This window comes from Haliotis cracherodii, unplaced genomic scaffold (assembly GCF_022045235.1).
Source record: "Haliotis cracherodii isolate W230 unplaced genomic scaffold, xgHalCrac1.p SCAF_2, whole genome shotgun sequence".
NCBI classification, from domain to species: Eukaryota; Metazoa; Mollusca; class Gastropoda; order Lepetellida; family Haliotidae; genus Haliotis; species Haliotis cracherodii.
Window position 1 is genome coordinate 42,392,326 of NW_027266275.1, and position 144,179 is coordinate 42,536,504.

General features: G+C 41.3%; 3 protein-coding genes across 5 annotated transcripts; 2 read left to right on the forward strand and 1 right to left on the reverse strand.

The window, feature by feature from the left end:
• Positions 1–18,204: 18,204 nt before the first annotated feature.
• Positions 18,205–60,187, reverse strand: LOC139468119 (maternal embryonic leucine zipper kinase-like). Of its 2 annotated transcripts, none has more exons than XM_071249876.1 (17): positions 60,074–60,187; positions 53,916–54,047; positions 52,135–52,220; positions 49,427–49,543; positions 46,065–46,208; positions 45,106–45,174; positions 44,054–44,146; positions 40,431–40,529; positions 37,847–38,014; positions 35,764–35,847; positions 32,046–32,165; positions 30,305–30,641; positions 24,514–24,646; positions 24,118–24,280; positions 23,692–23,795; positions 22,754–22,935; positions 18,205–21,228 (listed from the first exon to the last, which is right to left on the reverse strand). In XM_071249876.1, exons 2-16 carry the CDS (start codon positions 53,974–53,976, stop codon positions 22,758–22,760), a joined length of 1,956 nt encoding a protein of 651 aa, XP_071105977.1. In that variant the 5' UTR covers positions 53,977–54,047; positions 60,074–60,187; the 3' UTR covers positions 18,205–21,228; positions 22,754–22,757. The 2 variants fall into 2 exon arrangements, with proteins under 2 accessions (XP_071105977.1, XP_071105976.1); XM_071249875.1 differs by having other exon boundaries at positions 30,197–30,641.
• Positions 60,188–60,394: 207 nt separating this feature from the next.
• LOC139468124 (peptidyl-prolyl cis-trans isomerase G-like) lies at positions 60,395–82,367 on the forward strand. Its single transcript, XM_071249880.1, has 6 exons — positions 60,395–60,412; positions 64,264–64,314; positions 65,283–65,378; positions 74,861–75,482; positions 75,971–77,968; positions 80,601–82,367. The coding sequence occupies exons 1-6, from the start codon at positions 60,395–60,397 to the stop codon at positions 80,705–80,707; spliced, it is 2,892 nt and encodes a 963-aa protein (XP_071105981.1). The 3' UTR covers positions 80,708–82,367.
• An 8,489-nt stretch (positions 82,368–90,856) lies between these two features.
• On the forward strand, positions 90,857–142,202 carry LOC139468125 (uncharacterized). Of its 2 annotated transcripts, none has more exons than XM_071249881.1 (7): positions 90,857–90,924; positions 91,007–91,052; positions 118,461–118,691; positions 119,746–119,955; positions 127,555–127,665; positions 131,690–134,749; positions 136,016–142,202. In XM_071249881.1, the coding sequence occupies exons 1-7, from the start codon at positions 90,868–90,870 to the stop codon at positions 137,230–137,232; spliced, it is 4,932 nt and encodes a 1,643-aa protein (XP_071105982.1). In that variant the 5' UTR covers positions 90,857–90,867; the 3' UTR covers positions 137,233–142,202. The 2 variants fall into 2 exon arrangements, with proteins under 2 accessions (XP_071105982.1, XP_071105984.1); XM_071249883.1 differs by having other exon boundaries at positions 136,028–142,202.
• Positions 142,203–144,179: the final 1,977 nt, after the last annotated feature.

Here is a 144,179-nt window from a genome sequence, read left to right on the forward strand (position 1 = left end):
AGATACTGAGGTAAATCACTACTATTCTGCAGATACTCGGGTTACTCACTACTGTTCTGCAGATACTGAGGTAAATCACTACTGTTCTGCAGATACTCGGGTTACTCACTACTGTTCTGCAGATACTCAGGTTACTCACTACTGTTCTGCAGTTACTCAGGTTACTCACTACTGTTCTGCAGATACTCGGGTTACTCACTACTGTTCTGCAGATACTCGGGTTACTCACTACTGTTCTGCAGATACTCGGGTTACTCACTACTGTTCTGCAGATACTGAGGTAAATCACTACTGTTCTGCAGATACTCAAGCTACTCACTACTGTTCTGCAGATACTCGGGTTACTCACTACTGTTCTGCAGATACTGAGGTAAATCACAGTATCTGCAGAGCAGTAGTGATTAACCTCAGTATCTGCAGAACAGTGATTAACGTTAGTGTATTAAGTGACAGAGCCTTTAATAGTTCGAGTATTTACATGAAAGTGTCCTCTTTCTACTTGTCTACACTCAAGTGAAACGTAAATTTGAAAGATAAACTAATACACATACCCGCATCAAATGGGATTCAACTTTAAAAAGGTGCTAACAAATTTGACAGAATTTGTAATCTTTTTCTTCACTGTATACGTAATTCTGCTAGATTCATTCTTTGGGGAAAAATACTTATACAATAATATTCATCCTCGATGTCCCACTGATATGGTAAACCCTTTTACTCATGGTCACCCGATATCGCGATGACAGCGTTATCCCAGACGTGTTACCATGGTGATGTCAGTGGTGGTAGAGAAACAGGTATTGTCATGCAGTATTGGGGACCAGTGCCATTTACCTGGGGAGGAAAGCTACAGCTTATTATTTCAACCCACACCTTAATGCACTTGTTTGACATTTACCAAGGAGATCCGATACAGCCAGGCTAATTATCAACTGAGAGTGGCTACACGTGATGACCGCCTTCATGATGCATCGCTTGTGATCAGTGGTCGATAGCAGTTGAGTATCACATCTACATGATCGCCTAACAGCTGCAGGGTGTCACTGACAAAAGCATCTGACAGGAACTTGACAGCCTACAATAACCTCATTGCAGCTCTCAGGCCGCCCGGCCTTATCTTTATTCAAAATTACTCATGATTAATTTGAATGTAGTTTTCACCATATAGAGATTGGTATCAATCTAAATGGGCAGCGTCAGATCTGGAATATATTCACTGTGAGCAGTGGGCCGGAAATGTACATGATATTTACATGCAATAAACATGATCTCTGCTTGCTGTGACAAAATGTTCTAACAACTGTTCCTCGGTTGGGGCTTTTTAAATGCCACAGTGTTTTGTGATCTAAATTGATGAACGTTTGTCGATAACTAGTAAATGAATAAAACTATTTGAAAGGGGTTATTAATTGCTTGTGTCAGGTGTTCACCTTAGATGCGCTGATAACGTCTGGTTGTCATAGAAAATGAAACTCTCTACTACATATGTTTATACAGACCTTGTCCAACAATATATGACCAACACACCATGTCAGAACCAAATCATATTAAAGCGCAAGTAGTTTATCAAATAATTTCGTCCACTTGCCTCGAGTACAGTTGTAAAAACATCTCGTGTAGTCACAGGTAGTGAACATAATACAAATTAAAAACTATTTATATCTTGGTAGCCAATCATACCATATCTTCATATTCGTGTCAGGTGTGTGTGTGTGTGACCGCGGTCATGCCATGTAGACGTCCATCGTCTCTTCATGGACCATAGTCATGCCTTGGAGACGTTCATCGTCTCCTCATGGACCATAGTCATGACTTGTAGACGTACATCGTCTCCTCATGGACCATAGTCATGCCTTGTAGACGTACATCGTTTCCTCATGGACCATAGTCATGCCATGTATACGTCCATCAAGCCTTCTCATGGATCATAGTCATGCTTTGTAGACGTCCATCGTCTCCTCATGGACCATAGTCATGCTTTGTAGACGTCCACCGTCTCCTCATGGACCATAGTCATGCTTTGTATACGTCCATCGTCTCCTCGTGGACAATAGTCATGCTTTGTAGATGTCCATCGTCTCCTCATGGACCATAGCCATGCTTTGTAGACGTCCATCGTCTCCTCATGGACCATAGTCAGGCTTTGTAGATGTCCATCGTCTCCTCATGGACCATAGTCATGACTTGTAGACGTCTATCGTCTCCTCATGGACCATAGTCATGCCTTGTAGACGTCCATCAAGCCTTCTCATGGGCCATAGTCATGCCTTGTAGACGTCCATCGTCTCCTCATGGACGATAGTCATGCTTTGTAGACGTCCATCAAGACTTCTCAGGGACCATAGTCATGCTTTGTAGACGTACATCGTCTCCTCATGGACCATAGCCATGCTTTGTAGATGTCCATCGTCTCCTCATGGACCATAGTCAGGCTTTGTAGACGTCCATCGTCTCCTCATGGACCATAGCCATGCTTTGTAGACGTCCATCGTCTCCTCATGGACAATAGACATGCCTTGTAGATGTCCATCGTCTCCTCATGGACCATAGTCATGCCATGTATACGTCCATCAAGCCGTCTCATGGACCATAGTCATGCTTTGTAGACTACACCGTCTCCTTATGGACCATAGACATGCTTTGTAGATGTCCATCGTCTCCTCATGGACTATAGTCATGCAATGTATACGTCCATCAAGCCTTCTCATGGACCATGGTCATGCTTTGTAGACGGCCATCGTCTCCTCATGGACTATAGTCATGCTTTGTAGACGTCCATCAAGCCTTCTCATGGACCATAGTCATGCCTTGTAGACGTCCATCGGCTTCTCGTGGATCATAGTCATGCAATGTATACGTCCATCAAGCCTTCTCATGGACCATAGTCATGCTTTGTAGACGTACATCGTCTCCTCATGGACCATAGTCATGCACTGTAGACGTTCATCGGCTTCTCGTGGATCATAGTCATGCCTTGTAGACGGCCATCGTCTTCTCGTGGACCATAGTCATGCCTTGTAGACGGCCATCGTCTTCTCGTGGATCATAGTCATGCCTTGTAGACGTCCATCGTCTTCTCGTGGATCATAGTCATGCTTTGTAGATGTCCATCAAGCCTTCTCATGGATCATAGTCATGCCATGTAGACGTCCATTAAGCCTTCTCATGGACCATAGTCATGCCTTGTAGACGTCCATCGTCTCCTCATGGATCATAGTCATGCCTTGTAGACGTCCATCAAGCCTTCTCATGGACCATAGTCATGCTTTGTAGACGTCCGTCAAGCCTTCTCATGGACCATAGTCATGCCTTGTAGACTTCTCAAGTAACTGTTTAGGGGCCAAACAAACGCAAGGGTAAGGTGAAACTGGTGAAAACATTCCACTCTCACGTTTGTAAACCTGTTATTTGATACTTCCATCAGGTGATCAGGTGGTAATACCTGTCAAGATATATAATCTTTCAGAAACAATTCATTAATTTCAAATCACCTAAAACGCCCTCATATCCTCAAAAACCGTAGACGCATTAATGACGATAGTGTGACCTGGTTGTGCATTGCTTCCAGATTTTGCATAGGGAACAGCACTTGGAGCTTAGAGAATATAGGGCTTGTTGAGTGCGGTTACCCTTCGTTTTCGCCTTGCCAGGCTCCTCCCCAGCGCGTGACACCTTCGGTACACTCTCGGTAGCATATAGAGACCTCCGCGAACCCGATATCGCTGTGAGGAGCAAGTCGCCCGGCGAGACCTTGCTCAATGTTACAGCTTTCATAAAGCTCAAAATTCCGCCGTTATATTTTCTGAATCGCATTTGTCTTTATTTTCGCATTTTATAAAGTTATATGATATCAATCTACATATATGACAAAGTGCAAATCCATAAGTGTTTCTCATAGTTTTTTTACATTTAAAATCACGTGGACGAGCGGTTGTGTTTTTTTTATAGATTTAACAAGGAAATACATATGATTAAATATGTGTATAGTATATTTGTCCAGCAAAAGTAGTTGTATTTTGTTTTGTTTTAAAAACAACACCTAGATTATCTAATTATTGAAAGAAAAATCTTTGATAAGAAGTGATTAAAAATTGTCCGTTGCAAAATTGCATTCTTTAAAAACACGTGATTAACGGCATAGATTTTTTCCCATTAAATATAGCAATTTAAGGACATTGTGACAGCAAAACATAAGCACATATTTTCGTATCGTATTTTTGAGATTGACGATTTCAAAAATGAAATTTAAAAAATGGTTTCGCATGCTCGTTTGGGTTTAAAATGTCGTCAAAAAGGAGCATATTTTGAACATTGCCAAAAATTCACTTTCCAATATATTTTCGCAGAAAAAGGTTAAGTGAAGGAGATTTACTGATCAATATAAAATAGACATATATTTTTACCACAATAATCTTTCAATTTTGCATTCAATGGACGACTTTAAAATAATGATTGGTATTGGTCATTTACCCTGTTTTATATTTAAAAAAGTATGCATACTTGAGATCATTCAGAAAATAAAATCTTTGCAAAGGTTAGGGTCACCGGACAAATAAATGATCCTCAGCAATGCTGTCAGACAAGTCAGACGTCGGGAATAGGTTTAATACATTTACAATGTAAATTCGTAAATTCGCAATTCACTCCTCAGCAAGATTTAAATAAAAACAGACAAATCAGTTAAATAACTCAACTTAATTGAAAAGGATAGAAAAGGACTAAATTATATGTATGTTTATGTTAACTTGTGGCGTGTTCCACGAGTCAACATAACCTGAGAATTCCTAAATTATCTCCCTTTTGTGAACGTAAATTAAAATATAAACAAAAATAATTACCTCATCTAAAAATACAAATAGCTTGATTTTGCATTTGAGTACTTTGTTTATTCGTGAAATATATTGGATATATAAATAACAAAACAAACTTAAAAAGCTTACAGACCTGTGAAAATCCAGGTTGGAATAGCAGCCCATGAAAGCTGCATGAGGCTTCTGAAGGGATCGGGTGGTCATGCTTGCTGAGTTGGTTGATGGTCGTCATTGAATCCCAATGGCGCAGATCGATGATCTTGATGTCAATCACAGGATTTTCTGGTGCAGACTCGAATATACACAGACCGTCGTCATAGAGCTGGAATATTGCTAAGTGCGGCGTTAAACAATAAACAAACAACATAATATCGGCACATTAAACATCATTGATGCCTGCCTCGTACGCCCGTGAAGTACCTCTTGGCACATTATTTCAATTCTAGTAGCTATAGTGTGGTGACACAACACTACATGATTATAACATTGATTGGATTTTTAAAAAATGTCTTTGCATGGCACCCGAATGAAATCTGTGTTCGGGTGGTCATGGCATCTTTCATAATAAGAACAAAACGTCTACATGTAGGACATATGTGGGATTGTACGGAATGTCACTCAAATAGACGCGTGTTAAACAATGTGACCTGACAATGTGATCATGAATTCCGTGTCACTTCCCTATGTTGTTCTTCTTGTCGGCGGCTGGGAAATCCCCGTGACGTCATTGGGAAACGCCCCGCTTTTTCCATCTCTAACACAAATGAGTTCTCTGTCAGAGTTAAGATAGCTTTCGTATCGTTGTGCGATCTGCGGCAGGTTTGAGATAATAGATAATGTATCGTAACTAAAACTTAAGCTAGCTTATCTTTGAACGTAAATTGTTTAGATTAATCTAACCAAAGATCGTTTCGAAAATCTAGATCCAGGGATGTGTATACTTGTACCTGGGTGGGGGTGGGGGTGGGGGTGGGGGTGGGGGCAGTGTAGTGTAAAGGCCGATGTTAGTTATGTTGGTTGGATGGAAAGCATTATTTAAATACTACCGTTTACGCTGATATTTTTTAGATTGTTGCCCGGGTTATATTAGCCGAGTTTGAAATTGCGTGTTAGGTTGTCTTAATATACCTGCCTCTTTGGTTTACGTGATCTGTGTTAGTTGGAACACTGGAGTAGGTGTTTTCCATGAAGACACCTATGTAAGCCAGCGGAGACAGTTGCCTGTGTTTTGTGTAGCCGGCTCAAAAGATAGAAGAATGTACAATTTTGTACTTTTCTGAGACAATGGAGAGGTGAGATTGATGCGCGATATATACAGCCATGGTGCCAGGAATACAAGTTCACAAGTTCACACGGTGCTCCACACGGACACTCCATTAAAATAAATATTTTATCATCTAAGAAAGCATTTAAATAGAAATATAATTATACAGTGTTTCCTATGTTTAGTGTAATGATATTTAACTATTTAGTTCCCGAGTACATTGAACCAGGTATCTCATGTTGATAAGAAAATGAATAATTTTTCAATAGAAATGAATTAGAATGAACTTGATGGAGATAAACAACCAAGAGAGACAGTAGATTACAAGGGACGGTTATGTTCTCTCACCATAGCGTTGTCCAGTCAGCCCTAGCTGGAATGATATTCCGTCAGGGCTCTTACCGATAACATGATTAGTTCTAATTTTATATCCAGAATTAAAGTCTTTGCAATATTTACCACGGGAAATTGAGTGTTATCATTATTGAATAGTCAGTGGTCTATTTCATGAACGGGCGTCTTACAAAGAGATGTTCTTATCACTATTCCATCTACGTTTAATGAGAAAATTTCGCCTTTTGATAACAGCTGTTATCAGCTATACGTTACATTAACTCACGCTGGGAAATTGTACGCACGATAAGGAGGGGTTAAAAATAATCGTTCGTCGATGCCAATTGTTAAACAAGCAATGAGTGGGAGATAAAGTAGTATGCTACAAGCATTGTTTTAATTCAAAGTCGAATATATAATGTTATGACATTTCAGTAGATAATTACCGTGGGAACGTGCTGATTTCTGCTTATCTACCCATACATATAGGCTGATCCAGTGATTGAAGCGGAATGCGGGCTATATATTCAAATGCTACAAGTAAATCTTCAATACGATTCACGAGAAAAGACTAATATTTATTTAATAAACACTTCCGTGTGAAACTAGAGTAGAAACATTTCATATAAAACCCTCGATGCCACAGATCAGTATTAAAAAGAAGCTATATGAAAAGTACAACTCTACGCATATAATTAGTATTGAATAATAAAATAACATAACCTTGTCCATAAGAAATCTTCACTGAAAGGAGAGTTGAATGCACGATCCCGACTATATAAGCATGTGTTTCATGTGTCACGTGATGCCACCAGGTGTCCGCGAAAACCCGTTTCATGCCCCACCGCCGGCACACACACACACACACTCTCTCTCTCTCTCTCTCTCTCTCTCTCACACACACACACAAACACTCACACACACCTACACACACACTCACACACACACACTCTCTCTCTCTCTCTCTCTCTCTCTCTCTCTCTCTCTCTCTCTCTCACACACACACACACACACACACACACCTCCCCCCGCCCCTCTTTCGATTATCCATATAATCATCATTTGAAACATCACAATGTTAACATTTATGCCTAAGATTTGGGAACATACAAAACATGTGTACGAAAATAGTCGTGTATATTTGTAAATAACACAACAAGAAAATCAAATTACTTTGTTAAATATACGTTAGTGTCCGCATAATGAGACAGGAGAGACGCAAGAAGTCTCAGTATATTTTGCGATTCGGTGGATTTGACGTATTATAAAAGAGAAAGTCGTTATTGTTCTTTTATCATTAACAGGGAGTAAAACAAGGTGGGACAGGAGTTTCCAACTGCAAACACATAGTACGTTTACGTGGGTCTGGCGTTACCGTCGCTGTGCACACAACACGTGCTGGAAGCAACAGGAAGCTTCAGGTATTTTAGGATTTCGGAAATGGATGAAATGATCTATGTTTTCTTACGAAAGGCAACTGCTGATTGACAGGTGAGACCAAAACGACTGAGAGTAGTATATTTCGGGGCAGCGACGGCCAGGGGTCATTACATGTTCGCGGGGCAACTCTCCCCTGGGAAGCAGGGGTTAAAAGACATTCTCAGATAAAACAACCTCTTGTATGTTAAATGGCGTTTGAAGTTTGATTTGGCGAATCGTTTGATAGGTTTTAAATGACTTTGGGCTTTGTATGATTAATTTGAAAGCATTGCCACTTTTTGACACGTGTCAGAACGTTAATGTGTGGTTTGTTTTCTGAAGATTGACAGACGGTCTCTTTCAATACCACGTGATCGCTAGAAATCGTTCTGAACTTCCGGCAATGTGGCCGATTCGTTGACTGTGCAGACGGCGAATCGTTTTATCGTCACAAATTCCGCCCCACAAGATTGGACTTGATGTTGCGTAATAAAACTCGCCAACTGTCAAAACATTCTCCTGGGTATTTAAATGAATTTTTCTTTGTAATTTGCGTAGGTTTTTGCGGGGGAATTACCTGGGTGCTGTTATATCAATTTTAAATGTTTTAATAACATAAAAAGCCGTGTGCTTTAACCTAGATCGCTAGTAAAACATAGCCTTCACGTGGCTGATTATACAGCATATGTTCTTCGCTAGATGAAAAAATAATAAAATAAAAACTTTAGTGAATCTTCTTATATTCAGCTTTCTGAAGTTTTTGACAGCTATTTAACTGTAATCAATTTTTTCCCCTCGTTATATACCTAATAACGTCGCGTGCTAAATGTTTTTCGGGCCAAGTTTAATTTGAAAATACAACAGACTTATAAAACATAATAACAGACGCAGTGTTTTAATGCGTTGTAAAATCAAGCAGTAACGAACTCTTGAATAAACTAAAATAGTAAAAAACGTGAAAATCTAATCTGAATAGCAGCTACAGAACTCGGCATTATTACAACAAAATGTCTACCACGTCTAGACACACGCAGGCCATGTTTACAGTCATTAACTTACACAATTTCAATCTGTTTTTATCCTCACTATGGCCGAGTTGTGACACGAGACCGTATTGCAAATCATTCAATGATAAAAGGCTATCCTAGGTTTAGAGGAGTATTGACAGAGAAGTCATGGACGCTAGCACCGCTACAGTCCAGCAACTTCGTTACAAATGCAGATTCCAGCTCACAGTTTCACTTTGTCTTCCGTTTCTATCACGCGTGTATCAGGTTTGTGGCATCCTGTATCACAGGAAGTGTATGTTAAATAATTGGATAAGTAATAAATAAATAGATGGTGTCAGCAAAGTATCAAACGCGTGTGAGTGAGAGATTTGTAATGTGGTAAGCCGGCCATTAACAGTATGTGAGTGTAACACCGGTATTTTAAAGGTCTATCAATGTTAGGAAACGAAGGATAGCGCCGGTATTTTAAAGGTCTATCAATGTTAGGAGACGGAGGATGGCACCGGTATTTTAAAGGTCTATCAATGTTAGGAAACGAAGGATAGCGCCGGTATTTTAAAGGTCTATCAATGTTAGGAGACGGAGGATGGCACCGGTATTTTAAAGGTCTATCAATGTTAGGAAACGAAGGATAGCGCCGGTATTCTAAAGGTCTATCAATGTTAGCAGACGGAGGATAGCACCGGTATTTTAAAGGTCTATCAATGTTAGGAGACGGAGGATAGCACCGGTATTTTAAAGGTCTATCAATGTTAGGAGACGCAGGGTAGAGCCGGTATTTTAAAGGTCTATCAATGTTAGCAGACGGAGGATAGCACCGGTATTTTAAAGGTCTATCAATGTTAGGACACGAAGGATAGCGCCGGTCTATCAATGTTATGAATGAGGATCGCGGTCCTAGGGGTCGAGGTTCAGAATCTGGCATCAAAACTAATAATTTTCTATTTGAAATAAGGAACAAAACGTGAATAGATGGATCCACTGGGTAGCAATAAAACCCAAGAACGATGAATAGATGGATCCACTGGGTAGCAACAAAACCCAAGAACGTGAATAGAAGGATCCTCTGAGTAGCAAATAAAACCCAGGTACGTGAATAGATGGATCCACTGAGTAGCAACAAAACCCAAGAACGTGAATAGATGGATCCACTGAGTAGCAATAAAACCCAGGTACGTGAATAGATGGATCCACTGAGTAGCAACAAAACCCAAGAACGTGAATAGATGGATCCACTGAGTAGCAACAAAACCCAAGAACGTGAATAGATGGATCCACTGAGTAGCAATAAAACCCAGGTACGTGAATAGATGGATCCACTGAGTAGCAACAAAACCCAAGAACGTGAATAGATGGATCCAGTGAGTAGCAATAAAACCCAGGTACGTGAATAGATGGATCCACTGAGTAGCAACAAAACCCAGGTACGTGAATAGATGGATCCACTGAGTAGCAACAAAACCAAAGTACGTTTATGCTCACATACATATAGAAACAGTCGCTCTATGATATACTCTCTATACTGGGGGAGTTTGTGTCCGTCAGACGGGAAGATATAGAAACAGTCGCTCTATGATATACTCTCTATACTGGGGGAGTTTGTGTCTGTCAGATGGGAAGGTATAGAAACAGTCGCTCTATGATAAACTCTCTACACTGGGGGAGTTTGCGCCCGTCAGACGGGAAGATATAGAAACAGTCGCTCTATGATATACTCTCTATACTGGGGGAGTTTGTGTCCGTCAGACGGGAAGGTATAGAAACAGTCGCTCTATGATATACTATCCATACTGGTGGAGTTTGTGTCCGTCAGACGGGAAGATATATAAACAGTCGCTCTATTTTATACTCTCTATATATATACTGGGGGAGTTTGTGCCCGTCAGACGGGAAGATATAGAAACAGTCGCTCTATGATATACTCTATGATAGGAGGGAATTTGTGTCTGTCTGATGGGAAGATATAGAAACAGTCGCTCTATTATATACTCTGTATATATACTGGGGGAGTTTGTGCCCGTCAGACGGGAAGATATAGAAAATGTCGCTCTATAATATACTCTCTACACTGAGGGAATTTGTGTCTGTCAGACGGGAAGATATAGAAACAGTCGCTCTATGATATACTCACTATACTGGGGGAGTTTGTTTCCGTCAGATGGGAAGATATAGAAACAGTCGCTCTATGATATACTCTCTATACTGGGGGAGTTTGTGTCCGTCAGACGGAAAGATATAGAAACAGTTGCTCTATGATATACTCTATATATATACTGGGGGAGTTTGTGCCCGTCAGACGGGAAGATTTGAAACAGTCGCTCTATGATATACTCTTTATACTGAGGGAATTTATGTCTGTCAGACGGGAAGATATAGAAACAGTCGCTCTGTGATATACTCTCTACACTGGGGGAGTTTGTGTCCGTCGGACGGGAAGATATAGAAACAGTCGCTCTATGATATACTCTCTATACTGGGGGAGTTTGTGTATGTCAGACGGGAAGATATAGAAACAGTCGCCCTATGATATACTCACTATACTGGGGGAGTTTGTGTCCGTCAGATGGGAAGATATAGAAACTGTCGCTCTATGATATACTCTCTATACTTGGGGAGTTTGGTCCATCAGATGGGAAGATATAGAAACAGTCGCTCTATGATATACTCTCTATGCTGGGGGAGTTTGTGTCCGTCAGATGGGAAGATATAGAAACAGTCGCTCTATGATATACTCTCTATACTGAGGGAATTTGTGTCCGTCAGACGGGAAGATATAGAAACACTAACAGGAACCGATTAACAAACCGAAAAGTAATTTTTGACTGTCAATCTTCCCTTACAAGATCTCGTGGAAGGTACCGATGTTAACCGACTGGTGTAAGTCGATGTGCGCATTTGGTGAAATGCCAACAGTGATAGGACATGTCACGCCATATTATCTTGTCGGTCAGTACAAACAACACGTGGCCTCTGATCGTCTCGGCTGGTCAATGAGTTGTTAGATCGGCTCGTTAGATCGGCTCGTAGTGTCTTCTTCACTGAACACTGAAGCGCACTTTGCAAACTAAATAATCCTCCTCCTACAACAGAAGTTGGGCCGCGTTACACATATCCGGCATCGTATACCATTCCTGCCAACATATTTATTTCACTCATTCACGAGATGAGTTAATTTTGAAACCGGGGCAAGATTGTAAGGATAGGCTAATGGTTATATACTCGTGTACATGGAGAAGCTGGCTCCGGGGGGGGGGGGGGACAACATGACATGAGTTATGCATTGCGTGAAGTAATGATAATGTAGAAAGGTGGGAATTCAGTGAACATTTAGGCGTCTTATTACACAAAGCATATAGACTTAACACAAATTCATCCAAACCATGAACTTCAACATATGAATTCAAACCACAACGCCAGAATGTAAGACAATTGTGATGTATTGAGGCGACGTGGTGCCACATGGTCCTATCCATAGAGAGTCCTTGGATGGGTGACCTCGTCTCGGCAGCTTGACTCCTGAGAGTTTCTTGGGTTTCGGTCTCGCCCCACAGTGAAGTACATGTAACACAGGTGGTGTCTGCTTGGGCAAGGGAGTTTGTTTGAAATATGCCTCTGTTCACCCAGCAGTGGATGGGTACCAGGTAGGATGATGTTGGCGTTAACCTTAAAGGCCACTTGGACTGTTTATTTCACAGGGAGCTGAGAATGCAATTTGAGTGCACAATGATCCTTTGATCTGGGTAATAATGCGCATTGAGCATGATATTCAGCATAGGAAAAAGCCATAATGTTATTGCATGTTGTTGTTGTTGTTGTTGTTGTTGTTGTTATACAAACTGGAACTGTCGCAACTTGAAGCAAGGAAATTAGCAACAGGACACGTTTACACAAAGCAGTCTTACCTTATGGCTATCTAAACTCCCGTAACTTCTTTCAGTGGCATTTAGAAGTTGGTGTGATGAAGAAAGTTCTATGGATGAACAACTCAAGCTTGATAAAGGTGTTGGGATCTACACCGAAACGTCGCACTAATTGTAATAAAGAAGCTGTTCATCCATAGAACATGTCTTTCTTCTTTAAACTCCCTTACTTTAACATTGGATTATATGATAGTCGTAGAACTAAAGTCGCTTTGCGCATGTGGGACCAGGTCGTCAAATCGAGAAAGTTTTTATTCTTAAACTGGCTGCCGAAAGCTCACAGCAATGTATAAAATCAACAATCAAAGTCATCCATTAGCTAACACTACAATATATTACAATATGTTTATTTTACAATGATTACAAAACTGGAACAAACTATTAATTTCAGGGATAGATAGCTTTCACGTTAGCGGACCTTCTGTTCCTTGATATTATGATAAGATCGGTGGAACAAGATCGTATGCGCACTACATGTAGAAAATGGCATGCTTGTGTCAAAGTAATGCAAATTGCTGTAACTTTCAACTTGCTTGTACATACATACCTTTACATATACAATATTATATTACTTACATGGCATGTGTTTTGCCTGGTTACCATGTATTGATGTTCGGAGGGGAACCAGGAAGTGATGCACTGTTCGTCCTATCCTTTTGACTTTATCAGTAAAATATGTTTAAAATAATATAGTGAAATGTATAAAGGGTACAGGCAGCTGACATCGTTACGCATGTTAAATAGGAACAAATACCAGTTGCACACACTATTCTTCTATCGGAGTTTGGTGTGGATCACAGTACATTCTAAGACGCCTTGCTTCATGATTTGTTCGGCGTGACGTCATCTATTGTTTTAGAATATAGTTGCCGTACGAAGTGACTATGTGTATTTATTACACCCATGTACCGCCTGATAGCGGTATGAGTGTAATGGCGTTATGTCCCATCAAATAGATAATGGATCTATTTTACTGTCTGTTTGTTTAACGCCACACTCAGCAATATTCCAGCTATATGACGGCGGTCTGTAAATAATCGAGTCTGGACCAGACAATTCAGTGATTAAGATCATGAGCATCGATCCACGCAATTGGGATACAATGACATGTATCGACCAAGTCTATTTCACTGATATGTGTACATAGTAAAATGAATATTCATATCTTGCCAAATAGAAGTTTCATCGTATTGATAGATTGACAACAGAGTTCATCCTGGTGATGAGTATTCTGTTTGCACGCTTGATCTCAGGTGTATTGGGGAAAAGCGACTATTATCAGGTCTTTAGTGATAATATGAACCTATATAATTGATAACTTCTTTGATAGGCATATACAATTGATACTCCAGTGAAAATAACACTTGCCGGTGCTTTCAGGCTGCCTCGGTGACGCCACGAGGGACTCCACCTGAGCGCCATCAGCAACTCTTCAAATGAACAGCATCACTATCTATGGGGACACAAGGCAAAACACGCGTCCGATCAAAACCCTTTCTGCATTTTGTGAAAACAAATATCGAATCGTCGGTCCTTTACCTTATGAAAATCTCTGAAGAAATTACCATTTTCCCAATCACTATTATTTGTTTTGGACGCTGGTGCACGGTTGCCTGTATGAGGCCTTGCTTCAACCTCAAGCCAGTGACCCCTAGTAAAGTTGCAATTCAGTTAACAGTCATGAGACTGTATGCACGTGCAGGAACCTACCAGCGGGGGCAGTGTCTGGTCTGCCTCCAAAACCATAGAGTATAAATTAAGAAAGGAATCCAACTCAAGTCTAGAATCATTTGGTAATTCTAGTTTGCCTCAACTCTGCAATTAAGCATTGTTCTGGGCTCCATTTTGATTTGATTTTGCATTTTGTAGATATATATAATTATAAATAAGATAACTTTATTTCTTGGACGAAATGTTAGTCTAGACAGTCCGGTATAGATGCTGTGCTAGTCCAGGTGAGTGACTTGCCTTCAGACGTCGCCCATCAGTTAACATGCGCCAGTGTCCTGGGTAATGAACTCTTTGTCATTGTCAGTCTACTGTCACAATACATAATCTACCTACAATGTACAGACCGTGGAGTCCACAAAATGTTCACGCACTGAATGAGTGAGTTGGATGTTCTGCCGCGTTTCGCAATATTTCAGCAATATCAAAGCGGGGACACCAGAAATGGGTTAGATACGTTGTACCCATGTGGGGTAGGGCTGTTGAACCACTAGGCCTTCCGACTCAGCACCCCACTTTTAAATTTGAAGGTGCTTGATTTTGAAGATGGTCACATGAAGTGTTCAGTGTATGTATGTACGAATGCCAGGTACTCCGCGCCCAGCTCAGTCATTCAGTCTCACGCATATCAAATACCCAAGTCGCTCTATTTAGTTCATGTATAATGTATATCATCTATGTAGATAGGCAAAAATAAAGCATCGCAGAACAGAATATTTTCAGCATTTTACATCATTTAAATATTTTAAATGCTATTGTGATTAGTTGATAATGAAAACCTAAATTGTTAATGGTCGTATAAAACAGTGAGAGCTTTTATGAAAATTACTGAAAACTAAAAAGTAGTATGTTTAGTATGTGTGACAAGAATTTTACCCTCGTTTGAGTGAGAATGTTTGCCTTACAGCAGTGTATACGTATACGTATCAGTATTATAATTATGTTAAACAATCGCATATGAACCAACTGATTCACACCGATAGATGCCTGCCTTGTGACATCACTACATATAATGTCATATTAAGCCAACATGGGCGTGAAGAGTAGGGTCCCTCTAGTTTGGCCAGAATCCAATGACCATGTGTTCGATCCTAGATACGTCTTGACTATGGTTCTTGGTTTTTCAGCACTATATTCGTACTTAAACACGCATAATCTTTTTACGGCTTTTCTAACACATTAACCTAAATAGGCCGTGATAAAACACAGTGTTGTGGATAAACCGAAATCACGATTGTTTATGTGTTTCAAATATTAACATTTGTAAATCTTGGTGTCTCTAGGTGCCAGTGCAGCATCGGGCGGTTATGGAGTAGTACCAATTTCTTAAACCTACAGACATGTACGTTTAGAGTTTAAGCAAACTTATAATTCAAAATATATAAAGCAACTTAACTTCCAGACACTATCATATGCATGTGAGCGGAAGATTAGAATGATTCACACGTTTGTACAAGCTACAGTGTATTCATGTTCATGTCATTATTTCACAATTATTCTTGGAAATATACTGGCATTGGTGTGTTCCAAAAACCTCTAAGGTTGTTGTAACATTTAAAAAAGGTTATCTAGTTACAAAACTTTATTGAAAATGTAATGTCAAACATATCCGTTGGAAGCTGTTTTTTGCATCAGGGTTTCAGTCCAACGTAAAATATACTCTGCAAAAAAGAAACGCAAAAGTAGGACAAACGTACATATCTGACAGTGTTGTCGACATCCATACAAAATTAATTCCAAAAATGAGTTGGTCATTAAATGTTATGCATGACCTGGGATCGATTGGTGTGTAAAGAATAATGTACTGCAAACATTGTGTGGAAAAATCACAAAAACACAACCACGGGAGAGCCTGGCACCGAAACACACCACGTGCAACATCGCTTGCTCGGCTGTGATAACGTTGGGGTTTTTATTTGCGTGCCATCATAATCTTACAGCAAGTGAACAGTGAAAACATCACACGACGGATGGAAGCCCAACACAACAACGCCATCGGCCGACTGCAAAAAGATGAATCATCTTCAGCCATTGCCAGGTTTTTCCACTTAGCACCAAGCACATAAAGAGACAAAGACCGTGGCACCCTTACGAGACCCACGAGACCTCTCAGATCAGGGCGACCACGTATCACCACAGGAGCACAGGACAGAGTCATACGGCGACGTCACTTACGTGAAAAAAAACCACCTCGGCCCTCTCTACAACTACGGCAATACCAGGATGGCGTAGGCTATCAGCCCAGACAATAAGGAACCGTTTAAGCGCTGAAGGTGCAAGCGCTGGACGACCAGTTCGAGGCGTCATTTTGACGAACCTGCGTCGTCGGCTGCGTGTCAAGGTCACAGAGTATGGCAACAACTGCGATGGAAACAAGTTTGGTTTATGCTTTGCCGTGCCGATGGTAGACGTGCTTACAGGCGTCACGGAGAACGTTATGCCCGAAACTGCATACAGGAAGTGGACAGATTTGGTGGTGGCAGTGTGATAACATGGGCAGCTATCGCCTACACTGGTAGAACAGACTTGGTGCAAGGGAATTTAACGGCACAACGTTATACGGATGAGATTCATCGGCCACACGTCCTTCCCATGATGCAACAAGCGAACGTCACATGGCAAGACTGACAACAGCCGTTTTCAAGAACCACGCCAACCAGGTCCTGCCACGAGCCTCAAGATCTCCAAATTTAAACACAATTGAACATTTATGGGATGCACTGGATCAACGACTGCGAGCACGTCAGCAACAACTACAGGGCCCCGTTCCACAAAGCGATCATAGCGCTAAGATGATCGTAACTCCAATTCTTTAGCATAGGCTTACGACAGTCGTAGCGCTACGATTGCTTTGTGGAACGGGGCCCTGAACCTGACAGTTGGTACAAACACTGCAGGTAGAGTGAGTGAACTTCCCCAAGTCACAATTCGAGATCTGATTGCTACCATGTGACCAAAATGCCAGTCAGTTTTTGACTCTAATGGAAGCCATACAAGATATTGAGAACAGATTGCCTTCACCTTGAAAATCTACTGTTACATGTGTGTCATCCTGGGTCAATATATAACAATTGAACAATCGATTACCATCTGTTGATTTTTTAAGATATAAGAAAATATAATCTAAAAATCACTGTTGCGTTTCTTTCTTTGCAGAGTATATGTAGGGTCAATATGTAGTAAATCAATATTTGAACCGTCCCCTCAGACTACAATCTTCATATGCATGGATTAACAAACATACAAAAAAAACATTTTGACCATGGAAGTAAACATGTACTGTGTTACATGAATAAAGTTGCAACCTACACAATAGTACACATGGTCATGTGGTGAGTAAATGACTAACAGATCAGTTCCTACCAGCAGAACCGAAATAAATAGTTAGACTAGGTAGTAGACGTGTAGCCAGGTTTACATCTACCCCAATGATACGAGCGTTCAAGGCAGGCATCAATGCTGTTTAATGTGCAGCTGTTTTCAGTTGTTTGGTTTGTTGTTTAACGCCCCACCCTGCTTTATTCCGGCTATAAGACGGTGGTCTGTAAATAATCAAGTCTGGACCAGAAAATCCAGTGATTGTGTCAATCACTGGATTTTCTGGTGATGACATGTATCAACCAAGTCGGCAAGCCTGACCATACGTTCTCGTTAAAAACAAACCTACCAGGCCAGTCAAATTACAGGCAATACAATCGGACAATATTCTACATGGTTTATTTCATATAAGTGTATAGATAACACCTCAAGGTGGTCACAGTGACTATACAACTGCTATGTACAGTGAAAACGGAGCAATAGACAGACAGACAGACAGATAGACAGACAGTTGTATATACAGGAATTCGACTTGGGGCACACCCACATAAATCTGACATTGCAAAATGCACATATATTTGCAGACAGCATTTGTAAAAACGTTTGAAAGAATTGCCAAGATTGGTAACTTTCTTAAAATGACGAAAAATGTCAGTAACATACATATTCCTGAGTATGCATCACATTTTATCTATATGTGCTCTTTCAACATATATGCCTTCAGTAATTCAATAATATTCAGGAAAATTGTTTCTTCTTAACCATAAGGGAGCCCATGTCATTGTTTCCAAATATTACAAGATATATTCATTTCTGAGGAGCTTGATCGTGGGAGAACATCTCGCTAACTTTGACTTTTTGTATCTGGTGGTCATGTATTTCACAGTTGTAATACGTCAGCATAAGCATAGTTTTGCAAAAATGGCTGTTAGGTCACTAAAATGCTTATAGTACTGGTAATATTAACACACAACACAAGACATTTCAACATAAAAATGAAAATGAATTTTCTTTTTGAAATGTGAACCTGTTGATCACTTCACCAATACATTTGAAATAACTTTAAAAGAAATTGATTTTGTGTGTTCCTGCAACTGACAATCTTCAGATTTTTAGTATCTAAAAATATATCATCATTGCATGTGCTTACCCATAGAGATATAGTTCTCAGTGATCGAGTTACTCACCTCAAAAAACTAAACAATCTAAACTGATAACAAAAGTGTTATCTGGAACAAATGTACCAGTTAAGATAAATGAAGTGTCAACCCTTGGTGAAACTTTTACCGGCAGAAAATTGATATCTGCTTTGCATGTTAAATGGATTTGTTTTGCTGTACTCAATTAAAAAAGCATTCATTCATGAATATTGATTTTGCTGACATGTGTTTTCCCTACAGTGAGAGTGTCGCGGCTCCTGCTGGGGGTGCATCACCACACTCACCTACAACCTGCCAATACAACTGTAGTCACTAGAAGCGTTTGGGTGGGAGTTACATGTTGTGGGGCAACTCCATTATTAAATTAATAATTCTACAATATGATACAAATCTTTCTATAATACACCCGGATTAAAATATCATAAGGCTTACTAAGGTGGAGTTTCACTACATCTGAAGACTGTGTCTGCACTGAACCCTGCAGCTGATAACGAAGCTGGCATCATAAAACTGTAATAGTGTTACATTTGACTGCTCAGGGCTGTAGATAGCACTTCAGTTTGTCAAACTTGAAGTTCTGTAGTATAGCTAGTAGAAGTCCACATAATCAAAAGGTACCTGTTACACATCAGTTTTATTACATTCAAACAGAATATCACAGATACTCAGCCAGAGAAATCTTTCAAAGACAATACCAGAAAGAATTAGCCTTATAGTGCTGAAAATATAGAACAGAAATCCAACAGTTGTGGAGTGAATAGAGGAATATAAAACAAGAACGGCTGCCAAGCCTTACATTACGAGAAATACATAATAAAGGAAATATGACTATAATATTACTTTAGTGAATTTTTCAAGATAAATTTGAGTAGAACCAGATCCAGAGGTTTTAATTTATTCAAAGTCCGCATTACTTCAAAAACTTTTCTTGTGTATTGAGGGAAGGGAAGCAACTCTGTCAGTCATGAACAGTATTTCAAGTAGAATTTTTATGTACATGTTGCAAATAACAAGAAACATGTGTTGACCTACAGTAGGGACTGGCATAAAAGGGAGATGTGATGTTTTAGATACCCTAAGTACAATACAGTAAACGTTTATAACAAACAGGCAGATATAATGAACTGTTTTCTTTGTCTAGTCCACATGCTATTATATATATATATATATAATGTATATATGCGCTCATAACGAAGTTCATTTATACTAAATTTAAAGGTCCCTTTGAGTTAGCTATAACCGAAGTTTACTGTATGTACGTATTGCTACATATTTGTCAGTGACTTTAATATCTGTGTATACCTCCCATTAAAATATACAGCATAAAATGAGCAGATCACAATGTGCCCAGCTAAAATAACAGAATCTAAAACAGTCATATAAACAGGATAAATGCAGCCATTAAAACATCAGAGATTAAAATAACTGACACACAGCACATGATTTAAAGGACATGAGGCAAGACCTCTAACTTAAGGCAATCAAGTCCTTTACACAGATATATGTACATCACTAACAATATCACCTGGACACCCTCGCACAAGGCTATTCCAGCTCCAGGACCAACTCCTATTCCTTAACAGTCTGGCTGGCTGTGTGCGTGTGAATCTTGCAGTGCGAATGTCTCGGGAGGAATTATCTGCAACCATCACCATGGCAAGTAGGGCTACATTTTTCTACCAAATACAAATCTGTTGTTTCATCTCCCTGGTGTCAGACAGGCCATGTGTTCTTCACCTCATGAGCAGAGGTCGCTCAGCCGGTTGACCCTGGTGATATCCGGTAGATGTCCAAAACAGGTGAAGGGGCCCAAGTCAACTGTTGCATGTCAGGGATGGCTGCAATATGGCCCAGAGGATCCAATTTGTATTTTATGAAAACTTCACTCAATAAAATCTTGTGACTTCCTTTTTGTGAAGTTTGCAAACATAGCTAGCGTCTGCTAGCCTCCACTTGCCAGACATGACTGCAGTCCTAACATTGTAGATGCTCACTGTGATGCAGATAAAATACCCGACAAATCAAGAATCAGGAGAGAAAAATGTTCTTTTTTTTCTCACCATCATGGCACTGATCGAGATTATGTTTCTAAAATAGCACAAATTTACATTTTAGTCACAATATATATCACATCACCATCACATAATCAAGGATGGGTGTATTTCAATACCATCACATAATCAAGGATGGGTGTAGTTTCGGAATGAAGCACTCTTACAATCTACACAGCATAAACTGTGGCTTTCTTTGGAGGACTTTCAAAACCTGTAAATGTAAACAAGACTTTATAGTCATCCATATCCATGAAAATACTAAAATGTTTTTCAAATCTGTGTATGTAGTGTTAAGATTAACTGACATATCACTACATTAACAATTATCCGATACATTTGTCTAAAAAATTGTATATGAAACATAAGTTCCTCTTGAGTTTGGAATACATTTCTACATCTCTTCTTGAAAATGATTTAGTGATAGACAAAGAACAATTTGAAAATACAAGCGAGGACAGTAATTGCTAATTATAGCAGAGATCTCAAGGACAAGGGATGTAATGACTCTCCAAATTAAACACTTACCTTTTCTAAAGAAACTTGACTTAGGTAATTTCTGTTTTAGCAGTTCAATGATAAGTATTCTGCAGATACATTTCATGCTTTGTGAGTAAGATGTACTCTATACGACAACAGAAATCTAAGCTATTAGATGTAAGAATATCTTCGGTTCTGTTACCTTATCACAGCTATTAGATGTAAGAATATCTTTGGTTATGTTACCTTATCACAGCTATTAGATGTAAGAATATCTTCGGTTCTGTTACCTTATCACAGCTATTAGATGTAAGAATATCTTCGGTTCTGTTACCTTATCACAGCTATTAGATGTAAGAATATCTTCGGTTCTGTTACCTTATCACAGCTATTAGATGTAAGAATATCTTCGGTTCTGTTACCTTATCACAGCTATTAGATGTAAGAATATCTTTGGTTCTGTTACCTTATCACAGCTATTAGATGTAAGAATATCTTTGGTTCTGTTACCTTATCACAGCTATTAGATGTAAGAATATCTTCGGTTCTGTTACCTTATCACAGCTATTAGATGTAAGAATATCTTTGGTTATGTTACCTTATCACAGCTATTAGATGTAAGAATATCTTCGGCTCTGTTACCTTATCACAGCTATTAGATGTAAGAATATCTTCAGTTCTGTTACCTTATCACAGCTATTAGATGTAAGAATATCTTTGGTTCTGTTACCTTATCACAGCTATTAGATGTAAGAATATCTTTGGTTCTGTTACCTTATCACAGCTATTAGATGTAAGAATATCTTTGGTTCTGTTACCTTATCACAGCTATTAGATGTAAGAATATCTTCGGTTCTGTTGCCTTATCACAGCTATTAGATGTAAGAATATCTTCAGTTTTGTTACCTTATAACAGCTGTTAGATGTAAGAATATCTTTGGTTCTGTTACCTTATCACAGCTTAGCAGATGTAAGAATATCTTTGGTTCTGTTACCTTATCACAGCTATTAGATGTAAGAATATCTTCGGTTCTGTTGCCTTATCACAGCTATTAGATGTAAGAATATCTTTGGTTCTGTTACCTTATCACAGCTATTAGATGTAAGAATATCTTCGGTTCTGTTGCCTTATCACAGCTATTAGATGTAAGAATATCTTCAGTTTTGTTACCTTATAACAGCTGTTAGATGTAAGAATATCTTTGGTTCTGTTACCTTATCACAGCTGTTAGATGTAAGAATATCTTTGGTTCTGTTACCTTATCACAGCTTAGCAGATGTAAGAATATCTTCACAGAGCTTCTTGTAATGCCAGACATCACCCTTGACTCGCTTGCGACACACTCCGATGTATGGTGACTTGGGCATGGCACACACCTCCATGTCAAAGGCTAGTCTCACTCGACCCCAGTCATCCATCACAGTACACCGCAGTGCGTAGCTGCAATACAGACACCAAACACATTGTACAGGCTGCAAACATTGACATAACTACTAAAGAATAACTATAACATAAACCAAGGCTAGCTGCCACAAACCCCAAAAGCAGCCCATCCCAACTACAGGTGCAAGGACTCATTAATATTCCTCTGCATTGTGCTGCCAGCATGGCACTACAATAACCAGCATGTACTGACACCAGCCATGATACATGGGTGTAGTGACAATCTATGTGATACCCACAATATCAAGTCCTGCTTCTGCACATGTGCTGTGTGGTCTATATTGTGAGGTGAGGTGAAATGGGGTTTAATGTCCTGTTCAAGATTATTGCAGTTATATAGCGACATACATGTACGTGTTTGGTTGCTTGTACTAGCCTCGACTAATACCAGTTTTATTGAACTGACCCTCTGAGATACCATGCCACAGTTTAACATGGACATATTATGCTGACTACATACTGACCAGTCCTTGATTTATCCACTAAATGCGAAACACCAGACAGGGTAACAACAAGCACCATCTTTTAATCTGCTTTAGTATGACATGTCCTGGGGATCAAACCACTGACCTTCCACTCTCCAGGCAGATACTACCCACTAGAGGTCTCTATTGTTAAACCTAGTTGTCTATTAGTACTATTACTGCGTGGGACTCCCAGCATCACTCATACAGAATATGTTCCGTCTTAAGACCTGTGCAGCAGGCAGTACATTCATGAGGCTAGATCCTACAGAATAACGTGGGGACTGACTCGCTCTGCTTGTAGGGGATGCACTTCTCCTCTATGATGGCTCTCAGTCTCTTCAGCACATAGTCGGGATTGAACTGACATGTTCGGAACACGTTGTGGAGTGCCTGCAACAATTCAATAGAATGATAAGACAGGGAAACAGCCGTTAGATGATCTTGTTCTCTGCAGCTTATCATAAATATAAAGTCATATACAACACAGATACTGGGCACTTTTTAAAATTTTGTATCTAGGTAAGACGGTTAGACATGATGCTTGGGCCAGATTGGATGAATTCCATTTCAGGGTCAGAAAATCTGTTTGTGTATTCAATTGTGCAATTACCTTTCAAAGTTTTTCTTAACAGAACCGATATCAAATTCCTTAGTGTGAAAACAATACAAAATCATTCTTTATTTTATGAGGAAATACAAACTAGATACATACCTTCACTTTCCTGGGCCCATCTGCAGTACTGCCCCGTTGTTTCTTTGGTGTGAGCATGTTGAAGACCTTCTCCAGACTGCCGAACATGGACTTTTTGGACTTGTGTGCACTACTAGGGGTAGACATGCCAGCCTTATATAGGCCCTCATCCACTGATGCCGCTCTGGGGGAATAGAGGGAGGTCCATACATCACACATACTGGGCATACACATGGGGCCTGTCGCACAACAGTTGTCTCCCCTATGACATCAAGAAATGTACTTCAAACTTTACACTGAATTTTTAAGCAATAAAATAATTTGCACTGCACAGTTGGTTGCTAAGAGAACCTCATAAACTTTGTCGTTGAATTACTGAGAACTACAGGTGAGTTGAGGTGGCCCTGCTGCACTCACTTCTTGGATGCACTGATGGGAGTGTGTATTCCGGTGTCCACCGTGATGTTGTTCAGCTGGGAGTCGTAGGACCGGGATGGGGATAGTGTTGTGTTCATGTAGGAGTTGTCAATAGACTTGAGCGGTGTACACACTGAAAGTAGACAGCTGCATCAACAACAGAGAACAAACAGAAGGGCTGGAATCAGGCAAGGCGAGATCAGCCCTTCCTTACCTGGAACCTGGTACAGCACAGGGGTGAAAATAATGACTGCCTGAACGATGTGACTGGCAAATTTAATAACATGTGAAATTTAATAAACATTTATTCAAAGAACAGATTTAAAGAAACAGATCATTCAAAACATAATTAGATACTTAATGTTAACTCATCATTGTGACTGTATTTCCAGCACTATATCATGAAGATTGCTGTTTGAAATGAAACAGTTTGATATCACATCTAATCTGGTCTATAAACAAAACTGAAAAAACAAACAAAATATTTTCAGATATGCGACTAGGGCAGAGAAGTTGCTTTGCAGACAGCAGACTAGCAAAGGGGTTTCCAATATTTAGTAAGTTATTAGTTAAACAAGGAACATGAAAGTGTGACAAATCCAATGAAAGCAAGGTAACTAAAGCTTAATAGCTGTCTACTGATACATGACAACATGCAGCTCTATATGTGATGTACCGTATTTTCTTGAGTATAGTGCGAACTTTTTTTAAAAAAAAACACAGCTGTGTAGAAGGGGGTGTGCATTATACACGGATTAATGAGTTTTTATGTTTTTTTCCCCCCATGGAAAGACATTACCGCGAGCATGTAACACCGGAAATACCATGTCAACAAATCCATACTGAAGTACACAAATTAGTCATGTAATTACACTGTCTGGCTATAAAAAGTTGTTCTTTGTATATCTGGACTTATGTTTGTAACTTATTTTATTAATTTTATTCAAAATTCCTTTTAATATTGTTTTAATTAATTTTGGTGAAATCGTGTGTGAAGCGATCGGAAGATCCCACAACTCACCGTTATTAACAGCAACCACGGTCAGATTACCGCTATTGAAGCCTTGAAACGAACTTTAGTTGACAGAGAATGGATACATATATCATAAATGATTCGTTAAAAGTCATATTTGTTTTTGTTGGACGATTCTATGTCAACACGTAATTCTCGCGATCGCGCAATCACGTGCATGGGAGCCTTGACGGTGACTGGTCAGACTGGCTCTATGTAAAAAAATACCCGGCAATAGCGATCAGCTGCTTCGCTTAGAGTTATTATTATTTTAAATATATTTAGTAAAAGCTGCATCTAAATTAACAAGATATTAGAATATATTATTCCTGATAAAAAAATAGTTTCAGATACAATTTTTGCCGATCCTTGCATTAAAATCCTGTAAAGTTATATCATTGGGTATGCTTGACCGAATCACCGGTACATTCCAAGAAAACGTGTGTACAGCTGATTGCTGTGTCCGGCTTAGTTTACGAGAAAATACACAAGGTAATCTTAATCCTTGGATATAAAACAATGCCTAGCAGAACAAAAAAATACAACTTAAACGGTAAATCAACATGTCTGGTGACTTTTTGTCAAAATTTCTCATCACCTGTTCGTTTGCCAGACTTCGCTAAAGGGGTGCGGTGTAATTCTTTTTCTGCGCTTGGTATTCGATTTTTTTCCCCCAAAAAATATTGAATCCGCTAGAGGGGGGTGCGCATTATACATGGGTGCGCACTATACTGAAGAAATTATGGTACATGCATCAATTGGCAGTCACTGTAGGTGCAGCAGCTTTGCAACACTAGGGGTGGCAAAAAAAAAAAGTTTCACAGGTGTTTGTTAATCTTGGAATACAGGAATAGTAAAATCCAAGGAATTTTTTTATATATTTGTATACATATCCTGCATTACTCCTAATGCATTTACTGCTTGTTCTCGACAGAGAAAGCTGTGTGAGGTCTTGCTGAAGAAGAAGTTGTTTAAACTAGCTGAGTGGCTAACCCTATCACACAGCTCCCTTGTGACCATGGAGGTGGGGACATCACTGATCAGCACATTACTGCTAAAAACAGAGCATCTGAAGACATCGTGGGAAGGCAGCTCTGCGATGGTTGGGCCACTTTAGTCGAAGTAATGCAGGATAAGTATACAAATATAAAAAATATCTAGTGTTTTAGTAGATTTTTTAAACTTATCCCGCATACTCCTTAATGCAACTTTATCGGACGGTATGGAGGAGAGCATACTTTCAGATGTGATCTTCAATAAACTCTCCATTGACTCCAACAAAGCAGCAACAGTGATGTCCGGCATCGAGGGACCATTACTGTCAGTGGGAAGGAGAGAGTCAGGTGTTTGTGATGTTCAGGTATCATTGCAGTAATAGAAACTAAAGAAGCTTTTAAAGTCTAGAAAGTGACATACAGAGCCAAAGCATGCAGTATGTAACCTTCTAGTCTGGGGTGACACGCACCGGAAAGAGGTCAAAAGGTCTGCTCCAGACATGTTCAAGCATTAGTGGCGTCATGGGGCGGTGAGCTGCTGGGCAACCACCAAAGGGCCGAAACTGTGGACACCTTCCACATCTTCTAAGGCGACATCTCGCAGGTATTGGCTGGTGAAGACTGTGTCCAAGCACCATAAGCAGCATTCCATGGAGCAATTACTGTGAAGTGCCATGGTAGAGGAGACCGCCTGGATCTCATTTGGGTTCTTGGAGAATCCAGTTCCGTGATAGAGCAAAGTGACAAGGCGTTCACGTTGCTGCCGAATTCTACCTGCGACGTGATTCTTCATTCCGGTAGCTGTGACGTTGTCCTTGACAGTTCTTGGATCGTCAAAAGAAGCACTGCAGAGCACACACGGAACATAGAAGTTCCTGTTCATCTTCCACCCCCACTATCGAAGATAGGGGTGGGATGATGAAGGATCTATCTGGGTGTCCAGGGAGATGATTCTTGGCTATGGCTAAGTCTCAGCACAGCCCAAGATGAACAGCTCCATGCACTCTCCGCTCAAATCTCAGACAGGTGATGTCGAGAGCGTGTAGTTTGCTCACTCGTGCCGCTATTGCCAGAGTCAAGAGGAAGACTGTCTGAACTTGGCTTTCCAGACAAAAGTGGCATAAAAGTGCTTGGATTTCCAGAATCTTTGTCATCTTTTGATTTTCCAGAACTGCCAAGACAGATAGGTTGTGATGGTGCTGCCCTTCAGATGACACATGTGGCGCAGGAACAGAAGAAATTCAGACAAGAATTGGGGTTGACCTGATCTTTTGAAGGACATCGGAAGGAGCACAGGCAGCAGAAAAGTATACGCTTTTAGTCCTTCCCAGGAGACGCTGAATGCGGAGACTGCATATGACAGTGATGTTGTCCATTGATATGTTGATCTGGGCATGCTGAAACGTCCGAGTGAGAGAGAGCCAGGATAAGCAGCTCCAGTTCTAGGTTGTTGATGTGCCACTGTTGCTCAGAGGCGGTCCACAGCCCCGAGGCGACTTGGCCATCCACATACGCTCCCCAGTATTGGAGTGAAACACCTACAAAAAGGTGTTTTGAGGTCATGAGCTCAGTCAAGGAGACGCCGTCTAAGACGTTCGACTCCACCGTCCACCATTGGAGATGTGGTTTGAGATGATTTGGGAGGATGATGAAACAGAATGGTACAGGCCCCTGATGTAGGAAGCAAGGAACATTTGGATTGGACGTAGCTGGAGCCTACCTCTGGATGTCAGGTCCTGTGCTGACGTGAGAAGATCCAGGAGCGCCTCCCAGAGAGTGCTGGGTTGTTGTAGAGCGGGGAGAAGGTGGTGTTGGATTTGAGGCCACCTGTCCCTGGGTACAGAGAGGAGGTCTCAGTTGCTCTGGAAGAGGCCTCTGATGAATTAGAGATTCATAAAACGAAGGTGTGAGTTCCAATTTCCGGACACTGATGATCCAACCTAACTAATGGAGGAGACGCTGTGTGAAGTGTGACGGATTAGCGTGGTGGTTTAGTAATCAGATGTTGATGTACGACTAGAACTGGACATTCCTCCGATGGAGGTAGGTGACTTTCTGCTTGACGAAGTGAGTAAATAGCCACGAGGCAAAGGAAATTCCAAATGTCGTTGGTAATGATCGGAACAAGTAGGTAGGCATCCTGGATATCGAGGCTGATCAAAGAGTCGTGGACCTGTATATTGGACCTGAGCAGCCTGAGTGTGGACATCCAGAATGTAGCCAGGTTGTGAATCATTCGGAATTGGTCCGAGTCCTTTCTTAGGGACGAGGAATATTGGCATTTTTCCGTTCCGCCAGAATCGTCATATTCTCCCACCTACAGAGGTCTAGAGGACTCGAAAAACTAGGGGTGGGACGTCCCAATCATTGGCGTCCATCACATCAATGTTTAGCCTTGCGGTCTCCACTCCCTCCATTTGAATGGTCACGGAGTGGTTGGTAAGTGCCGGTTGACTTTGCCCTGGTTCCAGCTACCCAAGGACGAGGTGTCACGTCCATGTGGCTTAAGGGAGTTCCAGTGAGGCTGGTAGTTGCCTGATAAAGAAAGCTTGAAGTGAGAAACTTGCGCCAGAGCCTTGAAGACAGTCTCGTCACTAGCGAAGTTGGAGACACGAGAGTGGGTAGCAGAGACTTGGCTGTTGAAGAGGCAGGTGGAAGACCAGGGTTGACGTAGTATATCCCTCTTGAACACTCCGAGTCCCATTCAGTGAACGCCAGGTAACTGAGTCAACGGGTGGTGGTGATGTCCACAAACGCTGCACGCATGTGAGCTAGCTCTCATGTGGTTGATCAATCGCTGTGTCCTTTTTATCCATGTCTGGGTCTGGTGATGGAGCTACAACAGGTGATCTGAGAAGCTGGCTGAGGCCTAGGTGGGAGTCGACATCTGAGATGGAACAGTCATAGGCTGAGTCGGAGTAGTAATCTCTATGGCGCTGGACTGGAGAGCGGCTCCAGGAACAGCGTCTGTGGAAGGGGATGGCTTGCTCCCACTGTGTCTGGATAAAGGAGCAAGCGAAACACCAGCACTTTAATAACAAAAATATCATCAAGGGTACGATCACAAGGAATAATAGTGTAGCAAGACATGCAAAGGATCCAAGTGGATTAGAGCTGACTCAAACAGGTGTCCACTATATGGGTGACAAGAGTAATGTGCTGATCAGTGACGTCATCCCTTCCATGTCACACGGGAGCTGTGTGATAGGGTTAGCCACTCAACCAGTTGGAACAACTTCTTCTTCAGCATGACCTCGCACAGCTTTCTCTGGCAAGTACAAGCAGTAAGTGCATTAAGGAGTAATACAGGATAAGTATAAAAATAATTAAAATATGCACAATGATTATTAAAGCAGAAGATTCTTTACTTGAAGAAATCCTCACAAAGTCTACTTATCATCTGTCCGACACTGTAATATTTACACCGGCCAGATGAGATTGTTTCTGCTTCACAAGATGCTTTGATGAAAAACTGGTATATTAAAGCATTTTGCATAAGCTTTTAGATATGAGTGTTTTGATTGGTTTGTTACGTTTATGTATAACAAAAGTGCACACAAGCAGGCCACCAATGTTGTTGTTGTGTAGGTTATAAGCAGTGAGGGAATGGGACATGCTCACTACAAAGTGACAGAATGCACCACAGATGACCACCAATTGATAAATACATTTGTACCTTTAAACAGAGCAGCACAGTCATACTGATGTTTCTTCTGATTGTGTGGAGCTGATTTAGGTGCTGTCATAATCAGTGGCTCCTTGGAGCCTGCTAGGGGTGACTTACTGCTGTCATCCAGGGATGCTATGTGCAACTGTTTGGACATGAGGGGAGATCGTGGCTTGGCTGCAACATTCTTTAACACAGCATTTGCAGTTGGGGTCTTCTGATGTTTGACACGAGGAGAGTTTGGAATTTGTGGGATAAGGAAGTTTTCCTTGTCTTCTTTATCACCACTGTCTGAAAACGGAAGCCTCTCTCGGGCTCGCCCTTTGACTCTTTCTTTGGCATGTTGTTGACAGTTGTATGCATTTTGTCTGCTTTCTTCTGTCTTCTCCTTCGGGGTGATGATGAATGGAGAGTGGTTGACATCACTCTCATCCTCAGAGCTGTATGTGTATGCCTGCAACAAGGAGGATATACATATGATCTCTATACATCATGGTGGAACCCAATGTCTGGAACTGGGATATGTCAAATCCCTCATAGCGTCAAACTTACAGTCCAGTCATAGCTTATAGTCATCACTGCTTGACCCATATGTGTTAAATTCTCATTGCCTCAAACTTAATTTAAAGTCACACAAGTTAAAAACTTACCCTGAAAAGATGTATCATGACATTATAAGTCACATGCTCACATGACAATCATGACAAATGCATGTTTTAACATCTCAAGAGGCTAAAAAAAAAGGCACCACAGCATCATCACAAAGTCTGCTGCATGTTTCATTTTTATTTCCATTTTCAAAAAACAAAACAAATCCTTAAATATTCTGCATCTCGAACACACAACCCCCACAGTGAAAATGCTACAATACTTAAAAAAAGACACCATCCAATATAGAGTGCAGTTACTTCCCTTTGATGCTCACTTCTTTACTGCACATCTCGTTATGGTCATGGCGGCAATAGGAGTTTGTGTGCTTGTTTTGCCATTTGCAAATTTGGTCAATGAAAACATGAAATTTATGATGAAACATTACCAAATTCAAGGACACTGTGTACTGTATGCCAGACAATGTTTCATACACAGAGATTATGATTACATGTGTATTTTGTCTCATAAAGTAAGCCAGAAATAGCAATCAGCTGTTCACATATTTTCTCCCCGATCTACGTTTGATTTAGTTTAAAAAATATTTAATCTAATGACCATTATCATAACTGAAATGAAGTTTCATAGGAATTAATAGAAAGACAGAAGTATATCGACTAATGTCAGTTTCAAGGCAAGGAAATTAATCTACACAAAACTGAATCCAAATTTTAGAGGAAAGTAACATAATGGATTACAAATATGTCCAGAGTTATCAAAAACGTAAATCACATAAATCGCAACAGATAAGAAAATTAAATATTATCCAAATTTCCATCACCTTCAGTTAGATTATGTACTTTATAATGATCATTCCTCTGACCTTCAACATTTTCTATATCTCCCAGAAGCTACTACTTGTTATGCATAAAAATCACAGGAGTACTAGTTGTTGCTGTTTTTGTTGTTCTTTGTTGTTTAATGCTGCACTCAGCAATATTCCAGCTATATGGAGGTCTGTAAATAATCAGGTCTGGACCAGACAATCTAGTGATTGACATAATGAGCACACATCTGAGATACGATGACATGCATCAACCAAGTCAGCAAGCCTGACCACAATGTCACGTTAGTCACTTCTTACGACAAGCATAGTCGCCTTTTACAGCAAGCAAGGGTTGCTGAAGACCTATTTTACCCCGAATCTTCATGGGTACAGAAGTAATTACTGAACCGTTGTAGCACTGTTATACACTGTATGTGGGGCTACCTTCTTGGGGGCAGGTGTGGTAGAGGAGATGGTGGGCTTCTGGAGGAGGCGGACAGGGCGGCCACGCATCTTCTTCTCCAGCAACAGGAAGTAGGTGGCTGTCAAGTAGTCGTACTTCCACTGGGGGACAAAACACAAAGATGGAGGAAATACTATAGGGGAGAGTCACCAGTAGCATCACACTCATTATCACTACCAACCAATGCAAACAGGAACTGAATGGTGCTGTCACATAATGAAACTTATAGAAGACACTGTATGTGGCAGTGGGTGTAGGGAGGACACTGTACGTGGCAGTGGGTGTAGGGTGGACACTGTATGTGGCAGTGGGTGGGTGTAGGGAGGACACTGTATGTGGCAGTGGATGGGTGTAGGGAGGACACTGTATGTGGCAGTGGGTGTAGGGAGGACACTGTACGTGGCAGTGGGCGTAGGGGGGACACTGTATGTGGCAGTGGATGGGTGTAGGGAGGACACTGTATGTGGCAGTGGGTGTAGGGAGGACACTGTACGTGGCAGTGGGCGTAGGGGGGACACTGTATGTGGCAGTGGGTGTAGGGAGGACACTGTACGTGGCAGTGGATGTAGGGGGGACACTGTATGTGGCAGTGGATGGGTGTAGGGGGGACACTGTATGTGGCAGTGGGTGGGTGTAGGGGGGACACTGTATGTGGCAGTGGGTGGGTGTAGGGGGGGACACTGTATGTGGCAGTGGGTGGGTGTAGGGAGGACACTGTATGTGGCAGTGGGTGTAGGGGGGACACTGTATGTGGCAGTGGGTGGGTGTAGGGGGGACACTCTATGTGGCTGTGGATGGGTGTAGGGGGGACACTGTATGTGGCAGTGGGTGGGTGCAGGGGGGACACTGTATGTGGCAGTGGGTGGGTGCAGGGGGACACTGTATGTGGCAGTGGGTGGGTGTAGGGGGGACACTGTATGTGGCAGTGGGTGTAGGGGGGACACTGTATGTGGCAGTGGGTGTAGGGGGGACACTGTATGTGGCAGTGGGTGGGTGTAGGGGGGACAATGTATGTGGCAGTGGGTGGGTGTAGGGGGGACAATGTATGTGGCAGTGGGTGGGTGTAGGGAGGACACTGTATGTGGCAGTGGGTGTAGGGGGGACACTGTATGTGGCAGTGGGTGGGTGTAGGGGGACACTGTATGTGGCAGTGGGTGGGTGTAGGGGGGACACTGTATGTGGCAGTGGGTGTAGGGGGGACACTGTATGTGGCAGTGGGTGGGTGTAGGGAGGACACTGTATGTGGCAGTGGGTGGGTGTAGGGGGACACTGTATGTGGCAGTGGGTGGGTGTAGGGGGGACACTGTATGTGGCAGTGGGTGTAGGGGGGACACTGTATGTGGCAGTGGGTGTAGGGAGGACACTGTATGTGGCAGTGGGTGGGTGTAGGGGGGACACTGTATGTGGCAGTGGGTGGGTGCAGGGGGGACACTGTATGTGGCAGTGGGTGGGTGCAGGGGGGACACTGTATGTGGCAGTGGGTGGGTGTAGGGGGGACACTGTATGTGGCAGTGGGTGTAGGGGGGACACTGTATGTGGCAGTGGGTGTAGGGGGGACACTGTATGTGGCAGTGGGTGGGTGTAGGGGGGACACTGTATGTGGCAGTGGGTGTAGGGGGGACACTGTATGTGGCAGTGGGTGTAGGGGGGACACTGTATGTGGCAGTGGGTGGGTGTAGGGGGGACACTGTATGTGGCAGTGGGTGTAGGGAGGACACTGTATGTGGCAGTGGGTGGGTGTAGGGGGGACACTGTATGTGGCAGTGGGTGGGTGTAGGGGGGACACTGTATGTGGCAGTGGGTGTAGGGGGGACACTGTATGTGGCAGTGGGTGTAGGGAGGACACTGTATGTGGCAGTGGATGGGTGTAGGGAGGACACTGTATGTGGCAGTGGATGTAGGGGGGACACTGTATGTGGCAGTGGATGTAGGGGGGACACTGTATGTGGCAGTGGGTGGGTGTAGGGGGGACACTGTATGTGGCAGTGGGTGGGTGTAGGGGGGACACTGTATGTGGCAGTGGGTGGGTGTAGGGGGGACACTGTATGTGGCAGTGGGTGGGTGTAGGGGGGACACTGTATGTGGCAGTGGGTGTAGGGGGGACACTGTATGTGGCAGTGGATGTAGGGGGGACACTGTATGTGGCAGTGGATGGGTGTAGGGGGGACACTGTATGTGGCAGTGGGTGGGTGTAGGGGGGACACTGTATGTGGCAGTGGGTGGGTGTAGGGGGGACACTGTATGTGGCAGTGGGTGTAGGGAGGACACTGTATGTGGCTGTGGATGGGTGTAGGGGGGACACTGTATGTGGCAGTGGGTGGGTGTAGGGGGGACACTGTATGTGGCAGTGGGTGGGTGTAGGGGGGACACTGTATGTGGCAGTGGGTGTAGGGGGGACACTGTATGTGGCAGTGGGTGGGTGTAGGGGGGACACTGTATGTGGCAGTGGGTGTAGGGGGGACACTGTATGTGGCAGTGGGTGTAGGGAGGACACTGTATGTGGCAGTGGGTGGGTGTAGGGGGGACCCTCTATGTGGCAGTGGATGGGTGTAGGGGGGACACTGTATGTGGCAGTGGGTGGGTGTAGGGGGGACACTGTATGTGGCAGTGGGTGGGTGTAGGGGGGACACTGTATGTGGCAGTGGGTGTAGGGAGGACACTGTATGTGGCAGTGGGTGGGTGTAGGGAGGACACTGTATGTGGCAGTGGGTGGGTGTAGGGAGGACACTGTATGTGGCAGTGGGTGGGTGCAGGGGGGACACTGTATGTGGCAGTGGGTGGGTGCAGGGGGGACACTGTATGTGGCAGTGGGTGGGTGCAGGGGGGACACTGTATGTGGCAGTGGGTGGGTGTAGGGGGGACACTGTATGTGGCAGTGGGTGTAGGGGGGACACTGTATGTGGCAGTGGGTGGGTGTAGGGAGGACACTGTATGTGGCAGTGGGTGGGTGCAGGGGGGACACTGTATGTGGCAGTGGGTGGGTGCAGGGGGGACACTGTATGTGGCAGTGGGTGGGTGCAGGGGGGACACTGTATGTGGCTGTGGATGGGTGTAGGGGGGACACTGTATGTGGCAGTGGGTGGGTGTAGGGGGGACACTGTATGTGGCTGTGGATAGGTGTAGGGAGGACACTGTATGTGGCAGTGGGTGGGTGTAGGGGGGACACTGTATGTGGCAGTGGGTGTAGGGAGGACACTGTATGTGGCAGTGGGTGGGTGTAGGGGGGACACTGTATGTGGCAGTGGGTGTAGGGGGGACACTGTATGTGGCAGTGGGTGGGTGTAGGGAGGACACTGTATGTGGCAGTGGGAGGGTGCAGGGGGGACACTGTATGTGGCAGTGGGTGGGTGCAGGGGGGACACTGTATGTGGCAGTGGGTGGGTGCAGGGGGGACACTGTATGTGGCTGTGGATGGGTGTAGGGGGGACACTGTATGTGGCAGTGGGTGGGTGTAGGGGGGACACTGTATGTGGCTGTGGATGGGTGTAGGGAGGACACTGTATGTGGCAGTGGGTGGGTGCAGGGGGACACTGTATGTGGCAGTGGGTGCAGGGGGGACACTGTATGTGGCAGTGGGTGGGTGTAGGGGGGACACTGTATGTGGCAGTGGGTGGGTGTAGGGGGGACACTGTATGTGGCAGTGGGTGGGTGTAGGGGGGACACTGTATGTGGCAGTGGGTGGGTGCAGGGGGGACTTACCTGTAACACCTGTGTCTCCATCTCCATCTTACATTTCCCATAGTGCACAGCTAGTTCTGTTATACAGTCATCGTCCAATGTCCGCTGATGAATTAAAGATATTTCGCAATGATAGATACGCTCTAATTATCACATTTCACAGAAACATTTTCTTAAAATGCAATACAAAGACAGGCAAGAGTATTCAATATATTTTGGATATTATTGGATGCTGAGAATTAACAGCAATAAATAATCATGCCTATATTTAAGGAATGCAGTTCCAAACAGAGAACAAGTTTAGTAAAATTTGGTGAAGTAAACTGAAGACTAACCTTCCTCACCCCTGGCCCTGTTCTACAGATGTTGAAGCCTGCCTTGTACTGGGTGTTCTACAGATGTCAAAACCTACCTTGTATTGGGTGTTCTACAGATGTTGAAGCCTGCCTTGTACTTGGTGTTCTACAGATGTTGAAGCCTACCTTGTACTTGGTGTTCTACAGATGTTGAAGCCTGCCTTGTACTTGGTGTTCTACAGATGTTGAAGCCTACCTTGTACCTGGTGTTCCACAGATGTTGAAGCCTACTTCATACTGGGTGTTCTACAGATGTTGAAGCCTACTTCATACTGGGTGTTCTACAGATGTTGAAGCCTACCTTGTACTTGGTGTTCTACAGATGTTGAAGCCTACCTTTTACTGGGTGTTTTACAGATGTTGAAGCCTGCCTTGTACTGGGTGTTCCACAGATGTTGAAGCCTGCCTTGTACTGGGTGTTCCACTCTACGGGGATGTTGAAGCCTACCTTTTACTGGGTGTTCTACAGATGTTGAAGCCTACCTTGTACTTGGTGTTCTACAGATGTTGAAGCCTACCTTGTACTGGGTGTTCTACAGATGTTGAAGCCTACCTTGTACTGGGTGTTCCACAGATGATGAAGCCTGCCTTGTACTGGGTGTTCCACTCTACGGGGATGTTGAAGCCTACCTTGTACTTGGTGTTCTACAGATGTTGAAGCCTACCTTGTACTGGGTGTTCTACAGATGTTGAAGCCTGCCTTGTACTGGGTGTTCCACAGATGATGAAGCCTACCTTTTACTGGGTGTTCTACAGATGTTGAAGCCTGCCTTGTACTGGGTGTTCTACAGATGTTGAAGCCTACCTTGTACCTGGTGTTCCACAGATGTTGAAGCCTACCTTATACTGGGTGTTCTACAGATGTTGAAGCCTACTTCATACTGGGTGTTCTACAGATGTTGAAGCCTACCTTGTACTGGGTGTTCTACAGATGTTGAAGCCTACCTTGTACTGGGTGTTCTACAGATGTAGAAGCATACCTTGTACTGGGTGTTTTACAGATGTTGAAGCCTGCCTTGTACTGGGTGTTCCACAGATGATGAAGCCTACCTTTTACTGGGTGTTCTACAGATGTTGAAGCCTACCTTGTACAGGGTGTTTTACAGATGTTGAAGCCTACCTTGTACTGGGTGTTTTACAGATGTTGAAGCCTGCCTTGTACTGGGTGTTCTACAGATGTTGAAGCCTGCCTTGTACTTGGTGTTCTACAGATGTTGAAGCCTGCCTAGTACTGGGTGTTCGACATGTTGAAGCCTACTTTATACTGGGTATTCTACAGATGTTGAAGCCTACCTTGTACTGGGTGTTCTACAGATGTTGAAGCCTACCTTGTACTGGGTGTTCTACAGATGTTGAAGCCTATCTTGTACTTGGTGTTCCACAGATGTTGAAGCCTACCTTGTACTGGGTGTTCCACAGATGTTGAAGCCTGCTTTGTACTGGGTGTTCTACAGATGTTGAAGCCTACCTTGTACTGGGTGTTCTACAGATGTTGAAGCCTATCTTGTACTTGGTGTTCCACAGATGTTGAAGCCTGCTTTGTACTGGGTGTTCTACAGATGTTGAAGCCTACCTTGTACTGGGTGTTCTACAGATGTTGAAGCCTACCTTGTACTTGGTGTTCTACAGATGTTGAAGCCTACCTTGTACTTGGTGTTCTACAGATGTTGAAGCCTGCCTTGTACTGGGTGTTCTACAGATGTTGAAGCCTATCTTGTACTGGGTGTTCTACAGATGTTGAAGCCTACCTTGTACTTGGTGTTCCACTCTACAGGGATGTTGAAGCCCTTGGTCATCCAGGGGTGGTGAAGGAGCTGCTGCACGGTGATGCGCCGCTTCGGGTCCACGCGCAGCATCTGGCTGATGAGGTCCGCAGAGTCCAAGGACAGCCAGTCAGGCACGTCATATTTGCCGCTCTGTTTGCAGTGACACATGGCACATCTCATGAACATCTGATGTAGCTAGTTTGGATGTGTTAAAGTTCAGGAGAGCAGAGATAACATGCAAATATCACTTGATAGCGTTTCTGATACTGGTAGTTTGACAGAACCTGTGACTTGTTTATTGGATGACAGACCCATGAGAAATACCTTTTCTTCTGTACAAAATATGTAAAGGTTAAGATTTTACACTGGATTCTGTTTATTACTGTCATGAGTATGAAGACAATAGTGAGAACAGGTGTCAAACTCATTTGGGGGGTCCAAACACAGAAAGGTTTATCACTTTTCAAGGAGAAAACTTTTTTCTGATTCAACCAAATACAGAACAACCAATGGAATTAATTCAACAGATTTAGAGCTTCAAGTTAGTTCCATAAGCAAACTTTTTTTCTGTACAAAGAGTTACAGTAGCTTATTTGGGTCTTGCGACACATTGGCAATGTGCTCAGTTTAACATGCATTTCTCATTAACCTATTGAAAACAAATTTATCAGCTAAGGACAAGGGCTTCTTTGGTTATTGGTCATCACTGGAATTTCTCGTTCTGCTTCCAATATCAAACTAAATGATGGTATGCACTAGGGCTCGGACGAGTCCAAATTTACTACCTGGGTACCCACCCCACTATTACCCGACCCTACCCGGGTACCCGCTGTAGGTCTCAAGAGATAGGTACAAATGTCCGGTTGGGAATACAATGTAATTTGACCGTAGCCCTGGCAAAATGTATTTAGATACTCATAGAGAACGATCTGGTCATGCATACATGGAAGGTGACTAAGTTTTATCTCTATTCAAACACATAAAGCCAAAAGGAATGGGTGCATAGTCAGAAAGAAATTCGAACATTAGTCACTTATAGTGTAACTGTGGAAGTTCTAGATAATTTTTGCCATTAAACAATATATCACATGATTAACCACGGGTACGGGTAGTCCTGTGGGTATCCAGGGCCTACTCAGGAAGCCCCTGACACGAGTACCCGAGTACCCGAGTACCCGAGTTAACTGTCCCAGCCCTAGTATGCACAATATGACTTAACTATGCTGGAGAGGAACCCAGTTTACTCCTGTGCATTTCACAAGGAACGCTGCTGTCCAAACGGACCTTGTTTAGTAATAAAACTGTCAACAGCTCATCAGCAGTCACCAGCCCATCACAGTAACTATCATTGATAAATAAACACTTTTTTTTATAGATAGATAGATAGATAGATAGATAGATAGATAGATAGATAGACAGTTTCACACATTGAAGTGAGTAGTGTTTTTCATCATTAATAGTGTTCCTCATAATAAAGCAGCTGACATCAAGAAGAGTTTGCCACTAACGTGGCTATATCCCCCGCCCGTTGCAGAATTTATGACATAATTAAATCTAAACAAACCCTAACCTGTTTTAACCGAGGAGGAACTTGTTATGGAAATCATTATTCTCTAAGAAATATCAGTATATAAAGTTATTAGTATATAACTGTCTGTAAATATATATGTGTGTATGTGTGTTGGTATGTGTGAGTAAGTGTGTGTGCACGTGTATATTTTCTTCTCCATGATTTTTGCTTTCTTTGAACCTATTTTATACAAGTGAGAATTTCATTTGCAGTTACTGGTTTATTAAGTAGTTTGTCAGCTCATGAGGATCAGCATAAAAGATTCCTTCTGAGAAGAAGTTCTAAGTTTATTCACTTGTGTTTAGGTTCCTGTTTTGATTGAGCTTCCAGCTCTGTTTCTTATTGAAATATTGTTTACGTTATTGACCTCTTGATATTATCCTCCATACTGTTAGGTATGGGAATATATACATGTAAAGTGAAACTTGAGTTGTTAGATTACATGCTTAAATTAATTGTTGCAGCAATAATAGATTAGGAATGTTTGCATTATATAATTAAATTACCGTTGACCTCTGCATGATGCTATATATTTCCTACAACTTTAACTGTCAACCTTGGAGAGCTGCTCACACAAGTCACATGCAGTGAACCTGATGTGGCCAGCTGGTGTGGTCATCAGGTCAGAATACACTCCTACTGTAATGGGCTGAGACAGGCACTGGATGTCAGCACGTCAGAGTTATGCTGTTGGGGAGACAAGACTTGGCTATCACATTACGTGATTTGGCCTCTTTCTCTGCGAAATGCACAGGAGTAAGTTGTAACATTGGTGAATCAAGTGAGCAACAGAGAAATTAGGTCAATAGTAATTTTCGGTAAATATTTTGAAGGAAAATTTGTTTCACATTAATTATAGCACTTTCAAGGTTTAATACAATCCCAATATTTCCTAGTATTTTTCTCCCAGAGTGGTAAATGAAGCAATTGTTTTTAACAGGGTGAAATTCAAGCATATTTTAAGTTTCTGCAAACCAAGTGGGAATGATGTACTACCTGTATTTTTCTGTACAATGTAGGTATCTTGTCATCATCGAAGGGCAGGAAGCCACACAGCAGTGCGTACAGAAGCACACCCATGCTCCACAGGTCCGCCTGGAGGGTACATTCACACTCTACAAAGTCATGTCAGTCTTCAAACACTAAAACTTATCTTGCAGTGGATGATACCTTGGTATGGTTGTTGTTTAACCCAGCACTCAGCAATATTCAAACTATATGACATTGATTCTGGACCAGACAAGCTCATGATTGAGAAAATGAGCAACACTTCACACTGTCGGTGTACAATCAGATGCTCAATTACAGAGCCTGCCCACATTAAGTCAATTCATGTTTGTTTTTGTTTTTTTGTTTGTTGTTTAACGCTGCACTCTGCAATATTCAAGCTATTTGACGGCGATTTGTAAATAAACGAGTCTTGATCAGACAATCCAGTGATTGACAGCATGAGCATGAATATGGTGACATGCAGCAAGCAAGTCAGCGAGCCTGACCACCCGATCACGTTAGTCGTCTCTTATGACAAGCATGGGTTGCTGAAGACATATTTTAACCCAGATCTTCACGGGTCTCGTTTCGTATGACAAACACATGTTGCTGCGGACCACTACCAATCTGGAATCCCCACAATAACCTAGTATATGTATGATATTGGTAGACTTAACCTGACAACAGTGCAAATGTCTTATCTTCAATCCTTTAAACCCAAACTAAAATGTGTCTCTCCACTAGGGGGAACTCTCCACAAGGTCACCGACTATAGTTACCTCCCTTAGCCCACTTTTCATCACATCAAAAACTACAGGAAGCTTCAGACAGATAAAGGTCAGGTGGGCCTGAGAGGTGGTGCATCACTTTTCATCACATCGAAAACTACAGGAAGCTTCAGACAGATAAAGGTGGTGGATCAGGATAATTATACTAATATCATAAATATTCTAATTTCTGAAATTATTTCTTATCCTGATTGCAACTTGACTAATCCTTTAACCTGTAGCATCCTTACTCTTACATCCAAGGCTTTGTAGTTGAGGACCAGTACAGCTTACTATACGTGGAGCCCTGGAGGAACACAACTTCAAGTTGTAACATATAAACAAGAACCCAACAATCCCTTAGAATATATATTGCCACATAATCGAAATATCTGGTAACACCCAGTGGGGGGATGATAAAGACGATCTGTGGGCTTAATACAGAAGCATTGCTTAGAGCTGAGTGTACAATAATTATAAACCTATTCATTGGGATCTCTATTAAGCAAGAGAGTTCTTTCTATAGGCATTAAAACCTATTGTGAGGTTTTACTTTGAAAGTAAAACCTATTAAGAGGTTTTACTTTCAAAGTAAAACCTATTATGGACGCTAATGACTAACTTTCAAATTTCATCCATTCCAAATCGATAAGAAAAGTCATCGCTTTCTTCATTGAATGAAGACTGGGTAACAAAATGAAAATCGTCGTCGTCGCTCATCTTTCCACATCAGAGTCTCCGGTGAAAGGACAGCAAGGTTTCAAAACATGTGCTTTTAAACAAGTTCTTATCAATGCTGCACAATTTGCACATGCAGTAACTGCTAGCCGTTACGTTACAACTACCTCTATGTAACAGTTGGATTGTTTAAAGTTGAAAATCTTGTAAAGCAAAAAACACCTTTAAAATTGCGAATTTCCGTTTTGAAAAGTTTAATAGAAGTGGAATATTGCAACACAAACATTTAGAAACCGAAGATTTCACTTTCATTAAAAAGTAAGTATTTTAGTTGTGTTTTGTTGTTCTCTTAAACGCCTGGCAAGTCAGCGAATTTCACGTGCAAGTTATGATATAACGTCTTCAAGGAAGCGCTATAATGAAGCGCCTCATTTATAGATGCTCGTTATAACTTTAACCAATTTAGACGGTTTATAAGTATGGAAAAACACTTTCCCTCGGTTTTGGTAGACAGAGCAAGGCCTGGGGGTCGGGAAAAAACGTGGGGGCTTTGCCCCCTTGGTTTTTCCGTCTCCCCAGGGCATGCTCTGTCTACCAAAACCTCGTAAGCGTGTTTTCTCCAATCCATAATCAGCAATATACTGATGTGCCTACTACGTGATTGAATGGATGGGTTATCTTTCCCAACAAAGAAACCGGAATGGACCCGGAGCTATAATAGTCCTGGGAACCAAAGTCAACTGGAAGGTGCGATCACAAGCAGACTAATGATCTGCGTTGAAGTTTCTGTAGAATTCTGACATGAAGACCTTCCCACGAGATGGTGATGCCTTGAATGTGACGGGTTCTGGCCTTCAATGGCACTATAAAAAAACTGATAACACTGAAACATTGTGTTCAGTAGGTGACTCAAGTGAGTTGCTCCCATCTTGTTGATGTAGTGTGTCACTGTGGACTTGTCTGGAGATCAGAACTGATCAAAAAGCATTTTCAACATTGAATTGCTGTTAACTGAAGACCTTCAAGTTGTGAATCTTGCATATGTTGTTGGAATTCTTCTAGGGTACAAAGAGAAATCCTGGAGTAAAACCCTGGCGTAAGCTGGTACCATGGGATTTCTTTTACAGCCTGCTTTTGAAGGAGAATCTGAATGTTATCGTTCAACAAAACACCTTTGAAACACTCTTCTTCTGGGTGCAGACTTCTAAGGCGTGCTTCACAGAACAGAGTACAGGGTTGTTCGAATACTTTTGCCACGTGGAGTCTTCCAAATGGGCCAGTCCAATCAAAACCGAAAGAGAACCACAAACATGCATCAATATGTTGGACCTGCTGACGATACTGGAACTGATACTTTAAAGTAGTCCATTACCTTGATGATTGCTGTGAGATAAGAACTCACATGAGAGAGTAGCTTGAGACCTCTGCGCAAATCACTGCTTATTGCCATAAGCACCTTCTTGTCCACAGTAAGCCTCCCAGCACCCGCTCTCAATCTATGGGTATCTGTAGCTTGTGAAGACGTTTTAAAGGTGAGCCAATTACCCAGTAGCATATATTATGAGCCGCTGATTATCTAACCTACCCTTCCAGGGAAGAGAGTCTGCAAGTTGTAAAAGCATACCTGACAGTGGTAAAGTCATTCATGGAGTAGGCTCTGTCTCTTGTATGTTGAATGTGATTGTTCAAGATTTCTTTGGGCCAGGTGAGGTATGCCCAAAATGTCCACCAGAATGAGGCATTATTGTATGTATGTAATAACCTTCCAATGAAAGAAACGTTCAACACAAATGTAATCCAGAAGAACCAATATTGAGCCCGATACAAATGGGCAGCTCGCAAACCATGTGATGTTAGGAAATATGAGGGCACGAGGGGAGATAACTCTAGTTGGTGACCGGGTGGAGAGACGTGTTTTGGTTCTGTTAATGGAACACCGATAGGACATATGCACTAACTACAAGCATAATTAAATTAATGTGAAATCAAAGACAAAAGTGATTTATGACTGATTTTAGCTTCTCAATGAATGTTAACACCAAATGTCTATTGTGTTCAAAGCAAGGTTATGTGGTGAGTGACCAACATTCACATACCAAGCAGAGATTTACAACCAATGCAACTTGTCATGGCAAATGAATGGACAAAATAACTTAGGGTTTCATATTCTTTCTTTCACCTTACCTCAGCCCCAAGGTATTCCTTGCCAGATATGAGCTCCGGTGCAGCGTACGCGGGGCTCCCACAACATGTGTACAGGTGGCGCTCCATCCCACCCTGTGTTGGTTGGGAACAGTTAAAAAAAAAGGTACTTATACATTTCATCAGATTCATACAACTGCAGACAAATATATTCCCCAAACCATTTGATGTTATATTTTCAACCACTGAAAGTAGACAGTAAGGAGTGAAGCACTCCTAAAATATAATAAAAATCTATGTCAAGTAGACTTAAGAATCTTCTGGTCAAATTTGAATTCCACAAGTTTTTTTTGGTTTCTTTGTTTTTTTTTAGATATTTTTATTTCAATTCAGTAGACATAAATGTAACATTGGTACATGAGGTATATATGTGTAGCAATTCATAGAATCTTAAAACATGCTCAGATATTGGTATGTACATATATTGATTGAATGAGAAATCATAATAAGTAGGCTGATAATACCTTCCATTTTCTGTCGAATCTCTTAATACAACTATTTTTCATTGCGATGAAGAATTCCACAAGTTCAATGCTAGTTTCTCTTACCAGGATCTTCAGCAATTCATTGTACAAAGATCCCAAGCATCTGAAGTTTTCTTGGATGCCATTATTACAGCATAGGCAATTCATAAAATGTTTTCCAAGTTTATTGCCAGCTGCTAGATTCGGATCTCAGAACTATAAGGCATCGTAAATAATGTTTTAAGGTGTCAGGTATGGTATAGTATGCAGTAATATAGATTATTCCTGAATGATATTGAAAGTATACTCCTAAAAAAGAAAAAAAAAGAAATGCATTACATGATTTTGGGAGTGGGAAATAATACATTTACTGCACATCAAACTCTTGAGTGACGACATTGCAAACAGGACAAAAGTGGACGTCCAATATGAAGAAATTACATGGAAAATAATTTGGGTCATGAGAAGTTGTGTGTCCACCACAGCAACCGCCTATTAATGCATGACTCAAATTTCAAAATCTTACCCCTCGATACAAAGGAAATACTGTATATGGCGTCAGCAACTTACCTTTGGTTTAGCACACAGGCCAAAATCAATGAGTTTTAGGTTTTGATCCTCATCAAGCAGCAAGTTTTCCTAGTAAACAAAATGGTACTACAATATTAGTATGGTGTAGCAACTAACAGCACTACCATGACTATAGATGCATTTCAATTGTCCATGATCCGATGGCAATATCATGATGACAATTCAAATTATGATCAGCGTTATTGGAAATTGATAGTAATAACATGATAGGTAGACATGACAGACAAAACACAAATCAAGAAATGACCATTCATTTGATACATGAAATAGGCCCTGTTGGAAGATTAGTTTAGTTTAGGAAATTCATATCATTTTATGTTTTTCTCATCTCCAACCTAAATCGGGAAGAGAGCGGATGGTCAAAAAATAAAATGAATTTATTTTGTTTAATGACTGTTTCACTAATTGTGTAACTTACTTTATGACACTTTAAAGTTTAAAACATTTGGTACCAGTCTTTAAATTAATTTATGACAGACATCGTGGGAATAAATTTTTATGATTGTATCTGAAGAAAGATCAAGCTGACCTGGTTTTTTTTATGAATGTGCAATGGTAGTATTTCCTTTTTATCACATCGGGGCGCAATTTTTCCCAGTTTTATTATTTCACGTCGGAATGAAAGGCCAGGGCAGGCAGGAGATGGAAAACTACTTGTACCAGTCCACTAGTCTTGAAAACATTTATAGTTCTAGTCCCCTGAGATACCATGCCACAGTTTAACATGAAAACCCCACTCAGACACAGTATACTGACTCCAAGCAGGCAGGGTAACAACAAGTACCACCTTTAATTATCTTTTGGTATGACACGGCCGTGAATCGAACCTCTGACCTTCCACTTTCTGGGTGGATGCTCTACAACTAGACCACGGAAGTGGTCACTATTGCAAAAGTGTCACAAGGATGATTGTAACCCATGAGACACAAGTAACATACAGGTTTGAGGTCCCGGTGTGCATAGCCTTGATAGTGGATGTAAGCCACTGCAGAGACAATCTGTCGGAAGAAGATGCGAGCTTCATCCTCATCCAGCCTGTCCTTGGACACAATGTAGTCAAACAACTCTCCCTCTGGGCAGTACTGGAACAGATATGGTAAACATCCTCCAATGCCAAGTTCATATGTTTATCACAAGTTATATGACCTAAGCAGACATACTTCAAGTTTACAAAGATACCCAGCTGATCACATAAAAAATATACTGTCTCGAAAATGTTGGAAAATTGCTAACTGGCATGAAACATTCTTGTGTTGCCTCCCAAGGAACACCTTCTCCCCTACTTCCTCCTGTAGAACTCATTTCACTCCCTCATGAATATATCCCACTTCACCCCACCCAACAGAACACTTCCTCTCCCCCTCATGAATATATCCCACTTCACCCCACCCAACAGAACACTTCCTCTCCCCCTCATGAATATATCCCACTTCACCCCACCCAACAGAACACTTCCTCTCCCCCTCATGAATATATCCTACTTCAACCAAACCAAGGGAACACTTCCTCTCCCCCTCATGTATATATCCCACTCCATCCCACCCAAAGGAACACTTCCTCTCCCGCTCATGTATATATCCCAATTCATCCCACCCATAGGAACACATTCCATCCCACCCGAAGGAACACTTCCTCTCCCCCTCATGTATATATCCCACTCCATCCCACCCAAAGAAACACTTCCTCTCCCGCTCATGTATATATCCCAATTCATCCCACCCATAGGAACACACTCCATCCCACCCAAAGGAACACTTCCTCTCCACAACATATATATATCCCACTTCATCCCACCCGAAGGAACACTTCCTCTACCCCTCATGTTTATATCCCACTCCATCCCACCCAAAGAAACACTTCCTCTCCCGCTCATGTATATATCCCAATTCATCCCACCCATAGGAACACACTCCATCCCACCCAAAGGAACACTTTCTCTCCACAACATATATATATCCCACTTCATCCCACCCAAAGGAACACTTCCTCTCCCCCTCATGTATATATCCCAATTCATCCCACCCATAGGAACACACTCCATCCCACCCAAAGAACACTTCCTCTCCACAACATATATATATCCCACTTCACCCCACCCAGAGGAACACTTCCTCTTCTGCTCATATATATATCCCACTTCATCCTGGCCGAAGGAACACACCCCTCCCCTACATGTATATATCCCACTTTACCCCATCCAAAGGGACATTTTTTCTCCCCATTATGTATAAATCCAAAATCACCCAATCTCCCCTCTTCTTGCTGCAAATCACACGTCACCTCCCCCAAGGACACACCTCCCCTACCCTTCCAATACATCTCATGTTACCTCCCCCCAGGACACACCTTCTCCCCTACCCTTGCTGCAGATCCCACATCACCTCCCCCAGGCACACCTTCTCCCCTACCCTTGCTGCGCATCCCACGTCACCTCCCCCCCAGGACACATCTCCCCTACCCTTCCAATAGATCCCACGTCACCTCCCCCTGGACACACCTTCTTCCCTACCCTTGCTGCACATCCCATGTCACCTCCCCCTGGACACACCTTCTCCCCTACCCTTGCTGCAGATCACACGTCACCTCCCCCAGGACACACCTCCCCTACCCTTGCTGCAGATCCCACGTCACCTCCCCCTGGACACACCTTCTCCCCTACCCTTGCTGCACATCCCATGTCACCTCCCCCTGGACACACCTTCTTCCCTACCCTTGCTGCACATCCCATGTCACCTCCCCCTGGACACACCTTCTCCCCTACCCTTGCTGCAGATCACACGTCACCTCCCCCTGGACACACCTCCCCTACCCTTCCAATACATCCCACGTCACCTCCCCCTGGACACACCTCCCCTACCCTTGCTGCACATCCCATGTCACCTCCCCCTGGACACACCTTCTCCCCTACCCTTGCTGCACATCCCATGTCACCTCCCCCTGGACACACCTCCCCTACCCTTGCTGCACATCCCATGTCACCTCCCCCAGGACACACCTCCCCTACCCTTGCTGCACATCCCATGTCACCTCCCCCTGGACACACCTCCCCTACCCTTGCTGCACATCCCATGTCACCTCCCCCTGGACACACCTTCTCCCCTACCCTTGCTGCACATCCCATGTCACCTCCCCCAGGACACACCTCCCCTACCCTTGCTGCAGATCCCACGTCACCTCCCCCTGGACACACCTTCTCCCCTACCCTTGCTGCACATCCCATGTCACCTCCCCCTGGACACACCTTCTCCCCTACCCTTGCTGCACATCACACGTCACCTCCCCCAGGACACACCTTCTCCCCTACCCTTGCTGCACATCCCACGTCACCTCCCCCTGGACACACCTTCTCCCCTACCCTTGCTGCACATCCCATGTCACCTCCCCCAGGACACACCTCCCCTACCCTTGCTGCACATCCCATGTCACCTCCCCCTGGACACACCTCCCCTACCCTTGCTGCACATCCCATGTCACCTCCCCCAGGACACACCTCCCCTACCCTTGCTGCACATCCCATGTCACCTCCCCCTGGACACACCTCCCCTACCCTTGCTGCACATCCCATGTCACCTCCCCCTGGACACACCTTCTCCCCTACCCTTGCTGCACATCCCATGTCACCTCCCCCAGGACACACCTCCCCTACCCTTGCTGCACATCCCACGTCACCTCCCCCTGGACACACCTTCTCCCCTACCCTTGCTGCACATCCCATGTCACCTCCCCCTGGACACACCTTCTCCCCTACCCTTGCTGCACATCACACGTCACCTCCCCCTGGACACACCTTCTCCCCTACACTTGCTGCACATCCCACGTCACCTCCCCCTGAACACACCTTCTCCCCTACCCTTGCTGCACATCCCATGTCACCTCCCCCAGGACACACCTCCCCTACCCTTGCTGCACATCCCATGTCACCTCCCCCTGGACACACCTCCCCTACCCTTGCTGCACATCCCATGTCACCTCCCCCAGGACACACCTCCCCTACCCTTGCTGCACATCCCACGTCACCTCCCCCCGAGGACACATCTCCCATACCCTTCCAATACATCCCACGTCACCTCCCCCTGGACACACCTTCTCCCCTACCCTTGCTGCACATCACTCACACACACACACACACACACACACACACACACACACACACACACACACACACACACACACACACACACACACACACACAAAAACACACACACACACACAAAAACACACACACACACACACACACACACACACACACACACACACACGCAGACGCAGACACACGCCACCCTTCTCTGTCAGCTGTTACCTCGAGTATCATGTAGAACCTGTCCTCAGTCTCCACCACTTGGAACAGCTTACAGATATGCTGGTGGCACAGCTCCTTCATGGCAGCTATCTCTGTCTTAACTCTGGGCAGGTCCTCCTGTGATCATAAATTTACACTTATCAAGTCTGTGTCTTCAAACTTTTAAGTCCAAAAGCCACACCTACAAATCTCTGACACACCTGAAACAAGTGTATTTCTCTCTTGGTATACACATCTGAATCAGGGATAGGAGGTCATGAAATCTATCAAGCACAAAGTGCAACAGACAATATCTTGTGTTGACAAAAGAATAGGGGTGACTATTGGTCTGGAAATCACTACTGTGATAACTATTGATATTGAAAGAAACTATTGCATTGACTATTGATATTGCAAGCAACTATCGCAATAAATATCAATAGTTTTCAGTGTATCATTTTAGATGAATTTTAGAGTTGAATTAAACCTTGGAACTGAAGTTCCAATTTAATAATCAATTTATTGACTAAGTGCTTACCAATAGCAATATATCGATATTTCGATTAATCGTGACCCCCCTATAAAAGAATGTAAAAAGACCAAATCAACGTAAAAGCTGACATCTGCTTGGCTAAAAAAAATAATACATCTTTTTCTTTTGCTGTGTGGTCAACAAGTTTACTCTGGGTTCACCTGACCGGATCTCCTATCAAGGAATTGTCAGGTCTTGAGTTAAACATCTGTGTTTAATGAAATGAGAAGACTGAGTCAGATAGTATTTATTAAATGCAGAATATCTGTCTGTTCAATGCATTTTATATAAATATTCTTAATATTCCCAACACTCAACATAATCAAAAGGGCCAAGGCTTTGAAACTATCACATCAAGGCCTAAACAAGTACATGTATAAGGAAAGGTGTGTCGCCTTTGTAAATACTCAAACTTCTTAACTTAGTTATTCTCAAGGAGAGTTTATTGTTTTATAGCAGAAAATAATAACAGGGCTGCAGACAATGTTTTGAGCCACTGAGTATTTACTCACATGTTATCATTCACATTGGGGATTAACCATGTTAACAGTTTTCTTTGGGTATTCAATATATTCAATAACACTCTCATGGGACCAGTCTATTGCGTGTTGTTAACCAATGAATAGATGTTTTTGAAGATACTTCTATGCTGTTTATGGTAACTTCCAATTTGCATATGTTAATGTGCTGTACCAAGTGAGTCACATACCTCTTAACATGTGTTTGTGTTTTGTTTGTTTTTTGTTTAATGGAGCACTCAGCAATATTCCAGTTATATGAAGGCGGTCTGTAAATAATCGAGTGTGTGAGTGAGTTGGGTTTAACGCCGCTTTTAACAGTATTCCAGGGGGGTGCTAATTGGGATTGTTCACTAGCCAATATGTTAGCAAATATCGCCGTGGGCGCTTATTAGAGCGGGGCGTTTATTACGTCGAATACGGTAATTCTTTATTGGCACCTTTGTCTTGACATTTCAGTGATGCCATATCACCATACACCTTGTGATCACATGGTGTATTTTCAAAATGGGGGCAGTATTACGAGTGCTAGAAAACTTTCAGACACATTTTCTCGGTTAAATGCAATAGTGAGTGAGTGAGTTGGGTTTAACTCCACTTTTAACAGTGTTCCAGTTATATCACGGCATGCCAGCTTAATGTGGGAGGAAAGCCCGAAGTGATGCAGGTCTAAGACGTTTACCACTTCGGTGAAACCCACGAGCACAGGTATGGTGCTGACAAACCTAGAAACGTAATCGGGGCAAACCAGGATTCGAACCCGTAATGTAAATAATCGAGTCTGGACCAGAAAATCCAGTGATTGACACAATGACATGCATCAAGCAAGTCGGCAAGCCTGACCACCCGATTCCGTTAATCCGCCTCTTACGACAAGCACAGCCATGCGTTGCTGAAGCCCTATTCTAACCACCATATTATGTAAGGCGGCGGCTTTGGGTGCCAATTGTTATTAATTGGAGAGAGCAGTCTCATCACACTTCATATGGCTGGAGCATTCCATAAAACAAACCTACCAGGCCAGTCAAATTACAGGCAATACAATTTGGTAACTTCCAATTTGCATATGTTAATGTGCTGTACCAAGTGAGTGACATACCGCTTAACATGTGTTTGCTTGTTATTTGTTTGTTTTTTGTTTAACGCCGCACTCAGCAATATTCCAGCTATATGACAGCAGTCTGTAAATAACTGAGTCTGGGCCAGACTATCCAGTGACTGAAATCATTTGCATCGATCCACACAATTGGGATACAAGGACATGCATCAACCAAGTCACCAAGCCTGACCACCCAAACCCGTTAGTTGCCTCTTACGACAAGCATAGTTGCCCTTTACAGCAAGCATTGGTTACTGAAGACCTATTCTAGCTTGGATCTTCACATGTTACCTCTAACAGTGATACATGTTTAATTTACAATAATTGAGATGTTGCAACTGTTAAGACATGTTTAGCAAACTGACAAAGCTACATTAGATAATTACAAATAATGATGTTATGTGGTCTTGAGTTAACAAATTTCTTCATGCATATTTGTGCACATGCAACTTAAAATTAGTTGGATTCTTGTGTTTTCTGTTAGCACATTTTACACAAATACACAGCTGTCTGGAACCTTGCAACATGTATATAGATATTCAGTAAACAAATAAATTAAGCTTCACAAAGTAAATCTAACCCCAAGAGCCTTCTTGTCCATGATCTTGACTGCTACCTTCTCCCCAGTGAGGGCATGATAGGCCAGCTTCACCTTGGCAAACCCACCTGGCAAATACAAACATCTCTGTGTGTCAGGCACATGGAAGATACATACATGTATAACACAGATATCTGACATTGTCAGGCAGATACCTGGTCTGGAGGCAACACCAGATTTTAAGGCGTATGCAAATTTCAATGCTGCGCTCAAATTTCTGGGTGTTTTAGGGTTAATGTGAAAAAAAGGGTAACTCTTTTTCAAAGAGACGTACCGTATTCGACATAATAAGCGCCCAGGGTGCTCTCAAAATTAGAAATAGGGGGCTCTTATTAGAATATTATTTTGGTGAAAAAAACAGAGTTAAAGGATAAATTTCGTGGTTTATGCTGACAGCCTGAAATGTTTATATACGACAGATATATTTTTCCAGAATTTAATTGCCCATAAATAAGGGTGCATGTAAGACACGAGTGCGTATTTACGCACATAAATAACTTTTGTGTACATTGATCAATCGGAAGGGGTGCTAATTGGGATTGTTCACTAGCCAATATGTTAGCAAATATCGCCGTGGGCGCTTATTAGAGCGGGGCGTTTATTACGTCGAATACGGTAATTCTTTATTGGCACCTTTGTCTTGACATTTCAGTGATGCCATATCACCATACACCTTGTGATCACATGGTGTATTTTCAAAATGGGGGCAGTATTACGAGTGCTAGAAAACTTTCAGACACATTTTCTCGGTTAAATGCAATAGTGAGTGAGTGAGTTGGGTTTAACTCCACTTTTAACAGTGTTCCAGTTATATCACGGCGTGCCAGCTTAATGTGGGAGGAAAGCCTGAAGTGATGCAGGTCTGAGACGTTTACCACTTCAGTGAAACCCATGAGCACAGGTATGGTGCTGACAAACCTAGAAACATAATCAGGGTCAACTGGGATTCAAAACCACAATCATAGGACCTGGCCTACCCAAGGGAAGCAACTCTGCACAGCGAATTGCAGCACCTGAGACGACTGGGCCACCCTTGCCCTGGTTAAATGCAATAAACTTCAAAAGTGCAAAAATGGAAAGTGTCCTACATTCATCTCTTGCATTAAAACTTCTCTAATTTCAAAAATGGATCGTACCTCAAAGTAAGAATATGACAGCTGGTGACCAAATTCACTAGCAAGGTAATGTTTTGATTGGTTTATCTGGTTCCTCTGATGTTACATTGCAATCAGTTGTACACTAAATTTAGTGACAACAAAGCTTTGTGGTATTCTGTTGATATACATCTTGTTACATGATGATTATGTTCCAAGCCTATGGCAAATCATAATGATACAAGAGTGTAGAGGTCAATGTGACAAACGCCCAGTAATCTGTGTGCGGCACTGAAGTTTATGTACACCTTGAAATCTGGTGTTGCATCCGGACCTGGAAACACATATAGTACAGATTTGCACAGCCGTAGAGACTGGCTGGAAATTGAATTTAATCAATGTCAATAAGGAGGGTAAAACATACACTCAGGTTTTTGGGATGTGGTCACATGAGCAAAACTTCACACATGGCAACTCAATCAGTAAGAAGTCCATGTGATGACATATATGGGAAATGTCTGTAATTCTACATGTCCTGTGAATGCCTTAATCATTATGAATAAGCATTTTGACACTGTGGGTGGAACATTAACTTCTTGAGACTTTAGATCATGTAAATGAATGTCTAATGTTGAAAGTAAAGTGATTTCATCTACTCAAATTACTCACCAGAACCAATGGTTTCACGCAGGTGGTAGAAGCCCTTCAGCTCCGGATACTGGGACGACATCTTACCTCCTCGGATGGACTTATGGACTTAGTTGCTCAATTCAGTGTTTATGTATTCAGTGAGTGGCGGGGCTGAAAAATGCAGCATGTTGCACTCAGTAACAGTTACATTACAGCAGTGGTCTGCTACGGTCTGTTTGTGAGACCTGGGGAACCTAATAAATAAATAGGAGGGTAAATGTTGACCAGTGTGACCTATAAAAGCATTGTTCATGTTCTGAAGCCTAATACATTTAGCATAATTAGTAGATGTGGATTTCATAGTTTGTTTGAAAGATAAACTTGGTGATTGAAGAACGTAAATTGAAAATTTGATAGAGCTACATTCTTGTTTTCACCAAAAATATATTTCTGTGACAAGGGCACATTATCTGTACAGATTAGTAAAATCTAAATATTTTTTTACATCTGTATACTTATACTGCATTACTCCTTAATGCAAATTTATCAACTTATCCTGCATAACTCCTTCAGGGGTCCAGATAAAGTATATGTATCTGTATTGTCGTATGTACGGATAAAAAATGCACGATACGGTGGGGGAATATTTAGAAAAACACATCAGATATGCATCATAGCATACATGTACAGTCTAACATTCATTTGCAGACATATTTATCACAAATAACATCCTGATTTCAAGTAGCGTATTTTCTTAAGTATAGTGACTACTTTTTCCAAATAAACACTGCTGTGTGGAGGGAGTACACATTATACTCGTTATGAGTTTTGATGCCTTTTCCCCAACACAAAGACATTACCGAGGGCATGTACACCAGAAAATACACAAATTTATCATGTAATTACACTGACTGGTTACAAAAATTGTAATTTTCATTGTATACCTGGACCTATGTTTCTAACCTATTTTAATAATTTTATTCAAAGTTTCATTCATAATTGTTTTCATTAATTTGGGCGAAATCGTATGTGAAGTGATCGGTAGATCGCACAACTCACTGTGATTTACAGCAACCATGTTGAGATAACCCTTATAACCATGATTTACAGCAACCACGGTGAGATAACCATTATAACCATGATTTACAGCAACCATGGTGAGATAACCCTTATAACCATGATTTACAGCAACCACGGTGAGATAACCATTATAACCATGATTTACAGCAACGATGGTGAGATAACCATTATAACCATGATTTACAGCAACCATGGTGAGATAACCATTATAACCATGATTTACAGCAACCATGGTGAGATAACCGTTATAACCATGATTTACAGCAACCACGGTGAGATAACCATTATAACCATGATTTACAGCAACCATGGTGAGATAACCGTTATAACCATGATTTACAGCAACCATGGTGAGATAACCATTATTGACATCTTGAAATGAACTGAAGTTGACAGAAAATGGATACATATATCATAAATTTCTTTGAATCGTTAAGTCATATTTGTTATATGTCAAGATAGAGTTTTTGCAAGCGCTAGCATGGGAGCTTCAGCATGACTGTTTATATTGTTATTAACTTGTTAATATCTGGTAATACAGTCTGCTGTTAGTACTACTCTTATGGTTATTATCATTTAAAATATATCATAAAGTAGCAACTAGAATACGAGTAACACAATATTGAAATATATTATTCCTGATAAAATAATAGTAACAGGTACAATTCGTAAGGTGACTGCATCAAACTTCTTATATTATTGAGTAAATTTTGACAGAATCACTGGTAGATTGTGAGAAAACATAAGTATTGTAAACTGATTGCTGTCCCCAGATTTATTTAAGGGAAAATACACACGGTAATCTAATTCTCTACATATAAAACAATGCCTAGTAGAACAAGACAATCTAAATGGTAAATCATCATGTCTACTGATGTTTTATCTCAAATTTCAAATATGTAGTAACCAAGTTTGTTATCACTTGTTTGTTTCCTTGACTTTTCTGAAGGGATACATTGTAACAAATTTCTGCTCATAATTCTAAAAAACAATTTCCTAGAGGGGTGTGCATTTTATAATAGGTATACATGTAAAACTAAAAAAAGTATTGTTTATTGGCCTGTTTACACGAGTGTAGCAATGCTTTGGTGCATATCTCAAACGAAATACAAGATGAGTACATTTAGTTCCATTCAGTACTCTGAGTGTACTCTTTAGTTTTGCCAGTACTCCTATATTGAAATAATGAGGAGTATGAACTGTTAATGCTGAAAACTTATCTGGAGCCCTGCTCCTGAATGCATTTACTGCTGGGTTTTTTTACAGAAAGACAAGTTCTGAGAGGTCCAGCTGTAAAAGAAAGTTGTCAAAGCCTAAAATGTGGTAGTAGCACAGCCTCCAAGTGACCCAGAAGTGGTGACGTCACATAAGGGCACATTACTGCTTTAGGACGTAACATTTGAAGACTTCGTGGGGAGGTAGCACTGCGATGGGAGGACACTCAAAGAAAGTAATGCAGGATAAGCATACAAACGTAAAAGTAACAGCAGCCTGGAATGTGTTGAACGGGAAAATGAGGTCTAGACAGTCCACCAGTCGAAAAGAATGGAATGTTTGCTCTAGTGGTCATGCAGATGAGGATCCCCTGATTCCGAAGACACCTCAGCACTGTGATGTTGTCTGGATATAGTCCACTTGTCGTGGCAGAGAATGGCTTGCCAATACGTGACAGCCAGAATAAGAGCTAACTCCAGATTGGTGCTGTGCCAGTGGCCCTGTTCTTCTAACCACTACCCTGAGGTAGCTGCCAGATGGGCTCCCCGCCAATATGGAGGCACTGACGAACAGATATAGTGGGGTTGAGCGAGGTCAAGGTGACGCTGCTGAAGACATTTGACTCCACTGTCCACCATTGGCGATGATGCCGGTAAGCCAGGAGGAAGATGGACGCCGATGGATAGTGGCGTCTGATGAAGGGGGCGAGGAACCGCTTGATAGGTTGCAGCTGGACATGTCCCATGGAATTCAGGTTCTGCGTTGAGCTGAGTAAGCCCAACAACACTTGCCACTGGCAGAGAGTCTGGGCTTGTGGAAGAACTGGGAGTAAGTGGTGGAGGATACCTGGGTACCTGAAAGAAGTCCTTTTTTGTGGGCTTGGTGATCTGTGTGAAAAGCCATGGGGACGTGGAAATTCCAAATGGTAGGATCGCCCACTGATAATGCATACCATTTAAGTAGAACCTGAGGAACCGCCTGTCGCTGGTGTGGATGGGCCCATGAAGATACGCATCTTGGATATCAAGGCTGATTAGGGCATCGTTGGCGTTGATTCTGGTCCTTGAGCAGCCTCAATGTGGTGATCATGAAGTACGGAGTTAGTCCGGATAGTATCGATTGAAGATGGCTAGATTGTGGATCATGTGGAGTTTGTCTAACCCCTTCTTAAGGACCAGAAATACGAGGGAGTAAAATCCTGGGTGTCTGACCGGGTCAGGAACAATCTTGATGGCCTCCTGGAGTAGCAGAATGTCTATGTTGTCGCACAGAAGTTGGCGCTGATGGTGGGTATAACCATCTGCCAGGGGTGATGATATCAGGGGAGTATCCTTTGTGTTGGTACCCCTGGCAGTTGATGTTGGTGACACACGGTACCTCTAGTATGGTCCAATTCTTCCCAAAACTGCCGAGTCTCCCAGCTACGGCCGAGTTGGTGCCTGGGGATGGGAGGACCCAGTCGTTGACAATCAAGGGTTCATCATGATTGGCACCCTTGTCTGGGAGTCCCTCAAGTATATATATACTCTTCAAAAAAAGAATCTTGACATAGATGTAAAACCACTTTTTGCCAAATATCTAAAATAATTACATTAAATGAGAACCAAATAAGTCAAACAGAAAGATGATGTGTCTATAATTCGCAAAAACACATGCAAAGCACATAAACGTAGCGTTTGGGGATCAATTTTACAGCTTCATCCAAATGCAACCGCCTGTAAAAAACGTGCAGCACAGGATCCTGCATTCAGGCATGCAGACCCCCCTGCTGAATGGGTATAAAAATCCACAACGGCTTTTCATACAGTCTTTATAACAGCAGTAGAGGCGGTGACAGAATGCCAAGACTGAATGCAGCTCAACGGAACAACACCATTGGGAGATTACAAGCTGGAGCAACTCAGCAAGAAGTGGCCAGGCACATTGGGGTATCCAGACAGACAATCTTCGCACTGTGGACCCGATACAACAACATCAACAGAGTTGACGACAGACCAAGGTCAGGAAGACCAAGGGTGACAGCCCAAGCACAAGATCGATACATCCGGCTGCGACACCTCCGAGACCGCACTACCACAGCCACGTCTACAACCACACAGATCCCTGGGGTACGCAGAATATCAGATCAAACGGTACGCAACAGACTGAGGGAGGCTGGACTTTTTGCTCGAAGACCTGTTTGACGTCATGTATTGACCCCACGTCATCTGGCAGACCGTCTGCTTTGGTGCCAACAGAGGGTTAGATGGGCACGTGCAAGGTGGAGAAATGTACTGTTTACTGACGAGTCCCGTTTCCTAATCACACATGCTGATGGGCGTGCACGTGTCTACAGAGGTCGGGATGAACTTTACCCCCCCAACTGTGTGCAGCAGGTTGTCCCATTTGGCGGCGGGAGTGTCATGGTATGGGCCGGAATTCATCGCTGTGGTAGGACGCCTCTCGTGCATGTGGCAGGTGCATTGACAGGTGTGCGTTACAGAGTCTTGATCTTACAGCCTTACGTTCTTCTTCACGTCAACATTCATGGCGGACAGTTCCAGCAGGACAATGCTCGACCGCATATTGCACGTGTCTGTCAGGACTTCTTACACCACAACATCCAGACATTACCTTGGCCAGCCCAGTCACCAGATTTGTCCCTGATTGAGCATCTGTGGGACGAACTGGATCGATGCGCAGAAGGAATCCATCGCCCCAAACACTTCCGGCGCTTCTAAATGCACTTCAGCATGAATGGCAGCACATCCAACAGCTTATTATTGACAACATGATTGCATCTATGGGTCATCGGTGATTGCTGCACGTGGTTAGCACAACCGATACTGACATTTTCTGTACCCCTGTGACATTAACTCTGTCGTGTACATGTGTCTGTCTAGGTTACACTATTTATGTTTTGAACATTGTGTACATTGATCTTCAATTATGGTTTCTGTGTCCTATTTTGAAACAATTGCATTATATTACATTTTGAAAGTCAGTGTCAAGTTTCTTTTTTTGAAGAGTATATATATATATACACATGTACCAATATTGCCAATTCCCTCTTATAGCGCACACATGATACAATATGCGGGGGTGTCACGTGACTTATTCATGCGAAATTTAAATTCAAACGTGATGATGCGCATTCAGTTCTGTCATTGCTTACTATCTGTATGTCATTTATTATCCAAAATAAGTCTAAAACATATTTGAGCTGTTTTACCAAAAATGCATAACCTGTATATATATCACAAAAAGGACAAAAATGTGCAGATTCAATTTGGGGAACATGGGTTTACGTCAGTTTGCAGTCGATAAATTGATAACAGCTTTTCTTATTAATTTTGATGAATAAAAAAATTTGAGTGCAATACCCGAGATACTATAAAATGCAATTTGTATAACTAAAGTGGTGCATAAAATGACATGCTATAAAGATGAGCGATAACTGTTACAGTTAGTCAGATTCCCTGTGGTAGTGTTATAACAGAAATCTACAGAAACGTATTCCATGGACAGAAATATGGACATTTGCTCATAGTTGTTCTTGTTATTCAAAATAGAGGACCTGTTTTCGCCCGAGAAATCAGTGGCGTTTTGCTGAGGTGCCGTTCTAGCCCGTAGGTTCATTACTTTTTATTAGGCCTACCTTATTTTCTAGCTGGAGTGTTACTAAATACTAACATTGCATAATTGAACTTCAATATATATTTATTATAATCTGTATGTAACAACATCTGGACTTAGTGTTTTTACTTATGGTATGTATAGAATGTGATGACAACTATGCTAGTGAGTAGATTTAGTGTGAAATAATATCGATCAAAAGTCAACCATTGTGAATTTGAAAACTCCACCTTGTCTTTATCACTAGGGTCCATAAAATGCATTTGATCATATTTACTATATCTCACCAGACATTAGTTTCTTAAATTCAGTTAGAGACACAGTCCATCCAACGTGTTTCTTGTCGCAGAGATGTTGACTGCAACCGTGGTGTTTGTCTTGCCAAGAAGAGCACTTGTTGTTTCAAATTTGGCTCGTGAATAAGACTGACCAATCATTTTACTTCATATTGATGAGTGCGGATTCTTTTACTACATGATTAAAAGTGAACAGGGATAATAATTTTTATTTTGAACATACGAAGTATAATCTGTTAATTTGTAGAGTAATATGATTTTATATGAAACAATTCATTTTTTAACATTGGCTGCGAACCTTTAATCGTCAAAATGGCGTCGGATGAAGAGGTACTCATGTTTCATGGTGTCAAACTTTGCCACACTCCTCCTTATCTATGAAAGCTTTTTCATGTTTTCTAAAGACATTATTACCATCACATTTTGCAAGTATCATGGGTTGCAGCGCAGTGTTCGCTGGATCCCATATTTGAATGTTTCTGACATTGTGTTTACACTATCTGCATCTCAGAGCAGAGCAAACTGCTTCCCGCGTACTCGTCGTGTTTGTAACTATCCAACGCGTAACAGTACCCAAAAGCACTGGCAAAAAAACTATTTGCTCATCATTTAGTGTTATTAGATGTTTTCATTGCATGATCTTCATGTCATTCGAATCACAAGATTTTTCTGTTTGTACTGAGTTGTACACACAGGTGAACTATCTTTTAGTTTTCAACACGTGATTTGCGACACGAGGATCTCTACATGACTCATAAGCTCCTACACTTAACAAAAATACGAATGTCTGCCGCCCATAATAGATATTATAATATATTAATATATATAATTAAAATGATTGAGCAGAGTGCCTACATACATAACCTTTCGAGGGGGGATACAGGCGGAAGTCTTTCTAAATAGGAATAATGCCAATAAATAGCAGCCAAGACTGTTCCCAGTAGTATATATTCCAGATATTAATATTAATATTATATTTGCATCCACATCAAGACCTTGCCATAATGTACAGGAATCGTAGTCCCCAAAACACTTCCCTTCAAATATGTGTGCTTATATTTTTGATTATGCAACTCTCTATGTACTTACTGGATTGGAAACATCTAAAGGGTACAGGATCTGTTAGAAAAACAAACTGTGACAGGTTGTACTTCTTTTTTAGTGACAAGGCAATGTTAAAATCGTTTATAGTTAGCAGCACAGAAATATGATTACCTCAGCTATCCCCTGCTCTGTTTCATCGAAGTCACGCTCCAGTCACCAAGTGCATTTATTGACCCAGTGCATTCTGCATCCTCAAAAAATTACTTATCATAGATCAGTAATATATATATATTGAAGTTTATTAATAAATCTAGAAACAAATAAGTATATCAGTCACTAGTTCTAAGCCTAACGAACAAAACCAACAATTGTGAAAGTGTTTTAAATTTTATTTTTCAACATAATCTCCCTGTTTTTCAATACACTTCTCATATCAATAGTGAAGCTTTTCAATTCCAGTCAGGAAGAAGTTTCCGAAACCACCCTGAAAAACCCATTCACGACAGCTTTGAGGACATCATTGTCATCATAGCGCTTTCCACCAAGGTGTTTAGGAAGCAGGTGGAAATCACTTACTGCCAGGTCTGGCGGGTGAGGAAGCTCTTCGAACCCACATTGTCGCAAACACCTTTTTGCAAGTCGAGAGGTGTGAGAAGGAGTACAACTCCAGCAGTCAGCATTCCTTGCCACTTTTCTTTGATAGAATCTCTCAGCGCCAAATCAGCATAGTAGGCACAGATAATCGTCTTTTGACTGTCTAAGTAATCAACAAGGATCACACCTTATGCATCCCAGAATACACTCAATACAGTGGCCATAACTGTCTTCACTGATCTCGAAGACTGGTATTTTTTTGGTGGAATTGTGCCTTTCCATGGATTGACGTTTTGACTCGGGATCATTGTGGTCGACTCATGTTTCATCAGCCGTTACTAATCTCTTTTTGAATTTGACATAATCCTCCTCACTCAGCTCTGAATTTTCTCTGGCAGTGTCAGTTCTGTTTTCCTTAAGATCAGAATTTAGAAACTTTAGCACCACACAAGCAGATGTCTTATTCCTCTGTAAATGTTCATGAATAATAGTTTCAATGGATCCATGGCTTAGACTTGTGTCTTCATCAAGGCTTGTTCTCCCAGCATTAAACATATCTGCCCAACATTTAACAGTGGATTAGCCAGGATACTTATTTCCATACACTTGTGACATGTGGTCATGAATTTCTTTGGGAGTACTTTTCTCTTAGTCAAAAACTTGATGACTGCCGGGTACTCGTTCTTTTCCATTTCTGTGTCCATTTGGACCCCTATCACATTCAACTGTCTGTCACTAATATACAAAAGGCCTCAACAGACCAAATACACTTGCAATGAACTACTCAAACAATGTACTACATTGACTACTTCATTTTCTTATGCACTTAGTTGAAGGTTAGTCAGGCTTAGAACTTTGACCAGCCCTCATTTGAAGAACATCATGAGTACTGTGTTAAACAGCCATCTAGATCATTGCATAACATTTATCTGGGTACAATCACAAAATTGTTTCAGTGCAAGCTTGGGAGATAACTAGAAGTCAGGAAGTGTACATACTTCAGCTACTCTAGTTAAGACTGTAGAGACAGGTTAGTTAGATACAAGAACGTGTCAGGATTACATAGTCCATTGTTTCAGCTTTACTAGTTGTTGTTGGAACAGATACAAGAAATGTACCTCATGTACATATTTGTTTACAACAAAGTCTTCTTTTGACTCATATTAGCACCCCTTAAAAGTCCTTAGATTTAGCAACCATGGTGTTTGCCTTGTCAAGACAGTCACTGGTTTCAAAGTTGTCTCATGAATAAGATTGACCAATCATTTTACACCATATTGATGAGTGCGGATTATTTACATGCAAAGACCACTCTCCTAGCACCTCTTAAACTATCTATTCAATTAATTAGAATAAGTTTTTCATTTTTGTGTTTCAATTTTTGAATTCTTCACGTTTAGATTAACATGCCATGAAATGTTGAACAAACTCATGGAAAATACCCTAAAATATGACAAATTACTATCATTACCATATTTATCCATTGTTTACAATAGTTGTACGATTCTACGTGCAGACATCCAAAAGTCCTTTGGAGAGTTAGGGATGCTATCACTTTGATGTGTAAACATATATTGTCATACTCCTCACTGTCACAGTTGTAGAAGCATATCTATCTAATTATACAGAACAATCTCCAAATCACACTGAAATGCTTTCATTAGGCTGGATTGCTCTTATTTCAGAGGGGGCACTGGTGGTCCTAACATCTAAGATGCCGCAATTCGTTGTGCTGGGTTGCATCCCTTGGGCACGTCAGAAACCTAACCTATATATAATTGTAGGTTCCGATCTCTGTTCTCCCAATTATGTTTCTAGGTTTGTTAGCACCATACTGCGTGTGGGTTTCACCAAAACTGGAAACGTTAAGGCCTGCATGACTAAGGGCTTTCTTCCCACATCAAGCTTCATTCTGTGATATGACTAGAATAATGTTCAAAGCAGTGTAAACCCAACCCACACACTGTCTCTGATTTCAGAATTAGGACTTTTGTTTTCAAACAGAGAAAAGTCTGGTCACGTGATAGGCAAATTGGCTTGTGACCGTGGTATACGTCATTACTTGCAGAATGTGCACAATGTGCACCAGACCACCCAGCCCAACTCAGTCACCTCTTGTGACCAGCTTTGGGTTTTCTGGTGACCCAAGTCCTCATTGTGTTTATTTATGCAATAAAAAATGCTGTTGGGACATACCAAATATAGTTGCAAGAGTCCCAATAATCTACAGTTAGACTATCATGCAAGATTACAGGGATACATTCAAGTGTTGAACAGTTTAAATTTGGGGAGTAAATCAGCAGAAACACAATTCTGGATAGAAATTATTGGTTATGTGTGTAATCTCTTATCTGTTTATCATTTGAAAAATAATGTGTGTTTTTATTGCAAATGCATATTATTAATAATTTACACACAAAGATCATGATTTTCAAATTTTCTTCTTGGTTCTGTCTTCCACATCTTCCTCAAGTCTGTAGTTCACTCTGAATGTCTTTGTATTGTTTGTTATTACACAGTAACATTGTTTTGTATATTTTCAGGATGAAGAATTGGCAGCCTTGAGATTTGCTGCACTTGCTTCTATGAAAAATGTAAGTTATGCTCCCATTATTAAATTTTACAGTAAATCCTCGATTATCATGCTTTTGTTTTATCTTCTTTCCATTATGATGTACATAGCCTCTAGTGTACGAAATAACTGCCTGCCCGATGTGCCCACCTACCCATGGCTGGTAACCTTTCTGTTGTACTGCAGGAAATTTTTGTCTACCTGCCCGACTGTCTGGCAGATAATTTTAAGTCAATAAGTTTTATTATAACTCCTCATAGATTCTCAAGTAATTATTAGCTTTTCTTCAGCTGAATCAAGATCCGATTTGTTTCTTAGTTTTAGCATTTTTTTCCATATTTATGATGTTTGAATGTGGGCAGATAACTTTGAAGATAGGCAGGCTACATTTATGATCACAAGCCCAACTTTTTTGGGGGGTTTTAAAATAATTTCATATACTGCATACCCTGGAACCATTCATCACCAAAGCTTTGTAGCAGAGGTGATGTCACTATCTCCATCTCCTGCATCACTATACTAGCACAGAATTTCTGTCGCCGATGTGTTTGAACTCAGCAATGAATTTATCTTAATGGAATGGAGATATGATATGCTGGAATATTGAGCATGAATACGATAAATGTTCATCACTAATTGTGGTCACTAGACGTACAAAAACTTTGAGTTTACGATCCCAAAACGTGGCTCTTAGCATCATTTTTAGTACATTTTTGTGTTATCATATGGTATTTTATTAGCTGATTTTACTAGACCAAACAAAATTTGACTCAGGCTTCAGACTAGTGGCTACAGTGTAAGGTGTATTAATGAACTGAGGAAGATGAAGTGATGCTACCAAAGTTGATCATGGTCTAATCTCATTACTAACATTTACTTTTAAGTTTTGTCCACAATCGTTGCATTATTAAGTAAAACTAGTGGACATAACACTAGTATAGACTGTCAGCATGTCTCTCATCTAGTTCCTGCTTCCTGCTATGTTGACAGAAGCAGAAGCCTGTGGTGGAAGAAGATGAAGATCTGAAAGCCCTGAAAGAAGCAGCTCTGAGGACCCTTGAGAAAACTCTAGTCAATCCACATGTGGTAATAGGTTTTGTTGAAAAATTATGAAGGGATTTAGTTGATATTTCATGTGAGAGTGTATTGTATTAACTGTTGTACAAGATGCAATGTTATTCAATGTATATTGCATTATTGAGTATACTGGTTGCATTAGTAATTTGTCCTTTTTGTGCCACAACTTATTCATATCTCACTCAACATGTTATCTGATGTCTGTGCAAAATCTTTGAAACCTTTTGGCTTATAGAACTGAAATAATAATCACAGAGCTTCACTGAAATTCTCATAGCAATTATTTTGAAGAATCATTAGGTCCAAACCTGATCTAGTGTTCATTACCGCTGCCATAGCATTACCAGCCAGCAGCAATGCCCTCTTTCTAATACAGTACTAATTTTCTAATAGTAATTCAGTTCTGTAGTGCTTCATTTATTTCCCAGTTTTAACCTTTGGTGGTTGTGTTTTAAGTTTGATGTATTAATTAATGTTAATAATAAGATTTATGTTTTTTGCTTATCCTGCATTACTCCTTAATGCATTCACTGCTTACCTTATGAAGACAAGAAGACAGCGCAACAACGATGGTCTTGGGTGAAGAAATAATGATGTTGTTGATTCCAAGTCCCACTTTTATAAGGACCATCGCCACTGTCATGTGATTTTGATGACAAGTCACCTTCTTCACATCACTGCCTGTCGCGCTACAGCAAGGACGTGTCCCAGCGGAGCTGTTCAAATTTGATTAATTTAGACCTTCAGTTTTCGGCTATCATTCTAAAATTGATCTGCGATGGGTGATGTATTCCTTTCATATTACTTTTACCATCTTTGTGTAGTTTTATGTGGATTAATAGGCGTAAAAGGACTCTGTCTTTTTCCCCACCACGTGCTTGTTGTTGTCCGCCATTTTGAATTGTTACAGTTGTTTGCCTGCCAAAGTAGTCAAATTGTTTACAAATCTCAGCTTACATGTGTATAACATATTCATTTGTTTTTAAATACTAGTAGCTATGGCATAACATTGAGTTGTGTATATCAATCGTTGTATACACTTTCAACTCGTAAAAATGTTTTGCCGATAGAATATTGTTCAATTCTAAGGCACTTTTCCAATCCCGTTTCATCAACACTTCTTTAATTGTGTAACTTATGCTTGCTAGTTGTACTAAGTGTCGTGGGCAAAAAAATCTACCTAAGATCCTCATCCACGTTGTTTGGCATGCACACAGATTTGGTCCCCAAACTCTTGTAATTGTTTTACAATATAAAGGCAGGTTACTCACAAACAAATTTTGCAGCAATCAGGTGGTGTGGTGAGGAAGATGTCATAATTGCTGGATAGCGATGGACATGTTTCTGTCATCACCATGCAGCTGTTATCATTGTTTGGTAATATGGCTCCCGTGACTGCAGAAGTGCACTCTTTGCCAAAATCAACAATACCGGAGGATATTGTGAGTATCGTAACTGCTCCTAATTTTCAGCCGCCTGAGACATCCAGCACTGCTAGATCTGCGCCATCAGCGCCACCGTCTCAAGACACTTTGATGGGGGTAGGGCAGGTGCAAGCCATGATCTAGCAATGAGCACTGCATCTCAGGGACCTGCGCCAGGCGCAGCGCCTGGCTAATATCCAAGCGCCTCTACAATGACATCAGTCCCAGGGCTTACAGCGTACAATGTCACGCAGACGATGCATGATCAGCTTAGCGCTGTTCCAACAATTTATCCAGCCCAGCAGATGAACACTCGGGCGTCAACACCTTTCCAGAACACCAATTGGATGCAAAACTTCATGCAATCCATTTGGCAGCAGTTTATGGCGCACCTATATCCTGTACCAGACGCCTGACATGACATTTTTATTTGACATACTAAAAACAGCGTCATGGTGACTGTTACTGTCTCTGTGCTCTTTTATAGCCGACTTCTACATGTTAATGCATCCCTTGCTGAACCCATTCAGCTTCCCTGCTGCCTCACATATATGACAAAACATCGTCTCTGTTTTGGACTTGTGGTGTAACCATTTAAATTCATTCAACCAGTCATCCTGAAATTTCCTGATTTTTGACGTTTTACCTTTTGTAGCAGTTTTGGGATTTTTTTACCCGCCGTCACAATCAGTACTATCACTGGATGACTTTTCTAATTCATCATTTGTACGTTTGCGGGGATTCTCGGGGTTGCCACCAAAAAAATTTAAAAGCTTCGTCTGCTTTGATGAAGCCATGTCACTTTGGTTCGAGACTAAGTCGCTACAAATACATATTTAACCGCCAAGCAAAGCGTAATGTTATTTTCTTGCACTAAAAATAGACAACAGGAGAACCCTGCAGATAACAGACAAGCTGGCTTCGTTCGAAAAACATGCTTTATTCAATATCATTGATCTTGTGTTCAACAACAAAGATTTATAAGGTACTTTTTGCCGGTCCATTATGACTGGCAGGCATATGAATTACCGGTCCTAGCATAATTTTACCGGTAAAAAAACGGTAATTACCAGGAAACAGGAACACTGATCTTACATCGATGTCCGGCTGACCTTATGCTGACAGATATTACTAGGTCATTGGATGAAGACTTCTTCAACCTCACACTTGCACTGTCATTTAAGCCACCCTCGTTTAGGAAGGATAAGTTTGCAGTAGCAGATCAAGCTCATTGTTTGGATGAGGACATACAGAGGATGACACACTCTACAAGTCCAACCACTCTTAAGGTACATGATACCAGTTTTGCATTTATTGAAACGGAAATCAGACCGGTATTGAAACCTTTGTCAGCCCTAGCATCGTCAACACGTGTGGTAAAGTAGGGTCTATCAGAAGACAACCCTAACCAATTTGATCATTTCCAAACTATAGTGGATTTCGAACAGCATCAGATTGATCACAAGAAAAATCACCTAAAAACTTCGCTGGCGGAGATTACTGTAACATGCGGCCTTGGCTATTTAGTGCTATCTACCTGGGACTCTGAGTTCAAGCGCAGGCTGTTCCGGCAACCCTGGTCATCTACTTCTCGGTTCAATGAACAGATCACAAACACACACGCCAAAGTTTCCAGTTACGCTCGGGATGAGACGGCGCTCAAGGCTCTAGAGCATGTCCCTCATAGTCTATCCCAGCGAGCGGGCAAGTCAGGCAATTATAAGCCTAGATGCGCGTCTCTCAAGGAAGGCCAAGACCAGGATTCCTTTCAGTTGAAAGGGTGTGGCAGAGGAAAACCTCAGAGAAAAACACTGAAGTGTTGGACAGTCATGACTAGGAACTCCCGCCCCCAGCCATCCCAATTGTCGACTACCCCGTAAGCGGTTGACTGAATCAGTTCTGGAAGAACTGGAGCATCCTCAAGGAAGATTACGTACTCAACGTACTATGTCACGGTTATCATCAAGGTGTAGAGGTACTTCCACTGTTGACCACAGCTCCACCGCTCCACCGCCTTGGAATTATCCAAGAAAGCAACATCTGCTCTTAAAAGCCAACATAGACACACTCAGCGGTAGAGATTGTATGCACCCCAGCTTCCTGGTACCCAAGAAGGATGAAAATGATTCACAATCTCTCCGTGTTCAACGAACGTTACCTGAAGCATCCACCTTACTTTCGGCCTCACCAGGTTGAGACTGCTCAGAACCAGACTAAAGGCTTTTGATTCCTTGATCAGTCCTGACCTGTGGGATCCCTATCTGCATATACCTAGCTATCCCTCTGACCGCAGGTTCCTCAAATTCCAGTTCAATAGGGTTCACTACCAGTGGGCAGTGCTCCCATGTGGCATTTTGGTAGCCCGTTGGCTGTTTACACGAGTAATGAAGCCTATAAATATGAATATACCTGAGGAGCATTTGGTTCGAGTTGTACATAGACGACTGTCTCCTGTGTCATCAACACACGCCAACGTTAGTACGCCACCGGGAATTCCCCAGACAGCTACTATATCAACTGAGATGGGTAATCAACGAGGTTATGTCAGAGTTAACTCCATCGTATTGGGTCCAGTTCATCGGAGGCCTGTTCTAGACAGATCAGGATTGTCAAGATCACAGATAATCTTGTATATTTTAATTATATGTTAGTACTTCAGATAGATGTATTACGGTATGGTTACATTAGTATATTAAGCTTAGCGAGTTGTTTTTAGATATTGTCAGGTAATACTATGGGAACAGGTTAGGTTCAGGGAAGCGTGACTGGGTACGGCTGATAGCTGGGGAGTTAATTGGTGTAACAATAGGGAGGTCAGGGGTAGCTTGGGCTTTGGGGTCAGTTTAAATAGCGGGGCAGGGTAATAATTTGTACAGTCAGCCAGAATCAGCATGGTCATGTAAGGCATGGACTAATATTGTGGGAGACTTCTACTCTGGTTGGCGTAAGTTTTTACATTTATTGTTTCATGTTGAATTGTATTTTAGAGGATAGAAATTTGTGTTATGTATTTTTTCCCAACGTAATTATATACACATATTGATGGTAATAGCGTAAAGCCACTGTAACAAATAACCACAACATGATCAAAGTATAAACAGTTCAACTCAGTAATATGTAAATCGGAGTATTGGTGCATGGCTGTATGTATTGTGAGGTAGTGACACATACCTCAGTGACTGTAATTGCGTATATTACATTGTAGTGTCCCGGAACTGGCCGGTTAACCTTAGAGTGCGTAGGAGGGAAGAACCTCCGATATTACGTAGGAGGAAGTAACAACCTCCAACATCACGTAAGGAGAGAAGTTCTCCGACCCAACGTAAGGAGAGAAGTATCTTCGTCTCCGTGGCACATCGTAGGATGAACACAGCCGTGGCATCCATGTAAACAGGCACCCCTAACTCCGTGGGGACAACATCGCCTGGGTGGAAAGATCACCATTCGTTATTACGAGGAAGAATTCTCGTATGAACTGCTCAATAACATCAGAGATTCTAAAGTTCTGTATAGAACTGTTGTGACAGTGACAGTGGAGTGGCTTTGTATCTTTTGGTTGTTTTTTTTTGTGGTTGTGTGTTGTTGTTGTATATATATACACACACAAAGTTTTACTGTGTATTAGTTGTGTTATTCTTAGAACATCTGTATTAGTGTTAGTATTTTTAGAAGTAGACTATTAGTATTAGGATAGTGTATCGTGATAGTTGTATTGTTAGTAGGAGATAGTTGTATTATTAGTAGTAGACATTTGTACTGTTAGTATTAAGATATTAGTATTAGTAGTAGGTGGTAGTATTGTTATTGGTAGGAGAAGCTAGTTTAGTTAGTTGTGTTAGTTAATTTGGTATTAGTTTGAATTTAGATATTGTTATTGGGATTTAAAATTACTTTAAGGGAGGGAATAAATCTGTATTACAACTTCATTTGTGTTTGTGGTTGATTCAATACGTGACATTTTGGTGGCAGCGGTGGGATATTTAATTATTGTCACTATTGAATTAACTCAGACCATCATTCAATGAGAGATTAGGAGTTACTTCCTTGATGGTTTATCCTTGTAGTATTTTGTTTGGCCAGAGGTGTGATAGGACCTCCGGCACCACTTCTACATCCTTGAGTGTACGAGTTAGAATCAAGGTTGGTACCAAGGGACAGATGGCACAAAATCCTACACCTCTTGTGCACTACACCAACCATGCAAGCTTCGCCAATGGCAGGTGTTGCTTGGGTAACTCGCCTCGGCACAGGACTTAACCAGCAGAGGCTGCTTACAACTGCGCCCAATTATAAAAATTCTGAACCCTTACATCAGGCGTCAGGATCCACACAAGGCCATCACTCTAGCTCAATTGGTGGACGGTAGAGTCGAATGCCTTAGGAGGGGTCTTTTTTATCCGGGTTATGCCTGAGTCTACACCTGTTCGTAGACACATCCCTTCAGGAAAGGGGTGCTCACCTGCAAGGCCAGACAGCCACAGGGCTATGGTCCGACGCTCATCAAAAGTGGCACACAGACAACTTTGGGAGTTGGAAGCGTTAATTCTGGCCATATACCATCGGCAGAATCAGCTACAGTCTGTCCAACTCGCAATATCCACAGACAACAGCACTGTGGTGTGGTGCCTGTGCAATCAGGGAACAAGACACTCCCACTCCCTGCTTCAACAGACATTCAGGGTTTTCAATCTAGTGTATCGTCTGGAACTACAATTCATAGCACATCCCCGGATGTCGAAACATACTGGCCGATGCATTACCTCGTCCAGACAGGGTGGCTCCCACCAAATGGAAACTTCACACAGAAGTATTCCATTTACTGCTTCGGAAGTTTGGGTAACCAAACATCGACCTGTTTGCTACTTGCCAAAACCACCATTTCATGACATATGTCTCCCCGTTACCGGATCCGCAGGTATGGGCGGTGGACGCGTTCAGCATCCCTTGGGAAGGGCCAAAAGCATACGCTTTTCCGCCAAGGAAGTTCTACTTCCCAAGGTGATACAAAAGATCAAGGAGACAGGGAATCTTGCTCTGGCTTTAGTCACACCCTGGTGGCCGGCGAGAGGGTGGTTCGTCAAGCTCAGAAATCTAGAGTGGTCCAACCTGCTCATCCACCCTTACAGCAAATTGCCTCATCCAATGCCAGACAGGTTTCGTCTGCATGCTTGGTTTGTCTTTAAAAGGACCGCCTCCGTGGTCTAGTGGTAGAGCGTCTGCCGGAGAGCGGAAGGTCCGGGGTTCGATCCCCGGCCGCATTATATCAAAAGACGTTAAATGATGGTACTTGTTGTTACCCTGTCTGGCGTGCGGCATTAAGGGGCTAAAACAAGGACTGGTCGGCTCGGAGTCAGTATACTGTGTCTGAGTGGAGTATTCATGTTAAACTTCGGCATGGTATCTCAGTGAGCTAGCACTATAAATCGGCACCAGTCCGGACTAGTACAAGCAGCCACACAAACACACACACGTACATGCACGTCGCTGTATAAGTGCAATAATCTTGGACGCGACGTTAAACCCCATTTCACCTCACCTAGTCTTTAAAAGGCGTTAAGTGTGAAGGGCTATTCGACACAGGCAGCAAAATCTATAGCTCTAGCTTATCATCCCTCTACCAGAAGCAAAAAATCAAGACCTTACTACTGTGTCTCCACAATTCATAGCCGAATACCTCCTACGTTTGCGTACCCAAAGACACGTGATAGGTAGCACCATTACTACGTATTTGGTTGCGCTTAACTCAGTGTTGGCCATTCCGGAAAAACACAAGATGACTAAGGTCCCGGATCTTCAGGCCCTACTATGATCATTCAGGCTTGAGGATCAGAAGGCTAAGTCCAGCCCACCTGCTTGGGGCTTGAACATGGTACTTTGAGGTTTGCAAGGGCCCCTCTTCGAGCCCCTCTATGCATCTGCATTGAGCATGGGACGCATGGAGCGTTACATCTCGGGTTGTGCTGGGATTTTATAGCAAAAAATCAACTACGAGGCCAACCCAATCGTTCCTTCACCATCCCACCAATATCGACTATTGTGGGAGCCAAAGATGAGAGTGAACTTCTCCTGTGTCCGGTGCGAGCACTTCGAGTTTTCATCTGCCATTCCAAGACTAGCTGTGGTTTGAGGAAGCGGTTATTTATACCCGACCAAAGTTAGTCGCACCACCATATCCCTGTGCTTACACGCATTCATCCTTCAAGCTCACGAGATCACCAAACCCTCATGAGATCAGGGCGCTAGCCTCTACCATGGCTTTTCACAGCAACTGCTCTATTAGAAGAATCATGAAAGGATGTTTATGGAGGTCCGACACAGTTTTCGCAAGTCATTATCTTCGCGATGTTGTTCTCGAGGACGTCGAAGGCGTGTGAAGTTGTGGCCCTCTGGTTGTAGCCCAGCAGGTTGCCAACCCCCAACGCAAATAATGAATTCGCCCTATACAGAGCCAGTCTACTTCCCTGTGCAAGTCACTGAGATTCAGCCAGTGGAAGAATATTAAAAAAAACTTTTTTGTCAGACCTCTGCTCTATGACATAGTAAGTAAAGAATTAGCTGACTAGCTATTATTTTTTTATTACTAAATATATAAAGGGAACTACTCTTTAATTCCTATGTACGATCTTTTTGATATATGAACAACCCTACCGTAATTGCGTTTTTCTGAACTTTACTGGCTCACGGTTTATGGACCAACTTGTCGTGATTTCAGGTAGTGATTTATTGAGATTTCTGTATTTCTCAAGGTTTACCCACCACCAAACCGTCCAAAACAGATGCATAAAGGAGTAATGCAGGATAAGTAAAAAAATTAGTAAAATCTAAAGATTTTTTAAATTTGTATACTTATCCTGCATTAACATGTTTAAGGACCCACCCATCGCAGACTTGCCTCCCCACTTTGGCTACAGAAACCTCAAAAGTATGTTTTTTTAAGCTCAGGCGACAGGCAGTGATGTGAAGAAGGTGACTTGTCATCAAGGTCACATGACAGCAGTGATGGTACGTATAAGATTGAGACTTGGAATGGACTTATTTCTTCACCCCTGACCATCGCTGTTGGGCTGTCTTCTTATTGTTGTAAGGTCATCTTCCTGAGGCAAGGGTTTTGACTGACTATAAAAGTCCAGTTTCCACCCTTGCCGAAATAGGCTTGAATTTCTGGGCTCGATCGTAACGCCACCAATGGTTATTATGAAGTTGTGTCTCTTCTAAGCATCTCCTATTGACCAACCAGATTCCACCTCTCATTACACTTGCATTTGCTTCAAAAATAATGGCATCACCCAGTCAAGACGATCGGTTCAATAATCAAGATCTATATTGTGATAAAACAGGTCTTACATCGCAAAGTGCATCAAATCACATGATCACGTTGATAAAAAAACTTGTTATCTGTTGACCCCAAGTTGGCAGTGCACATGCTTTGGAAATCCTGCAATCGACTGAAATCTGCACGACGTTAACAAACCGGATTTCGATTTCGTTACACGATTTTGATAGGACTATGCATAGACTTGTTAGTCCAGCCAAAGTGTAACTCCATAATACCAGCCTATTTCCGCAAGGGTGGAAACTGGACTTGTAAAGTCAGTTTACCCCCTTGCCTCGAGAAGATGTTGTAAGGTAAGCAGTGAATGCATAAAGGAATAATGCAGAATAAGTATACAAATGTAAAAAATATTAGATAAAGTTGTTTGTATACACATATCTTGAGGGTACAGGTGGCCCACTTATCTGTGCAAAGCTGTGTCCCTTGACATGCCAGGGCCAGAAACCTGACATGCCAGGGCCAGAAATTGCCATGATTACATTTCCTGGTTTGTCAGCACCATACCACATGCTCGTGTGGTAATCATCTAAGGTCTGTATCACTTTGGATTTTCTTTCTGACACACCAAGATGTAACTGAAATACTGTTCAAAGTGGCTTAAGGAACAAACAAAACTCACATACACCTTGATGACCTACTTGTTCTGTCATTTTATGTGCTCTCTGTTTCCAATAAATTGCTTTTTAGAATTCTAGGGTTAATTGGTATTGTTTCATGACCTATTTGTCTTGCAGACCTCTTGTATCCCGCCCCCGACATCCATCTCAGCCCCAACCCACCTACAGCCAGTCCAGTGCCACTCGCCAAACTACTACAGCAGCCAGCCACCTGCCCAGTATGTACACAACCAGTATTCACAGCCGCCATCAAACTACCAACAAGTACACAATGTCCAGTCCACTGACTTCTACCACCAGCACAATCATCACCCTTCCTATGGTAGAGGCCAGGCATCCAGAGTGCATCCTTCTCGAAGCAGGGCCCATAGAAGAAATGTTGCTAGGGGTGGTGTTTCTAGTATTGCTTCCATGACTAATGTCAACAGAAGTAATACTCCCCCTGGGACTGCTTCTAGACACAGCAGTGCTGCATCTAGAGCATCTGTATCCAGAGGGAATGCAAGTCATGGAAATGCCCCGAGAGGATTACCACCTCGTGGTACTAACTTGATTGTTATTAGCCCCATGCCAATGCAGGGGGAAGCATCACTTAGTGAGAACAGATCTGTTGATCACACACTCAAAGCCTTGCCAAAAGTTGAAACGTCGAAGCCAATGCTGCTGCGCCCACAGGACAAGTGGTGCTCAGGGACATCTGACAGTAACAGCATGACAGCCAGTCCATCTAGACCAAAGGGTATGCAGACATTTTGGTGTTGCCCTTTGCCACAGCAATATGAAATAGGTTCTGTCTGTCTATTACCTTACTAATGCTTTGAAATAAGTGTGTAGATTACCCAAGCAATTCTGATCCTAATTTAACCATATTATCTTGTTTTTATCAAGGTTTACAGGTAGTGTTAATGAAGTATCGTTTTTGACCCTTACTAACCATGTGTTTAGCTGTGAATGAATGTATCTGTCTATGACTACTAATTTTGAATACATGAAGACACCAGATATGAGTTAGACTATGGTAACATGCTGCCATATTCAAAGTGGTGACTGCTACTGTTATTTACAAACCAATAGCATTGAGAGAATTTTCTCATACTACTACAAATAATATACAGGACCAAAGCAGTTTAATTATTATTTCACTCAGTGTTTCACAAAAAGAGTGTTTTTGTTATTTCTAGCATGAGCTCCTTTTCACAATATTTCACATGTTTGTCTATATTTCAGCATCAGGGAAGTTCAGCAGATTTGATACAAGCAGCAGTGAAAGTGAAGAGGAGTCTGATGAAAACGAAGAAGAGAGAATAGCTCCTCTCAGTAAGTCCTCTGACAAAGAAAATGAATCTGATCGGAACAAGAGTGACACTGAAATAGACAATGATAAGTCCTCAGACTCAGACAGTAACAGCAGCTTATGTGATTATGAAAGTGACAAGTCCAAAGACAAAGAGAGTGCCAGTGATGACAGTGCCAGTGATGAAAGTGACACTAAAGACCAGTCTGAAAATGAAAGAAAAGATGACCTTAAGTCTGACAGTGATGTAAATCTTAAATCTGAGACTGAAGAGGAAAAACATGAAAGACTTGAGACTGATAGATTACTTGAAGAAACTATGGATCGCAGACAGGTCCTAAGCACCAGCTCAGAGAAGGAAGATGAGTCTCCTGTGAAGTGGACCACTAAAAACATCCTTGAGGCTGTGACTAGTGTGGAGCCGCAAACAACCTGCTTTGATCTCTCACAGAAACTGGCACATCACAGAGCTAAGATGAAGGAGGAAAATGGTAATGACAAGGTTGCAGGGGATCTATCAGAAAAACTGACAAACCGCCGTAATCGACCACAAGATGGGGATCTACTAAACTCTCCCACAGTCTCTGTAGCATCAAAAGAGTATGAAAATAGTAATATTCAGAAAGTGGTGGAAGAGGTTGAAGAAGTGTCCAAGACAAATATGTCAGCAAATGAACTTAAACGGTTAGAAGCAAGGAAGAGAAAATTTGAAGGTTCTCCTGTGTCTGGGATCAGTGAAGTGAAAAAGACAATTTCATTGAAGGGAATTGTGCCACGATCTAAGAAGAGACAAAAGGAACATCACAAATCTAGATCTGTGTCTCCTGTGCCTAAACGTTACTCAAAAGATTTTGAAAGGTATGAGAAGAGGAAGGCTTCGAAGACGCGAAGGAAAAGTGGTTCCAAAGAAAATCATGAAGTGAAGCCACAAAAAGAAGACTTACAGGGAAAAGACAGATCTGATTGTAAGACTAGGTCCAGAGACAAAAGTGACAGCAAGTTTGTGGAAAGTAAGAAGATAGAAGTTACTGCCGATGAATCAGATGACTCGAGATCTGATGTCGATGCTCAGATTAGTGACAGTGAAAGTGATGGTGGAGAAGGCAGGGCATGGAGGAAAAGAGAAAATAAAAACAGGATAGGTGTGAACAGAGACAGAAGCCGACCAGTCCGAGACACTCTCGAACGATTTGATAGTCGGCGAAGACGAGATCATCATGGCAGCCCATCAACTCAGCACGACCGAATTGCTGATAGAAGACGTCAATTTAGGGACCCTCGTAAAGATGTTGTTCCATCCAAACATAGAAGAGGTGGTGGAAGGCAGCGTAGCGTTGAACTTTTGGGTGAAAGTGAGAGTGATTCTGATGGACCAAGACTGCCCAGCAGTATTGTGATGCCTAACAGTAAACAAAACACAGACAACTGGAAGAGTAAGTCTTCAAGGTTAAAAGAGAGTAATAACTCTGACAATGAAGACTCTGATTCAGAATTAGCCCTCCTTAAGAAATCACATTCTGATTCTATTAACAGACGAATAATTTCTTCTGATGTTGGGAGAAGAAAACAAAACAGACGTTCCAGAAAGGTAACAACTGCGTTTGATGACTGCAATACAGTAACTATAAAGACAAATTCCACTAAGGAACATTCCGAAAGAAAAGCCAAGTTTGAGTCTAGAGATAGAAACTCTTTAAGTGTGACAGTTGACTCTGATAAAGACGTTCCATCTCGATCTCGTGCATCTGTCCATGACCGTTTAGGTCGGCAGCTTCATCACTCCGACTCAGAATCAGTCAAGTTGAAAGTCAGCCATGGAAGCGGTGATGTCAAACAGAAGAATGCCGAAGATGGGAAGAATGTTCTTGATGATCTCGAGTCCAAAGAAAGGAAGCAAGTGTCTCCAGAAGAAGTGACAGAAGATTCTCCACGTATGTTTATGTCCTTTGAGATTAGAGTGTCCTGGATTTTTGCCAAGTTTTCGAAACATGCGAACAAGTTAAAGTACCATGAGCATGATTAACTGTTATTGTTCATGTAACTTTAACTTGTTTGATTGGATAATTGTATTGTTGAACTAGGAAGTATTGGTTCTGTACACAGTGTGTTTATCTATGTTAATCATGTTGGTGGTATATTCATACTGAATAGGAATGTTTGGAAACTTGAGTGAAAAATAAGGCAATAAAGTGGATGACAGATTCATCTATAAGTATGAAAATAATGCTAACTGAGTGGCAATCCCATGCTTGGATTAACAGTGCATCCGACACACAATGTAGGGTAGTAATAAGCAAAGTGACAGAAAGATCTGTATCAAGTGTTGAGATCAAGAGACAGTGGTAGAAACTAACATTTTAAGTCCACTTGTCCTTGTAATGATAACATATAACAAAACCCTCAAAAATGGCAAATTTCTACTAGTCATTTTGATTCCTTAACTATTGGGCAGTTTGACAAGGACTACAGGACTAATGCAAATTTCTAACTCTGTGAGAATGATATTTTTTGTTGTATTATTTTGTTTTACTATGTCCTAGACCATGTGAACGCTGGGATGCAAATTGAATTTATTGGGATTGTGTTAAATCATGTCTCCAAACATTACTTACAGAATATGTTCATGGAATAAAAGGTTGTGTAAGGATGTCTCCAGTTGTGATTAAGATCCTAATTTCAGCCCTATTCATGCACAATGTCAGGCATTTTATTAAAATAAAGGGAAGTAACTCTTCACACTCTAGTTGCAGGCTATCCAAATATGAACTAGAAAAAAAATATAAGGTTTGTTAATACTTTGAATTTTGTGAGTGTTTAATGTCATATACTTTCTATTGTGAAACACTGTCTTAAAATCAACATGTTGAATATTATTGCTGGTGGAATGAATTGAAAAACTTAACTTCAAATGTAATTCCTGCTGTTGCCTTTAGAGTGGTTTTATGAAACAAGTCTGGATTTAATTATGTTTTATTTGTTAAAATCTTATTCTGCTTATTTGACACATGGATCAGCCAATGGATCAGTAGTTTGAGAGAATAATGTTTCATTTCTCAGCTTGTTTCTTGGGTAAATATCAGTAGAAAGGTATGACAGCTGTCACATGAATGTTTATAGTGCAATGTTGTTACTGTGTAATGTGCAAAAACTATGGTGTAAAATTCAATGTTGGTATGTTAAGCCTCCTGAAATGTTCATTCAGTTTTGTGACTACATAGGCAAAGGTTGTCTATTCTATGATCTTCCATACATCACATGTTCCTTTTTCACAAGTTAAAGTGCAATCCATAGTTTCATAAGTTAATGTTAAGTTGTCTCTTAAGCATAATCAGATCTTTTCATTTTTATAGTTGACGAAATTTAGTTGTGTTCATATATTGTGTACTTATTGATGATATTGATTGTCACTGATTTAACAAGTAGTGGCAGTATAATCACTGATGGAAAAAAGGCTTGACAACCTTCTACACATGTTGGATTGTCCTGTGCCAGAGCAGCAACAGTCAGAAGAAGTGATACACATCATGTAGCCTCAGTATTCAATTATGCTAGAGCTATGTTGCTGCTCAGTGATGCTCAGGGTTGTATGCATGTTGTGTTTGTCATTTCTAAGTGTAGTCACTGGGCATGCAATGGTTGAGGACATTGGCATTGGTTCTTTTGAACAATTATATTTCAGTCATTAAGTCATTATAATTTTAGCGGGGCCATGGTTGGCCCAATCATCTAAGGTGCCGCAATTCGCTGTGCAGAGTTGCATCCCTTGGTCTTGCCAGAAACTTATGATTTTGGGTTCGAATCCCTGTTCTCCCCAACTATGTTTTTAGGTTTGTCTGCACCGTACCCATGCTCATGGGTTTCAACAAAGCAGTAAATGTCTGAGACCTGCATCACTTTGGGCTTTTCTCCCACATTAAGCTGACACGCCATGATATAGCTGGAATACTGTTAAAAGCGGCGTTAAACTCAACACGCTCACAAACTCACTTTGTTTTTATCAAAGTGTCAAGGTTTGGAACTTATGACAAACCTATCAGTACGTATGAGTGCATGTCCAAAGAGGTTGGCCCATCTGAGGCAGCGTTTGTGACAGATGCCCTTCCCTGTGTTGACAGTGTTTGTCATAGGATTGCTTGCTTACTGTAAATCAGGAACAGGCACTATATCACTCGAAAAAAAACACTGTGTGAACCGTCCCGGGGCGGCGCAAGTCTCACTTACATGGCAGCATTTGAGGAGACAGTTTTGGTTATTCTATGTATGTTCCACTCGTTTGACATAGTATTTGTTTATGTGATGTTTTTGTCATGTTCATGCTGTCCTACTCTGGAATGACTTCTGCAAGCTGATACTGTTTACATACTTATAATAGTTTTGGAATTGTTGATGAAATGGATCTGTTGTATTATTCAAGGTGAACTTGTGTTGGGTTATGCTAATATTGACCATTTTGATAAAGATTTTCAGCATTAGTATTGTGCATACAGTCATATGAGTCTTTATTGAAACATGTCGAGGATTATGATGTAATGCCTACATGCTAAATGGTTTACATTCTTGTAGAAGCAGATGATGAGCTAGAGCGACGCATCCGGAGAATCAAGGAGAAGAACGCAGCTATCCTGAAACGACAAGAGGAAGTCCGACAGGATAAAGAACGATATGGCTAGATACAGAGTGATATTGCTAGAAACAGAGTGATACTGCTAGATACAGAGTGATAGGTCAGAATGATGAGGGTTGATTATGTGATAGGTTCTGGTTGCATGGATAGTGAGGCGTGTATATCAAAATGATGCGAATGATCAGTAGAAATATTGGTAGAATGGATACAATGGGAGAGTGTGTGGCATGATAGAAATGACACCAGTCTTTACACGAAGGTCTTTTCATTGCAATATACAAACAATGCATAAACAATGCTACCTCTAAGCCTCTTATGGAGGGCAATTAAATTTAACAAAATATTAGTAAATAGTCTTATGCTGAAACAATTGATTCAATTCCTGGAGTACTAGCAGTTTGGTGATACATTGAAGTTATCTGGGGGTGCTGAGATAAAGTGTGACAGGTCTTGGTTATACAGGACAAACAGTTTGATGCCATCTCAAGGATAAAACACCCATCCAAACTATGGCTGGTGTTCAAAATAAAAGTAAAAATAAAATTGGAAAACATTTTTTTTATATGTTTTGCCACATTTATCTAAAGGATTAAATATAAAAAAAGATTAAATGAAGGTAAATTGCTGCTTTGAATGCTACTTATGAATGGTCAATGTGTTACTACCCTTTCCATCGCTGGAATTTGATTGACTGATTGAATAGAGTGTGGCATATCTGACATCTGCCATCTTCTCTACTAGATTTGCTGACTGCAAAACTAGGGAAAAGTTCAAGTAAAAAACTTCCTTGATAATACTTTGGAAGAATCACCTTTTGCCACTTACCAATCTCAATTAAAATGAGATCTTAGTTCTCGCTACCGCTTAACAAACATCTAGGACATCCCATTACGGGTCACGTCAGACCAACCTTGCGCGAAGTTTGACCGACCAATTGAATGACCAATCAGAAGGCAGCTTTCTCCAGCTTTACGGCACTAATTTCAAATTGGCGACTACACTTTGAAACATATTTTGACAAATTCTAAATTACAAATTTGAAACCTGAACAAAAGAACATTCTGGAATGGCTAATAGATAGTCTAGATTGTATGGTTTCGGTCGTTACACCCATAACTATCATTCGGATTACCCAGTGTTAAAGTTTTCGAGGTTGCATGATTAGAAATCACATTCGGACTGTCACTTTCATAATCTGGTAAATGACACTCTGATTGGTCGGATGAAAGGTTGTTCTGACGTGACCCCAAATGGGATGTCTCCAGATCTTTGTTTATCAGTAGAGAGAACTAAGGTCTGATTTGAATGAGATTGGCCACTTGCTTTATGGTATGTTATGTTTGGCATGTTGTCCCAGGCACAGGAAATACGTACATGATAGTTACTGGTGGCAGTGTGCTGGTATGTCAGTAATTGTGCAGTAATAGTATCTGTGGAAAATGTTCATATTACTTTAATCTGTCCATGTGTGAATGATAGTTTTGAATAGTTATCTAAGTGTGTTTGTTTTCATTCATGTCGTTTACTATTTATCCAATAAATCTGAACAAATGTTCAGCGACCTAAGAAAATTATTTTCATCCAATGCTGTTGATTCACCTATAAGTCCTATTGATCTGTTTCATGTAAATAACTTAAATAATGTTGGTCATGTCAAGTGCTCCTATATGCTCAGTAACTGTTAGATGAAACAGGATGCACCTGTACAGATGCTGACTAATAAAAATATCATTTTATAAACTATTTGGTGATTATTCCCAGTTCAAGATGATATGGTTTGATATACACTCAAGATGTATTCATTCATATTCATACACTAGGTCTTCAGGAACCCATGCTTGCCATAAAGGCTACTAATTTGTCGTAAGAGAGGACTATCTGGATCAGGTGGTCAGGCTCACTGACTTGGTTGATGCATGTCAGTGTATCCCAATTGCATGGATTGAAGTTCATGATGTCAATCACTGGATTGTTTGGTCCAGACTCGATTATTTACAGACCGCCGTCATATAGCTGGAATATTGCTGAGTGAGGCATTAAACAACAAACAAACAAACAAACAAGTTAAGATTAAGACCTTGATTGTCCAGTGTATTATATATACTGCAAAAAAGGAAATGCAAAAGTAGTAAAATTGTAAGTATCTGATGATGTTGCCGATATCCATACAAAATTGATACCATAAATGAATTTGTCATTCTGCATGGATCGGGATTGATTTATGTGGAAAATATGAGGCACTGCAGAAATTTGGGGAAAATCACACAAACAAAAACCACATGACAGCCTGGTGCTAAAACACAACATGACATGCACGTTCAACATCACTTGTTGGGCTAACAAAATGCAGTTTTTTTATTTGCTTGCCATCACAATCATACAGCAAGTGAACAGTGAAAACATGCCACAACTGAGGGAAGCCCAACGCAACAATGCCATCGGCAGACTGCATACAGGCGAATCATCTTCGGCCGTAGTCAGTTTTTTTTCCAAGTTGCACCAAGCACCATTACAAGACCGTGGAACCGTTATCAGACACACAGGACAACACGTGACCTTCCCAGATACAGTCGACCATACGGCTAGTCACTTACGTGAAAGAACCACCACTACGGCAATACACGGATTGCGGTGGTGGGGGGATGTCAAATAAGATTATTCATTTCTTATTCAAGTCAACTTTCTCAAGGAAAAATGTTTTCTAAAAAAAAATCCAGAATCAGAGATCACGTCCATGGATGGTTTAGGATGCCAGTTGATCCAGTGATTGGGGTCATTAGCACCGACCCAAGCAATTGGGACACGATAACATGCATCAAGCAAGTCATCGAGCCTGACCACCCGATCCCGTTATTCTCCTCTTATGACAAGCATGGGTTGGTGAAGGCCTATTCTACCCTGGATCTTTACGGGTATTCTTCAATGAAAACTATGTAAAATTTGGGAGGTGATTACTGCTGAAAGGTTCCCGCTTTATACCACAAACCTGGCAGCTAATGCGCACTAAAGACAGAGATAAAAGATGTCGGGGACCTCCAAAGAGGAGATATGGTCCATCCGGAAAGGAAGCTTTTCAGACCTCAACGTGGAATGATAGATCACAACACCCGATCACTGAAGAAACAAGGGACAACCGTGGACAGTTTCAGGAGAGGCATAAAACAGGAGGAAGGACTGGCTGTGGGGGAAGAGGAGAGCACCGTGCCAGGCTACACACAATTATAACCATACACTATCGGACTGCCTTTGTTAATGGTATTAGATTCTCGACTACCAGACATGGAACAAGGAATATGTTGTCCGTCCGTCCGCCCAAGTTCCAGATGGAATCTGTAAGAAAGCTACGAATCACTCTCAGGATGATGGGACAGTTGTTAATAAGCTTCATATTCCAATTCATCCTGTATGCCTGAAGTACCTTCATTTTGCAGCGTTATGAATTCCAAGTACTTCCAGTCGGCATATCAAGAGCTCCTTGGTTGTCCGCTAGGATCACAGCCCCGAAGGTTTGCGCTTGTACATCTGGTCAGACCTCACAGATAAAGAGGAAATATTAACAGCAGACGAGGACGAGCAGAGAATAAGATTTTTTTATCCAGTTGTTATCACATCTGGGTTTTTTTACATCCCACCAAGTTCGAGATTAAACCAGTACCGGATATTTTGTACATCTGAGCCAGATTCCAGCTTCACAAAGGTCCAACAGGAACCAGTGACGAAACATTTCCATGGTCATAAGAAAAAGAGAGACGGAAATTTAATGTTAATATGGATAAAATAAAGGTAGTCGTGTTCACGAAGGGAAATATACTTTCGGCAAATGAAAAATGGTCTTTCGGTGGAAAACAATTAGCACTGTCACATCCTATAATTACCTCGGGGTTTCATTCTCAATCCGGGAATCTGCGTACTAGTAATGTAGCAACGCAGGCCAAGATAATATTATTCGGAATTTTACAAATTTTACACATTCGTCTACATCGTTTTATTGTGAAATACAAATTAACGCATGCCTTGTTTAATTGTGGTATACAAATTAACGCATGCCTTGTTTAATTGTGGTATACAAATTAACGCCTGCCTTGTTTTTTTGTGTTAACAATTAACGTCTACATTGTTTTATTGCGAAATACAAATCAACGCCTGCCTTGTTTAATTGTGGTATACAAATTAACGCCTGCCTTGTTTTATTGTGTTAACAATTAACGTCTACATTGTTTTATTGTGAAATACGGGGCACGGGTGGCCCAGTCGTCTAAGGCGCCGCGATTCGCTGTGCAGAGTTGCGTCCCTTGGACACGCCAGAAACCTATGATTGTGGGTTCGAATCCCGGTTCGCCCCAATTATGTTTCTAGGTTTGTCAGCACCATACCCGTGCTCGTGGGTTTCACCGAAGTGGTAAACGTCTGAGACCTGCATCACTTCGGGCTTTCCTCCCACATTAAACTGACACGCCGTGATATAACTGGAATACTGTTAAAAGCGGCGTTAAACCCAACTCACTCACTATTGTGAAATACAAATCAATGCCTGCATTGTTTAATTATGGTACACAAATTAACGCCTGCCTTTTTTAATTGTGGTTAAGAAGATAACACCTGCATTGTTTAATTCTGGTAGAGAAATTAACGCTTGCCTTGTTTAATTCTGGTAAACAAATTAAGGCCTGCATTGTTTGATTGTGGTAAACAAATTAACGCCTACATTGTTTAATTGTGGTAAAGAAATAAACGCCTGCATTGTTTAATTGTGGTATACAAATTAACCGCTGCCTTGTCTAATTGTGGTATACAAATTAACCGCTGCCTTGTCTAATTGTGGTATACAAATTAACCGCTGCCTTGTCTAATTGTGGTATACAAATTAACCGCTGCCTTGTCTAATTGTGGTATACAAATTAACGCCTGCCTTGTTTATTGTGTTAACAATTAACGTCTACATTGTTTTATTGTGGTATACAAATCAATGCCTGTGTTGTTTAATTGTGGTATAAAAATTAACGCCTACCTTGTTTAATTGTGTTATACAAATTAAGGCCTGCATTGTTTGATTGTGGTATACAAATTAAGGCCTGCATTGTTTAATTGTGGTATAAAAACTAACGCCTACCTTGTTTAATTGTGGTATACAAATTAACGCCTACCTTGTTTAATTGTGTTAACAGTTCTCGTCTACATTGTTTTATTGTGAAATACAAATCAATGCCTGCATTGTTTAATTGTGGTACACAAATTAACGCCTGCCTTTTTTAATTGTGGTAAAGAAATTAACACCTGCTTTTTTAATTCTGGTAGAGAAATTAACGCTTGCCATGTTTAATTGTAGAATACAAATTAAGGCCTGCTTTGTTTAATTGTGGTAAACAAATTAACGCCTACATTGTTTAATTGTAGAATACAAATTAAGGCCTACATTGTTTCATTGTGGTAAATGAAATAACACCTGATTTTTTTAAATGTGGCACTAACGCCCGCCTTGTTTAATTGTGGAATATAAATTAACGGTTGCTTTGTTTAAATGTGGTAAACAAATTAATTGCCTGTGTTGTTTAATTGTGGAATACAAATTTACGCCTACATTGTTTAATTGTGGTAACCACCACCGTCTGCTAGGTTGATGTTCATGTATACGTATAATAGTTGTACATGTTCATTAGCTAACTAGCAGTATGTGTTTATAACGACTTACATCAATCTTGTCTTGCGTACAGGACTGTCAAGTTGCTCTGTCGTAACCCCCCTTGGAACTCGCCATCGTATGTCGTTCATGAATGTAGCTGATACTCAGCTTCTGTTTTTATTCTAAATTCTAAATATGTGAATAGATTCTCTTTAAACTCCGCACGGAGTGGCCCGTGCGTGTATTTTATAATGTAACAGTGTTGTAGTGAATTGGAGTGAGACTGTTTGTCTGTCTGTCAGTATGTCAGTATGTAGAAACCCACTCGTAAAACACACTTGTAAAACATTACCAGTTTTAAATTGTATCTTCTGTCTTTTAATGACCTACAATTTGTTTCATTGTAAATCTTCTGATGACTCGTACCCCGGACAGCGCTACATATGGTTCTAAGAGCATCTAAGTGTAATTTTTCCAATAAGATAGCGTGTTCATTAGTACAGTTGTCCCAAATATGACAACAAATAATAAAAAATTGGTAAAATAAATGATTTGTACATAGTTTCTAAGGTAGTTCGGGATAGACGATATTTATAACTCCTTAAACAGTTAACCAGAGGACAACATTTCCTTACAATATCATCAATGTGCATTTTCCATGTACAATTACTTTGTAAAGTCATACCTAAGTGCGTATGACTTTGTACATCTTTGATTTCTGTACCATTCATATATAAGTTAGGTTTGCGACTAGGGTTTACTTTACGGGTAAATTGAATAGATTAAGTTTTTTCGGGACTAAATTTAACTTTACTTTTATACAGCCTCGTGAATTGTTACAAAGGCATAAACGCATTTTCATTTAACTGTATGAATTAAAAAATCTTAAATGATTAGTTTAACAGTTTTAATTAAGATAGGCTTATTTTTTTTTAAATGGTCAACTGCATGAACTGCCTGCACACATATATTTATCACTGGAAACTGGTTAAGCCCTTCTTTATAATACTGACATGCATGAACAAAATGTGCTGGAAAGAATACGCACCATGCTAAGCTAGCAAGTACACATGTTAGATTTTATAACCAATATTGTATCCCATCGTCGATTACGCAGTGGAAAAGGGTAACTTAAGAAATTTCAAAGGCGCATTCTATTTCTGAGCCAGGGCTTAGAAACACTGGAATGTCCACTGTCCCGTTTGGGGTTTCACTATCAGGCATATAGAAATTGCATAAATGTGTATTTCTTTCTATTCATACTTTAAAAAATGGTGTCGTGAAATTTGAAAAGGCTAGTGAGGTCGCATAGTGCTCTATCTAACGTTCAATGGGTCTTGCCATCTATGCACAAGGAATTCCACGCCTTTCAGTCGCACGCTATTTACATACGTTCTACGGAGAGCTGCTTTCGCCATAACGCCGATTTTATTTGATCGCATGTTTGATTTATACTATACGCCAGAGACGGATTGTGTGGCCATTAGAAACCGTCCGGTTTGAGAGTTGTGCAGCATATAATTGTTTCAGGGAGATAAAATCTGATTTATTGCTATTTGTGTAAGTGACAGTGAGGCACAGGAGCCCGCTTTCATTAACAGTTGTTGCTACATGTATATGCACATGACCGTATGTACTTGTTAGTGAACAATATCTCGCATGGTATGAGGCATCCTTCATTATCCAGTATGTAATAACTCCAGGCTATTATGACAGTGTTGACAAACATGGAATGGATCTATATATAATACATTGACATTTCCAGTAGCCAAGCATCCTTCTATATATGGCTTCACTCATTCAGAATTATATGTAACCTTATGTTGTTTTATCGAATTGAAAAATAGGATAACATTTGATCGCTCAAATAAATGTCCATCATTACATGTTATCAATATGTAATGTTAGCTCATGTATAGATAGACCCTGTTGACACAACGCATGCAGGATGCAGGATCACTCCTCTGCCACAGTATACAGGACAACTATGTACTGAAGGTTTCCACAATAAACAAAGGTTATATTGGGCCTGATCTGATGTTATATAACAAAATGATTTATATTTCGTAAACACCGACCACAACTGGTGGTCATGTCGCGATCTGGCCGATTTGGAAAGAGTTGTAAGTAAACAACATGTGTATGTTAGAAAACTGAATGAGTAATAACAAATAAATAACTGTATATGTAACAGTCATGAAACAATGCCCATCCCAACCGGCTTTATCATTGAAGAGAAACAGGAACAAAATTGCCGTGTGCATTTGTTACGTGAGTCTAGGCATACATACTATTCTATGATGCATATGTTGAGGTGTTTATAACGTTATGTGTGTAGCCGTAGAGAATGGGTGGATGGATGGATGTCCTTCGGTATGTCCAGACATATACCTACTCGATCCAGTTCTGTTCCGTTCCTCCGATAACTGTATTGTTGTATGACACTCAACAGCACCTTGTATATGATGTTGACTGACATTTAGTCCTTGAAATAAACTTATCTCATTTAAAAATATATATCCACAATACAAAAAAGAGTAAAATCTAAACGGAGTCCAGAACAATCCTTAATTTCAGGAGCTGAGGCAATCTAGACTTGCCAAATCAGTCTAGACTTGAGTTCGAGTCCTTTTTTAGACAGACTAATGATCCTGCCGATATAGCGCTTAAAGACTATGCCAATTAAATACGCATGCGATTTTAATGAAGGTACATGTGTCGCACAATTCACACCAGTGTTTTTATCTCCTAAATGTGCATCAACAAACTGAATGCTGGTGTATTTAGGATGGACTATGTGGGTCTGGGTGTACTTATCCATGGACTTGTGTCGAGTTTAGGGCGTAACTTTGGTGCCGTGTGACAGGATACTGACAAGTCCCTACAGCGTTAATGAGGCTTTCCTTTGTCACCTAATAGTGTTTGATACCCACAAGGGGCTGCACCATGCATGAGTATGGAGGCACTTGTACACATCTCGACAGTAGGGTCGCCATATATACGATGTGCGATGCGGTGCATACAGCCTCAACGCTTGATATGGTATAGAGAGATAAACATTTTCAAAGGAAATAAAATTACATATTTAGTATATAGTTATGAGCGGTTTAATAAAACCGTTGCTTCAGAACAATTTATGTTCATGCCATTTTGCACGTCACCCATAATTATGTCTATAATGCGCTTTTGGTATCGATACATATGACCTACTGGTGCCGTACTCTTTTCGTTCACAGGATACCGCGATGCACCGAACATTCGGTGAATCGTTACACACGCGTCTCCATACACACTGTGCGGGTGAACGCATTTCACCTCATCAACTTCTAGACGAGATGGCTCTCGCAATCAGCACATGACAACGCGTCTGTTTGATCTCATCTCGCTTGATTGGTACTCAGTCTTGCTTCATGCATAGAAATGATGTTTAATATTTTGAAATGTTTCTAATGTACATGTCATGGAACGGACATGCTGCTACACCGCGGGAAGATTCCGTTTGTCAGTAAAACAAAGATACGCAACTTTAGATAATCGCTGTGTATGTATGTTTATGTAATTCATATATACAGTTGTTAGGCAGCGGCAGGGTCAAAAGTCGTTGGCAACGGTGTACTTTTCACTTAGGCAATTTTCAAAACCGTAAAATGTTTCAGTCATTTTACAACTATTTTCCCGTCAGATTGACTTAAAGTTTTTAAGAAGTTCAAAGGGGTTTAAACACACCACAACAGACTAAGTATGCTAGGATTAGAAGCCGCAAAAATATTTACAAATATACATTGACTTTCGTTTTCGTTTAATCCAACCATTTTCAGTCACTGAGTGATGAAATAGAGAATAAACTGTTAGGAATTCTTTATCAATAATATAATTAATGGAAGAATAATTGTAATATCTTGACGTATTGTATATGGCCTAAATGAAAATTGTTGTCATTTTTCACAATGACTGATTTTACAATTAACTGTAACATATACTCTGTTATGTCTAGCCATGCATAACAATGGAAAAAACCTACGCGATTATAATTATAGCAACATATGGACACTTATATGGAAGACCTCACATGACAGGGGAGCGCGTATTTACGTGTACATGGTATACCTATAATTTAGATCTGTTGTAGGGGTCCTTCCTACAACATGAACATTGTGATACCACAGTGTTGTAAGCAGAAATAAAACACTTTATGTGTAAACATTCCTGATCAATCTAGTATATCGGGTCATGAACAATGTACAGATCGACACGTTGCTGATAGTTACGTAAATCTGCAGCCAATGAATGTAATATGTATTCCAGATTTAGTCTTTATCGTAAAAGTAAACAGTGCTTATAAAATACGGAAAATTACATATAAAATCACGTGACTCTTAATTGTATTTTTATTATGTTGAATGTGGGGACATATGAGCTGGTATATGGCGCGTCGACAGGGTTGTGCTATGTAGTTCAGTGACCCGATTCTTGCATCACGCGCTGCAAACACGCGAAAAGGTTATGACCCATCCATGTTTCCGTAGGTTGTCAACCAATCGAAGTAGCTGTTTGATTCCCTCACAGTGCGAGAACATGGGACCAATATGGCCGATACTACTGTTGTGGTCGAGGGGAAAATTAAGTTTAGAGATGGCAAAAAAGTGAGTTTTCGTCGTAAATTGTGTTGTTCGAGTTGTGGTACTACTTGGGATCAATCTACAAGTGTGATTTCCTGTTTTTCAGTGGAAGTCGCGATGGTGTGTTATGAAAAAGCCTTCTCCAGTCGCTGGTAAGTCAAGTTACTAACTTTGAGACTGAGCTTCGAAGTTTGTAGATTGAAGTACGTGTATTTTACTGAGACGCCCGTCGCTTGTTGTTGAGTGCATTGTCTATGCATTATCTAGAGCAACACTCACATGTGCACTTGTGAACGCTCTGGTCAATTTTGGAGGGAAAGCAACTACTTATCAGTGAATACGGAAATGGAAAATCGTTTACGCTGTCTTCCAAATCATAGCGAGTCAGTCGGATGAACAAAGTTGTCGGGTGAGGCCAGGGAGTCATTGGTTGTATGTGGAAGAATGTCCCCCCAAATGTTTTTCATGATAACTTAATAAGCGCAATAGTCCGAATCAATTGTCTGCTTATTTACGAGTGGATTACCATGTTTTTGGATACGCAATGCTGATCCGATAAAGGAGATATAGCACCCCAGGGCTGTCAAACGCAACACTGTTGAACTCCGCTAAACTATGTAACATGAAAGAAATAGCACTTGTTTACAGGGGGAAATCTAATCTGCTGGTATTAAATGTGATTTCATGTCATTTTCTATATACTTTTGTTTTTGTTGTGTATTATCATTAAAGTAGTATTCTGTTAAAATGTCTCAGTTTTTGCCAATTGAATCATGACACACAATGTTATGACACCGTGACATTTATTATGCATTACATGTGAATATGCTGTCTTATAGCTGGACTATTGCTGAGAGCAGCGTTAAACAACAAACAAACAAAACATGTGATTGTGTTCAACAGTCCTTGTGTTTGTAACCTATTAAAGTGCGTAACAGGGAGTAGATATTTCTATGGAAGACATGCATGAGTATTCAGAATAATAAGTTCAGAAAAATACTGTCCCAGATAGTATTGTTGTTTTCATTAAATGCATAGCTGGAGTTTTTCAGTACAATACTATTATGCTCTGGCTATATGTTAACATTAAAATCCTAATTAATAAATACTGTACATGCTTGGTGGGGGAAGGGGCGAGAACATTCATGTTAGTACAGTAGGTGTGCCTAGATACTGTACATGATACGTGTTTGGAGGGGGGGGGGGTATTCTTGCTAGTACAGTAAGTGTGCATAGATACTGTACATGATTCATGTTTGGAGGGGAGGGGGATGGGGGGGGGGGGGGGGGGGTTGTATTCTTGCTAGTACAGTAAGTGTGCCTAGATACTGTACATGATACCTGTTTGGAGGGGAGGGGGGGTGGGGTGGTATTTTTGCTAGTACAGTAAGTGTGCCTAGATACTGTACATGATATGTGTTTGGAGGGGAGGGGGGTGGGGTGGTATTTTTGCTAGTACAGTAAGTGTGCCTAGATACTGTACATGATACGTGTTTGGAGGGGAGGGGGGGGGGGGTATTTTTGCTAGTACAGTAAGTGTGCCTAGATACTGTACATGATATGTGTTTGGAGGGGAGTGGGGGGGTGGTATTCTTGCTAGTACAGTAAGTGTGTCTAGATACTGTACATGATACGTGTTTGGAGGGGAGGGGGTGGTATTCTTGCTAGTACAGTAAGTGTGCCTAGATACTGTACATGATACGTGTTTGGAGGGGAGGGGGGGGGGGGTTGTATTCTTGCTAGTACAGTAAGTGCGCCTAGATACTGTACATGATACCTGTTTGGAGGGGAGGGGGGGTGGTATTTTTGCTAGTACAGTAAGTGTGCCTAGATACTGTACATGATACGTGTTTGGAGGGGAGGGGGGGGGGGTATTTTTGCTAGTACAGTAAGTGTGCCTAGATACTGTACATGATACGTGTTTGGAGGGGAGGGGGGGGGTATTTTTGCTAGTACAGTAAGTGTGCCTAGATACTGTACATGATACCTGTTTGGAGGGGAGGGGGGGTGGTATTTTTGCTAGTACAGTAAGTGTGCCTAGATACTGTACATGATACATGATTATTGTTGGGGCAGCAGTTGTAGATAGAGTATGTAGGTCAGCCCGATCACCCTACAGTACAGCCTGTGGGTTGACAGTGTCTTTCAGTAAATCCATGAGCATGACACTACGAGTATAGCAGGGACACTTGCACAATAGATAGTTGTACAAATGTTAAAGCCATACGGTGCACACCATATTATTGTTGAATAAATATGTGTTTGTTTTGAGGGGAGAAGGTTTCAGCAACTAGGTTTCGTTTTCTTTTCTTGTGCAAGCTGTCCATTAGGCATATTAGAACTGAACTTGGTGTTACTGTTATTAGCCATGTTAGCTAGTTTAACCTCACAAAATAGTAATGAAGTTTGATTAACTGTACTTACACTAAACCTAGTGTCTCCAGACATTACTGCCATTTCAGGTTATTTGTAACAGTAATATTCATAATGTTTCACGTAAGAGTGATATTCGACTTACACCCTTTGATATTCTGACTTGTGGTTGAAAACAAGTACACTTTATTAGTTTCTTGGCTAGAGGGTATTTCTTGCTGGCTTGATGCCTGGTTGTGTGAGTGATGTAGGTGAATAAGCACAGAAGCTCACAACACCTGTTGGTCTCAACTGGATGTACTTGTAGACCCCATGTGTAAATCTGAATGGGGAAGGTGTTTAGTTTAATTAATACATTAAACACAATCTTTATCAGATTTGTTGTGCCTTTAACTGACATTATGTGAAAGTGATTGACAAAAGTAATTGACATGATTAAAGTGAGGGGGAGCGGGTGTAATAGGGGCCTGTGTTTTAGTGAGGGGGAATATCAGGACCTGTGTTGTAGTGCGGGGAAATATCAGGGCTTGTGTTGTTGTGGGGGGAATATCAGGGCCTCTCATGTTGTGAGGGGGAATATCAGGACCTGTGTTGTAGTGCGGGGAAATATCAGGGCTTGTGTTGTTGTGAGGAGAACATCAGGGCCTGTGTTGTAGTGCGGGGAAATATCAGGGCTTGTGTTGTAGTGAGGGGAATATCAGGGCCTGTGTTGTAGTGAGGGGGGATATCAGGGCCTGTGTTGTAGTGAGGGGGAATATCAGAGGCCTGTGTTGTAGTGAGGGGAAATATCAGGGCCTGTGTTGTAGTGCGGGGAAATATCAGGGCTTGTGTTGTAGTGAGGGGAATATCAGGGCCTGTGTTGTAGTGAGGGGGGATATCAGGGCCTGTGTTGTAGTGAGGGGGAATATCAGGAGCCTGTGTTGTAGTGAGGGAGAAAATCAGGAGCCTGTGTTGTAGTGAGGGGGAATATCAGGAGCCTGTGTTGTAGTGAGGGGAAATATAAGGACCTGTGTTGTAGTGAGGGAGAAAATCAGGAGCCTGTGTTGTAGTGAGGGGGAATATCAGGAGCCTGTGTTGTAGTGAGGGGGAATATCAGGAGCCTGTGTTGTAGTGAGGGGAAATATAAGGACCTGTGTTGTAGTGAGGGAGAAAATCAGGAGCCTGTGTTGTAGTGAGGGGGAATATCAGGAGCCTGTGTTGTAGTGAGGGGAAATATAAGGACCTGTGTTGTAGTGAGGGAAAATATCAGGGGCCTGTGTTGTAGTAAGGGGGAATATCAGAGGCCTGTGTTGTAGTGAGGGGGAATATCAGGAGCCTGTGTTGTAGTGAGGGGAAATATCAGCGCCTCTGTTGTCGTGAGGGGGGATATCAGGGCCTGTGTTGTAGTGAGGGGGATATCAGGACCTGTGTTGTAGTGAGGGGGGATATCAGGGCCTGTGTTGCAGGAAGGGGGAATAACAGGGGCGTGTGTTGTAGTGAAGGGGAATATCAGGGCCTGTGTTGTAGTGAGGGGGAATATCAGGAGCCTGTGATGTAGCGAGGGGGGAGATCAGGACCTGTGTTGTAGTGAGGGGAAATATCAGGAGCCTGTGTTGTAGGAAGGGGGAATATCAGGTGCCTGTGTTGTAGTGAGGGGGAATATCAGCGCCTCTGTTGTCGTGAGGGGGGATATCAGGACCTGTGTTGTAGTGAGGGGGAATATCAGGGCTTGTGTTGTTCTGAGGGGAATATCAGGGCCTGTGATGTAGTGAGGGGGAATATCAGGGCCTGTGTTGTAGTGAGGGGGGATATCAGAGCCTGTGTTGTAGTGAGGGGGGATATCAGGGCCTGTGTTGCAGAAAGGGGGAATAACAGGGGCGTTTGTTGTAGTGAAGTGGAATATCAGGGCCTGTGTTGTAGTGAGGGAGAATATCAGGAGCCTGTGATGTAGCGAGGGGGAAGATCAGGACCTGTGTTGTAGTGAGGGGAAATATCAGGAGCCTGTGTTGTAGTAAGGGGGAATATCAGGTGCCTATGTTGTAGTGAGGGGGAATATCAGCGGCTTGTGTCGTAGTGAGGAGGAATAACGGGCCTGTGTTGTAGTGAGGGGGGGATATCAGAAGCCTGTGTTGTAGTGAGGGGGAATATCAGGAGCCTGTGTTGTAGTAAGGGGGAATATCAGGAGCCTGTGTTGTAGTGAGGGGGAATAACAGGGGCCTGTGTTGTAGTGAGGAGGAATAACGGGCCTGTGTTGTAGTGAGGGGGGGATATCAGAAGCCTGTGTTGTAGTGAGGGGGAAGATCAGGACCTGTGTTGTAGTGAGGGGAAATATCAGGAGCCTGTGTTGTAGTAAGGGGGAATATCAGGTGCCTGTGTTGTAGTGAGGGGGAATATCAGCGGCTTGTGTCGTAGTGAGGAGGAATAACGGGCCTGTGTTGTAGTGAGGGGGGGGATATCAGAAGCCTGTGTTGTAGTGAGGGGGAATATCAGGAGCCTGTGTTATAGTGAGGGAGAATATCAGGAGCCTGTGTTGTAGTGAGGGGAAATATCAGGAGCCTGTGTTGTAGTGAGGGGAAATATCAAGAGCCTGTGTTGTATGGAGGGAAAATATTAGGGCCTGTGATGTTGTGAGGGAGAATATCAGGAGCCTGTGTTGTAGTGAGGGAGAATATCAGGAGCCTGTGTTGTAGTGAGGGAAAATATCAGGTGCTTGTGTTGTCAGTTGGAATAATATTTGTGTGTATAAATGGAAGGCTGACAAAGATGACTGCCTTAAAATAAAGAAATAATCACAAGAAACATATCTTGCAGAAATATGTTTATCACCTAGGAGATTTTCACAAATCATCAGATTAGAGGAGTCCAGCCCCCTGGGCTCAGGAGCTGCCCCAGAAGTCATGTCCATTCTGTATCTAGTTACACCTCCAGCCCTTTCATCTTACTTCAGTAACATATCAGCTTCATATAATTAGGGGCAGCACTGGCACCCACTCCTCTGGTACTGGTAGGGATGATTGTGGTCGGCATGGAGATTGGGTAGCCAGCAGACAGGAAATGGGGAGTAGTGAAGAACTATGACTACTTCACAGCTAATTGAAACATACAGAACGATGATGTGAAGGTAGTACTTCCGGAGTACATAGAAGGTAGAGCATCTCTTTTCATGGCAGTCAGTAACACTTCTTTTGATATTTATGGACGTAACCTAATGACACAGAAAGTTGGAGGGGAAGGGGGGAGAACCTGAGCTGTTTTCCACGACACTCATGGCCAGCCTTAAGAATATATTTGCTGACAACAACATTATTTTAATATGTTCTACCTGGAATAATGTAACCTATATTATCGTCAGTCAAACAGTTTGAAATAATTAGGTAGCTGCATGGTACCAATAGAGAACTGTTGTGACAGTAACTTGATGTAGAAATAGTTGTCCAAAGTTGGAAACTGGCACAAGGTCTTGCACACACAATATCACTCTGATACTATTTAAGATAACATTCTTCATATTGCTGCCAGTGACTGTCGGTTGAAGTCAACTTCAAAATACACACATGGTATAGGAAGTCATTGTGCAAGAAAAGCCAAAAGTTGATTTGAAACTTGCCTGGTTTCTATAACATAGAGAAATAGTGTCTCTGCCCCCCTCCCCTAGTTATATGAGTTCTGTGAGTGAGCTCCACATGTGCTGCAGCCATGTGTCATGTCTCTGCCCCCCTCCACATGTGCTGCAGCCATGTGTCATGTCTCTGCCCCCCTCCACATGTGCTGCAGCCATGTGTCATATCTCTGCCCCCCTCCACATGTGCTGCAGCCATGTGTCATGTCTCTGCCCCCCTCCACATGTGCGGCAGCCATGTGTCATATCTCTGCCCCCCTCCACATGTGCTGCAGCCATGTGTCATGTCTCTGCCCCTCTCAAAATGTGCTGCAGCCATGTGTCATGTCTCTGCCCCCCTCCACATGTGCTGCAGCCATGTGTCATGTCTCTGCCCCCCTCCACATGTGCTGCAGCCATGTGTCATATCACTGCCCCTCACCACATGTGCTGCAGCCATGTGTCATGTCTCTGCCCCCCTCCACATGTGCTGCAGCCATGTGTCATATCACTGCCCCTCACCACATGTGCTGCAGCCATGTGTCATGTCTCTGCCCCCCTCCACATGTGCTGCAGCCATGTGTCATATCTCTGCCCCCCTCCACATGTGCTGCAGCCATGTGTCATATCTCTGCCCCTCTCCACATGTGCTGCAGCCATGTGTCATATCTCTGCCCCCCCTCCACATGTGCTGCAGCCATGTGTCATATCACTGCCCCTCACCACATGTGCTGCAGCCATGTGTCATGTCTCTGCCCCCCTCCACATGTGCTGCAGCCATGTGTCATATCTCTGCCCCCCTCCACATGTGCTGCAGCCATGTGTCATGTCTCTGCCCCCCTCCACATGTGCTGCAGCCATGTGTCATATCACTGCCCCTCACCACATGTGCTGCAGCCATGTGTCATGTCTCTGCAGCCATGTGTCATGTCTCTGCCCCCCTCCACATGTGCTGCAGCCATGTGTCATATCTCTGCCCCTCTCCACATGTGCTGCAGCCATGTGTCATGTCTCTGCCCCCCTCCACATGTGCTGCAGCCATGTGTCATATCACTGCCCCTCACCACATGTGCTGCAGCCATGTGTCATGTCTCTGCCCCCCTCCACATGTGCTGCAGCCATGTGTCATATCTCTGCCCCCCTCCACATGTGCTGCAGCCATGTGTCATATCTCTGCCCCTCTCCACATGTGCTGCAGCCATGTGTCATATCTCTGCCCCTCTCCACATGTGCTGCAGCCATGTGTCATGTCCTGCCTCTCATGCCCTGAACACCATGCCATGTGGTTTTCTAACTGTTGTAGCAAGTCAGTAGCAAGACTTGTGAAGGGTGCTGATTGAGGCTGTGGCCTGTTTTCCCCCAACTCTGCCCAGCAAGATTGTCTCAAGTCCTGAGCATTGGTTGTTTTGGGGTAATGCTAATTTGCAATTTTATGAGTTGAGTCATATCTCTGCCCCTCTCCACATGTGCTGCAGCCATGTGTCATATCTCTGCCCCTCTCCACATGTGCTGCAGCCATGTGTCATGTCTCTGCCCCCCTCCACATGTGCTGCAGCCATGTGTCATATCTCTGCCCCTCTCCACATGTGCTGCAGCCATGTGTCATATCTCTGCCCCCCTCCACATGTGCTGCAGCCATGTGTCATATCTCTGCCCCCCTCCACATGTGCTGCAGCCATGTGTCATATCTCTGCCCCTCTCCACATGTGCTGCAGCCATGTGTCATATCACTGCCCCTCACCACATGTGCTGCAGCCATGTGTCATGTCTCTGCCCCCCTCCACATGTGCTGCAGCCATGTGTCATATCTCTGCCCCCCTCCACATGTGCTGCAGCCATGTGTCATATCTCTGCCCCCCTCCACATGTGCTGCAGCCATGTGTCATGTCTCTGCCCCTCTCCACATGTGCTGCAGCCATGTGTCATATCTCTGCCCCCCTCCACATGTGCTGCAGCCATGTGTCATATCTCTGCCCCCCTCCACATGTGCTGCAGCCATGTGTCATATCTCTGCCCCCCTCCACATGTGCTGCAGCCATGTGTCATGTCTCTGCCCCTCTCCACATGTGCTGCAGCCATGTGTCATATCTCTGCCCCTCTCCACATGTGCTGCAGCCATGTGTCATATATCTGCCCCTCTCCACATGTGCTGCAGCCATGTGTCATATCTCTGCCCCTCTCCACTTGTGCTGCAGCCATGTGTCATGTCCTGCCTCTCGTGCCCTGAACACCATGCCATGTGGTTTTCTAACTGTTGTAGCAAGTCAGTAGCAAGACTTGTGAAGGGTGCTGATTGAGGCTGTGGCCTGTTTTCCCCCAACTCTGCCCAGCAAGATTGTCTCAAGTCCTGAGCATTGGTTGTTTTGGGGTAATGCTAATTTGCAATTTTATGAGTTGAGTCGGAGTCATAACTTTTTTTTTTCACTTTTTCCAAAATCATCTTTCATATCTACTAGAAATGACCAGAATGATTATATTTTTCAGTACTTCATGAATAGATTACGGCTGTCAGAATTTCATTACTATAAAATTCTTTCAGGGTGAGGCTCAGGGTCCGAAGGTTCAAATTTAGCTTATGGGATACTGTGGCGTCCATCCGTCCTTACGTCAACAATTTATTCAAACTTCTTCTTCTGAACCACTAATTGGAAATTAACGAAATTTGGTTGGAAGCATCCCTAGGTGGTGAGGCTTCAAAACTGTACAAATGTAGGGGCTAAGGGGCGGGGCCAAATAGGGGTAATTTGGCGTTATTGCTTTAAACGACTTCCTCTCTGGAACTGAGAGATAGTTATCAACCATATTTGGTTGGAAGCATTCTCCAATGGTGGGGATTCCAACTGGAGAAATGGAGGGGCTGAACACTACCCACACCCCCGGGGACAAAGGGGCAGGGCTAAAAAGAGTTTATAACTTGGACACAGTTAAGATCCCACAGTATTACCATATGTTGGTTGGATGATTTGTTGTTGAACGCTGCACTTACCCCTGTTGCCGGTTGACATGCATCAACCAAGTCAGCGGGCCTGACCACCCAATCCCATTAGTCGCCTTTTACGACAAGCATAGTTGGACTGGCCCTTCTGTTCATCTGTCTGGCACTCCCTTGACCATAACATGCAAACCGATATTATCCCCACCCTATAATAAACAGATACATTGTATACATTTGTTTGTTATGAAGAGAGTATTACCTTTGATATGATTTATCAGATCTTTATGCTACATTTGTATGTAGAGAAATACATGTTCATGCTGTAAGATTTGCCATCCACCCATGGTGACAGAGGCAAAATTGCGAAATATTTGCAGTATTATATACATGTACAATGCAAATGTATATTTTGTCATGATTGCGTAAATATCCAGGTGAACAATACAGGCCCAATGGACCTCTTGTTAGTAATTAATATGGCGACTCTACAGTGACGTCACCTGTTCTTAGATTATCTGTTCTGGATCATGACATTCATCCCTGTTAAACATTCCATTAGAAAGGAGTGGGGAAGATGATGGAAGCTTGGTGTGTATCTTTATAGTAGGACCTGTACCGAGGGTTATCCTTCCTTTCAGATGCATATATTTTAATGCTTACTTTTCAAACAAAATGAAATCTTCAAAGTATTTATCACAATTTGCAACTCACAATGTGCACAATAGTTACTCTCATTATTTTCTGGTGTTTCAAGTGTTTTGAAGAACCGTGAGTATAGGCTGCAGCTAATTGTGATCTTATTGCTGAGACACACATTCTCCCATGATGAGAAGCTACCTATGATTATAAGTCGTTAGGTTGTTGACCTCATACTGGTTCATCAGAAGTATATATGTAGAATGTTTCCAAATACAGTTTGTGTGCAAATAGTCTTCCATGTTACACAATGCCAAACCCCATGAACAGATACAGATTGTGTATAATCATTACAACTAGAAGTGGGGCAGTTGTTTACATGGTTTAGGGATGAGGCTACAACGACAAGTTTTTGTTAAACCTTACGGAATATTGAAGTATTTGCAATAACATGAATACATTTGATAAGAACTTTTTCATATATATTTGAGACATTGTCAATATTTGTGTTGACTTATGTATATTTAATGTTTATAATCTAAACCAGTAAAGCCCCTGATGTCAGACACAGACAGTTGAGCTTCTAATGTTCCAAGATTGTTCAATGTGGCCCACTGATGTCATTAGGAAAGTGTAACTTGATGATGATTCTGTTTACCCTGCGCTGTACAGACCTACAGAAACTTGGTGTGCATGGTTGTGGGTGGCTGTTTGATGTATGTCGGTGGTGGCCTCCTTGTACACTACAGTGTGCTGGTCCTGGTGTAATGTGACACGCCAGGCTTTATTGCACCATGTGTTTACATAATGGAGGGGGGGAGCTGCTTTTCTTTGGGTGTTGTCCCTTTGCTGATGCCTAATTTGTGAATGAAGGAAAAGTTTGTCACTTCCATCATAATGTTTCATAGTATTGGCTTCTTTCAGAATATTTCATTTGCTGACATCATGTTTATGAAGGTGTGTTCTTGATTGCATTTGACTGGTGGAAAGACGTTTGTTCTCATTTATTATCAGCAGTGTGAAGTCCCAGAAAGTACTGTTACTGTTGACCATGATGACTCCAGAGTTTAGTTAGGACAGCATCTGTTAACAAGACAATAAGGGAGGGTAAATACATGACAATAAGGGAAGGTACATAAATGACAAAAAGTGAGGGTAAATACATGACAAAAAGTTAGGGTAAATACATGACAATAAGGGAAGGACAAAAAGTGAGGGTAAATACATGACAATAAGGGAAGGTAAATACATGACAATAAGGGAAGGTAAATACATGACAAAAAGTGAGGGTAAATACATGACAATAAGGGATGGTAAATACATGACAATAAGTGAGGGTAAGTACATGACAATAAGGGAAGGTAAATACGTGACAATAAGGGAGGGTAAATGTAAGGGAGGGTAAGTACATGACAATAAGGAAGGGTAAGTACATGACAATAAAGGAGGGTAAATACATGACAATAACGGAGGATATATACATGACAATAAGGGAAGATAAGTACATGACAATAAGGGAGGGTAAATATGAAACAGTAAGGGAGGGGTAAATTTGAGACGGTTAGGAAGGGGTAAATATGAGACGGTAAGGGAGGGGTAAATATGAGACGGTAAGGGAGGGGTAAATATGAGACGGTAAGGGAGGGGTAAATATGAGACGGTAAGTGAGGAGTAAATTTGAGACGGTAAGGGAGGGGTAAATATGAGACGGTAAGCGAGGGGTAAATATGAGACAGCAAGGGAAGGGAACCACATGTTCACAGCGTGATGTTGGTAGTTGTATTTAGCAGGTTTGGTACTGCAGGAAATAATTAAGTAATAGTTTATGATAACTTCCTTGCACTGGAACAGATTGTGTGTTCTTTTGATAGATTGGATCTTGGCCACTTCACGATAAGTGTTCACTTCCTGTATTCCCTGTGTTGCCTGTATTCGAGAGTCATATTTTTGCCATATGTAAATTCTCAAAGTTTCCGTCATTATCACAAGATGATTTCACTGAACATTATATGGCACTGCCACATCATGTTCAGTGGAATCACTCAACATCAGGAGTGCATACTCCTTAAATCTGTGATGGCGGCAAGAGATATTGTTGATGAATATTAGCCAATCAAATAAAAGAAAAAATAATAGCTGCTTAATGATTTGCCTAGCATTTGGAGTTCCTGTAAGACGTAGGGAGGGAATCACCAAGACTGTGTAATATGATCTTGCATGTATAATTTAAAGACGATATCACAAGTAAAAAGTAGCCTATATTTATTCATTTATGACCTTATAAGTAGGCTTTCTAATGTAAATGCATTCATATCTGTAATGATCATCCCAAACTGGCTCCCACAGGAGATATGGCTTGGGTGAGATCAAGCGACATCGACATTGTAGATATCGCTGCATTGAAATTGCATCACAATGCTTTGCAGACCATTGTGACGTCATTGGTTAACATGGCGTCACAATCAAATGACATCACTAATGGCTCTGCTACTGCAACTGTTAGTAGTAACTTTTAAAATGAAGACACTGCTTATTACAAACTGCAAAAGTTGGAAGGATGATGTTGGATGATAAATAAAATCTCACCCTCATGTCTTTTGATATCAAATATATCAACACTCCTTGATAAAAGTGAGGTGAGCTCAAAGACCTACTATTTGGTTTAGATGTCAAGTCGTCTGTGTACATGGTTGTGTATTTCTGATAGCATTTATATATGTCCACGTATCAGTATATTTCCGCTGGGTGCCACATCCTGCGTGGTGCTGGGAATGGAGACTACAACTGGGGCTGTTTATTTATCAACTGTATCATTTCTGGCATCAACTCGAACCACATTGCACTCCCGGCACACATGGTTGCTTTGTCTCTCAGTTCAGGGGGGATTTTATCAGCTTCATGTATGAATGAGATATGACTGATCACTCATTTCTTGGACAAAACTTTTTGTGGAGAGTTAATTTTGTGTAGCTATACAAAGTTATGGCATCAGGTTCTTATAAGATTGATTTGGATGAAACATGTTCTTAGGCATCAAGAGACTGATATCAACAGGATTATCTGGCCATCATTGTAAACTGATCCTCCACTTGTCATATGTAGATAGTAGAATGAGCATTCCACATTCCGGTTGGGAAGCATGGTTCATGTGGTTTCAGTCTCCTCACCATTTCTGTACACATATAACATGATTCATTAGACCTACAGATGTTGGTTACAGTCTCCATCAAGACATTTCTCAACTCTTATAGGTGGCATCAGCACCACACATACCTAAAACACACAAAGAATGTTAGTTCCAAGGCTGGTAACCTTGGAAAGGCCTTGAGTGCTTATCACTTTTGACAAATCATGTCATATTTTATCATCTCTTTCCTGTACCCCCTGCCAGCAAGCATGATTTATATCAGAATTAGCACAATTGGCACAGTGGCCTCTTAAAGTTTCTGGCAGGTCCAAGTTGAGACACGCTTTTGGCTTAGTTTCATCTTCGGCAGCCTCCACCCTCCTAGCCTTGCTCCAAGGCTGTACTTACAGATAAGTCCATGGATGTCTAGTAATTCTATCTTCCTAAAAGGCAAGTCTAGATGTGTGGACAGTATAATCTAAGGACGTCAGTCACTTATGGGGACAACATGTTCTTATTGTTTATATAATCTACAAGTTATGATTTAAACTAATAATTATTGACTTAGAGGCTTGCGCAAGACTACCACCCTCCCTTCTTTCCCTTCATTGCAGCACTAGTCTTTCCCCTCTCAAGATCTCCCTGACAGTGACCCCCCCACACACACACATACTTCCCCCCATCCCCTCCCCCCCCCCCTTTCCCCTTTCCTCCCTTTCCCCTCTCCTCCCTTTCCCCTCTCCCCCTTTCCCCTCTCCCCCCTCTCCCCTCTCCCCTCTCCCGTCTCCCCTCCACATCTTTAACTGATTGGTGATCTTTATCAGTGGAGCTTGGCACTGGGGAAACAACTGCCAGGTGCTTGTCTGGAAACAATTCATTCTGTGGTTGGCTGACAGCTCTCAATACTTTCAATGTTTGTCTGCAGCAGCTTGTTTAACCCTCAAATTCTGACCAATGAAAAATGTTGTCTTCATCACTGCTTGTTTTACTAAAGAGGTTTGTATAAAGATTGCTGTGGTGATAGGTGTAACTTTACAGCTGATGCCATAAACTACATAGTTTACAGTGTTTGTTGAACAGAACATATCCTATATCTTGTTGATTTCTAGAGAGATTATGTACTTGGCTTTTGGCCTTTACAAAAGTACATAGCTACAAATGATCAGTTCAGTGTAGCTGGAGGAATACTCTGTACCCTGGATAACATATGGGCAGTTGGTGCATGCGGTCTTCGACATGTGTAGGGTAGCTGTTACTTTGTTGCATATGAAAAGAAATGGTTCATGTTCATGAGCCTGAACATACACTTTAAGAATTCAAATCATGAAAACTGATGTATAAGGTTTTATTTTTTACCCCTCAATCATTTATGGAATGCTGGTCTGATTTTCCCCTCCTATGCTCAATTGCAAGGTTCTGCCTGTCGTGGTGTTTCGATTAAGTGAACCTTGGTGGTGCCTGTCATGGTGTTGGGGTGTGGTGATCCTAGATGCTGCCTGTCATGGTGTTGGGTTGTGGTGATCCTAGATGCTGCCTGTCATGGTGTTGGGGTGTGGTGATCCTAGATGCTGCCCGTCGTGGTGTTGGGGTGTGGTGATCCTAGATGCTGCCTGTCGTGGTGTTGGGGTGTGGTGATCCTCAGGGCTGCCTGTCGTGGTATTGGGTTGTGGTGATCCTAGATGCTGCCTGTCGTTGTGTTGGGGTGTGGTGATCCTCAGTGCTGCCTGTCGTGGTGTTGGGTTGTGGTGATCCTCAGTGCTGCCTGTCGTGGTGTTGGGGTGTGGTGATTCTAGATGCTGCCTGTCGTGGTGTTGGGTTGTGGTGATCCTAGATGCTGCCTGTCGTGGTGTTGGGTTGTGGTGATCCTCAGGGCTGCCTGTCGTGGTGTTGGGTTGTGGTGATCCTAGATGCTGCCTGTCGTGGTGTTGGGGTTTGGTGATTCTAGATGCTGCCTGTGGTGGTGGTTGTGGTGATCCTAGATGCTGCCTGTCGTGGTGTTGGGATGTGGTGATCCTAGATGCTGCCTGTCATGGTGTTGGGTTGTGGTGATCCTAGATGCTGCCTGTCGTGGTGTTGGGTTGTGGTGATCCTCGTTGCTGCCTGTCGTGGTGTTGGGGTGTGGTGATCCTAGATGCTGCCTGTCGTGGTGTTGGGTTGTGGTGATCCTAGATGCTGCCTGTTGTGGTGTTGGGGTGTGGTGATCCTACATGCTGCCTGTTGTGGTGTTGGGGTGTGGTGATCCTAGATGCTGCCTGTCGTGGTGTTGGGGTGTGGTGATCCTACATGCTGCCTGTTGTGGTGTTGGGGTGTGGTGATCCTAGATGCTGCCTGTCGTGGTGTTGGGTTGTGGTGATCCTAGATGCTGCCTGTCGTGGTGTTGGGTTGTGGTGATCCTCAGTGCTGCCTGTCATGGTGTTGGGGTGTGGTGATCCTAGATGCTGCCCGTCGTGGTGTTGGGGTGTGGTGATCCTAGATGCTGCCTGTCGTGGTGTTGGGGTGTGGTGATCCTAGATGCTGCCTGTCGTGGTGTTGGGTTGTGGTGATCCTAGATGCTGCCTGTCGTGGTGTTGGGTTGTGGTGATCTTCACTGCTGCCTGTCATGGTGTTGGGATATGGTGATTCCAGATGCTGCCTGTCGTGGTGTTGGGGTGTGGTGATCCTAGATGCTGCCTGTCGTGGTGTTGGGTTGTGGTGATCCTCGTTGCTGCCTGTCGTGGTGTTGGGGTGTGGTGATCCTAGATGCTGCCTGTCGTGGTGTTGGGTTGTGGTGATCCTAGATGCTGCCTGTCATGGTGTTGGGGTGTGGTGATCCTAGATGCTGCCTGTCGTGGTGTTGGGTTGTGGTGATCCTAGATGCTGCCTGTCATGGTGTTGGGTTGTGGTGATCCTAGATGCGGCCTGTCGTGGTGTTGGGTTGTGGTGATCCTCAGTGCTGCCTGTCGTGGTGTTGGGGTGTGGTGATCCTAGATGCTGCCTGTCGTGGTGCTAGGGTGTGGTGATCCTCAGTGCTGCTTGTCATGGTGTTGGGGTGTGGTGATCCTAGATGCTGCCCGTCGTGGTGTTGGGGTGTGGTGATCCTAGATGCTGCCTGTCGTGGTGTTGGGGTGTGGTGATCCTAGATGCTGCCTGTCGTGGTGTTGGGTTGTGGTGATCCTAGATGCTGCCTGTCGTGGTGTTGGGTTGTGGTGATCTTCACTGCTGCCTGTCATGGTGTTGGGATATGGTGATTCCAGATGCTGCCTGTCGTGGTGTTGGGGTGTGGTGATCCTAGATGCTGCCTGTCGTGGTGTTGGGTTGTGGTGATCCTCGTTGCTGCCTGTCGTGGTGTTGGGGTGTGGTGATCCTAGATGCTGCCTGTCGTGGTGTTGGGTTGTGGTGATCCTAGATGCTGCCTGTCATGGTGTTGGGGTGTGGTGATCCTAGATGCTGCCTGTCGTGGTGTTGGGTTGTGGTGATCCTAGATGCTGCCTGTCATGGTGTTGGGTTGTGGTGATCCTAGATGCGGCCTGTCGTGGTGTTGGGTTGTGGTGATCCTCAGTGCTGCCTGTCGTGGTGTTGGGGTGTGGTGATCCTAGATGCTGCCTGTCGTGGTGCTAGGGTGTGGTGATCCTCAGTGCTGCTTGTCATGGTGTTGGGGTGTGGTGAACTTTGGTTCTGCCTATCTGGGTATTATGATAAGCCAGCAGGACCAGCTTACAGCTATATGCTTCCTGCAGGTATTCAATTACCAAGAATAACAAATATAGTGGTTTTTATCCAAACCATTACCTTAGATCAAGACAGGTGAGCTACAGTTGGTGCAATCGTCATATATGTACTTTTCAATGAAACTTCTTAATGTCATGTCATCAGGTCTTGGGTGTGGTCATGAAATATTTTGTTGCTGGCCCAGTACTGATACACTGTGGTATTTAGTGTCGCATTATTGATAAATAGATTCAAACATGTTAATAGAATGTAACTTGTTGTTACGCTGACTGGCATTCAGCATTAAGGGGATAAAACAAGGACTAGTCGTTATCTCAGTGGCCTAGCACTATTAAACTATAAAACTATTAGTCCGGACGAGTACAAGCATCCACATACGCATACATGCTGACATGCTGTGATATTCATTGTATCAGGCTCATTAAGTGTTTTCTGGTCAATGGAATTAATATTTACCAGTAAGGTTTGACATTGCAAGGTTAACAGACCAGTAAAATCATTTTCAAATACTTCTGCATTTGATTTATAGTTTTCACTTTGCATGTCAAAAAACAGTGCCACTTTGATAATGACTGAGTCCTTAAAAGCTTTATGTAATCCTGCTATGATGGAGATCTTCATATATTAAGGTGGTAGTTGAGGCAGAGTGACAGTCTGTGTGCTGTGATGGTGTCAGTTTGAAATGGATGATCATGTATGTGAGATGAGATAATAAGAGTAACATGGCCTATTGTTTGCAACCATTTTTGTGACATACCACAAGTTATCTTTTGTACTTCAACAGTTGACACATAAGGAAGGAATGTCAAGTTGACGGAGATCAAAGTGATGTGTTTTTGTCTACAATCAATCATAATCACATCAACCATTGTGCATGGTGGCAGACATATTTCATGGTAGATATGGCCATGTACAGTGTAGGTGGTCGAAAAGGCTGCTCCGTAGCATGTTTATATAAAACAGATCTTTGTTCTGTAGAGTTGTCATTTTATATTGTCATATATGTAGAATATGTTATTTTGGATTTAAGACTGTCAACTTTTTTAAGAAGATGGAATAAAGGAGGTCTTCAATAGAAATATGACCTCATGAAATATATATTCAGATATTGTAGAATGGGGATGGAATTCAGACATGTTTTTAAGGATGGCAATATGGCTACTACATGGGTGTTCCTTGTGTTCTAGCAACACTAGAGGATGACAACATGGCTTCTATGTGGGTGTTCCTTGTGTTCTAGCAACACTAGAGGATGACAACATGGCTTCTATATGGGTGTTCCTTGTGTTCTAGCAACACTAGAGGATGGCAACATGGCTTCTATGTGGGTGTTCCTTGTGTTCTAGCAACACTAGAGGATGGCAACATGGCTTCTATGTGGGTGTTCCTTGTGTTCTAGCAACACTAGAGGATGACAACATGGCTTCTATGTGGGTGTTCCTTGTGTTCTAGCAACACTAAAGGATGGCAACATGGCTTCTATGTGGGTGTTCCTTGTGTTCTAGCAACACTAGAAGATGACAACATGGCTTCTATGTGGGTGTTCCTTGTGTTCTAGCAACACTAGAAGATGACAACATGGCTTCTATGTGGGTGTTCCTTGTGTTCTAGCAAAACTAGAGGATGGCAACATGGCTTCTATGTGGGTGTTCCTTGTGTTCTAGCAACACTAGAGGATGACAACATGGCTTCTATGTGGGTGTTCCTTGTGTTCTAGCAATACTAGAGGATGACAACATGGCTTCTATATGGGTGTTCCTTGTGTTCTAGCAACACTAGAGGATGGCAACATGGCTTCTATGTGGGTGTTCCTTGTGTTCTAGCAACACTAGAGGATGGCAACATGGCTTCTATGTGGGTGTTCCTTGTGTTCTAGCAACACTAGAAGATGACAACATGCCTCCTACATTGGCTTCTAACTGCATGCCTGACATGTAACATGTATAATGTGGGAAAGTTTGTGGAAGCAGTGTTGAGACAGTAATTACATATATGTTTTGCATTGAAGATCAGACAACTACAGAAACAATGACCTTTGGTGTAGCTTCTTCTGTAGGAAGTTTATCATGTATGAAGCGTTGATGACACACAGATTCAGTTACAACCCCATCATCCCGTTGTGAAATGCATCGCCGAACTTGTGCAGTGTTGCCACAGCTGTGTAGTCATCATGTTTCCTGACACAGCACACTGCAGTGGAAAGTGTCACTGAACTGCACAAGAAACAAGAAGCATACAAGTGTCGTGTCTTCTCCAGTATGTTTAGAGACCCCCTCCTTGGCCTAGTGGATACAGTGTCTGCCCAGAGAGCAGAAGGTCCTGGTTTTGATCCCAGGCAGTCAGTCCAAAAACTTGTTGTTTCTATGTTTGGCACTTGGCATTAAGGGGCTAAAACAAGGACTGGTCAGCTCAGTGTCTGTTAACTGTGTCTGAGTGGGGTATTCATGCTAAACTGCAGCATGGTATCACAGTGGGCTAGCACTATATAATCGGCATTAGTCCGGAGAAATACACACACATACTCAAACCATCAGTATGTATAGCACTCCATACTGGATGGACTGCATTACTATGTCACAGCTGATCAGTAATATCTGAATGTTTATTGACTGCTATTGGTATATAATCTGAAGAAAGCAGAGACTTGTAAGTGTGCTTCTGTTTTAGTGAATGTATTAGTGTGTAACCAGATGTCAGTAGTAACGCTTCAATCATTATCTTGGTCTAACTTGTTATTTCTCAGGAGCAGAGATGTTGATGATAAAGATAAAGCAGATGCTTCAAGGTTGTTGGGTCGATGTGTAGTCATCGTCATGTCAGTTGATGATCAGTTGGACCGCTGTCAAATCAGCTGGTGACACGAGACACTTGTTATGTAGAAATTGAATACATAACCATGAGCATCTTCAGCTGTGTTGATGCCGTTCTACTGCTGATGTCTGACTTGTCTAGCCAGACAGGTTAGGAGGTTGGTCCTTGTAAAATTTGGACACACATGTGGAGAGCTTGTATGTTCAGCAGCAAGGGTGTAGCTGCTCAGAAACAAAAATAACACCCTCACCGGAAGCTGCAGATGCAATATGGCATATCGTTTTGTAATTGAGGGCATCCAAATATGCCAGTTGAATTTCTGCTGTGCCTGGTACTCCTTCCACAGCCATTGAAGCAGCTTTCAAACAACAACTATGAAAGGGTTATAGTTGCCACGTCATTGCAGGATCAAAGCAATCCCCTTTTGATATTTGAAGAAAATTATCAGTAGTGTACTGGTATCCAGATGGAAGAAGTTAATGCTATGGAATCAAATTCAGGCAGTCTCTTTTGTCGCATTAATGTGGACAATACATTATTATTAAATAATTATTGATTATGTTATTCAGTTTCTCTCTACAAGTGTGTAATTGCACTTCAGTTAATAGCTTCCATTCAAATGGTCCTAAGTGGATATAATTCATATCGTTGTTTTCAAACACATTGTATAGTGCTGTATTGATTAATCAGTTTCTTTGTTTAAGTTAATATATTTCATTTCATGTGGCTGATTTTTCAGACCTTTTTGCAGCACTGTCCTTGTAAGGCAAATTTGGTTGAATGATCTTACTGGTTCTATCAGCTTGTTATGTTTTAGAGATCAGGCAAATTATTAGGGCTTTTCATGCTTATGAGTCATATTGCTCAGTAATTACAGTGGAATTTGGTGCCAGATGGAGCTGATAGTATGGATAGAAATATAGGCCTAGTTGAGGAATGGTAGGCCTGTACCCATAAACTTAGCAACGATAGGATACATTTCACCATTGTTGTGTTTTACAAAACTGCAAAGGGAGAAAAGGTTCAAAAGGCTGTTGACCGTTGTCTGTGTAGCTCTAGATATTGTAATTAGGTCAGTGTAAGACATTGTTTCAATGTAATTAGTGTAATCATCCTTGCTTGGATTGATTTTGATCGTAATGTTTGTGTTAGCAGTTGAATAAAGTGTTACATGAATATCCTGCATCAAACTGCTGTTGCTGCCAGATGTCTTGAACAAAGCCATTATCACTGCATTTTGGATTTATTGATTTTTATGATGTGGCTTAAAGTGTCCATAAGACTACGCTCGAATGAGTTCAATTATTTTTTCCAAAAGTATAATTGAAGGAGCCATCTCATTTAGCACAAACAAACTTTGATGTGAGTAACTTTGCATTTCACTATCTGTAATTGTAGATTTTGAATGAAGCTTACCTGGTTACCACAGTAATTTCCTGTGATAGGTATTCAGATTTTTTTTCTCAAATCCAGACAATTTGATATGGGTACATTTTGTGACACTTCAATGTATGTTGCATCTTACAGTGTAATTGCTTCAAATTGAGTAAGAAGCTTCTTATGTGGTTTTACTTATGTGTTTACACATTTACTTTATTGAGCTGTTTCTTGCACATTTACACCCATGTTTTGTCATAAAGATCTTCTTAGGTGGCTATGTATTGTTTGATTCTCCACTCAAAATCAACCGTAAACGAATATTTCAAGATGCAAATCGTAGAAACCATACCATATCTTCATGTGTTGAAATAGAAATGGTTTTATTCTAAAAAATAAGTTATATCAATACAAAATAATGTGGAATACTTTACGATAAGGTCAACATTCTTACACTAGTCCATTTCTATCCAAATGTGTGAGTCCAATCATGATGTTAATCAGTCTGTTCTTGTTTTTCATGTAATGTCATTCCTGGCATACCGGTGACGTTTTGCGTAGGCCCCAGCACATATTATTATTGATGACTGACACATGCCTTGAATGCCAGCAATTACCTACACTGACAATGGAATCTCCAGCAGGTGTCAGTATGAGGACAAGGCAATGCTGAGGCCAAGGCCAAGGCCTTATGACTGGACATCTCTCTGCAGGCAGGCAGGCAGGCAGGCAGGCAGGCAATCAAGTGTGACCAGCAAGCCTTACCCTTAGCAATTGAGTGAATAGTTGTTTATGATCACTTTCACAAGTTGTATGTCAGCAACAGCTGTCATTGTAGTTGTTTATGGCTTTTATGAAACTGAATGACTTCACCTACTATTGTAGTCCTTGTGTGTTCTTTTGCCAAGGCTGTGTTCTGTTTGAGATTTGTGTAGGTGTACACTTATCATTGATCTGAGTAAACCTGCTTTTTTAATATGTTTGTACTCCCATGCATGCAGTGATGTGTGACACCAGTTACTTACAATGTAAGTAACACATACTTGTTCATGTTTGTATTGACATGGCAGACATCCCCGTCACTGCACGTGTGTGACTCCTGACATGGACAGCCAAGCACTTCACACCTGTTATGAAGGCTGTGTACAAACTGCCAATCCTGCACTCCTGCTGTATGTTGTGCTTGATGAGTGGGTGTTATTGTGGACCTTGTTGTCTTGTTGTATGACTTAATGACTTGGACTGAGGTGTGCCACATTGTGGAGGGCTGTGGTTGTTACCTGCTGTCACATGACTGCAGGACAAGGTAGTCTGTGTGTTGGAAGAAGACACACAATCAGTAGTTTCTTCTGTAGGTTATGTTGCCTTAAAGTAATCAACAATTCATTCATAGTAGTTGTTTGAAAATGGTAACAGAGAATTTGAATTTGAATGCAGTATCAATAAATGTGTGCGCTCATTTTCCACTAGATTATGGACTAATACTTGAGAAGGATTTCCTTGTTCTGTAACAGAAGTTACATCTATCTATTTATTGTGTTCTTTGAACGAGCTAAACCTGAAAGATAACAAGATTTAAGATACCAGTGGCTTTTAGAATCAGTAGTATCAATTAGGACAGGAGTGTCTGATTTCAACTTTGCCAAAGAGATCATGGATCTTCATCCATCTTTGTCTGTCTCCTTTGTAAGGAGCACTGGATTTTAAAAATCATCCTCTTTACAACCAGTGAACATCAGTTTTATATTCCCATCACACATTTTACATTTCGCTGGCTGTAACTAAGCAAGTTTTGATTTTTCAATAAATCAAAATGTCTATTGTCAAACAGCACTTTTAGTGCGGAGTAAAGCTTTTGCACCAGCCTCTTCTGCAGGACCATTGGTAATATTGCTTTCAGATGTAGCAAGGATGGTCAGAACATCCTTCTTTTCAATAAAGTAAGGTCATTTAATTGTTAAATCCATGGCAGTTTTATGAAATTATATGTGTGAGATCAGTAGAAGAGAAAATTATCAACCACATACTCAGTGTACTTAAAACAGCCTCTATAAATGTTAAAAATTGATCTTTGATTGGCTGACTGTGAAGGTCAAGGTTTGTAATATTAGCAAACAAACAGTTTATGACTTGAATAACTTGAGATTGTATTGTAGGCTACTTACCCACAAGACATCTTAGACAGTTGTTTAGTTTAGACTTCTGTTTTTGTAAGGCCAAGTTCACATCATGCATGATGCAGAATTCAAAATGGAAATAATCAAAGCATAGGTTTAGAACGTGAAGTTATATCTGCTAAAATATGAGAGCAGATGTTCAACACTTCACTCAACTCAAATTGTGGTGCTTTTGATTGATTGTAGAAAATTTACTGCTTTGAAGTTTATCTAAATCATTCATAAAAGTTTTTGAAATAATTATTGTTTGAATGATTACTGCATTCCTTAATGGGACAGGACGTCAACCGTTTGGTAAACAATAGCCGATAACCCCTGAGCTTACTTGGCACTGCTGGCCTTATTCCGTTTCTGCTCGCGTGACCACTCTGCTGGTGTAGGCTTATCATGCGACCATCAGTGTACTGTCTCTTATGTGCAATTGGGTTTTTTGTAAGGTTTTCATTTCAATTCATTTCACATGTATTAATAATTTGAATTATGATTATATATTCCTTTGAAGCAAAAAAAATATATTGTAAAAAAATAAATTCACACCTCACACTAAACATTGCTTATAAAATTCTCAACTCTCACCATCAAATCTCACAGCCTCTCTTTTCAAATATCCCAAAGTATTTAAGTATCACAATATCTTAAACTTAAAAATGTCAATGAAATCTCTTGGTATCTTATCCAGGTGTTGGGTAGTATTTTAGGACAAAACATCCTCACCACTCAATGGGGGCATACAGGTGAGCTTCTGTACCTCTAACACTCTACTTGGTCTTTCAACGTGACATTGTAATACAGATGCTTGTACCTTTATCATGTTTATCAATCAAGGGATACTTGAAGGACAAGTATCTATATCAAAATGTCAATTGAAAGAATAATTTGTTATAAATCTACACGTCAAGTCTTGACCTCATATAAACACTGTATCAACTAATAGTTGAATCATACATGTAGGAAATTAGCCCAATGAACTGAATGAACACATAATAGGTGGAAGACTTCACATGATTAATGTCTCATTGGAAGAATGAGTGCCTCAAGTAGAGCTTTAGATAGTGGCTTAACCACCTAGCACACCTTAGACCTGAGAACATAATCCCCAGTTCAGAGGATCAGTGCTACCATTGTGTGACCTTTGCATAAAGTACAGTGCTGGTGGGGAAGATGACATGGCTGTGTGGAGAAGAAGAGGGAAGTAGACAGCTCTTCCTTCCCAGCCACTACTCTGACCACCAGTTGTTCCTCAGTGAACAAGTTAATGGCAGTTAGATTAGTGCACTGTGGGAGAAGGAGGGAGTTTGTGTGAAGTATTAGAGATAACAGTTAATCTGGAGGGTGGATTGACCTGATAATGATGTAAGAGATTTGGATCCTCTTTGATGGGGTCTGGGATCCTGACAGTAGCAAACGTTTTAGCTGAAATTACTGATATGAAGGGTAACTCAAATGGGTTTGCTTATGAATGGTTCAGTGATGTAATATATTTAAGGGCCTTGAAATTATAAATTACGAAATTACGATGTTTGGTGAATAGGTAGGATATGGCCTGCATTTGAATAAGGAGAAATATTACTTGAAGTTTTAAAACAGCTCTCTGTATGCACCTTTTTGTTTGAAGTTTTTTGTTGCTGTGATTTGATTTTATGTGAGTATAATGCCAGATTTGTACAATATTGTGTTTTTCACAACCGGAACAAAAGGCAGAATGGTTTTGGTCACATGCAGCCGGATACAATGAACGTAATTGTTTTACAAATACACATGTGTACTTCAACTGGGAATTAAATTTTATCATTTTATTTGTCACTTTATTTGTATTAACATGCTTTTAAGGAAAATTCTTCATACATTTTTTGGGAGCCAAGGTTTACCCTGCGGTGCATCCGGAGTAGTTGTACATCGACGAGCTTTAAGTCGAGGGATCACTGTATATTCAAGGGAAATCAAATTCATGTTGCCATAAGCAATGCTTGGGACCAGTTCAAAAGTTTGATGTCAGATAAACATCCTTATTCCTTAAGTTTTTACATATACTTATTAACTTGTATTAAAACATTTACTACTGTAAGCTCACCAGACAGAAGGTCACATGAGCTTATGTCATGACCTGCTGCTTGTCAGGCATCCTTTGACACCTGTAGGCATCTTCTCCTCTAAATTTCCTGTGGTAAAGATGCTGATTCTTCACATGCTTGTTCCCAACAATGATGACACCTGGTTCAAGATGTTCAAATCCTATTTCAAAATGACAGCAAAATTCAAATTTCACATTGTTCTTATTTTTCTTTCTCAAGAGCCACATGTTAATTGTTATGGAAAGCTGGATCTGTGTGTGAATGATTTTTGCTATTAGTAGGTTTGAAAGGCCATAGGTCACCATCTATAATTGATGAACATTTTCAAAGGATCATATTTTAAAGTGTAATAGTTGGTGTCACCAAAATGTAATCAAATTACATTCTTGACTTTAAAAAGGTGTGCACCATGGCCCACTTTACTAAAATGTTGGCCATTCAGAAATACACATGATGATACATCATTCCAAAATGCCAGTCATGTCCACTAAAAACTGTACCAATTTGAATAAGGAAGATAGGTCTAGAACTGTACCAGTTTTAGCACACTGATTAAACAGAAAAGATCACCTCGCATGGACAAAGCAAACTTTTTCATTCTGTCCTCTCGTTCTCATGGCATACGAGTTTCATCTGACATGCTGTGCAGAGTTGCATCCCTTGGGCACGCCAGAAACCTATGATCTTGGGTTCGAATCCCGGTTCGCCCAAATTATGTTTCTAGGTTTGTCAGCAACATACCTGTGCCCGTTTGTAAACAGTGAAAGTAGCCTACTTGACCGTTGATATTTGCATCTCTATCCGCATATAATCCCAACAGATATAGTTTCTTTCCGTTGATTTTTTCCTGCCGAGAAACCTACCCGTTATATGATAAAATGCAGTATTGGTGAGTGCATGTTTTGGAGTTACAAGCAAAACAAAGTCATGCTGTTTTGGTATGGGTATACTTTATTGGTTTTATTAGATTGGAATTATTTCAATTCACAGGGCACCATCATAGTCGCTCCATAATTTCAATGTGTGTCATTTGAAAACTGAATGTGCAATTGGCACAGTGGCAAGGCTTAGAATGAACTCTTGTTATCATGGGCAATAATAATCAACATTGGAAGAGCATATCTTTGACCCCAGTGCACATATGCCTGCTACCACGTAAGCTTGAATTATCTGCATACATGGAGGAGCAATGGCAAGAAGTAGGTTTTCACATATGGTTGCCATGGAAATAGAATTTCTTGAAAGAAACCGTTCAGGCAATATAACGAGAGATGAACAACAGATGATCAAAGCAAGAGTTTTGAAACCTTATTCTCAAGAACCACCAGGAGAAAGCTGAAACTTTGTATGGAATGAGTAGATTCAAGTTTTCTCAAGGCATCGTGATTGGCAGCCAACTTTGGTGGAGCGTTGTAAAGATATCTTTTTCTTTTTCTCAGATTGCGTTACAACACATGTTCTAAAAAGTTGTTGACTGCAACGATGTGGCTATGTCCTTTACTCTTTCCTAGAATCTATTGCACCAATAATTCTTCTGAAACTGCATTGATGTTTGTCACCATAATCAGATTGAAGCTGTTGAAGATATGTCCAGGTGAACTACAGGGCAGTGCCACATTTTTTGTACTATCATGTAACTAAAAAAAAAATGTTCCTGAGAAAACAGTGTCTGGGATGCAAGGTGAAAATGTGAAAATTTATCTTGAAGTTTATGACACCATGCAATCTAACAGCCTTTTTAACCCTTCTGTTTGCCCTTGTTCAGGAGTTCCCTCCAATCTTGGGTTCCGTTGTCAAGTAGCCCTGTGTGCCCTGTGTGCCCTGTGTGCATGTATGTGTTGGATTCCAGTCACATCAGCTATTTGTACACCTGTCATATGATTGATTGGCTTACAACATGTCATATGCACATGACTGTTGGTTGCGTGCATGCATGCATGTGAAGATGCAAGCCAGTATGATGTTGTTTGGCACATGCCTGTATGAATGGGTCATACAGGAGTTGATGCACACAGATGCTGTGTAGAAAGTGTGGGAGTATACAACATACTAGACGGGTAGATTTTAGAGCCTGCAGATTGGGACTCCCGGTATCTCTGTTTTGGCTGCAGCCGTCACTGACAAGTGAAGGGACATTTATGAATTTATGTCATGAACTAGCATCATGATGTCACTCATTTCCTTTGATGGCATTGCTATGGCAGCCTAGTTAAGAACATTTGAAACTTTGTTGTGTATGTTTGTGGGTCTTTCTGTGGAGGTAATAAAACTCCATTCGACTCCAATCCCCGGCTTCCCAGTGAAAGACTAGAACATTGCCCTCCATACCTGACACCAAATGCTAATCCCAGATGTCTGGGCATTCAGCAGCAGTTATTTACTATCAACACAATCTTACACATGTGTTCAAGTTAGATGATCACAAGACTTGGTGCACATTTTATGCTTCTTCAATGACAGTGAGGACAACAGGCCAGCTTCATTCAGATATCTGCTACCTGTTATGGGTGCAAGGGGTAGCCCTGTTTTCACAGTGTGCATGAGTCATTCCCAAAATAAGGCTTCAATTCACACAACATGAGTACTTTTGTGCAATCCAATTGGGATACTGCTGCAATGGTTTCAGAATGTGTAAAGTGTTAAACAAACATGTCAATCCAACAATTCAGTCTGCCTACAAATACTGTTATACAAAGGTACTAATTTATTTCATTTCAGATGGCCTACAGGTTCTGTTATACAAAAATATGAATTTTCTTCATTTCAGATCGCCTACAGGTTCTGTTATACAAGGATGTCAAAGAAGCAATGCGTGATGGTGGCAAGCCCAAGTCGGTGTTTCCACTGGAAGGCTTCTATGGTATTGAGTCGTTCCAGTTGGACAAGGAGGCCAATGTTATGGCACTGGTGTGCCAAAAACAGGTCACTCTCCTGGCCTACGAGTCACGAGAAAACATGATACAGTTTGAAATCAAAATACGCAGGAGTCTTGGCCAGGGTAGGTATTGGACATGAATTACATGCTCAGTGTTCCAGAGTTCAAGCAGGCTTCCAGAACATACTCATTCTTGTGTTTACCCTGGTTATCTTCATGCATCAAGGTGCAATTCCTCACTCATGCAAATATCATTACATGTAAACAGCTCCGTGAAGATCTGGGTTAGAATAGGTCTTCAGCAACCCATGCTTGTCTTAACAGGCGACCATGGGATCAGGTGGTCAGGCTCACTGACTTGGTTGATGCAAGTCATCGTATCCCAATTGCGTGGGGCGATGCTCATGATGTCAATCACTGGATTGTCTGATCCAGACTTGATTATTTACGGACTGCCCTCATGTAGCTGGAATATTGCTGAGTGCGGTGTTAAATAACAAACAAACATGTAAACACCCTCTGAGAATTATGGGTTTTCTGATAGATACAGAATTGTGAACAGTTGGAATGAATACTTGCACTTGTACATATCAATGTTATAACAATGTGGACTATGCATTCAAAATGTCGCCTTGCATGGGGCTCAGCTTCATTCTGCCAATCAAGTCCAAGTCTCAATATTATGCTTTTATCACTGTTTATTTATGACCAAGTTATTTATGGTTATTTGATGTTAGTTGGATGTGAGCACAAATAGGTACACCCTGCGGTACTGACTCTTCCCTCCAGGAAACTGCCTTGGACAAGTTGCGAGGTTAAAAATAACACTCATGCTTACTTCAAAACAAATTGACATCAAAAGAGCTTAATTTAGAAGAACCTATTCATGTTTCTCTCATGTTTGAAACTGATGACAGAAATAATAGAAATTGATTCTGTGTTTGTGATGTACAAGTTTCAGTAACTTTAAATAGCTCAAGCTCATTGAAAACGACAAGTACAACAGGAAGTGGAGATGTTTTCTGTAAAGTAACTCTCCATGACAAGGTTCTGACTACACACGCCACATTTATCATTGAGACATATTCCTCTTACACTCTCTTGTTTTACTGTAACCACCAGGGAAACAAAACTTCCTACTCATTGTTGGACTTATTAGAACATATGCACCTTTCAGAACATCAGTTTCCGGTTAGACTGGCCAAAGTTCCTCACAACAGTCGTCTCCCTTTGGAGCTGATTCGATTGCACATTCATGGACAGAAGTTCTGTATGACGGCATATATACCACCCAAAATCCTTCAATCTTGGCAGATATGTGATCTGAGGCGGTTTGGATCTGTGGATGGCAAGTTTTGCTTTGAAGGAGGTTCAAAATGTGGACGAGGTGAGCATTCACATTTTTTCCATGACAGGACTTTCTGGTAAATATTTCTTTTAAATTTGAAATGCGAATGTATAATTGGTAAGAATGTGCTCATAGATTTCCTATTGAAAGCTTATATTTCCAAATACGTTTTGATTAAAGCTTTCATTGATAGAGGGCATTATTGTATTTCTTTCTAAAATTTCTATTGCATTATTTCAGAATTTGTTGATCACCAACATTATCAAAACCTTAAATGCAGTATGTCAGTACACATGCGAACATCAAGAATAATGTTCCAGTAGACGTGAAGGCAGTTCAATGTCAAGACATTGCTGTTTTCTTTGCAAAGTCTATCACTTATATGAAGAGTAGCAGAGAATGAGACACAATATTCGGTGGCATTGTAGGTCAAGTTCACTCTTTTAGAAATTAGCATAAAAACTTGTATACTCAATGTCTAAGATGTTTACGCTTGTAATTTTACAAAAAATTGATATATATTATATTGATATGTATCTGATTAGATGTTGGGTGACCCTCTTATAAGTTCTAGGTAACTAGAGGTAACATTCAAGAAAATGAAACCAAGGAAAACTATTTATTGATAACTCAAGCAGCATTTGTTATTTGTCAGATCATTTTCTCATTGCTAAACTAGTTAATAGTAATAATCAGACTGTGTTGGCAGTTATTCTTTAGAGACTGTACAGTTGTGACATGACCTATGTTTGACATTTGAAATGTTCCAGCAATAAGTAGGCTGAGACTGAAGGTTAAAGTCAGTCACTGATTGTGTAATACCCTAAGCTTTATACTACATCAATGGGAGGTCGTCTGATGGTATTTTGACAAATATCTATACCGTATATCGCTGTGTATAAGGCGACCCCACGTATAAGACGACCCCCCCTGTACACGCCTTAAAAATCAACCCAAAATCCTATACTCCGTGTATAAGGCGACCGGGAATGAAACACATCACAAGTCTGACTGATATAGAAGATTTAACGTGCGCTTTCCAACTGTAGCATATTTCGCACACGGACATCACAAGTTAGTTAGTTAGTTGCTTTGGAGATTTAACGTGCGCTTTCTGACTGATGCGTATTTCGCACACATCACAAGTGCGCACACAAACCTTATATATGCAATAAAAATATGTTTATCTTGCGTTGTTTTTTTTCTACAATGATAGGTCGCGTGTGTAACTCCAGCACACGTCGCCATTTTGTGTTTACACGGTACGACACCAAATTGGTGCCTGTAAAATAAAATTCATTTATGAAGTAATAACATATAAGAGACAATGGTGAGTAATTTAATCGCCAATTAATTATGTTGTAACTAACTAGGCTTATGTTTGCTTCACATTCAGCGTGTTTATTCCACAATCACTTGTACACACCGTCTCCAACACTTGTTAATACAACTGTAAAAACAGCGGGAATTGATTTCAGCTTCACCGGTTATCACATGTTAGGTCACATGCGCAATATGCAAATGCTTACCGGTACTTCCGGCTCTCTGCTCACGGATGTTGATTGTTTTACCGTGTCAGGTGGTTTGACAATCTGCATCGAGGCGAGGGTCATTTCAACTTTATTTGCAGAAATTATTAAACTTTATTCAAGGAAAAGAGATACAAATCATGTTTATGTATGGAAATAGTTATTGGAACAGTTATTTAGGACGAAATGCGAAGTTTTATTGTCAAATGCTGGGCTGGCTATCGGACGCCGGTTGACATCGCCAGTGGAAAAAAATGTGAGATCTTCGACTCTGTGTATAAGACGACCCCCCTTCTTAGCCCCCTCATTTTAGGTACGAAAAACTCGCCTTATACACAGTGATATACGGTAAATAAAGATGGAAGTTAGAATTGTTTTTGTTTCTTGGTGTGTCATGCAAACATCTTTCCAGTTAAAATGTAAGCATTATTTCTGGGCTTTGCTTTTGAAATTCACTGTGCATTGAAAATTTAGTGAATTTCTTGAATGAACAAGTGTTTTCAATGTGTTCAAACAGGAGTATGGCAGTTGTGTTGTTTCTGAAAGATCAATATTTCAATCATATGTGTAAATACTGGTCTATAGGTTTAAAAAGTTACACATTCTATGGGATTTCGCATTTAATTTAATCAAAACCAATGAAAAAGCAAGTCCTACTGAAAAAGCAAGTCTTAGCTATCCGTATTCCACAAAACAGCATTAGAAACATAATTTTGGAAGCAAAATGTATTGTGTAATAAAAGATTCATAGACTATATCTTAGCTAAATTCTGTTACTGTTCTGTTGGTAAATCAGTGCACATAGAGCACTACGAAGCAATGTAATATCAAAGGTCAACTTATTTTTGTGACCTATTTTGAAGAAACTGCCCACTGGAGATTGCCTCATTGTTGTTAGATCTCCACAGGGATGAACAGTACAGTTGTTTTCCACATTAACAGGCTTAGATGAAACGTTCAATGTAAGGCTTTAAACATATATATACATGTGTGAATACTGTGGCAGAAAAAGCTGTTAGGTTTATTGGAAACTTGAAGCTGGTGTGGGAGGAGTGTGATGACTGATGCTGATGATAATGAAGCAGGATGTTGGACAATAATTTGGAGTTTGAGCTTATGAGGGCAGCATCAGCTTCCTACCCCGGCAATCAAGTACACACATGTAATTGGCTGATAAATTCAGTTTTCCTGAGTGATTCATTATTTGAGGGGTAGGACAAAAGAATGGGGCAGCTTGTTTGTCATGTAGATTGGAGCCTACAGATTGCGCTGGCTGCAGTTTGGAGAACTTCAGTTGCCAGGATGTTTCAGTCGAGTTTCCAAGGGGTCAGATATTTTCTTTCACCAAGTAAATATGTCGACCTACCCATCAAGCTGACATTTCATAGCTATTCCTTGAAGTTCTCCTTATGAAAGTTGATGTGATAAATACCTGCTAATGGGGCTTTTTTTGCCAGGTCACAATGGCAGCATTCTGCCTGTTAAATGCCATGTATTAACAGTGTCTATAAACTATACAACTGTCACTCACATATCTGATATTAGCTATTTGAAATATTATTTAGCCTCTTTGAAATATTCTAGCAAATGGATTGGTTGACATGGATGGTCAAGGTTACTCATAATAAAAAGCTCGAACCAATGTCCCTTTCCAAACTTGACACACATAACTACACTTTGGTTGAGTTCTGTACAAGTTTTTATTACTCGCCCGTGGAGTGATCACCCGTTTAATAAATATATAGCTGTATTACACATTGTGTAATACCAAAGCTTGTGCTTATGTACTGCACAAACCAGTTTCACTAACAAATATTGAAAATTCCCAACATCCCTGGGCTTATTCAACGACATATGAAGAGATGAGAGATCACTTAGAGGAGCATGTGGACAATCAATGACCCCAGCAGTGTTACGAGGCTGATGTCACCTGGCACTTTATTGCTGGTGGATCTTGCAATAAAATACTAAACCCGCTCCTTGTGTGTCATGACAGGCCATGTTACAGTACATGGGAGTTTTTTGTGGAAGTTCTACAACACCAGGATTCCTGTTTTCCACAATTACCAACTTGTTGCATTAAAGTATCATCCCTCAATTGTGTCTAAATGGAATCAAACTTGGATATTAACAGATATAGCTGTGACCAGCTGACTGCCAAGTGAATCAGGATGCATGTGAAGGTGGGAAGGTAGGGCAGGGATGGGGTACTCAGGTCGGATGAGTCCTGAGTAGGACCCGGGTACCCACGGGACTACCCGAACCTGTGATATATCTTTTTAGGACAATAACAATCAAACTCCATTGTTACACAATAAGTCACCAAATGTTCCCTTTTCTTTCTGTCTATGCACACACTCCTTCTGACTTTTATTTGTTTGAGTAAAGTTAAAGCTTCTGTCAACTTCAGTGTATGCATGATCATATCATTTTATGCATGCATCTAAGAGTTTTTGCCATGGCTCCAGTAAAACAATTCTCAATTGGACATTTTGTACCGAACTCGAGATGTACAGCTTGTACCTGGGTAATACATTTGGAAGAAGAAGAAGGTATGTTTAATGTAACACAAAGGTCAAAGTGAGTATAGGCTGAGGATATGTTTTGAGTTTTGGTGAGTTCAGAGAGTTGCTAGTGAGGCTGCTTCCTGTATTGCATGTTTGGCAAACTTTTTTCTAGTTCTGACACAGAATAATCTTTATCTGAGGTGCAGATTATTGGTAACACTGAGCATAAAACTGGGAATTAAACAGACATTGATACCAATTATTTCTGCCTTCTTGTTATCCTGTTGAGAAATCAGTAGCATACAGGGGAGGGGATCTCTTTAGACACTCAAATTTTGGCCTAACACTATTTTCAATACATAATCAGATTTTTTGCACACTATTACGTGGTGTAGTGAGGATAAAGTATCTTGACAGTGCTTGAAAGGCTGCTGATAGCATACGTACATTTGCAAGGGCCATATTCCACACAATTAAACTATTCCTATATAAAATCATAAATATATATTTGTTCTTAGTCTGATAGTCCAGAGAGAATCTCCAATGTGACCCTATTCTGCTTGAAATGTACCATGCTTGTTAAGTAATTGTTGTGCTTAAAGTCACAAGTGTAGTTACCAAGGCATTTGCATGATTAACTCAGGGATCTATGGAGCCCTAGTTTGCTGTCCTGAGTTGCGCCCATCATTCAAGTTGCCCAACATGTTCTTGGCCTGAAAGCATCATACCTGTGTGGATGTGTATCATTGAAGTTTTAAGTGTTATGACTTGCAATCGGCTTTCCTCATGTTATCATTTAGCTGAAAATCTGTTAGTAGTAGTGTTAACCTCATTCACTCATGTATACAGAAAAAGGTTACCCTTCGTACATGAATATCCTGTGGATTCTGATGCTTCACTTTCCTATGAGGGCTTGTCCAACTGAAGGCAGTACTCTTCCTACACTGGTCTGGAGTTAAGCAGTCAGTATGTACCACAAACACCTGAACCCACTGGCTGCTACTGGGAAGCCTTGTTCCCATATCTCAGTTGCACTGCGGGGTATCCCTTGGCTCCCAAAAATTCATCAAGAATTTTCCTAAAATGTGTGATAATCCAAATTAAGTGATGAAATTAAATTCCCAGTCTCAGTACATGTATTTGTAAAACTATTATGTTCATGATACTTTGTATCCAGCAGCATGTAATTGCATCCATTCTGCATTTTCCTTTAGTTGTGAAAAATAAATGCAGTTTACTCACATATAATAAAATCACAGCAAAAATACATCGAAGCTGCATTGTTCGATTTAATACCCATCTCAACTTGTCAATGGTATGATAAAACGTGGAATTTCTTCGACCTCCAAACCCACTGTGGCTTCCGATGTTGAATCCAGTTTTGAGTAACCGCAAAAGAGATAAAACCAACCATTGAACCTTCATTGTTTAAATAGCATAATTACAAGAAGGCGTTTTGTCTAGAAAGCTTTTCATTTTATATTACATGGAGCAATTGACATCGACAATACAAAATTCCTCTATCCCAGCAGAGAAAACATTAACACTCTGTAATAATGGCTGATCAATAAAACATCAAATGTTCATTGTTTTGAAAATACTCTGAAATGTGCCTATATTATATCCCAGGTTATCACAACTTTCGATATAGCTGCAAGGTTTCACATATTGATATGCATTTGGCGATTAATTTTGTTGTTGTTGGTTTACAGATCTGCCGACATGAGAAATAGCAAAATAAAAATACAGTTTAAGTGACCTTTCTGATATTTTTTTAATACTGCAGACTTTAATGGTCTAAAAATGTTAACAAGAATTATCACTCAAATTATTTTGTTTTGAAAAGAAGATTCATTCAAAATATGAAATAACGCATAAGAAAGTGTTTACCGCATTTGTGTAGGTGTGAAAATAGCCACAGTCATGTATCGCATGAGTGCAGACCAGGGGCATAAATATACTGGTTTGGTCACCTACCATATTTTCTTGAGTATACTTTTCAGGAAATACATCTGTGTAGAAGGGGTAATGGGTTCATATTATAACGTTATACATGCCTACAATTTACTGTGAGCATGAAACACAAGATATTCCAAGTCTGAAGTACGCAATTTAATCCTGTTATTACGGCTTTTGAAAAGTGGTCATTGTATATCTGGACTTGTGTTTGTAATCTATTGCAGGATTCACTTCGAATTTATACCCTCATGGTATTAAGTACATGCTTCAGACCTGCACTGCATGTGACTTAGTTTTGTTACAATTTATTTCGACCACTGGCATTTTCTTTTAAAGACATTGTAAGAACAAACCAAAATTTTGTAAACCAACAGAAAAAAATTGAAGCACCTCATTTATGGCTTACAGTTCACTGTAAACAGCAAAGGTGGCAAGATACGCTCCATCCACATGGCTAACAGTTCACTGTAAACAGCAGAGGTGGCAAGACACACGCCATCCATGTGGCTTACAGTTCAATGTCACTGTAAACAGCAAAGGTGACAAGATACGCTCCATCCACATGGCTAACAGTTCACTGTAAACAGCAAAGGTGACAAGATACGCTCCATCCACATGGCTTACAGTTCACTGTAAACAGCAAAGGTGACAAGATACGCTCCATCCACATGGCTTACAGTTCACTGTAAACAGCAGAGGTGACAAGATACACTCCATCCACATGGCTTACAGTTCACTGTAAACAGCAGAGGTGACAAGATACGCTCCATCCATGTGGCTTACAGTTCACTGTAAACAGCAAAGGTGACAAGATACACTCCATCCACATGGCTTTAAGTTCACTGTAAACAGCAGAGGTGACAAGATACGCTCCATCCATGTGGCTTACAGTTCACTGTAAACAGCAAAGGTGACAAAATACACTCCATCCACATGGCTTACAAATGCCAACTTTCCCATGCCCTGGTGGCCTTCTGTAGGGGTCTGTACGGCCACAAGCTTCTCTATTATGTCAACACCTGGACAGCAGCTTGTATTTGGGTCTGGTACTAATGCACTTTAATATTCACCATTAAGAAAAAATATCTTGGTGTAATATTTCAGAAACAAATTATGATTCAGACTTGAAATTTAATGGTGTGGAAGGAGTAGTAAAAAGGCAATGTGATGCTGTATGTCTTGATGGGCTTGAGAGGGGAACTGCTAGTGTGCTGTCTGACTAATCCTGCCTCTCGTTACCGATTACCAGTGTCTTTGTTTGTTCTACCATTCAGATAGCACTGCCACAGTTTAAGTCAGTCCCCGCACAAAGCCACATTAAATATTAAGGGCTGACAATAGGATCTGTTAATAGTCTGTGATTATGATGTATGACTAATTACAGGCACTAAGAAGGCACACTGTGAGTGAAGGGAGTCCTTCTACAGTGTGGGACAGATGTGGGCAAGAATGTAGGCACACTGTGAGTAAAGGGAGTCCTTCTACAGTGTGGGACAGATGTGGGCAAGAATGTAGGGACGCTGTGGACGAAGAGTCTTTATACTATAGTTTTCATGCTTATCTTACATGTCTCAATTACTTCCACAGAGTATCTGTTGTAGTTCCAACATCACAGTGATGGAAACTGCTTTGTTGTTTTCCAGGAATGGGAATCCATGTGGCTCTGTCTGAGCAGGCTGATGAAATTGCCAGCATTGTACAACAGGCCAGCCAGGGAAAACTGCCCAGTTGCCATAGTAATATAAACAAAAGAAGTGAGTATATCGTTTATCCATTTTCAATTTGATTTCATACTTTGTAATCATATTCACCAGATTTCCACCAGACTAACTTCACTGAGTTCTGAAGTGTTATATTGCAAGTCTGGCTGTGTGCTGTGAGCATTGATTTCACCAGAAGGCTATACATTTCTCTCTGTCCCTGTCTCACCCATGTCCTGGTATGGAGCAGTGGCTGTCTCGTTTCTTCAGACAAGGCATCAATTTCAGCTGCTCTCTCTCTTCTTTCAGCTTTAGCGATATCTGCTTGTAGAGCTTTGCCATTGTGATAACAAGTTACAGCTAGTAATGTCTCATTGTTAACGTCATGTGAAATCAGCATTGAATTAACAGTTTTGTATTGAATGGTGATGGAACTTACATTTTACTAGCAACAAACATTTGAATATTTTACACGTAAATAACATAATTGTGGTTCATAATTATTTGCACAGAACACTAACAGAAAGTGATATATATTATAAAACAGTATGATAGGACCATTGTTTTAGTTTAAAGTAGAGGAAATCACCTTTCAGGGATCCAGTTGTAGACAATGATGAAAGAAGCTGACATATGAACCTATCTATCATATACGAGTAGCCAGTATTTATAGTGGGTTACAGTTAATACTGGCTCTGCATTTGTTTCAAGGGGGAGGGGGGTCTCCTTCAGCGTCCTGTTACCTCAGTGTTGAGTAACTGCAGTCAGGCACTCTCGGCTCCCTTTCTATGGAGGCCATTGGAGAGGCACTCATCTGTTTCAACCAGGACAAAATAGGCTCAGATCTTGCAGTGAACAGCTGACAAGGCTTAGAGTTGTTACATTCAAGGCAAATGAGGCTTGGATGAACACACAACATTTTTCTCATGGTTATGTCTTAGACATTTTCTTATTAAATTGTCTTTATTCATTCAATTTCAGAATATTTGGATACCAATTTATGGAAAATAATTGGAACAGCTGTACAAAGTGTACAGATTTTCCCTCATTAGTGACTAGCATAGATCATTGTTTGAAATTCCTATTAATAATTAAAATTGTGATTTCATGCATTAGCGAATTAACTGGTTGACAATTTGTTTGTTTAGGCCATTACACCTCTGTCACGTGAATTATGTTAATCTCTCATCTTGGATGGGGAAACATTCTCCTTGGAAGAAAATGAGTTCCCAAGAAAGCTCACACCTCAGGTTATTGTTGGTTCCAATAGTCCCATTGTCAGCTTTCAGTCTGCAGAAACAGTACTGGGCAGCCTCATTTGCCAACAGGAAGAAAAAGTCCAACATCCTGTAACATGATAGGCATGGACTTGCAGATTGTGGAAAACATATAAGGTTGTTTTGAGTTGTGGGACAGGTTTCAAATGGAGAGATTGATTGCCTATTTACTCCTGTTTATAATATTTTGGGCACCTGGTGTTTTTTGTGTTGATCTGTGTTAACATGCTTGAATGGTAATGAATTCCCCCTGTTGTGTATTGTGGTAGGGTTGGGATGTGGGCAAACCTGTACTCTTATCTCGGTGTGGGGGAGGACAGATGTTTTATGATAACAGTTTATGTTTCTAAGTAGGCAAATACCTAGTGATGAAAGACTTGGAGTTAAAGCAGCACCTTGCCTCATCACTGTTGATGGGAAGTGCAAACAAGGACCCAGTGTCTTCTTTATTGGATGTTTAGGCTCACATAATCCATTATGTCAAAACACAACCATTTGGTGCAGTCAAGATAAAGACCGTGTAACTAGCATGGAGGAGGAGGACAGAGTCAGGCTGTTCACCACTGCAGCAGGCAGGGCACTAGCAACCAGTGCCTAGACTTACAGTTACATGTACCTCATACCATTATAGCATTTCATAACATTACACTCAGGTTATGGTAGGTTCTGTTTCTGTATAGGAAAAACTCTACTGCAAAGAGGTGATGTATGCCTATGTTTTCAAATAATCTGTAGTTATAAATTATAAGTTATGTTACGTTAGGGTTTAAAGTTATATGAAGTAATGTTAAGTAAAGGTTTTAAGTTATATTATGTTATGTTAAGTTAAGGTTTTAAGTTATATTCTACCATGACATTGATGAATGCTTGATTCTGATTGGTTAAAAAGAGGTTTCCTTTTTGCTACGGAAACCCCTTTCAAATATATTAAGCCTTTTCACAAAAAAAACGTGTGTATGAATACATAGATAGCCTACATATCGATTCACAGAAAATGGCTGCCGATCGATCACCCCCATATGTACTGTAAAACGTAGCTATATTTCCTCTAATACACGCTGGGTTTCTAATACCAGCCAGGTCTCTAATACACGCCGAGTCAAGGGCTCTCGCGAAATTAATAGACAGCGTAATGTCAAACAGTGGAAATATGGTAGTTTGATATCGGATGTTTGGGGCGTTCTAGGCCGCAACCCTGACTGCTTTGATGATGACATTAAAGGATTTAACAAAGGCATATCTTTTGCATACAAATGAAATGTTTATGAAACTGTTAGAGAAATGTTCTATGGTGACCAGAACGGGAACAATTAAAGCTATTTCCTCATTGAAACAACAGACAATGAAAGTAAAATATAACATTATAAAACTTTATTCATGACAACATGTTGTTTACAAACCTTTTCTTTTCGTCAACCACCACCGTTAGAATTTGTCAGGAGGGGAATTGAAAGAAAACACTCCCCTTCGAAAGTCCATGAAAACAATGTCCCAACTGAAGTGACAGCTTATCAAACTAAAGAGCTTGGTTCAAAATTAAAACAAAGTGGTATCTACTCTACAGTGGGACTATATCGAATTTCAAAACACAGTAGGTTTATCTCCTAATTAAGTAATAATAAGTTACGGTTTAAAGTTATGTTATGTAGTGCTAAGTTAAGGTTTTAAGTTATATTAGGAATGATAAGTTACGGTTTAAAGTTATGTTAAGTAGTGCTAAGTTAAGGTTTTAAGTTATATTAGGAATGATAAGTTACGGTTTAAAGTTATGTTAAGTAGTGCTAAGTTAAGGTTTTAAGTTATATTAGTAATGATAAGTTACGGTTTAAAGTTATGTTATGTAGTGCTAAGTTAAGGTTTTAAGTTATATTAGGAATGATAAGTTACGGTTTAAGGTTATGTTAAGTAGTGCTAAGTTAAGGTTTTAAGTTATATTAGTAATGATAAGTTACGGTTTAAAGTTATGTTAAGAAGTGCTAAGTTAAGGTTTTAAGTTAAATTAGGAATGATAAGTTACGGTTTAAAGTTATAAAAATAATAAAAATTTGGTACTGGCAGGAAGGAATTACAACCAAGTCACTACTTTGGAAACATGTTAAACTATTGAAGTGAATGTAATATATAATTAGGTGAACAATAGTACTGTGACACTGTTTTGCAAATGTTTGCAGAGAGCCTAGTTACTCTAATTGAAACCCATAGTTATGTCTGTCAATAATCCAGTCTGGACCAGACAATTCAGTGATTCACATCATGAGCATGGATCTACATTACTGGGATACCATGACATGCATCAACCAAGTCAGCAAGTCTGACCACCCTATCCTATTAGTCACTTCTTACAACAAGCAATGTCTCCTCTTTAGACAAGCACGGGCTGCTGAAGACCATTTCTAACATGGATTTTCTGTACACAGTGACTTTGAGGCAGGAACTGGGAAATGCTTGTGATAAATAACTGAACTATGATTCAAATATGGGCTATAAGAAGCAAGTATTCCTCTTTTTATGAATATGTAAAATGATGTAGGCAGCATTTAATCAAATATTAGATCTACCACCTGTGTAGATAGTTTGTGCTTGTACTTTAAGTTTGTAGCATAGAGAACATGTTAGGCCAAGCAAACAGTGGTGACATTAGGTCTGCTTCATCTCAAGTCAGTAGTCCTCTTTCAGTAGTGGAATTGTTTTAGTTTCCTAGCTTTATAAATTGATGACATATTGTTGTGTATGTTGATGTTGTGATGAAAAGAGGGCACATATGGCAATGATGTGATGGGGACATTTATATTCCACCACAGGCTCCCAGATCCCTGGTGCTTTTGACCCTGTGGGATCTTCTTTCGGAAGTGGCAACCATGGCCTGCCACCCAGCATGCTGGGTTGCTGTGGCGATATGCGGAATCAGGAGGACTGGGGGTGGCAGAAGCGACACTCCATAAGTGTCATGGACTACAGGAGGATGGGAGCCTTAGCAGAGAAGTCAAAGTTAATGAGCATTGAAAATCTAGAACGACAAAGACTGTTGGCAGTATATGATGTCCCCCCTAAACGAATTCGTAAAGTTGAAGCAAATGTTGTGTCCCAAGCTGTAGGTCAGAAGTCAGAAAGAGACAGTGCTAAGTCCTGCATATCATGTTCTGCTCTCCTAGGTAGAGGTTCTGACACATCTCGTGTATGTTCTCATGGTGCTTCCTACTCCTCCCTTCCATATGAGAACAGTTCTCAACCGTATGTCACCGGGCTGTCCACAGCCTGCTCTGCAAAAGATCTGTTCAAGCTTCAAGGCAGAGGAGATTATCATGGGTACTCAAGAAGTCTAGGAAGCCAGGGAAACTACCAACTTAGTGTCATCGAAGATGAAATAAGAATGGCAAATGACAGGACTAAAAGGAAAGAAGCCCTTCAGAAACTTCAAAGAGAAGAGAGTTCCTTGCAAAGAGAAATCACTCTGTTGGATGAAATTTTGCAAGTGTGTAAATTTGATGATGAGACTAAAACTGTTGACCTTAAAGGAACCAAAGCTCCTACAATCATGTTAGAGAAATCTTCCAGTCTACCTCCGAAGACCAAGAAAGACTTGTGGGTAGACACCAAGAAGTGTAACACAGAAGTAGCACAGCTCAGAACCACAAGATCCGAAAAACAGAACATGGAAGCCAACTGTCTCAGTCCTAATTTGTTAAGCAAGCTGAAAGAAATCCCTTCTCATTCTAAACTTCTTGCTCCACTCCCCTATGTAAACCTGTCTAAATATGATGAAGATGACAAGTCCAGTCATGTATGTGTTCCAGGAAGCGGAGACAAGCTTGTCGTTTCCAGTGCCTGCAGCAGCAGCTTGAGCAATGTGTCTGTGTTCAACAAGGAGAATTCTCCTCATACACAAGCTATCAAACAGAAACTGGGAGCAAGGTCCTCCAGTGAGTCCCGTATCGCTTTAAAAAGTAGCCAGTGGGAGGAAGAGGAGGAGAGGGGTCCTCAGTGGCAGAGAGAGCCAATATATGCCAATGAATGCATAAAAAAGGAAAATACTCCACCGCCTGAGCTGCCACCCAAAGGGCCAGCATTGTTGAGAAAGAATCTGTCAAAAACGTCTACTGTTGTAGCCGCTCACCCTGGTGGGAGTCTCACACCACCAGCTCTTCCTTCCAGAGATAGGAGTCGGTCTGTTGGGTCTCAGGGTAAGCTGCATGGATATGACAATGCTCCAATGATAGTTTTCCAGACTTCAAAACCCTCTTCTACATCATCAGTTGGACCACAAGATTCCTACCTACTTATGGGGGGATTTCAAGAAGAGCATAAGGCACCAACAGAAGGACACCCTTTTGGGGTTGGCATTGATTCACACAGAACCAGTATCACATCTCGAGCACAGATAATTGGTGCTCAGGGAGGGAGATACACAGAACATGCTAGTCAATATATGGAAATGGGGCAGTTTGAACCTGAATGTCCGAAGTTAAGAATTTCAGACTCATCATCATCTGAAAGTGACCTTTATGGATATTCCTCTAGTCCCAGACCTTCAGTTGAATTGAGAATAACCGAGCCGATAGATGAAGCTGCATCTTACTTGCGACAGCCAAGGCAAGAAAGCAACTATATGGAGATGACTGGATTACAGAGTAACAGAAATTCTCAAGTCCTGCAAAACCTGCAGACACTCCAGACATATGTATCTTCAACACCAGGAGGGGACAGTTTGAATCAGAATACTAATAGTGAGGTGACCAGACCTGCAATGCCTTTTCCAAATTTGCTCAATTTCCAAAAGAGACAATCAGATCAAAAGAAGACACCATCAAAATCCAACATCAGCTCTAATACAAGCCAGGCAGCTGAAAATACACCATCCCAAGAGACACCAAAAGAAGGTGGTGGCTTTCTTGCCAGATTTATGAGGAGAAGCTCCAGAGACCAAAAAGCAGCATCTCAAAGTCAAGAAAACCTGACAGGGGCAAGAAGTCGAGCCAGTTACCTAGAACGTAGTCAGTCAGACCAAGGAGAACAGAGTAAGCCTGAACTGCCAGAAACTGTTCCTCACATAAAGGTTGGCAGACAGCGTTCATCAAGCTTCCCCAACAGACTTAGCTACCAGGAGGCTAACACTGAAATCAAAATGCCACCTTCCCCCAAAGACCTGCCACCTCCTCTTCCACCTGAAAGGAACAGAGCCAGGGAATACAGAGGTAGTAAAAGTCTATCTCTTGATGATAAGCCTGGTGCCCCTGTGGAAATCATCAGTAAGTCCAGTAACTGTCAAGGGTTGAAGAGAAACATCACAGAACCCCTTCTTAAGGTAGAAGAAACCAAACCCGAGATGAGAGTCTTGACTGTGCTGCATGTACAGCAACAACTTCAGTTGACAAATCCTTACCTTCAATTGACAGAATCCTCCAAAACAGATGATGAAAAGTTGATTGAACTATTACAGAATGGTGGTAGTTCAAGGTTAGGAATGGAAGAGAAAGGAAACTATGCATGTTTGTCAGAACTGAAGAGTAAAATGAGTTTGCCACTTCCTGTTAAGAAACAACTCAGTGCCAGTGAAAAAGCAGCAGAGATTGCTCGCCACGTTACATCACTGCCTCCATTTATCCCACCCAAGACAAAGCCATACCCTTCAACTTTGTCTCCGGTGATAGAATCACAGTTATCACCCAGAGGGATGGATTCTGATGCTATCTATGTAGAGATGAAAGAACTCCCAAGTAAAAGATCATCCAGCACCAGTGACTCTTTTGCCCTAAACCCTGCAGGCCAGAAGGACAAAGCCCGTGCAACACTCCGAATTTGTCCACCGGTGGAGGATGAGAATGGGAAAATCTGGGTCCCTCGTAGTAGCCTGAACTCTGCAGGTATGTGCAGCATGAGGGTTTGCATTGTTTGGAATGCTGATAGCTTGGTATTTGGAGCCTGCCACTTCTTTCTGTTGCTAGCCCACTGCCTCTCCAAATCTCAGTGCACTGCTTGCCATGAGAATGACAGTAATTGTCCATTGCATCATCATAGTGCTCTCGCACAGAAGCTTCATAGTAGTCTGCAGTTTCTCATGTATTTTATACTTTTATTGGCCTTTTTTTCACTGAATTGCAACTAACTGTATTCCATATGTACAGAGATTTGGAGAGAGCTCTATAATATGTAGACATTATTGCAAGAAGGACTGATAGAAAAGCACATCAATAATCTGAGTTCCATTAAGGCATCAAGTAGAAAGACAGGCTATGTTTGTCTTGTAGTTTAATCTGTATGTCATGTGTTCTGTTATAACCTGACTGTGATGTGTTTCCGTGTTGTCTACTAAGAGAGTTTGCATATGACAGGATGCAGTGACACAGGCCTTGAGAAAAACCTCTAGATTGTGTATTGGTTGATGAGTGTCCGATAAGAATCTTCCTGTTAGACTGACTAAAATAGTAACTTCTTACTTATCTCACGTCCAACTAGCTAGCAGTGCATGTTACAGCATTGTTTGCATGTAGCTGCAACATGTACACCACTAACACACTGCTTCATGTGTACGCCTCATACCGGAAAAACCTTTACTTGTTTTACTTTATTAGAATTATGATTCTTAGATACTTTGAGCTAGTCTTGCTAGTTTTACAAGTACAGATTTTCAATTAAGATTATATACATAATAGGATAAGCTTGCCCTGACAGCATGTTTGCCTGTTTTCCTGCTTACTAAACTCTTTTGCATGAACACACCTCTGCAGCTCACTTCCTCAATATCACTTGTAGCATCATTGGTTCAGTTGGGTTGCTATGATTGCTTCTTTATAACTTCTTTAGTGTTTTATATATGTATAAGCATTATCAAATTGAAAGGTAGAAGACATCCTCATGTAAAAAGTCCATGTTCATGGGATGTTATTATGTAATAATATTATATAATTTTTCTTTTATATGTTTGTTCATGCTCTGCTTTCTTGGTGCATTGGATAATTATTTGGCATGTTAATGGCATGTGTAATTCAATTGTTAGTTGTGATATTTATGTCATCATTACAGTTGCAAGTATGATGAAATTGCATTTATGTGTCGGGTAAAAAATTATTTCAATGTTTACAAAAAGTGCTCTTAATGTAGATGAAATATTCTATGACCTTACTCTACAGTTACTGTTGCAGAAACTGCCAGTGGTTCGTCCCCTCACAGTGCCAAATGTTGTGACACCCAGAATTTACACTATAGTGCTCTGGTTGTCTCTGTGGATGATCTCAATGACAAACTGGATGCCATATCTGTTTCTTCCCATGAGAGTAGTGACAATCACAGTATTCGCAGCGAAGACACTGTTCGGAGTAGCCCCGCCTCCACTATACTGCGACCCAGGTCAGGCAGAGACTACCAGTTTGTGGAGCGGCGACACACAGCAAGCGAGAGCTGTACATCCAGTCCCCAAACGCCTTACTCTCCGTCTTCTGGAACAGTCTTCAGTTTTGAAAGTACCATGTCCAACTCATCACATGGGGAAGAGTACAATGCCTACATGAATGTGGATATGACAACAGGTGCTAAGGATTCTGTGTTTGGCCACAAGCATGTGTCTGATCATGAAGTCTCTCCTGAGAGGACGTTCCGAGAGAAGCTGATCAGTGAAAGAGATAGGCGAAGCAGTGAACGAGAGAAAGTGACTGGTGAGAGAAATAGGTTGAATAGTGAAAGAGACAGATTAAACAGTGAAAAAGAGCATTTACATAGCCCAAGAAACAATCTGAAAGGTGACAAAAATCAATTAAGTCCTGAAAGGGACAAGGTTGGACAAGCCCCAGACAAGCATGATACTGATATGGTTTTGCACTGTAGTGATAAAAATTCTGAGAGTCCAGAGAAAGAAACAGTCAACACTGAAATAGACAGATTGAGTACTGATAGGAAAGCTAACAGTGATAGAGACACTTCCCTTGTTGAAGGAGACATGCAAGATGTCCTGCACTCCAGTAGTGGACACTCCCCCTCATGTACCAGGAGTGCCTCGCCCCCTCTGTCCCCACGTGTGCCAATGTCCCCCATGCCACCAGAGCAAGTGAATCCCCAATTAAATTATGCAGAGATAGACTTGTCCACAGCATGTGCTGCAACATCTCCAACAGAGTCTAAGAGAAAGCCAAAGAAAACTGTGCCCACCACACCAATTGCATATGCAACAATTGACATGCTTGCCACGCATGCGGTGAAGCAAGCAGGTATCGAGCATGCACAGTCTCGCGAGGACAGTCTTCGGCGAAGTGTCAGTGTGTGTACTCGTAAAAACTCCACTCCTTTGGTCAAAGATAGGAAATTTTCAATGCGAGAACGTAAAATGAGCACCAGTTCCTTAGGAGACACATAGCCTTCTGCATGCATTGTGATTTATTTGTGACCTAGCAGTGCCTTCTTTGTTTCTGTAACTGTCCGCTACTACAAAAGGCAGCAGTTTTAAACAGTGTGCTCAAATGTTTGTCTCTCCTAGGAATACTAATTATATCAATGGGTTGCTTTGCTCAGTTTGCCACAGTGCAGGGGAGATAACTCTTTTTGCACTGTTGTGAGTCCCATGTATGTACTGGAGATTTTTGTCTTTCTAGGAAGGTCTTATTTATGTTGTCACCGTGTTGCCTTATATTTATTTATTTGTTTTGTATATGTATCAAATTTCAAATTGGCATTGTCTGTGAATTTATGCTTATATTAATATGTTTCCTATTCTTGGTTGGTTTGGGAAAGAGTAAAGGGATTATGACTTGAACATCTTGTGTTGTGTACTGGATAGTAAGAAAAAGAAAACATATTACATGTCTGTTTAAGCTCAAAGAGCTGAAATCAGAATGTTGGTGATATAACACAGACTCCTTTACTTCCTGAATATATATCCTAAACAATTCCATACTTCGACCAGGAGCGCACTACCATTTCTATACTAATATTTTGATTTGAAAATCGGAAGAAAACCTGGTCACACACAATTACTTTTTCAGTTACCATGGTTCTATTGCATATCATTTAATCACATCAACAAACATGCCAAACACAGTTGTATAAAATTGAACAATGAAAAAATAGAATACGCTGTAGGCTGCAATTGTCATGTCTGTTGGGCATTCCCCTCTTTTTGAACTTCCAGTGAACACTACCTCACAATAACATACCATTTCACATGGAGGTGCTTTCTACTAGCTTATCATTGTTTAGCCGTTCAGTAGATAAATGATTCCTATTACTCTTGAAACATATTTTTCGAATTGATCTCTGGAGGTATTAGGTCCAACATGGCTTGTTAGCAACTCGGTTTTGCACCCCAGGGAGGTTCCCTCTGGATCACCTACTTTGTACACATGTCTAAAGGTGTGATATGTTCTAGGAAGAACTGTTTGATAGGCATTTTGTAGATGTTGGCAGATGACAAAGTAGACACAATTTATGGACAACAAATACTATTACAGCGATGTTTCAGTTTTGATCCTTATACCATTGTCAAATTGTCTTGAAACTGCATTAAATGTAGATGTAATATATGCAATCATGTACAAGATCTTGCATTATATACACTGAGGGAAACAAATAAGGGAACACCATTTCATTGCAGTGTCCCTTTATTTATTCCCAGATTTTTACCAACAGTGACATCCATAGCTCGACATCCATAGCTTGGGAACAAAACCTGGAAAACAATAAAGGAGCACTTGTATTTTCATGTGTTCCCTTATTTGTTTCTCTCAGTATACAACATTTATGGTACTCTTTACCATTAGGCCCAAACCATACACATGTTCTGAGTTTTTTGTTAATTTATCAAATAGTAAGTTCAAGCAAATCTTCCCACTAAAATGACCTTACTGTCTCATTGTAGAAACTTTCAGGAAAGAAATGCCTGTTATTAACTCTAAAGGTCCAGGTAGAACCATCAGGCCTGTGTAGTGTGCCCTCAGTAGAACAAGAAGTTCACAACTGTAGACATTTTCCTCCCATGAATCAGATTGAGGACTCGCCAAGATCAAAATCTTACAATGAACATATATACTTTGTCATATGTTGTGTTTAGATGGTTTCAATACCGATCAAGATTTTGATTGAGTTACTTTCTCAAGGCCTATTCACATGGTCATCGCTTTGGCAGCAGTATCGGATCTATGTACCACTAGAAACACTGAGTTCTCATCATTAGTATACCTTTATCATAACCAAATATTATTAAGATAATTCTATAAAAAAACTCTGTATTTATGCCAAACATGTAAGATTGTTGATAATGAAGGGTTTAGGGGTATGATGCAAGATTTTATTGGCTTTTCATATGGCCTACTTGTGGGTTCAATGATGAATATTTCATCACATCTACTACATTTATTGCATTGATATAAATTGCAATTGCAATCTCATTAAGATCAGAGTTTAACTTCTGATACAATTCCTCTGTAAGTGAAGATCTGAAAACTCTTTATATGAGTTTCAGGTGAACTTTCTAGTCCAAGTGAGTTAACCAATCAGAGCAGCTTATCTGATTCTGAATTTCATCAACAACCACAATGAAACTATTGTAGGCTGAGCTGATATATATGTTGTGTAGTTTAATTACCTTCTGTCATTCTGTGTGCCATAACATCTACACACACAAAGGTTTAGAATGAATATTTCTGTTGAGTGGACTTTTACAGCTAAACTTGAACTTTACAGATTGAGGTGGTAAAAAATATGAAATCAATGCCAGAGCCCAAACATCCTTTATTTAGCTTAGGTGGTCAAAGAATTAACTTGAGGTGACCTCCAAGAGATCTTCATGCAGAAAGGTATTATGTCGGAGCGAATTATTTTCATTTAATATAGCTGAATTATGCAGAGAATTATGCTTGTTAATAGGTTTGTGACAACAGTGAAGTCTACATGTGTGACACAGTGTGGAGGTACTTGTAGGAGTAGTGCAAGAAGTAGGGTTAGTGATGGGGTGTCTACCCTACTGCTCTTGTACCTCTATTGTCATCACACACCACAGGAGGAACACCTTTAACCTCATGTACACTGACTAAATGATAGCCTGTAGATAGTAACTTCACCATGACCTTGTTGGCAAGCAAACAATACAGTACACAAAATTGGGATATATTCAATGGCTAGAGCTCTTATTAACTCCAAACCCTTGTTATTTTGTATCCATAAAAGGCGTTAATTAGCTTGTTGACATTGTTTCAGGGCCGCTGAAGGTGTGCCCCTGAATTAAACATGTCTGGACGTTCTGCTTCTACTGAAAAGTAGAAGTATGGTGGTTGTGTAGTTGATGGGGAAGAAAGACCAGTGTTCCTATTGTGACTAACATGTTAACGCTTGCAAGCCATAAGCAGGTTTGTTTGTGACTGTTCTTGTTCATATAAAATGGTTGAATATAGCCATGATTAGAAAGAACACATTGCTTTAGTCTCATCATGGTGCTGTGCAGAATGTACTGGGATCAAATTCTTCATGTTTTTGTGTTGACAGCTTAATGATTTGTTGTTGAAATATACAGTGAGATTAATGGATCCTGTTGATGCATGTGCCTGCAGATGGTTTGTGTTGCCAAGTCCTGGATATATGTATGTATGGCACTGTATGGTTTCAGAATACCATTTTCTACCTGGGAATAGGTAACATTGAAGTATTTTCTTTTCATTATGTGGAACAATGGATTATTGTAATCCTGATTTGATTCTGTCAGTGACAGGTTACCGAACAGTTGTTGGGGGTGCCCAGCTGCATGGTCTCTGTAAGCAGAGCCTACTTTTGAAAAACTTTTAGTTTCACACACTGGTACATGTTTAGGCTTTTAGGTGCAGTTATCAAGTATTTTGGATTTTTCACCCAGTTTTTTATCCATACAGGAAATTAATTGTTTAGGCCTGTAGATTGGTTTTGTTAATTTTGGAAAATATTGTTTTGGTACAACAGTATTGATAATTAATGATTGGTACAAACAGTGAAAGCACTCAGCTGAAAGGATGCAATGTTGTCCATGATCAGTTCCTCCCGTATTACTTCAACCACTACAACCCATCATGAACTTTGCCACCTATAACACTGTTCACGTTCCACGGTCCAGTTTAATGGTACATTATTTCACTGCCATAAGTTGTGTAGGAAATGTTATACATATTCCAAGTTCAAGCATGTTGCTATCAACACTACTGAAAGTTGCGTTACCTCTAAGTACCTCGCTTTTCTACACTGTATTCCCAAATGTCATTCATATGGCACTTATGTTGTGTAGTGTAAGTCAGTCAGCTAAAGTAGATGATGAAGTCATTTTGAAATGTTGTATATTTCGTATGGTGCTACTAGTTTCAGTGAGTCAAACAATGGCAGATACTGCCTGATAGTGTTTACAGTGTACAACAAAGGCCAAAACAAATTGTATTTGTTTCTCCTGTTTATATGCAAGAACATTCTGGTACAGGTTTGGAAAATGATGTTGCATGAGAGAAAAAGGACATTTGTCTTGGCCTTCCATTGTTTGAGTGATGGCTGTTGCTGTTGTTGCTGTTGCTGCTGAAGCAGGAATGGCCTCCAGGATTGAAATGTTGCTCTTCAATATTACAAAACAATACTTTGCTTTCGTTTGGAATGTGCTGTCAGTAAACCCATCAAAAACCTTGAAGATTTGGGGAGTAAGAAGCCTCTTTGAACATTTCAGATGGAATGAAAATAATGCCATTCTTACCTTTTTTATATACAGTTGAAAACTTGAAATGCTTCCAAAAATATTATTTTTTGTTCCTGATAGTCTTTCAGTTTTAACAGTATCTGTGTCCAAGGAAAGTAGTATCAGTAGACACATTTTCAGTAGCTACATTGTCTTTCATGTTTCAGGAACATTTATAGTGTACAAGTTGTAAAGCAAAATATCTGCACACATACACTTAGAGAATGCCAAGAAATTGTCTCATGCTTCCATTTCAGACATGGTGGTTGTGTTCTCTCAGACAGGGGCTTGCTTTAAACTTTGACATTCATGGATGTAGATGTTATTTCCATACCTGCATGTATGGCCAGCCAGCCAGCCAGCAGCAGCCAGTCAATGTAGAATGAATGTTTGTGTGTGACTGAGAATGTGTGAATCACTGAAAGGGTGGGAGCTGATTTTATATGATTTTTATAGTAAATTATGCTTGTTATGTTTGTATTTGTGTTAGAGGCTGGAGTACCCAGTTTGCTTTGTGTCCAAATTCATCTGGAAGGAGGTGAACCCATGTGCTAGAGACTTGCGCTCTTCCTTTGTTTGCCAAATTACATCTCATTATCTGTATTGTGGTTTTTCAACGAATGCATAATAAATTCATATTTAGTCATTTCAAACTGTTTCTTGTGATTTTTACACTTGCCTCATCAATCCATGCCATCAAATGATGTTGACTTGTGTAAGTATTCATTGCTCTACCATTGTTCTGTTTGATAGCCCACTGGTCCGATTCATTATTCTCTGTGCTGTAGACAGGTAAAATATATGATTTTGATGAGATTGCTAGAAGGGTAGCACGCGCATACAATAACAGTGTATCATCCCACATTGGTTCCTGTGCAATGCATATCTTGTAGACCCGCTCACATGTAAGGAAATAATTTCTGCTTAGGGACCGACAATTTGATATTCTGAGTGGCACGCCTGGGATTTTGTATGGGGACCAGACATTGTCTCAGCTCAGTTGGAGCATGGATGAACCCTATACTATATCAACATAGGAACATGGGTAAAACCTTATGCTTCATCAATAGGAACATGCGTAAAACCCTATACTTCATCCGCAGAAACATGAATAAAACCCTGTACTGCATCAGTAGGAACATGGGTTAAACCCTATACTGCATCAGTAGGAACATGGATAAAACCCTATACTTCATCAGCAGACACATGAATAAAACCCAATACTTCATCAGTAGGAACATGGATAAAACCCTATACTTCAGCAAAAACATGGATAAAACCCTATACTTCATCAGTAGGAACATGGGTAAAACCCTATACTTCAACAGTAGGAACATGAGTAAAACCGTATACTTTATCAGTAGGAACATCAATCAAACCTGTGGAGATCCGGGGTAGAATAGGTCTTCAGCAACCCATGCTTGCCGTAAAAGGCAACTATGCTTGTCGTAAGAGGCGACTAATGGGATCGGGTGGTCAGGCTCGCTGACTTGTTTAATGCATGTCATCGACCCATATTGGGTGGATCGATGCTCATGATATAAATCACTGGATTGTCTGGTCCAGACTCGATTATTTACAGACCCCCGTCATGTAGCTGGAATATTGCTGAGTGTGGCGTTAAACAACAAACCAAACAAACCAACTATCAAACTCTATACTTCATCAGCAGGAACATCTACAAAACCCTATACTTCATCAGTGGGAACATGGTTAAACCGTATACTTCATCTGTAGGAACATGGTTAAACCCTATACTTCATCAGTAGAAACATGGGTAAAACCCTACACTTCAACAGGAACATGGCCAAAACCCTATACTTCATCAGCAGGAACATTGATAAACCCCATACTTCATTAGTAGGAACATGGCTAAAACACTATACTTCATTAGTAGGAACATTGATAAAACCCTATACTTCAACAGGAACATTGATAAAACCCTATACTTCATCAGTAGGAACATCAGATAAAACCCTATGCTTCATCAGTAGGAACACGGATAAAACCCTATACTTCATCAGTAGGAACATGGGTAAAGCCCTATACATCATCAGTAGGAACATGGGTAAAGCCCTATACTTCATCAGTAGGAACACGGATAAAACCCTATACTTCATCAGTAGGAACACGGATAAAAACCTATACTCCATCAGTAGGAACATGGGTAAAGCCTTATACTTCATCAGTAGGAACATGGGTAAAGCCTTATACATCATCAGTAGGAACATGGGTAAAGCCCTATACTTCATCAGTAGGAACACGGATAAAACCCTATACTTCATCAGTAGGAACACGGATAAAACCCTATACTTCATCAGTAGGAACACGGATAAAGCCCTATACTTCATCAGTAGGAACATGGGTAAAGCCCTATACTTCATCAGTAAGAATATGGGTAAAACACTAAACTTCATTAATAGGAACATGGGTAAAACCCTATGCTTCATCAGTAGGAACATGGATAAAGGCCCATACTTCATCAGTAGGAACACGGATAAAACCCTATACTTCATCAGTAGGAACATGGGTAAAGCCCTATACTTCATCAGTAAGAATATGGGTAAAACACTAAATTTCATTAATAGGAACATGGGTAAAACCCTATGCTTCATCAGTAGGAACACGGA

What these genes read in the sequence shown, in the direction of transcription:
- LOC139468119 (XM_071249875.1), bottom strand. Translation starts at nt 53,976, where the DNA reads ATGTCGTCCCAGTATCCGGAGCTGAAGGGCTTCTACCACCTGCGTGAA. An exon ending in GCGTGAAACCATTGGTTCTG is followed by an intron (nt 52,221 to 53,915) that starts GTGAGTAATTTG and finishes TGTATTTGCCAG; the next exon opens with GTGGGTTTGCCAAGGTGAAG. An exon ending in TGGAGACACAGGTGTTACAG is followed by an intron (nt 32,166 to 35,763) that starts GTAAGTCCCCCC and finishes TTTGTCCCCCAG; the next exon opens with TGGAAGTACGACTACTTGAC.
- LOC139468124 (XM_071249880.1), top strand. An exon ending in CACTTGCTTCTATGAAAAAT is followed by an intron (nt 64,315 to 65,282) that starts GTAAGTTATGCT and finishes CTATGTTGACAG; the next exon opens with AAGCAGAAGCCTGTGGTGGA. An exon ending in CTCTAGTCAATCCACATGTG is followed by an intron (nt 65,379 to 74,860) that starts GTAATAGGTTTT and finishes TTTGTCTTGCAG; the next exon opens with ACCTCTTGTATCCCGCCCCC.
- LOC139468125 (XM_071249881.1), top strand. Translation starts at nt 90,868, where the DNA reads ATGGCCGATACTACTGTTGTGGTCGAGGGGAAAATTAAGTTTAGAGAT. An exon ending in AGTTTAGAGATGGCAAAAAA is followed by an intron (nt 90,925 to 91,006) that starts GTGAGTTTTCGT and finishes CCTGTTTTTCAG; the next exon opens with TGGAAGTCGCGATGGTGTGT. An exon ending in AGGTTCAAAATGTGGACGAG is followed by an intron (nt 119,956 to 127,554) that starts GTGAGCATTCAC and finishes GTTGTTTTCCAG; the next exon opens with GAATGGGAATCCATGTGGCT.